Raw genomic sequence first — 142530 nt, 5'->3', positions numbered from 1 at the left:
GAAGTATTCTTTAAGTGCTGACAACCGACCAATAGAGTTAAGATTTCTGGAAACAATATCGCTACCTTAAGATATTTTCAATTGCAAATCAAACATATGATAAAATCATCTGAGAGGTATAGTTTCTTTTTTTCGACGGCGATGTATTACATACGGGTATCTTCGTTTGGGACCTTAAGTTTGCCTTGATTCGACGACTGTTTTCAGCCCAGTAACGTTTTGATAACGTTTGGAATTCTTTGGTCAAATTCGATTTTCAAGCGTATTCTTTCTTTTTCCCGGCAGTTACGTGGAGAATTGGTGAGCGAGGCGTTGAACGAGAAACACAAAGAAGCAATTATTAATCTACCTTCACATATTGCTATCACATATTATTATAATTTCAGGTGTGCAATATACTTTTCCGGGTGAAAATAGATTTCACATTAAAATATTGAGTTAATTATTTCTGAAATAAAGCAATTCATCTCTAATCCAGAAACTCTCATTTCACGACGTTTCAGAACTACTTCCTGCTCCTTTACCTGATGAAGTGGCAAGAAGTAGCTGAAACTTCTGTACAAAGTCAGTGAGGTGGTCCAGACCAGACCAGACTCATCACGATTTAATGACATTCATTGAAAACTTGTAACCCATAGACAATAAAATTTGTGTAACTGGTTAACATGAACCAAAAATATATCGTTTATGTCTACTGTGTGGCGATGAGAGTTATGCTATTTTTCATCATCAACTGCTTGTTTGTGACAGGTTACAACGTAAAAGAAATAAACTGCATGAAAAACTATTTGATATTTTGACACTTCATCAATGTTTGCTACTGGAAGATTGTGTGCAGGATGAAGTTAAGATTGTGACATTACTTGAGGGCATTACACAAATCATAGAATGCATGCACCTTAATACATGGACTACTCTCATTAACATCGTCTCCAGAGAAATCAGTTCCTCGAACCTACAGTCCATGCTATCCCTGAAGAATATACATTACAGTGTGTAAATAACAGAGAAACAATCATTCGTATTTGTACCCTCCGAAACCACTGGAGGAAACATTCATTCATTCATTCATTCATTCATTCATTCTTTCATTCTTTGATTCATTCATTCATTCAGTAGCTCCGAAGGTCTCTACAAAGAATAAAAGAAGTTGACATCCATAAAAGCGTGTCATGTCTTAAGGATGTTGAAACCCCCAAGCACCCACTCTACTCGTGTATAACACCCGTAGGGCAGTACTCGTATATAACACCCGTAGGGCAGCACTCGTATATAACACCCGTAGGGCTGTACTCGTGTATAACACCCGTAGGGCTGTACTCGTGTATAACACCTGTAGGGATGTACTCGTGTATAACACTCGTAGGGCTGTACTCATGTAAAACACTCGTAGGGCTGTACTCATGTATAACACTCGTAGGACTGTACTCGTGTATAACACCCATAGGGCTGTACTCGTGTATAACACTCGTAGGGCTGTACTCGTGTATAACACTCGTAGGGCTGTACTCATGTAAAACACTCGTAGGGCTGTACTCGTGTATAACACTCGTAGGGCTGTACTCGTGTATAACACCTGTAGGGCTGTACTCATGTAAAACACTCGTAGGGCTGTACTCGTGTATAACACTCGTAGGGCTGTACTCGTGTATAACACCTGTAGGGATGTACTCGTGTATAACACTCGTAGGGCTGTACTCGTGTATAACACCCGTAGGGCTGTACTCGTGTATAACACCCGTAGGGATGTACTCGTGTATAACACTCGTAGGGCTGTACTCGTGTATAACACTCGTAGGGCTGTACTCGTGTATAACACCCGTAGGGCTGTACTCTTGTATAACACCCGTAGGGCAGTACTCGTGTATAACACTCGTAGGGCTGTACTCGTGTATAACACTCGTAGGGCTGTACTCATGTATAACACCTGTAGGGATGTACTCATGTATAACACTCGTAGGGCTGTACTCATGTATAACACCTGTAGGGCTGTACTCATGTATAACACTCGTAGGGCTGTACTCATGTATAACACCTGTAGGGCTGTACTCATGTATAACACCCGTAGGGATGTACTCGTGTATAACACCTGTAGGGATGTACTCATGTATAACACCTGTAGGGCTGTAATCGTGTATAACACTCGTAGTGCTGTACTCGTGCATAACACTCGTAGGGCTGTAATTGTGTATAACACTCGTAGGGCTGTACTCGTGTATAACACCCATAGGGCAGTACTCATGTATAACACCCATGGGGCTGTACTCGTGTACAACACCCGTAGGGCTGTACTCGTGTACAACACTCGTAGGACTGTACTCATGTAAAACACTCGTAGGGCTGTACTCGTGTATAACACCCGTAGGGCTGTACTCGTGTATAACACTCGTAGGACTGTACTCATGTAAAACACTCGTAGGGCTGTACTCGTGTATAACACTCGTAGGGCTGTACTCATCTTAAACACTCGTAGGGCTGTACTCGTGTATAACACTCGTAGGACTGTACTCATGTAAAACACTCGTAGGGCTGTACTCGTGTATAACACTCGTAGGACTGTACTCATGTAAAACACTCGTAGGGCTGTACTCGTGTATAACACTCGTAGGACTGTACTCATGTAAAACACTCGTAGGGCTGTACTCGTGTATAACACTCGTAGGGCTGTACTCATCTTAAACACTCGTAGGGCTGTACTCGTGTATAACACTCGTAGGACTGTACTCATGTAAAACACTCGTAGGGCTGTACTCGTGTATAACACTCGTAGGACTGTACTCATGTAAAACACTCGTAGGGCTGTACTCGTGTATAACACTCGTAGGACTGTACTCATGTAAAACACTCGTAGGGCTGTACTCGTGTATGACACTCGTAGGACTGTACTCATGTAAAACACTCGTAGGGCTGTACTCGTGTATAACACCCGTAGGGCTGTACTCGTGTATAACACCCGTAGGGCTGTACTCGTGTATAACACCCGTAGGGCTGTACTCGTGTACAACACTCGTAGGGCTGTACTCGTGTACAACACCCGTAGGGCTGTACTCGTGTATAACACCCGTAGGGCTGTACTCGTGTATAACACCCGTAGGGCTGTACTCGTGTATAACACTCGTAGGACTGTACTCATGTAAAACACTCGTAGGGCTGTACTCGTGTATAACACTCGTAGGGCTGTACTCATGTAAAACACTCGTAGGGCTGTACTCGTGTATAACACTCGTAGGACTGTACTCATGTAAAACACTCGTAGGGCTGTACTCGTGTATAACACTCGTAGGACTGTACTCATGTAAAACACTCGTAGGGCTGTACTCGTGTATAACACTCGTAGGACTGTACTCATGTAAAACACTCGTAGGGCTGTACTCGTGTATAACACTCGTAGGGCTGTACTCATCTTAAACACTCGTAGGGCTGTACTCGTGTATAACACTCGTAGGACTGTACTCATGTAAAACACTCGTAGGGCTGTACTCGTGTATAACACTCGTAGGACTGTACTCATGTAAAACACTCGTAGGGCTGTACTCGTGTATAACACTCGTAGGACTGTACTCATGTAAAACACTCGTAGGGCTGTACTCGTGTATGACACTCGTAGGACTGTACTCATGTAAAACACGCGTAGGGCTGTACTCGTGTATAACACCCGTAGGGCTGTACTCGTGTATAACACCCGTAGGGCTGTACTCGTGTATAACACCCGTAGGGCTGTACTCGTGTACAACACTCGTAGGGCTGTACTCGTGTACAACACCCGTAGGGCTGTACTCGTGTATAACACCCGTAGGGCTGTACTCGTGTATAACACCCGTAGGGCTGTACTCGTGTATAACACTCGTAGGGCTGTACTCATGTATAACACCCGTAGGGCTGTACTCATGTATAACACCCGTAGGGATGTACTCGTGTACAACACTCGTAGGGCTGTACTCATGTATAACACTCGTAGGGCTATACTCTTGTATAACACCTGTAGGGCTGTACTCGTGTATAACATCTGTAGGGCTGTACCCATGTATGAAGTATAAGAAATTAGTGACCATATCGTTTATGTCTCTTGGTCACGTTCCTGGAGATACCTTTTCAATCTTTTAGATCGCAAACATCTGCAAGAAATGTGAGTTTACATACCTCTTACTTCAGCATTGATACATTTATCGTTATTTTAACACATATGTTTTCATAGATCTTTATGTACCGTCAATATCTGAACACTACTGGGATATTATTGCAAGCTCAGGTGGTTTTAAATTTGCTGTTACATGCTGAAGTCCCGAATGATATCATTTATAATAAAAGCTGTTCTCGCGAAACTGATGAAGGCAATATTAATATTCCCCCTCACGTATTTATGTATTATGTACAGATCTGGTGTCATTGATAGCGGTGCGGCTTACTGTATGGAGCACACACAGTCACCCCCGAGACCCTCTCTATAGAGAACGGAATCACGTCAAATAACCCTGGCGACAGCGAGTGCCAGGAGAGATATCTACTTGCATTGACACTTAAGAGATCGTAGGACAATCAGTTAAAAGCAGAAAAAATGGCGGAGAAAAAATGTGTTATAAAGGTGCTTCTATTTTCACTACACATTCTGACAAAGCTTACATTAACAGTGCTTCTATTTTCACTACTCATACTGACAAAGCTTACATTAACAGTGCTTCTATTTTTACTACTCATACTGACAAAGCTTACATTAACAGTGCTTCTATTTTTACTACTCATACTGACAAAGCTTACATTAACAGTGATTCTATTTTCACTACTCATACTGACAAAGCTTACATTAACAGTGCTTCTATTTTTAATACTCATACTGACAAAGCTTACATTAAAGGTGTTTCTATTTTCACTACTCATACTGACAAAGCTTCCATTAACAGTGCTCCAATTTTCACTACTCATACTGACAAAGCTTACATTAAAGGTGTTTCTATTTTCACTATTCATTCTGACAAACCTTACATTAACAGTGCTTCTATTTTTACTACTCATACTGACAAAGCTTATATAATAATTGATCTATGATCACTATCAACTAGTGATGATACCAGTTGTTCACGAAAAGGTGAGCGTATTCTGTCCAAACGGTGGAGGCAGCGTCACAAACACATGACAAGTCAAGTCAATAGGTCACACGAAAAACCAACATATGGTACAAGTCAAAATAAGGAGTTGCATGTGACATGATTTTTACCAAAATCTCATAACCTCATCAAAAAACATTTGAGTAAGAGTCGTATGACGCTGTTTTGAAACCTTCATGGAAAGAGCATGATGGATTGTGCCTGACAAGTTGTGAAATGTAGACACCAAAGGCTACGAAACAATGTTTACACAATCACATAACACATTGTTTGGATGTTTGTTTGTTTATCCAGTAATACTCTTATGAAGCCGGCCTGTAAATAATTTTGTCTGGACCACACAATCCAGTGATTGATATTATGAGCAGCGATGTACGAAGACAGGCAATAAACCTGACTCCCCGATTAATTTACCCTTTCTACCAGCGTTGCTGGGGGACTTATTCTAACCCATAATCACCACGGGGTCAATGTATACTGGCTTCAGAGTTGGACTTTGACTCCACCTTGTAGAGTAGTTCAGCAACATCATGCCGAATCAGCTAATGTGGTAAAAAGAGACGCAGGTCGTACCACATTCGTTTTTTGTTTTTTGGGGTTTTTTTTGGCTTTTTAACGCCGCCCTCAGAAATATTCCAGCTATATGACGGCGGTCTGTAAAGTAATCCAGTGATTGACATCATGAGCATCGATCCATGCATGCATGAACCAAGTCAGCAAGCCTGACCACCCGATCGCGTTAATCGCCTCTTACAACAACCGAAGTCGCCTTTTACGGCAAGCATGCGCTTATGAAGACCTATTCTACCCCAGATCTTCACGAGTCGTACCACATTGGTGAAACAAACGAGCATGGGTATGCTGCGGATAAACCAAGGATCATAATAAACAGGGGCGGTCGGGTAGCCTAGTGGTTAAAGCGTTCGCTCGTCACGCCGAGGACCCGGTTCGATTCCCGACATGGGTACAATGTGCGAAGCCCGTTTCTGGTGTCCCCCTCCGTGATATTACTTGAATATTGCTAAAAGCGGCGTAAAACCAAACTCACTCACTCACTCACTCACTCATAATAAACAGGATGAACATGGCAATTATCTTATCCTTGATCTACAAAGGGACGCAACACAGCACAGCTAACTGCGGCGTCTTTGACGACTGTGCAACCCGTACATCCGGGTTACAGAGTAAGGTCAGACCAGGTTCCCACAAAGCGTTCGCATCCTTACGACCTATCGCAACCCCATAGTTTATCAAAGGCTTACGAATGTCGTAGCGCAAAGAACACAATGTGAATCTGGGCTCTGCTGCTTTGGTCATTCTTTCATCTAACATGAATCATTTTCATACTGAATAATATGAAAAATAATACAAAATACAAAATAACGTAAAAATGTCACAGCACGCCAATGTCAAATGTTTCTGTGACCTGTTAATTTAAGACAATCTCATGAATATTGATGAGCGTCCCTCCTACATATAGCTCAATGTGGTTAATCAGTAAATATTCTGATGTTGGCTTGCGGGACTGTTGAGTGCTCTGGGTGCGGGCCGTCGATTACCACGATAAACAATGAATATGCAGTCTAATCTCCAGGGTTTATTACTGCCTCCGTATTGCATTGAAGAACAATACTCCAGCGCCAGCTCTATCCTTAAGTAGGTATCACGAATCGTGCTGACCTCAGCAGTTCTGGGGGGACCACTGTGGTGAAAATCATGTGGTCCGGAAATAAACTTAAGGATGGGAACTACCGTTGAACAAGAAAGACAGAGAGCATGTCCGAAGTCTTGCAAATGCAATAACGTGTATTATGTTGGGTTTTTTTTAATTTCATGTTTTACACTGACAAATTTCAATGTATTGTATTTAGAAATTGGTGCTTTGAACAGTTACACTTTACGGCATGTTTAACATCAGTTTGATGTTTTGGGTTTGGTTTCCGTCTTGCGTATTGTTTTGGCCTGGGCGGTAGAGCGCTGTATCAGAGCATAAGATATTCCAAAACTTCACAGTATTCTTACAAAATGGCTGTTCAAAATGATGGCTACCATCTCGAATGTTTATATGCTGTCCTTGTTTTTCTGTTAAGTATTACTGAATGTGTGGAGACAGAAAGTCGCGAGAATGAAAAGATAAGGCGAGGGAATCGATAGATGATGACCCCAATCACTGACCAGTCATGAATCAGCCATCTGATCATGGTCTGATATGTTTTGATCAAAATGGAATCTCAGGGCAAGCCAGGCTCGAACACCTTTGACAGACCTTCTCATTGTTAAGCGTGTACTGTGGGCTTTGCGGCCTTGAGAGTGAGTGGACGCTCGGTAACCTCCAGTTGTCCATTCTTTAACGAGCCTGTCCTGTCCAGTTAGTGATGTATTCCGTATGTTTTGAAGCGAAGTGGGTGAAGTTTATGTGAGGCTTAAAATTTGTGGACGGTTAATTCTTGTATGGGTGTGCGCCATATGAAAGTCTATGTTGGTAACTTGGATGTGGAACATATCGCTTCTGGACATGGCCATTAGCGTTACGAAATAGTGTCCCATACTCACAATGGCGACACCGAACCGCAATACATAGGTAGCTGCTGAAATGTCCCTTGGGAACTCAAAGCCAGTTACAACATGGTGAAGATGTAGTTACAACATGGCGGAGATGAGATGCAGTTACAACACTGATCCTCAGACATTGAGGATGACACTTATGCAGCGTCCATATGTATTTTGATCTTTATATTAATGTATCTCATACATAATAATCATAAATACGCATTATTTCCACCCAATCTTTGACCCAACACAATTCATAAACACTTTTTAAGTAATATAGAGGTATTCAAAAAATAATTGACTGATAAGGGTAAGCATGACGTAGAGTGAATATTGTTCTTCTCAAGACATCACCAGGAATGTGATCTTCAGCCTTGACATCTCCCGTATCACATTCAGCCAACTCGAAACTCCAACATGCACACTTAGATATTTTTGGAGTGTTGATAAACATGGTTTTTGATCGGTCCTTATCACAAATAGTTTGCCATACAAGTATTCAAGGAACGTTCTCGGGGAAGAGATGAATCCCAAAGAATCTCTGTGGAGGGTTGAGTTGTTACACTCTGCCTTTGACAATTTCTGAGAAGTAAAATATACTATATGCTCATAACCCTCTTTGTTCTGATAGAGAACATCAACTAGACCCGTTCCACTCGCATCTGTCTTGACAATGAATTGTGGTGCATTGTCATCCCAAGTCATAACGGTGCAGATGTAATCGCCTACTTAAGCTGTCACAACGACTTACTTAAGTAGTTTGTTCCTCGTCCCAAACATACATGTCTTGGTTTGTCTTCATCTAAATCAGACGACTGATCCTTGATCTACAAAGAGACGCAACACAGCACAATTAATTGCGGCGTTTTAGACGATTGAGCAGCCCGTACATCCGGGTCACAGAATGAGGTCGGACAAGAGTTGAGATAACTTGAGGGTCCAGATAGGTGAGTCTTCATCTCAATCAAACGACGCAATGGCGACGCTATACTCGAGACATTCGGTATGAACCTTTAGAAAAACGTACTGGAAGAAGGTCGTACCTGTTCCCTTGTTCTGGCACGTGGATACAAGTCTCGAATCTTTATCGCATGGCTTCACACCCTTACGTGATGTATTTAAACCAAGAAAGTCGACGCTCTCTTTGACAAAATGATTTCAATAGCTCGAACGCCTCGCTCACATTCTGGAGATATCAGTTACGTCTAAATATCTAAATTTACAAACCCATAGGACAATGTCAATCCACTCAATACAACACCCATTAGCCTTTGAAATGCTAATGGTGCTGTCTTAAGAAGACAACATATTCTTATGAACTGATACACACCAGACGTTGTTTCAAATGCTGTCAGGAGTCTTGACGGTTCTAGTGTAAATTGGTTGTAAGAAGAATTAAAGACAAGAACTGAAAACATCTAGATTCGTTCGATCTGATCAGCGCTTCTGATGTAGTTCCTAGAGGTAAAACGTATGGTACAAAATTCACATGTACTTCGAAACTTAGAAAGTTGTATCATATTTGCAAGCGGATAATGTAAAGGAGCATTTGATGTATATGAAATGTATGGCGCATGGTGTTTCCCTGCACAACATGCTGACATTATTACTTAAAGAGGTGGCCATGCATTTGCTCCCGATCCAAAACTAACCACAAGCTAAATCCAGTTACTACAACAGCAGTTATAGCACGCTGACAGATTTATTTATACGCTAACAGCCCCTTTGCAACCGACGCCATGCTTTCATCAATAAGTTCTAATCGAGTGAGTTTATCAAGTAGTACATTTCAGACAGATTATGCTCAACCTCAATAGCCATGCGTTGTTAACCACGATGGGCTCAGGACGTTGTGAAATCGATCACTTTAAACAGTGCCTTTGTTGAGGGAGTGTTTGCTAGTTGTGGTCATTAATACGCGACTTGTGATAGATTTGATATCCCACGAATAATCTAACTTATTTCACGGTTGCCATAGCGCTGTAGTATTTACATAAGGAATGGTGTCATGTGGCCGCTGTCAGGATAGCATTGATTCCATGGTTTTATCAATGGGCGGTACGTCCAAATCGGAAATATGAGTAGTTTCTCTGTTATCTGAGATAAAGGAGCCTTAACATAGTGAGGTTTTGACAAGTGAGTTGACACACAATGGCCTCATTGAGATGCATCCGTTGTAATCCCAGAGACCCATTCAAGCACTAGAGTAACTTGATGTTCGGATGTCAATACTGAATATAACAGTAAATGTAATATTCATTCTCATGCTTAGGGGAGCGTGGATGGCCCAATGGTCTAAGGCGTCGTATCGCGCTGATTCTTGGTTGGTTCGAATCCCCGATTCTCCAGATTATGATTCATGGTGTAATTCATTGCTCGTAGTTTACTTCAAAAAAGGAACGCCCTTTTCAGATCAGTTGACACGCCTTTATGTAATGAAATCATTTTCAAATCGGCGTTGAAAGCACTCCCTCCCTCTCACTCACTGACTCACTCAGTGTATTCACGATAATACAGTTAGTGAGATAATGTTTTAAGATAGTTTGGAAATATCATAGTAAATGAATTAGTAATTAAGCTTTTACGCTACAACCTTCACTTACCTTGGTGTTCTAAGTAACCAGAGACGCCTTAACCACACGGCTAGCTTCCTGTTGTTATTTAAATGAACACCAAGATCTGCTGAACGAATTGTACATTTGAGTTGTTTCTAGTTTCTATATACAAAAGTACGGAGCTACCGTCCAAATACATATATATTGCTATGTTTAAAATTATTATGATAGTCGTTTCCGTCGTATTAGACAGGAGATAAAACACATTCAGTTTGAATAATAGATTGCCTATTTTGTTTTCAGCAGGTTATAGTGAAAGAGAGTGGGTGCACGGATTATGGATTGGCAAAATCAATTGACTTAATTAACTTAAGATTCAGGTATGTCGATGATTTGATATCCTTCAATAACCATCAAGTAGCCATTTCCTTCCATTGATATACCCCCCATTTGTGGTGTCCCCCGCCGTGATATTGCTGGAATATTGCTAAAAGCAGCGTAAAACCATACTCACTCACTCACTCACTCCACTGATATACACACCTGATCTAGACATAAACGAGAATAGTGAGACCGCCTCATATGGCTCATATATAGATCTGTGCTAACAGATTCAGAGTGACAAAATAATCTCCACAAGACTGTATGACTCGAGGGATGATTTCAACTTTCCAATTAGCCAACTTTCCTTCATGTCGAGCAATATTCAAGCAGCTCCAAACAATGGTGTCACAAGGTTTCAGGTACAATAGCGCATTCTCTTCCTGCGAAGATTTAAAAGGGCGTCACATCACTCTTGTTCTAAAGTTGTTTGATCAAGGTTACAACATTCATGACGTCAGTAAAACTTTCAAAAACCTTTACGGTAGATGTTGGGGACATCAGTGGTTGCCTATTTTGACGCGTACCATATGTTTCCGTGTAATTCGGGTTAACAAATGATTTGCCTTTGCATGTGTTTGTGACGGGTGCCACCGGTTAAGGTTACGCTTATCTTTCCACGCACCCCTGGTATCATCACTATTTGATAGTGATTCATAAACACATCCTCATGATAAGTCGGAATCATAAATCGAGTCTGGTTTGGGGTTTTGTCAGTTCTATTTATAAACAATATTCCATCAAAATCATGAAATAGGAGATCAAAGTTTGCCCTGATTGTGACCACGTTTGGAATCGAACCCGGGTCATTGACTTGATGAACCAACTTAGACCATCGCTCCTTGGTAGGGTTTGACATTGGACTGAAACCGCCGCGACACGGCAATAGTGAACTTCGAACTTTGCCATCTGTACATGTGCATGATTCTAGCAACACTGACAGCAACGACACCCAGCACGTGTCACCACCACCATCTAGGTACAAGGGTGACATTTTCCGGCTCACCAGAGGTGTCATGGCTGAACTTTAGCTGAAGGGCAAGAACTAGAAACCGGATATATGCGAAATATTGTACTTCATAATATAATGGGTAGATTTCTTTCGGCAGGATAAAGCCAACGAGAAAAAACGATATCCGTTGGGTTCATATTGATAGAGATGCAAAAATCAAAGGTCAAGTAGGGACTACTTTCAGTGTTACAGACAAACATGGCGTCGCCCGTGTCAATGGTGATCGTGTCAGAAGTAATTATCGGGAATCTCGAGAAACTACTGGGATAATTGTTCATTATCAAAACAATAGTCTAATCTACTCAAAATGAGTGTCTAACTGTGACGTACCTAAGGCATTTAACAAGTTTAGGCAACTGTGGATATACATTGCGAAACAATTTAGCGAGGACAATGGCCTAGTGGGATCAGTTTCCATATCTGTGCTTGCAGACCTCTGAGGCTTGGATCCTTTTCCCCAAATTAAAACAGTTGGATTTAGTTGAAATATGTCCTCATTGTTACCTTGTTTCGTTTTGTCACTGTGTGTACATCTGACTGCACTTCGTAACGTTATTGCAGGACAGGCAGACTCTAAACAAACATGACGTCTCATAGACTAGGGTTAAATCTTTTGCCACTATCAAAAAAGGAATTTTCTATGTGCAGACAGAGGGGTTTCACGCGAGTGTGTTTGGGGATTGTAAATATTCTGTATTAGGAATATGCGAGCTAAATACCAAGTGTTTATTCCTTGTACATACTAATAACCATACCCAAACACACAAGCGTGATAACCCCTTTACCATGTAATGTCATGCTTATATTCTCTGCTCGATTTAAAAAAAGATTTTGATGAAGCCATATTGTCGCAGTCGTTGGTCGTTTAGACGTGTCATAAATACAACATTGTTATGTAAATATGTTTATTGAGTGCTATAAAACCCGTGACTTTAAACTATGTAAATTAAGAAACTAAATAAGAGGGATAACTCATCCATGAATAATGTAACGTGCTCTTTTTTAATAGTGAGTTCACATCAAACCACACACACACATTCGTGCTTGCAAACAGGTGTTGAAAACAATTTTCCAATTATATCAGGGCTTGTGAGTCCAAAGTGATGCATGTCCTTGATATTAACCGCTAGAGCTCGGGTATGGTTTGTTTCCTTGTTTGTTTGTTTGTTTAACGCCACACTCAGCAATATTCCAGCTATATGACGACGGTCTGTAAATAATCGAGTCTGGACCGGACAACCCAGTGATTGATATGAGCATCGATCCACGCAATTGGGATACGATGACATGCATCAAACACGTCAGCGAGCCTGACCACCCGATCCAGTTAGTCGCCTCTTGCGACAAGCATTGTCGCCTTTTACTGCATAATGGGTTGCTGAAGATCTATTCTACCCCGGATCTTCACGGGTCGTATGGTATTGACAAACCAATTAAGGTACTGACAAACCAAGGACCATTACTAGAGTAAATCAGGAATTTGAAAACCCGACCAGCATATCTTGACACGTCCAAGGGGCATACGTTTCCCTATTTGATGAAACTCACAAGCAAAACTACTGCAGACCATGGAACATAATCGAGATGTATCTGAGATTCGAACCCATGACCCTGATAGGCCAAAGGACGCAGCTTTGAACAACCAGATACGCCGCATTAAACCACTCGGCCACCCCCACGCCCAACAATTGACTAAAGATCGAACATTGAACAGCATATGTGATTAAATATGTTAACATTTGCGTCTAAGATATGATTCAGAATTAGTTTATCCATATTTGCAGGCCACCTGACCCATAGTACATTCATATATCTAAAATTTATAGGTGCATCTTAATATCTGGTTTGAAAATTTAAGCACTTTGGGGGAATTTGAAGATGTATATTATTTCGCTGCATCCAATATAGAAGTACATATCTATTCTTGCAAGTACAAATTACGTTCTACTGCATAACATTGGCACTAAAATAATGCATGACATTCATCTTCTATTACAGAACTTGTTTTACACACGACTTCAGGATTATATAATTCACAGTTACCTTTACGGAAGTGTTGTATTACCAAGAGAGTTCATGCATGATTCAAATTTTAACAAAGTTTTTTTTTTTATATAAAATACAGAACTTATATCTGTCAAATATAGTTCACTTTCAAATATAGTGGCAACATCGAGGCATGCCATCAGTGTCAGGTAGGCTAGGTGTCTCCCATGCCATTTCCTCTTTCCAGTACTTTCAGTACTTCTTCAGTATTTCTTCACAACCGTTATGGGACTGCAAATTTGCAAATGTAAAATAATGTAGGTATATAAGTCATTTTGATCAATTAGAAAAAAAGTTACATAGTTAATCTTAATGTTTCAAAACTGAGTGAGGTAGTGAGTGGGTGGGTGAGTTAGAGAGGGAGGTTTTGGGGGTTTTTTCAACGCCGATTTGAAAATGATTTCATTACATAAAGGCGTGTCAACTAATCTGAAAGGACAGCCTTTTTTGTAATAAACTACGAGCAATGGTATGGCATAGAAACATCAAGAATCATATTCTGGAGAATCGGGAATTCGAACCACCCAAGATCCAGCGCGATACGACGCCTTAGACCACTGGGCCATCCACGCTCCCCTAAGCATAAGAATAAATATTACATTTACTGTTCCAGTACGTTTACAACAGGGCCACCAGGAATGGGCTTTACAAATTCGGCGTGACGAGCGAAAGCTTTCACCACCAGGCTACCCCCACCGCTACCCCCTCCCCTCTTTTCATAATAACGCAAGATTGAAGTTCGTTTTTACAGTTTTGACATGACGATCTTCTCCGTGTGTGTCCAGCTTTTTGAAGAATAATCAGTGTTATGTATTTGTTTTTTCAACGTAAACTATCAAAAGGATATTTCCAAGTATGTATACACTTTCACGCTGGTTTTATTATTTTATTTAGGCTGTATGTCTCCATGGCCAAATATAGGCTGACAGCTGACATGTATAAGCTGGACCTAATAATAGAAGCGTCTGTAAGCGTTCAGAAGCGATGTAACATTTCTTGGTTTATTTTCGTGGATCATTTTTCAGAACACGAAAATGCATTTTCCTATATTGTTTGCTTTTGTAAAATGTCATGTGAAGCATGGGTATTATTTTGCTAACATCAGATATTAAAATAATACTTTATAAGAAAAAATCGAAATGTCGCGACTGTTGGTTTTGGTGTTGTTTCCTTCGAATCCTTAACCCTTAATCCTAATGTCGCATAAACGTTAATATGTACATAGTTTTTCATTTACATCTTCCACATGTTGAAACAGTGTTTAGTAGATCACATACAGCTATACTGCCGGTCTGTTGTCAGAATGAGATTTGGGGCGGTGGGGTAGCCAGGTGGCTAAAGTGGTCGCACGTCACTCCGACGGCCCGGGTTCGATTCCCTACATGGGTACAATGTGTTAACATCATTCCTAGTGTCCCTACGTGACTTTCCTCGTATATCATAAAGCGTCGTGAAACCATACTCCCTCATTTCCTCATTAATAATGAGTTAACAAGAGTGAGACATTGTCAAAGCAGTTTTGGCAGAAAAATCCAACATGTCAGCTTACGGAGGTATAACAAATGTCATATATAAAGTCATTCTGTAAAGAATATTGTGAAAAGTATGCTTAAACATATCTGAGACGGGCATTTCATATTGCACAGAACTAATAGCAAACTGTTTTACGTGCAATGAAATTCAACACACTGGTGCTTTAGTCAGTGCCATGATCGCAAAAACAACATTTTTAGAAGCATGCGATAATATATATGCATATTCAATTAGGGTGGCAATTTTGGATTGCTTACGATATCATAATCCCGCATCCCCCCCCAGCCCCGCAACATCCGCAACCCCACAAACACCCAGCCTACCGTACCAACATCGACCTTCCATCAAAGATGAAAGGAACTAGGCATCTATAAAACCAGAGTTCTTTTCATAACAAACCTATAAGCGAACGTTCAGGGTGCCTATCCTATGTGATTTAACTAAGTGTGCATCCCTTTACATCCAACACGCGAGCAGCGGGTTACACAGAAGTTAAATCAAAACCACATGTGTGATAGTAATTATGTGTTTATTACTACGGTGCGGCACACGAATAGTGGCAGTGTGATTACAGCCAGTACTTGTGACGTCATTGTCACCGAAGGGGGTCGTAATTCAAGTGTTGTGTCATTCGATCGTTGTTATGTGTGAAAACACAAGTTTATAAGTACTTTGGTCAAGGAACCCCTCATTAATATTCTTTTGATTATAGGTATATTTTGTATCTTAAAATATACCCTAGTGACCGTGACTTTTGTTTCACCATTTTGAATAACAAATGCTTGGAAATGACAACCATATCCATGCCATATTTAGAAAATATCTTTGTTAAGTTTTATACAAAGAAAACTGGTTCTGTGTGTGTGTGTGCGTGCGTGTGTGTGTGTGTGTGCGTGCGTGCGTGCGTGCGTGTGTGCGTGCGTGTGTGTGTGTGTGCGTGCGTGTGTGTTTGTGTGTCTGTCTCTCTCTCTGTCTGTCTGTCTCTCTGTCTGTATCTGTGTCTGTATCTGTGTCTGTGTCTGTGTAGTGCACGGCAGTTATTACGCTGCATATATACAACACCTGTTAACACGCCACGAGCGGGCCACTGTACGGGTCACTGGACTGTATTCACTGTTGTTTACAACAAGTAAGTCCCATGTGTAGATGACAGATGTTCAATAGTGATGTATTGGTACATTGCAGGATCTGGTGATAAGTTAATGAAAATTACACTCAGGAACAGCTAGAAATCGATCAAAGCAGTATGTTACAGTAGTGAGGCTGATATATCATATTGCTGTCATGTTTGCTAAACATGACCTTGACCTATAACAAGAGTAATAAACTAGTGGGAACGCCACCAAATAAATAATGGTCGTCAGTTTTCAACAAATTTGCCAAACAGCACGAACACAGTTGGGAACACATAGCTGGAATGCAACTTACCTATTTCCTGTGAACATATGCACGTGCTTCACGTGATTTGCGAGAAAAGTGAATTTAATCACTAAAAAATGCAAAATGTCCGCAAAGTTACCCGAATGATATTCTGGTATAAAACATGAGCAGGATTGTACTCTCTCATCACATGAAACCGTTTAAAACAACGAACATGCCTCGACTGACCGGAGAGCAGAGGGAGGGAGCCATCGGTATGTTGCAAATGGGAGCACGGCAAGAGCACATTGACAGGATCATGGGCTGCACCATCGCCAGACTTGTAACACGTCACAGGCAAACTGGCTGTACTGCAGACAGGCCGAGGAGTGGAAGACCCAAGGTCACGACCCCACAGGAAGCCCAGTATTTACGGGTGCTTCACCTGAGGTCTAGATTCCTAACTGTGACATCATCACCCGCAAACAGCCTTGGATATCCAGTCAGCAGAAGGTCCGTTGCTAAACGACCCCGCCGATATGGTCTCCATGCCTATCGACCTTTCAAGGGCATGACGTTAACGTTTCTACTCCGACGTCACAGAATGAGATGGACCAGGACTGTACAGCAGTGGCAGCAGAAAAATTGGCGAAGAGTGCTCTTCAGCGAGGAGAGTAGGTGCCAGCTCTTCACGTCTGATGGGCTGGTTCGAATCTACCGACGACGTGGTGAACGGACGGCACGTTGTTGCGCCCAAGAGCCTTATCGAGGTGGTAGTGTCATGGTCTGGGGAGGCATCTGCGGGGACCAGAAGACAGATCTGGTCGTCATCGACGGAAATCCCTCTGCACGTCGTTAAACGTTTAGTACATGGTTTTTGATCTTGTCATTTTCAAATACCTTATAGGAATATTTTTTTTAATAATAAAACATCAACTGTTACTAAATGTTGCATCTGTTTTGCTTTAGACCAGAAAATTGTTTGATGGCGTTTCTTTTGCCCGTTAGTTTTATGAGATCAGTTGTACCTCCATACATGTATCTCCATAGAATTCTAGCGAAGTGTAGGTTCCTGATATCATCACTTTCTCGAAAGCTGCGTATGATCATAGCGTTTTTAATGGGCACGCGTGACACAGTCGTCTAAAGCACGCAATACGCGGTGCAGAGTTGCGTCCCTAAGTCGGTCCAGCAACCGATGAGCCTTGGTTGGATTCTCAGATTCAACCTATTTTCTTTTTGTCATACCATACCCGTGCTCGTGGGTTTCACCAAAGTGGTACCTGTCTAACACTGCATCCCTTTGGGCCTTCCTCCCAGGTTAAGATTACATGCCAATACTTTTCAAGGCCTTTATACCGATTATAGATATATAAAAAAACAGGTAATTTACTGTTTTGTAGCTGGGAAAATTCATCACTCAAAACTGACCTAAATAAATTAAACCCTCATTTGTTAAAACTCATGTTACAGTCAATTTTTTAATAGATATTATAATACATGTATTACAAAATACACGAGAGCAAAATGAATTCTGATAATTCGTTTATTGACAAAAAAAGCTCCGATAATATTTTGACACAGCTGGGTGTGCTTGATCGTTAAAGCCCAGGGCTGTGCATGTATAAAGTGTTATTGTTAGGATCCTACCACATGTTCATGCCATTTAAATTTGGAAAACCAACAGGTACTAATTCTGAATATCACAGGGTCCAGCCGCCACTGCATCCTGCTGCTCATATCGCCATCTCACACCCACACAACGCGTTCACGAACATGAAGAACATCCGGGTAATTTCTGACATTTAATTGCAAGGCCATCCAGTGTCCGGCGGTGACTCAACATGATAACCAACAGTGAGGATATGGCATGCTGTCTCACTTCAGAATACAATAACTGCCCCGACTATGAAGCTAATCCGGGTATGCAGGTACACGTTCCTCAATCACCAGCAGGTATCCTAATGATTATTACTGGATACGGGGCAGGTTGACAAATGATCGCAAATAATGACTAATATATTTGCAGCAATATCAAACAGATTTACAGTGAATAGTCCCGTGATGCCAAGGCCAAACACAATATAATTTTACAAACGCATACAAATTCCTAAAACATGGTCCTTCTTGACGCAAGCAGGAATAAATATTTTCCTTACATTGATTATTTTTGTTTTTTAGCTGTTTCTAAATCAATGTTCCATTCCTTTTTCCTATATCTGTAACTCATGTATATCGTATCTATAACTGTTTGTTAGGTTTGCACCACACTGTATGTCATCATACACAGTAAAAGTTGACGGTAGCCTTCCTACTGAAATTGTCCGGATTTACAAATTTAAAAAATAACGATCATGGTGACAGGTAATGTGTACATGTTTTTTGTAATGGCACTATATACCTTTCCTTCCATGCAACTCCTTTCCCGTTTATCCTCCACTGAATACATGTAAAGCGCTGCAACGCGTGAATCTAGCTTTAAAAATAGGATTTTATGAGACATACAGTAACAATACTGTCAGAAATCACACCAAGCACACCCAGACATTGATTGTTCATCGTTCTCCCAGTAATGCCTCGTCCGCTAATTTCGGAGTAGAATAATTCATAAATGCATCAGCCTAAACGTGGACGGTAGTTCCGATGGTAGATCGGTGCTCTGCTGTACGACACTCCCTCAAAAGTTGTTAGATCAGGGTTACAACATTCCAGGCCTCAGTAAAGCTTTCAAACCTCAAAATGTGGAACGAATTTCCAAATTTGACTTATCAGTGACAAAAGAAAATCAGACGCAATTCCCCATTTTGAATTGTTTCCGTGTTTTTTAGGTGCAGACTTGACTAGCATGTGCATGTGTTTGTGACTGGTGACACTGTTTTTGTTTTTGCAAGATACGCTCACCTTTTCGAGAACATCTGGTATCATCACTTTTTGATAGTGATTCATGAACACATGTTCATGATATTGTCGGGATCGATCATTCGGCTCCGCTTTTAATAGACATTTCTCATGAATATGGACAGAGTTGTGTCCCTGTTCACTGGTTGTCTTGTAGGACAAAGTTGTGAAACTTAAAAATGCGATATATAACTCATGCTCACCTACTCAACACCACTGACTACAGGAAATCTAAATCACGAAAGTAATTGTGGCAATTTTGACATTATCATGCACAACATTGCATGGTGCCAATTAGTTGGCAGAACTGGGGACATTAATCAGGTGCGCCATCAGAAGATTCATGAGGAAGGGGATTTTCTTATCTTTTGTGTAAGAAGAGTTCCAGTTCATCAAATTGAAAAACATTGTTTTAAAGGCACCCTCTCTGATAAGCAATGGAATTATATTTTCTTGTGTTCTTGATATATTTTGGAAATTTATAAATGACAGCCGAAAATCATTATATATACAGATTGAAGAATAAAGTTTTACAAGTTTTAAATATCTACATTTCATTTAATTTGCAGCCAAATGCACACAGTTTCAGTAGCTCGTAATCCAGGCAAAGGACGTCAGTTGTACAGTGAGTGAGTGAGGCTTAACGCTGCTTTGAACAGTATTTCAGTATTTCAGTTATCACGGTGGGTAAGCTAGATGTGGGTGGAAAGCCCGAAGTGATGAAGGTTTTAGATGTTTACCACTTTTGTGAAATCCTCGAGCACGAGTATGGTGCTAACAATCTTCGAAATATAACCAGGAACTTGTGGTAAGGTCACATTATATGTACACGTATTTACCCAAGCTCATCACAACAATACCACGCCCCTACACGGCGCTACGAGAGCTATTCCTTTCTGTTATCAACTGGTTTTCGGGGCACGGGTGGCCCATTCGTCCAAGGCGCCGCGATGCGCTGTGCAGAGGTTACGTCCCTTGGGCACGCCAGAAACCTATGATTGTGGGTTCGAATCTCGGTTCGCCCCGATTATGTTTCTAGCTTTGTCAGCACCATACCCGCACTCGTGGGTTTTACCGAAGTGGTAAACGTGTGAGACCTGCATCACCTCGGGCTTTCCTCCCACAATAAGCTGACACGCCGTGATATAACTGGAATACTGTTAAAAGCGGCGTTAAACCCAACTCACTCACTCACTCATTCACTCACTCACAGGAAGTAAAACACTCTGCCCAGCGATTTGCGGTGCCCAATACAACTCGGTTTCCCAGAAAAAGAAACAAAAATGGAGACAAAGGTTTTACATACAGTCTATCCTTTGCTGCTATTCATCAGGGGTAATAAAATCTACGACACAACACTTTTTTTGGCAATACCTTTCAGTTAAGAACGAATTGCTCTTTATCAAAGCTACCAGCCTGTTCCTAAAATATCCCCACAGGATGTGAGTCTACAAAGAATGGATTTTATCAGCAGTCCTTCTTTAGTTACTGCGATCTCAAATCCTATTATTTATTTGTTTTCATCCCATTCTGAAGTGCTGACTACAATGTCGACACTGATCCCTACAAAAAAGTATCAGGAAACACATAATTAATTCAACTTGGCAAGTAAATGTTGAAAAATATACCTCCCCGGTGAAAGGATGCGTGTGAATACCCATTAGGTGTTGACCGCCCAAATTACCTAGCATCTAGTGCGTTGTTTTCTACAAGATTATGGTGAACATAAAACACACGTGCATCATCCAATAGCATTTGAATAAGGTCCAAATAACAAGTATCATTAGTTAGGAAACATCTGCATTCAAAGACAAATACGTAGCGTCACAACATCAAATTGGGTCAGTGTAGGCCATGGTCACAAGTAGGAAAACCTCCAGGAACGAGTCATGTTTTTATCATTAGTCTTGTTTTCACCCAGATCATCAAAGGCTTTGAAATTGGATGTTTCGAGATGGTGTTGAAATGACGGTAAAGTACAGAAGTAGGTCAGATTGAGATTTAGAGCTGCATACAGAATGTATAAGGAACTGTGGGACCTCAGACGACTGGAACGCTGCCCTTTAGCCGTGAAACTGAAATAGAATCAAAATGGCGTTTAACCCTCGCTCACTCTTGAATTCCTATTATTCTTTTCAAGAGTTTGGGATCCTTCCACATAAGACTGGCACGCCGTGATACAGTCGGAATACTGTTAAAAACGTTTCCACATCCATCACTCTCTCAGTCCACGCTGGGCTTGGAGATACAGTGACTGGCGACTCGCTGTTAACCCTTGTTTGTGTTATGACGACTTGGTATTTCACATACAGTCAAACTTGCGGTCAAACATGTATACCACACATGGTCAAACTTGTATTCTACATACTGTCCGACTTGTATTCTACATTCTGTCAACTTTGAATTCCACATGCTGGCAAACTTATATTCCACAGATGGTTAAAATTGTATTCCACATACTGTCAAACCTTTATTCCATATATGATCAAACTTGTATTTCACTTCATGTCAAAATTTTATTCCACATACTATCAAACGTTGTATTCCATATATTGTCTAACTTGTATTCTACATACGAGGGGAATTCAATAAGTTTTGCAACTTCAATATAAGACCAAGTTGCAGAATATCTTTTGCACTTTTATTTTTCAATATAATCTCCATTCACCTCAATACACTTATTCCATTTGTCCTCCAAGCTTTTAATACCACTTTTATAGAAATCCGCAGATTGGCCCTCTCACCATGCCCCTGTGGCAGCCTTTATGTGCTCGTCATCCTGGAAGCGTCTTCCACGAAGGGCAGATTTCATTTGCCGGAACAGGAAATAGTCACTGGGGGCTAAGTATGGGCTGTACGGTTAAATCACCCATCCTACAGCCAAGACTTAGCCCCCCAGCCCACCACCCCCCAGCCCCTACCCCCTACCCCAAACTCAAACTCAATCAGTCAAATTCTAATGATGTCTGCGCTATTCAATGTTTTGGTCCAATAACGCTTGCTTTAACAGTCGTGAAGAAGTATCTTGTTTACTACACAGTGGACGTTTTAGAAGGAAATATTGTTTTATTTCTATTTCGACCACCCACCCCGATGATTTTGAAAAGGATCGATCATGTTTCACTGAACACGACAGAACGATCGCGCCTAGATAACCAAATTTTGCCACATTGTGTGGGGCCTAAATATCCTTGGTCCCTCTCAAATGACTCAACTACAGACACTGTTTGTTTAATGAATCCATGGTAGATTACATTGCAGTTCTCTGTTATAAAAACCCATGCTCGTTAAATAGTGTTGCTGGCTTAGATCGACTAACACTAATTACAGTTGGTTGATAATTATGTTGTCCCCGGGTGTTATTTGTCCGAGTTACTAGCGTGCTCACAGTCAGTTTGTCTACACCAGGCAGTTAGCTTCAGTCTGAATGACAGGCTGAACTGTTTGCCATGTCTGCTGCAACCTAGGACATTCAGCCTCATGAAAACTGGACTAAAATCTGTCTCCGAAATGATACTAGTATATTTAACAATTTTGTTTGCTTAAATGTTGTTGTTTTTAATACCTGAAAAAGCAATCCCAAATATCTTTTCATTTCGAGAAACAGTAAATCTAGACTTGCCAAAGTAATGTAGACTTACTTGGGATATTGCGGACATTTTTCTTTCAAAGTCTGCATGAGACACAACACGAAGACTTGCACTCTCAAAACCGGTAGGAATAAAGAATGATAAATTTGACCTCAACGTTTGCTGAAATCAGAATTTGCGTAATCTATATTGGGCGGCAAAAGAAAGTATAGGTCGAGTTTCATGATCGATAGAAAAATAACAAGAAGAGGTTTTGTTGTGAATTATAATATAATCTCGGGAGGGATAACAAATGATTGATCAACCACAGTTTGAATGAAATTGTGCAATCACAGGTAATGTAAGCTCAAGGTAAACAATGGTGGGGTAAGAAATTTCATTTTCAAAAATTGTCTGAAATGTCGCCAAAACATTGTCAGACACACTACAAGTTCATTGTCGACACAGTTGCCTTCAATAGCGTTTAGACCTCCAGCTGCCTCAATGCATGCTGTGATACGCCGATGACGAGAACTGGAATCCGTTGCCACTCGTCTCTCAGGGCCTGCTGCAACTCTTGTCTGTTGACGGGAGGCTGATGGCGTGCTCTAATCTGTTTAGTCGTATAAAGTCGTTTTAGAAAGTTCCGAGTCAGTCTTGCAGTATAGGGCCTTGCATTGTCGTGTTGAAACAATGTCCCCTGCTGTTGGTTTTGTAAGAACGGAAGCACAACTGGCTGCAACACTTGGTCTCTGAACTGCACAGCGTTCAGGTTTCCCTGTATAATCACTAAAACAGTCTTCTGATTTCCATAAATATCGCCCCACACTATGACACCTCCCCCGTTGAATGGATGGATCTCTCGAATACACGCCGGAGCCAAACGTTCCCCTCTGTGTCGACAAACTCGTTCTCTGCCGTCATTTCGAAACAATTTAAACCTACTTTCATCAGTAAACAGCACTCGACGCCAATTTCTCACTTGTCATCTGCCTCGCCCATCGCAGTCTCAGGCGTCGATGTTGAGCAGTCAGTACCCTTCCTCGGAAAGGACGATACGCTCGGATTCCAGCAGCACGTTGGCTAATGGGATGTCCCAACGCTGTTGCTGTCGTCCGGTTCTAGGCCTGTCCTCTGTCCTCCCTGTCTGCCTGTACCGTTGAATCAGCCTGGCTACTGTCAATGGTGTACAACCAAACCTTCTGGCAATTTGGACCTGTGTTGCCCCCATTTTGGCCATACCGATGGGCCTCTCTCTCTCTCTCTCTGCTCCTGTGACAGTCGTGGCATTTCTTTTGTGTGCTTTCATCACGTGTGGTTATACTCTGCAGACGAACGCATTTATACAGCTAACATGCACGTGCAGTATATGCCATAGGCGGGAAACCTGTTTCACCATTTGTTTTGTCACCGCACGAGCGCCGTCAAAGGTGGCGCGTTCGGGTGAGGTGTTCCTGGGCAGCCATATTCCAAATATCCACTTTCCACTAGTTATCGCTGTTTAGGAAAATTACAAATTGCCAACCTATACTTTCTTTTGCCGCTTATATATCCAATCATATAGTCATACATTTAGCAATACATTTAACCATGCATTCATAAGATGTCGGTTTTCCTTTCAGGTCAAGAGAGTGCAAAATGTTCTTTCCTTGAGCGTCTGTGTCGTAAATAAATAAGCCAGTCGTTAAGCTGTATCTTCACGGGCCTCTTCATACAGGCCAGTCTTGTCGATGGCTGAGTTTGGGGAGGGTATAGTAGCCTGCTGGTTATGGGCTGAACACGCCTCACTGCACGGGAGATGCCATCAACATGTGCCGCTCTACACGTGCTGCTCATTGCCCTCGACGTCAGATGGCGCTGAACGACGTTACCACGATACAGAAAAAACAAACGAACAAATTCTCTGACTCGCAAATTCATGTATTTATGAACAAGGGGATGCAACACACAGGGACCACAGATAGAGGCAATATACATGTAATGTCCGGGTTAGAATAGGTCTTCAGCAACCCATGCTTGTCGTATCAGGCGGCTATGCTTGTAAGAGGCGACTGACGTGGGTGGTCAGACTTGCTGACCTAGTTGATACATGTCATTGTATCCCAATTGGGTGGATCGATGCTCATGATATCAATCACTAGACTCGATTATTTACAGACCTCCGTCATATGGCTGGAATATTGCTGTGTGTGGCGTTAAACAACAAACAAACAAGCAAAACATGTAACCTAGGTTCGTCAATGCAAGTTATCCAGGAGAACAGTTAGTGACTGAGTTGGATTCGCGCCGCATCTAACACTATTTCAAAGATATCATCAGCGGATCCTAGAAATGCTAAACATGTTGTGCTGCTAGGGACAAGATGAGATCAAAATGAAATTTCATGTTGTAGATTTATATTATATTTATATGTAATTTAATATTATATTATTGAAAAAATAAATAAAAGAAAGTGGCATTGAGATCATTTGTTACTATCAGATGTTGCTATGTATGTACAAAATACATATTATGTACATTTAAACTACCCGACATACATTGCGTAGAAATTTTTGTGTACAAACTTAGTCTTGTTATTTTTACGTGGGGCGGTCGGGTAGTCTAGTGGTTAAAGCGTTCGCTCGTCACGCCGGAGACCCGGGTTCGATCCCGATATGGGTACAATGTGTAGCCCATTTCTGGTGTTGAAATATTGCTGAAATATTGCTAAAAGCGACGTAAAACCATACTTACTCACTCACTATTTTTATGATATGCCGGTACCTAGACATTCAATTATCAGTCACCAGACCATAGCAGGTACCTGCACATCGAACGAATGTTTCCCTATCGCCGTACAGACATCCGATGTCGCGGACCATGACCAATTCTTAATGTCTCTTCAACTTCAACTGACTTTAATTCAAGAACTTTTTTTATCATGGTTACATTAATCCTTAAATGTTGTATTTTTGTTTTGTTTTTGTTGTTGTTTAAAGCTGCATTTAGTAATATTTTACTTCTACCATTACGTTCCCGTGTATTTTCAGGTGAACAGTTGTCTTGCATGTGCATGTGTTTGTGACTAGTGTCACCGGTGGGGCAGGATACGCTAACCTTTTCATGAACACCAAGTATCCTCACCATTGGATAGTGATTCATAAACACATGCTCATGATTCAGTCGGAATGTACAGTCGATTACGCTTTTAGCAGAGATTTCTTGCGAAGATGGGATGTGTCATTTTTATTTCTACTTTGTTGCAGTCAGATTTGGCTTCATATGTAAGCGGCAACAATTTTAAGGCAATTATGGGACCATACGTATTTAATAACTCTGGGATATCGGGGACATAATCAATTTTGGATTTTTGTGAGGTTAATATAAGGGAAACGCTATTTTTCAGGGCATTATCATTTGCAGAAGCCAGAGGTCTTCCAGTAACTGTCCGACGAAGGAGGCATGCAAATGAAAATAGCCTGAAAAATAGCGTTACCGTTATTATAGCTAAAATGGATGGAATTTGTTATCAAATAGTAAGAAACAATATTGGTTTTGAAACATTTACTGCAATCAACACGAATGTCACTGACCCACCTTTACAAATATGGAAGATATGGTAAATTGTACAATAGTTTTATGTCTGTCATTACAAGTCATGTATATTGTACATAAGTATTATGTCTGACATCACAGGTATACTATACATAAGTTGTATGTCTGACATCACAGGTATACTGTGCATACGTTCTATGTCTGACATCACAGGTATACTGTACATAAGCTTTATGTCTGACATCACAGGTAAATCGTACAATAGTTTTGTGTGTGTCATCACAGGTATATTGTACATAAGTTTTATGTCTGACATCACAGGTATACTGAACATAAATTTATGTCTGACATCACAGATAAATTGTACACTAGTTTAATGTGTGTCATCACAGGTATATTGTATATAAGTTTTATGTGTGTCATCAGATGTATACTGTACATAGATTTTATGTCTGACATCACATGTATACTGTACATAAGGTTAACGTCTGACATCACGGGTGACAGTGTGCATCAATATGTCGCTGCGCCTACAACCTAACATGCCTACCTCATTCGATGCATGATAAAACGCGAAATACACCAGTGCAGAAATAATGGATTTACGGGCGCTTTTGAAAATAATCATTGGCTCTGATGCAGCATAGTGGTATAGTGCATACCTGGCGCGCCTTCATTTATTACTTCATAGGCTTGTAACACCCACATCTTGTGTCTGAGACTTGAAAGCGGGTCTTGGTGTATATCAATAGATATACCTCCTCTTAGACTGGTTATATGGGTCCGTTAAAGCCAGCGTTTACTTACACAGCCAGGGATATGTTTGATGTTGGATGTTTCAACACTGTACATCTGAAACAGCTGGCTTACTGATGCCAATAACAGATAACCCACTTGTATCAATACATCCGCGTTTCCTTGTAACAACCGGGACGGTTGACTTACATGTGTATATCGGATGTATTCAACCTCATCCTATTGTGATGTAATGGGTGAAGGCGTTATAGACGACGATGTGCTGATGTATTTTACAGTATCGTCATACTGAGGTACGCTGTTATTCATATAAACATATCCTTGGAAAAGGTTGCACAAAAATATATAATGTTGGTAAATACAGAGATTTAGTACATACTTCACTATGAATGACTGAGTTTTGAGAAAAGTGATATTTTCATTGCAGTGACAATAACATTTGAAAGTGCTCTGCAGTGAAGATAATATTTTGACGGAACTATTGTCATACAAGAGTTACCTCCCCACAAATTGTCTCCCTTCATCGTAAGTGTCCAGCCCGTACACACACTGTTGACTTCCTGTTCACGTTAGTTCCACATTGACAAGGCAGAATAATGACAGATGGTCTTTTATTGAGTTAATATCGGCTCTTGCCGTTTGTTATTCCCTTGAAAATGTTTCGTTATAAACTGTAGATTTATCATTTAACTCGTCAATGGAGACTGGTCATTTCGCAAAGCGCTATTTTGGACAGCGTGCGTGCCTTCACTTCCAGCAGCGGTTTCGTAGATTTCAAGAATAATTGTTATGAAGTTGATTTTGTATATGATCGTTTCCAAATGTATGACAACGAATTTTAGTAACCTCAAATATCTTTTATTACTTTTGTTTATATTTTTTAAGATTTAGCAAACTCGAAACTACTTTTAAAGTCGCAATTACAAGGAATGGTGAAGCGTCCCCGCGTCTTAGGTAGGGAGAAATTACGTTTCAAGGTCTTACATTTGTAAAGAAAAAAGAACATTGCCGGTAGACAACTACACAAAAAGTATATAATAAAAAGGGACATTTCATGTGTCTCGTAAAACATCATGGTTCTCTCATCACGTGACAGGGGAAAGGAGATATTTTACACTTCTCATGAAAATATCTCCTTCCCATCCCCATGATATTTCTCTTGGCACATGAAATATCCTCTATATATTATGAAACAGTATCATCATCAACATTGATACAGGGTTATCATCACTGGATCATCTGTATAAGTTATGTGAGTATTAAACTGTCAATTCGGCGCTCTTTCTTCATTGCTACATAGCATGGATATATGTTGTTGCCTTGGTTACAGGTCATTGGCGAAATTCTGGAGTAGCGTTGGTTCTGTGGCTTGTAAGAACAGTCAGTGGGATAAAGAGATGTTGGAGATTAATTCGCTGTCAAGAGCTGTGTCCCTTTGCCGCGTCAGGATCCGCTGATCTCAGGTTTGTCAGTACCACACCCATGCTCACGAGTTTCATCCCTACGACCTCCTTCAATTCGGTTTCCTTCTAAAATAACCGACACGCCATGATACTACTGAAATCACGTAGAAAAGTCTTTAAACCCAACTCACTCAGTTCACGCCTAGCTGTATTGGTGTTATTCATACCCAAGCGGAGGACATATTTAATACATACACTTAATACAAGCCAGTAATTACCCGTTACCCAAGAAGATCTTATTGGAGTTGCAACAGTTGTAGATGTGTGGTTTTTGTGGAACGGGGCCCTTAGAATACGATGTACAGAATGTTCGTTCATGTTGCAACTAGCAGGCCTCATGGGGGTAGTCATTCACTGACGTTCGACACACCGTCATGTACCTTCCATCAACGTGTAGGCTAGCCTTGCTCCAAGGCGGTACTGGATGATACCTCCATTGGTGTATAGTAATTATCTCGATTCCTTTTAATAGACAATTCTAGATAAGCGGACAGTACAAGGGCGCCAGTCTCTTGTTGGGACAACTTGTTCTTATCATTTATATAATATAGAAATTATGATTTAAACTTATGGGTTTTTTGTTTGCCTTAGAGACTTATGCAAGTCAAGTGTAGGCATGCCATGGGGTAGGGCTTCAAATAGTTGGGTTTCAGTACTTTTATTTCAACGTGTATCTGAAAAACAACATGCAAAAAAGCAGTAAAAAATGTAGCGTCCGCCATTTCCTTAATTTCACGTTAACCTATACAGCGTTCCAGCTGTTTCCATGGCAACACAAGTCCTGGTGGCACTATTGGTACAGCTGTCACCACTAGCGTAAAACCTAAATTGTATGAATCAATTAATGTTCTGGTCGACAGGAGGCTACTGTGATGCTATTTTAATTTAAAGATGAGTTAATAGCTCCATCTATTAGTTGATTAATGACCAGGTAATGACCCTGTGCATTCCGTGTTGTTTCAGCGTAAATATGATCGCATTGTTGAACAAACTCTTTGTAGATATAATGCAAAAATCTTATCTTCATTGAATCATCATTTTACACAAATAAAGAGAGATAATACTTGATGATAATAGTGTCATGGATGACAGCGTCCTTCGCTTCATGTTAGAGACGTTTGACCACGTATGACCACGTTAACCTACTTTTGAATGGCGGTGATGTTTGTTTGTCGTTTTACGCAGCACTCAGCAATATTCCAGCTATGTGACGACGGTCTGTAAATAATCGAGTCAGGACCAGACAATCCAGTGTGTGAAATCATAAGCATGGATCCACGCAACTGGGATACGATGAAATGCATCAACCAAGTCAGCGAGCCTGAGCGGCCGATCGCGTTCGTCGCCTCTACAAGCAAAGTCGCATCTTTACAGCAAGCATGGTTGCTGAAGACCTATTCTAACCCGGATGTTCACGTGTCAGATAAATGGGACCCTAGGCTGAGACCATAAACTATGACTTCATGCACATATATCGGCGCCTTGGACCTTTTGTTACAAAATCTCCTGCTGAATCTGGTTATCTTTGTCATGGGCAGAGCAGGGGCACAAGTGTCCAGTCGTTTTAAGTGCCGCAAATCGCAGTGCAGAGTAGCTTCCCTTAGCGTGACAGAAACCTATGATTTACCAAGGTTGCGATGCTAGGTCAGGGAGCACACGTGGATTTATCAAATTGATGAACTATGAAGTGTGTCAGTGTGGGTTTCTCTTACATAAGGCTGACACACGGAAGACGTGCTCTCATACCCGGGGTAGAATGACTTTAATGACACGCCCAGTGACTAATATGTCTGCGGTATCAAGGTGTACGCCGTTTTATAACTGACGTCTCAGCATCCAAAGCAGCGTTAAATACAAGGTGAATTTAGAGTCCGTCACACAACGGAAACAGAGTCCGTCACAGAACTGAAACAGAGTCCGTCACACAACGGAAACTATAGTTCTTCACATAACTAAAATAGAGTCCGTCATATAAATGAAATAGTGTTAGAAGCGGCGTTAAATACAATGTGGGTTTATAGTTCACCGTATTACTGAAAAAGTATTGAAAGCGGCGTTAATCTCAAGGTGATTTTACAGTTCGTCAAATAATTGAAATAGAGTCCGTCATACAAGTGAAATATATTTTAATTCGGCATTAAGTGCAAGATGGGTCCGCCATACAACTGAGAGAGTGTTCAAAGCGGGGTTAGATACAAATCACCCACTCATAACGACGTGGATCGATAGCATTACCAACCCACTGTGTTAACGATCGTTATATTGCTGTACAACATGCGCCAGATTTATGAGACAGCACCACTACGGTTCATTCAAGTCCCTTGCCGACACAGCTAGACTGTCACGATGTAAACACTAACACACAATAACCAAAAACCGACACACGTCCAAGTCAGTAAGTAATAAATACAAAAACGCATGACACAGTGACATATCTGCCTCCCCATGTTCTTTGCCAACACAAATCAGACTGTTACGATAAAAACATTAACACACAATAGCTGAAAACGGCACACATCCCAACCAGTAAGTAAAGAATTCAAAAACGTACCACGTTTAAACAGTGATAAATACCCAACCCCGCGTCTGCTATATTCAAGGAAACGCCCAATCACCCAAATGAGCGTAATTAATGACTAAATGGATGTCGAGCGTTTGATTAACACATTGGTGATCTTTATCACTATCGCCCCAATGGGACGCCTCAGTTTGATTGACGGGACTGAACTTCAGGGGATTCATACACATGTATTTATCACGGAGTTAACGAGCTAATTAACACATAACATTTACAACTCGTATCTACTGATAAAATGAATGCAATTTCTTGTGAATAAACATGTCTGTAAATAACAAGGGCTACGGGACCAAAGGTCATTAGTTAATTCAATTTGTTTGTTTTGCTGAAAATAATGTTTGCTGGACATAATTGCTAAAATAATTTTATCTGTTTTAAATATATAAACAATAGTAAATAAACTAATAAATAATCAGTTTATAAAATCTCTCTCACTCTGTCTCTCTCCCTCTCACTCCCATCTCTCTTTCGCTGTCCTCCGTCTCTCTCTCTCTCTCTCCCTCTCTCTCTCTCTCTCTCTCTCTATGTAGGTCTGTTCCCCCCCCTCTCTCTCTCTCTCAGCATCTGAAGAATTCGAAACTAGTGTGTGGGGGGTGGGGTGGGGGTGGGGGTTGATTGGGGGTGGGGGGGTAAGGGTGGGGGGGGGGGGTGGGTGGGTGGGTGCTCCTCTATGTAGTAGGGGTCGGGGGTTCACAGAACAGAGTCTGCCACTCGAAAAACAATAGTCTGGCACTCGAATATCATATCAGCATTGTCCCATTAATATAATTGTAAAACAGTATACAGGTAGACACTTTATCTAGCTATAGTATAGCCACATGCTCTACTTTATATAATTGCCCCCGACATGCAGGGCGGAAGTCCGTGACGTATGACTGGTCACGTGAGTTGTGGTTCAGGTTGCAGATTGACACATGCAGATGTTCCACAATGGCTGATGGTGTACACGAGAATCGGAAACATGTCCGGGGTATATCCCTATGTGGACAACAACCGAGACAATGAAACTATTGTTCTACTTCTATCGATTATGCAGACAATGATATTTCAACTCATCCGCAAGGCGAGAAACTAAACAATTAATAACCTGGTGCGTTTGATCCCCGGAGAGTTGTGGTGCCACCACAAGCTAAAATACTGTAATACCCGGAGTAGAACAACCTGGGGATGTCTGAGAGCGAGGTAGCATTAATTAATTACACACCCGGTGAGTAATGCATCTGTGGTATCAAAGTGGCACCACCCTCTGGAGACTCCTGGTTGTGATTCGAATAAGACCCCAGAAGTGAGTGAGTATGGTTTTACGCCGCTTTTAGCAATATTCCAGCACTATCACGGCGGGTGACCCAGAAATGGGCTTCACACATTGTACCCATGTCGGGAATCAAACCCGGGTCTTCGGCGTGACGAGCGAACGCTTTAACCACTAGGCCTAGGCTACCCGACCGCCCCTAAGACCCCAGAAACCTTTGCTCGTCGTAAGACGCGACTGAAGGTATCGGGTGGTCAGACTCAGCAAAATGGTTGACTGCATGTCATCGTATCCCGACGGCGTTGGACATTGTACATGATATACTAGTATATCACTGGTGAGTCTGGTCCATACTCTTTTATTTACGATGGTGCGAGCATCGGTTTGTTATTTGAGGTTGGTGCCATAGTTTGTTTTGTTTGTTTGTTGTTTAAAGCCGTACTCAGCAATAGTCCAGTTGTATCACAACGATCTGTAAATAATCGAGACTGGAAACAGACAACCCTAGTGATTGACATCATGAGCATCGATCAGCGCAATTGGGATACACTGACAAGCAACCAACAAGTCAGCCACATACCACACTGATTACATTTGATCATATCAGAGCCTCCTATAAATGCAGTCATCAGTTTTAACTAATAACAGGAGCAGACAAAACAGTGGTTAACATCATGAGCATCGATCAGCGTAATTGGGATACACTGACAAGCATCCAACAAGTCAGCCACATACCACACTGATTACATTTGATCATATCAGAGCCTTCTATTAACGTCTATAAACGCAGTCATCAGTTTTAACGAATAACAGGAGCAGACAATACAGTGGTTGATAGCATGGCATCAGTCTGGTTATTTGATAGGGGATATATAAGGTAATAGAAACTGTAGGTGTGTACTCGTGTGTGGGTATGTGGGTATGTGTGCCTGCGTGCAAGGATGTATGTATGCGTGCGTGCATGTGTGTATGTGTGTATATGTGCATGTGTGTGTGTGTGTAGACAGGCAGGTTAGATCATCGGACAACCTCTACAGACGGTAGCCGACATTGGTGTGGAGAGGCCATTGCCACGAGACTGACAAGGTACACAATCAGTCAGTTAGCAGCAGGTTTGGACCAGGGTGGCAAACGTTCGCGTGACATGACGTGAAATCGAGTTAAATTGTTCGAAACTTCAGACACCTATAGGCACATTCAGACGACACACATAGACTCACACAGGCACTTATATATACGGATTAGACATGCTTAGCTACACAGAGACACCCTAGGATAGACAAAGACACCTAATGAGATACACATGAACACCCTAAGATACACATAGACACCCTAATTAGATATACATAGACACCCTAAGATACACATAGACAACCTAATGAGATACTCATGAACACCCTAAGATACACATAGACACCCTAATTAGATGTACATAGACACCCTAAGATACACATAGACACCCTAATTAGATATACATGGACACCCTAAGATATACATAGACACCCTAAGTAGCTATACATGGACACCCTAAGATACACATAGACACCCTAATTAGATATACATGGACACCCTGAGATACACATAGACACCCTAATTAGATACACATGGACACCCTAAGATACACATAGACACCCTTATTAACAATACATGGATACCCTAAGATACACATAGACACCCTAATTAACTATGCATGGACACCCTAAGATACACAGAGACACCCTAATTAACTATACATAGACACCCTAATTAGATATACATAGACACCCTAAGATACACATAGACACCCTAATCAGAAATACATAGACACCCTAATTAACTATACATGGACACCCTAAGATACACAGAGACACTCTAATTAACTATACATGGACACCCTAAGATACACACAGACACCCTAATTAGATATACATGGACACCCTAAAATACACAGAGACACCCTAATTAACTATACATAGACACCCTAATTAGATATACATAGACACCCTAAGATACACATAGACACCCTAATCAGAAATACATGGACACCCTAAGATACACATAGACACCCTAATTAACTATACATGGACACCCTAAGATACACATAGACACCCTAAGATACACATAGACACCCGAATTAGATATACATGGACACCCTAAGATACACATAGACACTCTAATTAGATATACATGGACACCCTAAGATACACAGAGACACTCTAATTAACTATACATGGACACCCTAAGATACACAGAGACACTCTAATTAGATATACATGGACACCCTAAGATACACAGAGACACCCTAATTAACTATGCATGGACACCCTAAGATACACAGAGACACCCTAATTAACTATGCATGGACACCCTAAGATACACAGAGGCACATACATGTACAGGCATAAAGCATTCTATAGACAAACCTAGACACACATACAAGGGCCTAAATATTTGACTATATGTGACTAGTAAAATGTGTCATTGGTTCGTCATGTGCTGTCACCTACACACGGTTCAGAGTCAGGGATTTATGTTTGATCTTATCATTAAGCCTGGCTATCATTTCCTATTCTGTCCCAGTAAATGCAAATCGGACTTGCACATTAATCCTTAGAGGAAAAACATGCTCAACAACCGAATCATGGAACTCTCGTTAGCATGCATCATACAATAATAATGAACGTGTACGAAACAAATAGAGACCTAGCTGTGTGGGGGACAGCATCCCCAATGGCTCGTTAACATCTGCATCAATGGTGTGAAATACACACAACAATACCTTGACGCTGGAAGTTATGTAGTAGTATTACAAAATAAAACTCACATGAAATTAAAATCATTAGTCTTCAAAACCAGCTCCATAGCAACAACAATTAAAAGAATTTGGTTGTTTCTGACGCTGAATAGCCGTGGTCGGGTTGTAACATCGAGCGATGCAGTTGTTAATTGTGACGAGCACAGACGAAGGTGTGGTAGCGTTATCCCGTGTCCAGACGCTAACTGCACCATGTGTTCTGACTGGCAAGAGAATCGATTGTTTAATATGTCTCTTATACCCTCCCCTGTTTGAACGCTGCGATCAACACGTGAAGCGAGATAGGTTAACTTTTTGGACGCTGCGGTCGGAATATATCGCGTGGTAAAACTGATTCAGATCTATGTGAACGCTGGCTTGTGTAGATAGAGGATGTGGATTTGCGATGAAGCAACTGTACTTTAACGTGGAGGAATGAAAAGTTGGAATGTTACAGGGACGAACGTGATTCTGACCAGGTAGGTGCAAAATTCAGTTCGTTTCTGAAATCAAGGAGCTATACAGACATGTGCTGGTGTTCTTTAAACACTTTACATCAACGTAGGTGACAGGATACATCACATTCAGTAATATAAATGCGCATGCCTGAAGGACCTTAATATATCATAGGGTGCTTGTCATTCATGTATAATTATGCCTTTTAAATAAGGAACGTGTGTAAATACCTGTAATCATCGCTGGGAGTGGATGACCTCACTAACAATGTTTTGCATTCCACTTTAAATGGTGTGTATGAATGATGGTGATATATGTTAGCAGCTGGGAGTTCCACACCATGTTGAGCGGTTTTATAACTCAAGCGGTGCATTAGGTTCATTCCTTTCGGTTACAAATGTAATATCAGTCTAATGATAAAATGGATAGAATTGAAGAACAACAACCTGATACCCCAGATATATGTGTATGAATGTCAGATGACCGTCGTGGTACCGTGTGGGCCACTAGCCTGAAGGTCCACCGCAACTCAACATGTTCACTCATAGGACTTTTTAGAAGACATGAAGCAACACATGATAAGGATTTCGTGACAAGGAAGGACATGTATCTGTCAGTCTGTCTGTATGTGTGTGTGTCCGTCTGTATGTCTGTTTTCCTATCAGCTTGTCGGTGTGTCTGCTGTCTTTCTGACTGTGAGTATGTCTGTGATTCTGTCTGCATGTCTGTCTGTGAGCCTGTCTAATTGTCTCTCTGTCTTTCAGTTTTTCTGTGAATCTATCTGCTCTCGTGTGTCTCTGTCTGTGAGTCTGTATGTCTGTATGTCTGTATGTGAATCTGTCTATCTGTCTCCAGGTGCGCATCATCTAGTAAGTAAATCATCATCATTTCTATGTACCTCAACGATTCTTTTTTATCGTCTATCATTTCACTCATTAAACTTTGTATTTGTAGATCAATGTATATTGTAACCATATCTCTGTTTCTATTAATCTAAATATATCCATTATATTGCTATATTTGTTTATATCAACCCACTGGCTCTTGCGTTCATGTGGTGGCAGACATACGAGAATCTTTCAGGGTACAGTTTCACATATAATTTTTACATATGCTTAAAGAATGGTAGGTTGACAAGTACGAATACATATATTGAAACACGAGTTCTCTGGCTCAGACATGTTCTCCATGTAAATCTTCCGTATCCAATGATCACGTCCTCACTGCCAGCACGCCACACTGCTGCCAACACGGTCACTGCCGGCACCAAGCTCATACAGTGCTTGAAGCACATCGCGAGGTTTATGAGACGTGTATAATGGTGCTTCTGTTAGCAGCGTGATTTTGCACACGTTTCTGATGTTAGCTTATCTTGTTTTTTTGCAAACTGGAACTGTTTGATTTTATATACTTGTATATGTAGCGTATAGTACTGATCTGTGACTAAGTTATGGTCAGGTAGTGTGGAATTTACATCACCCCACCATGCATTGAGATACTTGTATCTGATTGGTTACTGAAAACAGTTCTCTTCCATGTACACCGGTGACAGATAACGTACAATTTTCATATACCTCGCTGACAGATAACGTACAATTTTCATATACCTCGCTGACAGATAACGTACAATTTTCATATACCTCGCTGGCAGATAACGTACAATTTTCATATACCTCGCTGGCAGATAACGTACAATTTTCATATACCTCGCTGGCAGATAACGTACAATTTTCATATACCTCGCTGGCAGATAACGTACAATTTTCATATACCTCGCTGACAGATAACGTACAATTTTCATATACCTCGCTGGCAGATAACGTGCAATTTTCATATACCTTGCTGACAGATAACGTACAATTTTCATATACCTTGCTGGCAGATAACGTACAATTTTCATATACCTCTCTGACAGATAACGTACAATTTTCATATACTTTCCTGACTGATAACGTACAATTTTCATATTCCGCTCTTACTGATAACCTACAAATTTCGTATTCCCTTCTGACAGATAACGTACAATTTTATATACCCCTCTGTTGATACGAGGGTGGACACATAAACGTGTGGTGGACATTATGATATCCGTATCATGACGTTAACATGAAGACGTCGAAATAAAGAAGTCGACATGGCGGCACCAGCATGTCTTTGTCAATAGGTGTCCCGGGCCCTTCTGTCTGTGTCTGTGTTTATGTTTCTAGGTTTGTCAACACCATACTTGTGTTGAGGTGTCAATAGGTGTCCCAGGCCGCTATATCACAGATACATGTGTTTATGTTTCTAGGTTTGTCAACGCCATACTTGTGTTGAGGTGTCAATAGGTGTCACAGTCCGCTCTGTTTGTACATGTGTTTATGTTTCTAGGATTGTCAACACCATACTTATGTTGAGGTGTCAATAGGTGTCCCGAGCCGCTCTGTCTGTGTATGTGTTTATGTGTCTAGGTTTGTCAACACCATACTTGTGTTGAGGTGTCAATAGGTGTCACAGTCCGCTGTCTGTATATGTGTTTATGTTTCTAGGTTTGTCAGCGCCATACTTGTGTTGAGGTGTCAATAGGTGTCACAGTCCGCTGTCTGTATATGTGTTTATGTTTCTAGGTTTGTCAACACCATACTTGTGGGAAACACCAAAGTACAAACGTTGAAATGCCTGAGATGTCCCCATGTCAAGCTGACACGCCATGCAATAACTGAAATAATGTTCAAAGCAGCGTTAAACATAACGTACTCCCTCATCTCACCTATAGAGCAGGGAAAGCTTGACCGTTTCGTGAGCGCCTGCTGTCATCACTGATCATCAGTGATGCTTCAAATAGCTCTCAACCTGTTTCACCTTTTCCGACCAATGCGATCTGTTTCGGCATGTAGTCGACACTGAATATCCTACCTCAGTGACGTCATGGACTTAATTATCCACTCTATGCGTCTGTTATTATTGCTATTGTGCTTCTGAAAAAAACCATATCCGGGAAAGCATCATATTGTCTTGTGGATGTTTAATAATATATTGGCCTGACATTACGTGAATTTATCTTCTGGTGAATGTTGGAATCTGTATTTATCTAATCGAAGGTAGTTAAGAAGGGCAAGTGCTTTATTTGGCACATTAGCACGTCAAGTTTACTAAGTGTCCAGGGCAACATTCTTTTCGTCGCGCTGTCAACAATGGTTCAAAATAATGTTTATAAATCAAATCATTTCAATACTCGTTTCTACAACGTGTTCACTGGATATATGCAGAGATGCAGTTTCGTTATCATGGGAACATCCATTGTTCTATTCTGATTGTGACGTCACATAGAGGTTGACGTTTGTGATCCCCCCCCTTGACTAATAGCATAGTCACGTTTGTATGATAAAAAACAAGTCAATAGCCGATATGATGGAATGTATTTTGGTTTACTCTGCTGACAAAAGCAATTAGAAGGCGAGATCACAAACTGAATCTGTGACTGTGTATTCTCTGACGGAACTGTGTACCGATACATTAGGTATTGAATATCAAAGTGGTTCTTCATATTGAACCTGTTGTACATCACAATGGCCCTCACAATGTAACATACAGCTGCCATTGTTGAGTCATACTTTGTAACCCCAATTATTATCTGACAACCTACGTTGAGCACAACAATTGCGTTTTAATTATGAAAGGTGCCTGCACCAAACGTATTAGCTACACTCATTATTAAGCATTCAGGCGTAGATTTTATTGAAAACTAATGATTCTGTACATATCATATGTACAGGTAAATAGGTCGTTATTAAGTACAGGGGCGGTCGGGTAGCCTAGTGGTTAAAGCGTTCGCTCGTCACGCCGAAGACCCGGGTTCGATTCCCGACATGGGTACAATGTGTGAAGCCCGGTGTGCCCAGCTGTGATATTGCAGGAATATTGCTAAAAGCGGCGTAAAACCGAATTTCTCACGAATTGTTTCCATCTTTTTTTGTGTGTGAATTCGTTAAGCTTGTGTTATTTTAGAAAACAAACTGGTGGAATACTTTCTCCGTAGACGAGGCTTGATCCGGACTCATGTTCGCGTACAGGCATAAGCAATATTAATAGGTCATATGTTATTAGCATGATCTAAGTCGAACTAATGTCAGGAAACGCGTGCATCAAACGAACAAAAATGTTCCTCTCATTTCATGAAATTATCAGCATACACGTTAATAACAGTCTCACTTAATTTCGTAGTATTTACATATTTAGGGACATATTAACTGCAACCTTGTTCCAGATATAATAACAACAAAGTGAAAGGTCATATCTATGCTCATGAATATTCATGAGGTATCGCATCTACAAAGAAGCCTATAACTCGTATTGTTCTATTTTAACATGAAATATTTAGCCCCTCAATGATTTGATTTCACGTGACGTATTGTTCCACGTGAATATATAGAAAGCATAACCAAGAGATTGTTCATATATAGTGCTTGTGCAGGTCCCTAGAGACTGGTGTTTTGACGTCGATGAATAGAGCAGCAATTTCCCAAAGGATAGGCTTTACAAATTCTATGATGTCGAGAATCAAAACGGGTGTCTTGCGAGACGGGCGACCGCATTGCTCACTGACCACCCTACGCAATCTCACTATGCGTCATTCAGATGTGTGCTACTCACAGTATAAATTATACATCGTTCCATTACATTGTATAAATTTACGCTATTACGCATTCAGTGAACACATGCCTGTTAGGCCCTCAATCTGCATAGCGAACATTTTATGAAGAGCGGTAGAGGTGAGTACTTAAAACGTCCTCATCAATTAAAAATGGTGGATCACAATGACTATGCAGGGTGTTCTCAATGACAACTGATGCATTTACGGGAAAAGTCGATAGCGACCGAGGGTAAAACAATGACACTGATTTAAGTTCTACAGTCGTCAGTGACAGTTTATGGGTTGCGGAACACGGGTGATTTGGATTTTGAGAAAGTGAGGTTGATGGTTTGGGTTAGTGCGACTCTTCCAGATTGCAATCAGTGTTGAGTGCCCGCTGAACGTTGACAGGTAGGTGTTTTACTGATCCTTTCTGCATTAAAATCGTTAAGCTGGAATATTAAGAGACAATTTAGCTTTAAAAGCTACCGTACAGAATAATCCATGCAGTATCGATAAACTAACACATGTCACGAGTGGCAATATGTGGTTTTATTTTGTGAGCACAGGGATGTCAGCACAACATTTGGTTTCAACAAAAGGTGGCGTGTTAGTGGAACGTCTCTTCTCTTTTTAGTGGGTTGTTGTCTTACGTCACACTTGGTTATTCCCCCTTTCAACGCTACCTCATCTCCACTGTTGTTTCCGTGCTTATCACTCGCACATGTTCCATCCATCTATAGTTCTGTCGGGTACATCGAGGTATGACGCGGCTGTATTTAAGAGAAACTGTGAGGAAAGACGAATGTGACACAGGTAGTAAGCGTTTGCGACTTGCGAGAAACCCACGAGTACGGGTGTGGTGCTAGCAAAAACAGGATCATAACAGAGGTTTTAGAGTAAGTTCCGCACAATTTGAATGCATCTCTCATAGACTTAAGATCGAAGTTGGCAGACACAGAAATAGAGCTAGAGAATTGAGAATATGTGAGCAATGTGGTTTAAATGTGACTGAAGATGCGTTTCATTTTCTGTTAGTCTGTCCAAAATACGACCATCTAAGAAGTAAATATATTGATCTGACTTTTTAGGTACATCCCACTCAACAAACATTTATATCGATAATGTCAACAACTGATAAACATAATCTTTAAAAGCTATCAATGTTCATTTATCATGCTATGTTAATTAGAATATGACCTGTTAAACGGATCTGCAACAACTCTCGAAAATAGAATTGTACTATGGGCCTGAGGCCTTTCAGTACGGAATAAAACTTATCCTTATCCAAAACAGAGGCGAGTTTTGGTTACGAATCAAGATTCCGAAATACCGTTGGAGACTCAAACAGTCCACTATCATATTTTGAAAGACATTCAAGTAGACCATGTGAGATTGTCAATTTATATGAAAAGCATGTAAACATAAAACGTCAACGCCGGATAATAATAATCGCTATTATCCACCAAAACATTTACCTCTGGGCGTGAAGGCAAAAATACCGTGGAAATTATATGAATGGATCACTGAAAATCAGTGTTGACGCTACATTTAAGAGTCTAACTTTCTTTTATTTTCCAAAACCACTTCAAATAATTTCAAAACGGAATTTCATTCTCATTTATAGACGTATTATCAATTTATACGAAGGGAGTTGATTATTTTATCTTATACGATACGATGGCCAGCGTATAGGACCCATCAATTAGGGGAATCCCCGCGGTGTCGTTCATCAGATGGTACAAGTTATATGCCGTGTGGGTGTTGTTTATCGCCTCCCGGCTGAGCACATGGCTTCTGGCTTCTGTTTGCGAACTTAAAATTGTGTAAAAGTATTATTAAATTGTATGATTCGCATTTTACGTGCCACACTATAGATATTTGACGACATGTAAGTGTATCTTTGACCTCACACACAGAGCCATCTACACATTCACTCATTGTGCGGGGCGGTCGGGTAGCCTACTATTTAAAGCGTTCGCTCGTTACGCCGAAAACCCGGGTTCGATTCCCGACATGGGTACAATGTGTGAAGCCCATTTCTGGTGTCCCCCGCCGTTATATTGCTGGACTATTGCTAAAAGCGGCGTAAAACCATACTCACTCACTCACTCATTGTGCTAACACCCGGTGTCGTTTGTGACATTGCTGAGGTTCGTGAGTCCATTGTGATGCCATAACATGTCAGCTGTAGAAATGGTTTTGATTTTTTCATCACACATATTCAACATCTAACATAAACGAGGTTAGACCCCTCGAAAATCGAATGCGTATTTGGACATGCTGTTGACGTTCGATGCAGCTTGTCTACGACAAGATTAGATTTGCTTCACGTATCCCGATGAAACAATACTTATGCGACATTTTGGTGTGATTCCATATATGCCATCTGTCTCCTCGTACGTGTGAAACGTTTTATCACGCCAACATGCATACCTATTAACGATGCCCTTCTCACATGCCCCGAGACCCGGATGTAGATAGCGATGTGAGAGGATGTATGCGGGACCCGGATGTGGGCGGCATTTTTAATGCTGTCTCGACCTTTGTGTCATTTTGCCATTATCTGCAATGAGAGATAGCCACTTTCGCCTAATTATTGTAGAAGTAATTGGTCAATTTTAAGCATTGGTGTTACAGATAGAAAACTCGGTTGCTAATATCAAAGGGAGACCTGGTCGTTTCTGGAGCACTTGGTGAATATGTTGTAGATATTGTTAAGTCGACTGGAGTTTGAAACACGTGAAGTGTTGTGCTTATTGGTGTTTTTTACCCTAAAATATGTTGGATCGTTTATATAAATGCGACAAAACCCTTTCCATATTCAATATATATATCTATGATTTGTATGGAGCTTAGGAATCTGGTCCAAAATAGGATGGACCAGATTTAAGTCAAATGTTGACAGTACTGATTGATGGTTTTGGCAGATGTTTTCCTCAGTTAACACACTGGCCTTGTATGTGGCATTATTTGACCTGTCATTTATACCAAATTCTTTGATCAAACAATTAATGTAGCGATTCTTATATATATAATTGTTATGTTATTTGAGGCCTTGTCAATGAGAACATCTACTAACTTCTCATGGATGACAGCTGGATGGGACAGAATGGGTTTGTGCATTCTACCAAAGGCAATATCAGGCACTGACGTTTTGGAATATGCTTCGACAGCATCCAAAAAGATTTTAAAGTTGTGATCCCAAATGGGCAGGAGGTGGCTAACGATATTTTGGTCTATATTTCAATAACTGTTGTTTGTCATTGTCAACAATGGAGAAGTTACCTGTGATTATATGACGATCGACAACGATAAAAATGACACCTACATTGATACAGATCGAAAACAAACAGGAGAAACTGATTCATTCATTCATGCTGCCAAGTCCACGTTCTACACACGTTCCTGTTATTGAACAACTTGGATGAAATGGTGTTCGTATAGAAAAGCAAATATAAAATATTGTGAGATATTTTTTAAACTGATTTTTGTCGAAGAATGTACTCGTAATACTTAAATTTAAAACACCAATTCCCTTGTCAAATGCAATTCCCTATTTTGACTCGTACCATATGTTCCCGTGCTTGTTTAGTTGAACAATTTACTGTTTGCATGTGTTTGTGACAGGTGCCACCTGTGGGTCAGGTTGCGTTCACCTTTTGCGAACACCTGGTATCATCACCATGTGATTGTCATTCAACACCTGCTCGTGATTTAGTCCGTTACGCACCGTCGACTCTGCTTTTAGCTGAGATTTCTTATAAATATGGAAAGGATTTTGTCGCTTATATTTCATTACAAATTTCAAATTCAAGAACATGCGGTCTCTGTCTGACTTAATGGAGTCTGATTTGGGTAAGTCCAAACGTTTCAACTAAATTCGAATGTCATCCGCAGCTTGATCTATAAAAATTATCCTTTAAAAAACTAATGATCTTTAATAGTGTATGTACTTTTTATGTGTCTTTCGTGAGACCATTCCTTTGTTGTAACGAGAGTAGCGTGAAACGTAGCAGCGTGATTAGCGTCAGTATAATGCATTGTTTATGAAGATTGGTTGTTTTAATATAAAAAGACACTTAGCTATTTCGTCAAGTCTCTAGAAAAATACGTTTTGCAGAATAACTGATGTAGTTCCTTAAGTTCCAAGATGCCCTGAAACGTAGCCTGAAATGGATCAGACATGTTATTTTGACATTTAATACATCCGGAAGAAACCTGTATCACTACATGGGCTAGGTTTATTAATCATTTGGTTTTGTGAAACACGACCTCGAGTGATACACACTTCTGTTATCACACCTGCTGATGACGTTAATTGACGTTAATTACAAATGACGGATTCAAGTTAAGTGCATCAAATTTCCGGAATCAGCTGTTGCTTCCTTCATCAAACGTCTGACAAAACAACGATTTGTGGATAAATCAATGAATAAAGAATATTTACTAATAGGTTTTCTAGCACGAGTTTATATATTGTTTATTTACATTGACCATGCAACCCAGATAACCCAAGCACCGAGTCGGTTTCTTATATGAGTACACGTGCAACTCTGGGAGCATGTAACTTTAATGCGGCTGTGTGAGTGCGCTTTGATGCATGCGAATTTAAAATGCCACAAAACGTTAAATTGATGAGTGCTGTCTTGCTGACACGTTTTTCTTCGTGGTGGCGCTTGTGTCAGGAAGCCTTCAATGTTTAAGCGGAATTACAAAAGCTTTTGACGTTTAATCTGATGAAGCGCAGTGGTGATGCTACGGGTGAAACAGACAAACAGGTGGAGCTAGTTGAGGCTCACCTCGACCCAAGGTCAAGCATAGTTTATGCCATGGGCGGGGTGGGGGGGGAGGGGGGGGGGGGGGGGTCTCAGCTCTGTTCCTCCTTGTTACAGGTCTTGTACATAGGGATCGGTTCTGAGAATGTCGCTTCCAACTCTTTTTTTACTCTTTTCCCTTTCCTATGAAGGATATATAGACATGAATAACCTTATGGCATTAACGTTTCCAATGTTTTAAGTTATTTAAGGAGCATCCCGGGACCTGTGATCGAGGGTTCGAATCCAGGTTCATCCTTGGTTTGTCTGCACCATGCCCGTTCGCGTATACTTTGTCTTATTGATATACTTAATCATGTCTCCAGTACAATGAGAGATACAAGTCTATTTGTCATGATCAGTGACAGGGTCATGTCCGATAATTTGTATAATATGTTTTCTGCTACTTAAAATTAAAATTAAAAATTTGCAATTTTCCAATTTATTACATGATTTTGAAACAAACGTATTTTATGTTAGTTATCAAATATATGCATAACTACGCGTGAGTAATTAAGCACACTGTAATGTTCAATGCATTGACATTGGTCCGTTCACCGAGATTACCAACAGCACCAAAACAATCTGTTTTTAGAGTTGTTGCTACGTTATTTAAAGGTGTGTGTGGTTTTCCGTTTTTAAGACATAATGTTCTTGTGATAATGACGATATATGACGTTCCGTCGCATGAAGAATCTATAAATGTAAGAGACAATAATCTTTTCATAATCATGATAAATCTCTTCTAAAGACATTCGATTGTACGAGTTTTTGATTCACTATAAAAGTCATGACACCAGGTGTTTGTGTAAAGGTGAGCTACAGAGTATTTTATTCTTTTTAAATTGGATAATGCAGTTTGATTAACTTTTATATAAACAGTTGTGTTAGTTTTAATTGCATGTATAAGATTTAAAAAATATTGTAATAATATTAGTTTTGTAACGTCAAACTTAATCTGTTCCAAGCAGCTGTTCTCAAGAAACTTAATAAAACTGAGAGTTGCAGAAATATAATTGTTTGGGAAGACTTGGGGTTTTGTAAACAATAAAAGTATTTTATGCGTGTTTTAAGGTACGCTTGTCCTTGGGTCGAATCCAAAATTCACATTGATAATGACCTTAAAGTGCCAGCTGACGTGGACAATGACCTTAAAGTGCCAGCTGACGTTAACTATGACCTTAAAGTGCCAGCTGACGTTAACTACGACCTTAAAGTGCCAGCTGACGTGAACAATGACTGAAAGTGCCAGATGACGTTAACTATGACCTTAAAGTGCCAGCTGACGTGACCAATGACCTTAAAGTGCCAGCTGACGTTAACTATGACCTTAAAGTGCCAGCTGACGTGAACAATGACCTCAAAGTGCCAGCTGACGTTAACTATGACCTTAAAGTGCCAACTGACGTTAACTATGACCTTAAAGTGCCAGCTGACGTTAACTATGACCTTAAAGTGCCAGCTGACGTTAACTATGACTCAAGTCGCGACGGACTATCCTCCTACACTCACACGCTGCGACACATGCTGTTATAACTAGTCACCCGTTCACTAGTTTATTTCTTTTTGACTCGGGTAAAATATTTTTCTTAATAAACAAGACTGTGAAAATATTATCTGTTCTCGGTATGAAATCTGGCAACAAAAAACATTTACCTTTTTTATGCAAATTGTGCGAGTGGCAGGTGCTACCGGTAGGCAGGACATCATGCTTAACCTTTACCCAAACACCTGATGCCATGGCTCATTTTCAGTATTCCATTCTTACAAATAACGGCTAAAAGAAAGAATTTAAAAACACAAGTTTAAAAAGTCAATGCAAAACACATCGCCCAAACACAACAATGATCTGTGCAGAAAGTGATACACTTCCACGGCCTCCTTTTTTTCTTTTTTACTGTAGAAAATGCGAGAACACGTGCCGCTTGGGCAGCCGAAGCAACACGTGCAATAAAGGTATATAATTGATATGGACGGCGTGTCGGACACTCACACTGATAAAAAAAAACACAACAGAAAAGGCACGACTGACACCCGAACAGAGCGAGTGGGCCCTGTGTATGATACATATGGGAGCCACCAATGGCTTTTGGTTGCTGTAACTAACCTGATGCATGCAATGTCACACACAGACATGACAGGCATCAGACAGGCACCAGGCAGGCGATGAACAGGAAGACACAGGGTAACTACGCCCAATGAAGATCGGTACTTGCGTACTTTGCATCTCCGAAATCGACTCCTGACAGGGACGTCATCAGCGACGAATGCCATTAGTCGACAGACATACATAATAGCCATACAGCCCAAATTGTACAGAACTTCCCTACAACCAAAACGTCAACGTGTTGCCGTGACCTGCACGCTTCCCAAACATGTCCCCGATAGAACACCTCGGGGATGTTATTGATCCTTGTGTTTGACAGCGACCACATTCTCCAGCCAACCGACAGGCCAACTGATCCAGGACCTCCACGAACGACTGACGTTTTCTGTGCGCCGAACAGTTTTTGCGTGTCTTGAAGCAGGGAGGTGGTCACACATGCTATTAATGTAACGTGTCATTGAACTTGAGTGATTTTAGATGTGTGTGCCCTTTGTCCATTACCTTGAAAGCTTGTTTTTGCTACCTGCTCCATTTCGGGCAACTGTCAGGCCACTGTATGACTTTTATTTCTAATGTTGATTTCGTTGATATTTTCATCTTTTTCAATACATTTTACATATCTATCTTTTAGTGTTTTTCGCGATTTAAGGCTATGGTAAAGTTTCTTTTGGCCGTCAGTTTAGATTTCTCGGGCGTTGATATTATCAGTTAATTTATTGTGAGGTTTTTCAGTGATACATACAAGATAGATAGTTAAATAGATAGACAGGAAAAAGAGAAATTAGTGTTGAAGATTATATCACAAATTGATGACTGAAAGTGAGTGATGAGACCAGGTGATGGCAAAAAGGATAAACATAAGACATATCTGCTATAAGAAGAGTTCCTCTACGATTCCGACTATATCCTAAGCATGTGTTTATGAATCACTATTAGTAAAGATACCAGGTGTTCGCGAATCCTGTCCCACCACAGGTTGCCCTGTTTGTGCATGTGTTTAACTGCCCTAAATACATTCATGTAACGACAAATATATTAAGAAAAGATTGTGAAATCTACAACAAAAAGATGTTTCTAAAAACATTAAGTATTATCAACGATTTACCATTTACTTAAAGAGGCTATAAAACCGCCAGAAGACAACCACCTGGGGAGAGTGACCATCACAATCAATAAACGAACTGCTGACGACAAAGAGTTACTGTATTAAAAACCATTCAAAGAAAAAGAAACTTAAACATCTTGTTTTTCACATTTAGATACAAAATCCATGACAGCCCATTGGACAGACAACCATTAGCCTTATATTAAAGAAATCCCCCAAATTAGTCTTCTTTGTTCAATACTGCCCGTTTTAAAGAGCTTCAGATTTTCCGGAACCTAATCACTAAAATGGTTGTAGCAAACGGAACTGTCTGGATCTGTGATAAGTCTCTGGTCATGAAGTCCACAACGACCAAGTGTTGTAAGAATGACTTTATCTCTCCCTCTTCGCGGTCACGTTATTAACAGCAATGTAACGTATAGACACAAGGCCAAAGCGATGTCCTCCAGAAACAGAATCATCCCATACTTTCTGCCATTATTTTAGAACAGCTTGATATATCCAATGATAAATATCTTTGGGGCAAGGTTTAAGTTCTTTTAGAGACACCTCTGTTGATTCTAAACCACCTCATCCGCTATCTTATTTCCCTCTAAACCAACAGGGGCGGGGATCCATACGACCCCAAAAATAAACTTGGAATTGAGATGGGTATCGAGTTCAATAATAGTAAAGAGAATGTCACTTATTGACACAATTTGCTTTGCCTAAATAGTTCTAACAGCGGCTATTGAATTTTAGTTTGGCCTCGTGGTTATTTTGATTTACGCATCGCACTGCCTTGAGGATGGCTATTAATTCCGATGTAAATATTGACAATTGCCATAGAGATGAAATACGATAGCTACCGAGAACATGTGCCTAAAATGCCCCAGAGATGCGATTGCTTGAAAGAACGTTGACGCATCAGTGAATGCGTGGGTGTGACAGGCATTGTTTTCAAAAGCAAGCATCAGCAACAACTTTAACCAGATCTGGACTCGCGATGTTGTTTACAGTTGAGTGCCGATTATGCCAATAGTCTTTGAAGGCACCGTGGTATGATTTTGGCGAGGAAGCTGGATCCACAAGGTCCACACCAATTACCCCCTGTAGTTAAGCTACAGATACCAGTATAATATGTAGGTAAGCTACAGATACCATTATAATATGTAGGTAAGCTACAGATACCAGTATAATATGTAGATAAGCTACAGATACCAGTATAATATGTAGGTAAGCTACAGATACCAGTATAATATGTAGATAAGCTACAGATACCAGTGTAATATGTAGATAAGCTACAAATACCAATATAATATGTAGATAAGCTACAGATACCAGTATAATATGTAGATAAGCTACAGATACCAGTGTAATATGTAGATAAGCTACAGATACCAGTATAATATGTAGGTAAGCTACAGATACCAGTATAATATGTAGATAAGCTACAGATACCAGTATAATATGTAGGTAAGCTACAGATACCAGTATAATATGTAGATAAGCTACAGATACCAGTATAATATGTAGATAAGCTACAGATACCAGTATAATATGTAGATAAGCTACAGATACCAGTATAATATGTAGATAAGCTACAGATACCAGTGTAATATGTAGGTAAGCTACAGATACCAGTATAATATGTAGATAAGCTACAGATACCAGTGTAATATGTAGATAAGCTACAGATACCAATATAATATGTAGATAAGCTACAGATACCAGTATAATATGTAGATAAGCTACAGATACCAGTATAATATGTAGATAAGCTACAGATACCAGTATAATATGTAGATAAGCTACAGATACCAGTATAATATGTAGGTAAGCTACAAATACCAGTATAATATGTAGTTAAGCTACAGATACCAGTATAATATGTAGGTAAGCTACAGATACCAGTATAATATGTAGGTAAGTTACAGATACCAGTATAATATGTAGGTAAGCTACAAATACCAGTATAATATGTAGATAAGCTACAAATACCAATATAATATGTAGATAAGCTACAAATACCAGTTTAATATGTAGATAAGCTACAAATACCAGTATCATATCAACATGTGAAATTGATGAAGAAGAAATTTGAATTCAGATTCAATGTACAAATGAACTTGGATTAGCTTAAGTTCATTGCCTTGAAGACTCGACCCATTATAAACGCGAGACCCACACACACGCACACACACACCACACCACACACACGCACACATACCACACTACACGCACACATCACGCAGAACATTGTTTAATGCGGCGTTCATAATAACACACTCACTTCATAATAAACAAACGCGATAAAACCCTTTCCATATTCACAAGAAATATGTCAAAAGCAGAGTCGATAGTACGAATCGCCATCAAACAGTGACGAGAAAAGGTGTTCGCGAAAAGGTGAGCGTATCCTGCCTATCTGTTGCGCCCATCACAAACACAAACAAATGTTTCGCTTGAAAAAATACGGGAAGTCACAAGTCAAGTGTACAAGTCAAAACAGGGAATTGCATCGGACATCATTTTGTCCCTGATGCGCTAGATTTGGAAACATCCTTAATATGTATGTCATTAAACTTATCTTCATTGCATAGGTATTGAGTGCATTTGTGATGGGTGTCGTTCCATTTGTAGAGCACGAGTATAACATATAATCTCCATCTCGACTTACCTCCCCTGTTGTGAGTCGATTACAGCTTGACTGGTCATTAACCCCATACCCTGTATTATTTGTGCAGACGGTCTGTCGGTGTAGCAGTGAAACCTGTAATTACCGGACCCTGAATCACGATTCTTATCGCGTCATTCATTATCTTGACAAAACCCCAATATTTCCCGATCATTATTCAACACTGTAAATCATACAGACAAACAGCCTCCTAACTGTGCGTAATGGAAGGTAAATTACAACGCTCATCGATTACTATCAGAACTAGTGATTGAGCTAAAGCCAATTATCATGTATCAATATGACTTTATCATTTTGAATCAAACTCTTTATTAGAGAGGGAAAATAGTTTGTCTCTTGGTTCGCACGTTAGAAGAGAAGCGAACAAACCCTTTCCGTATTCACAAGAAATCTCTGCTATAAAAGATGTACGATCGTTTAGAATACAAGCGACAAAACCTTTTCCATATTCATAAAAAAACATCTCTGAAAGCAGACGCGATTGTACGATTCCGACTATATCATTTGCATGTGTTTATGAATCACTATCAAATAGGAATTATACAAGGTGTTCTCGAAAAGGAGAGCGTGTCCTGTCTAAGCGGTGACACACGTCACAAACACATGCAAAGGCAAGTAGATTGTTCAACTGAAAAAACACGTCATCCACATCCCCATCTTCCTGGGGCCATGAATATTGTAACTTTGATCAAACAGCTTTTGAGTAAGAGAATCAATGTTTCCGAAAAAAGAATGCTATTTACTCTCGTGAAGTGAGTGAGTGAGTGAGTGAGTATGGTTTTACGCCGCTTTTAGCAATATTCCAGCAATATCACGGCGGGGGACACCACAAATGGGCTTCACACATTGTACCCATGTCGGGAATCGAACCCGGGTCTTCGGCGTGACGAGCGAACGCTTTAACCACTAGGCTACCCGACCGCCCCCTCTCGTGAAGTGTAGGTGCTAGAGAGTTTCTAGTCCTGCACCATGACCGTGGAATATATTTATTTTATGAAAAAATAATAATCTAGAAATGCATACAAAAGCAAGTCTAGCCAGCTCAAGCTAGCTCTATTCTGAAATCAGCATAGGGAATTTTTTTATTTTTAGAGTCAAGAAGGATATTGTGTAATATAAGATTTCAGAGACTAAATGTTAGTCTAGAGAGTTTCAAAAGTGCTGGAACGTGTGATGGTAATTGATTTGCTGATGCCATAAAGAGTGTGTGTGTTTGTGAATTGTATGATGACTGATCAGTAACAACCAGGAGTATATCCTTGTACGTACGCTATACATTAGAAAATGTAAGATTCGATAACCAAACAAATGTCGAAAATATACAAAGAATCGTTGGTCCAACTCGAAAACGAAACAATCTCAAATACGTTTAATTAACACTATAGGTTTAGAAATAAGAATCCTGACATGTTTGGAGTTTGTAGTTCGAAATGACATACTTTCTGAGGGGTAGGAATGATTGACTGTGCCCAGTGTGCTATCAGAAACAATGACAAGGGCAATCCATTGTTTGAGCACTTCCAGTAATTGCCAACCATCAGAGTCACACGCAGTATGTGTTTAAGCGTAGAATAAATGTGTAGTCCTAACAGTAATGTTTGATATTTATACTCATAGATGAATTGATAGTTTGATAAGCTACTCATTGTCAAAGGTTTGTGATAAATATGCATTTATATTTTGTTTCCACATGAACTTGGACAAAAATCGGGAATTATTGTGCAGAATGCGAAATCGTAAATACTTTAATTGAATTGCTTATTGTAATGTTATTGTAATTAGAAGAATTTAATTGTAATTCAGAAGAAGAAATGTGGATGAGATGCACCAACCAGCGTGGATGCCCCATGCTCCCCATGCTCCATCAACCAGATGAAAAGGCAATATGTATCATACCTCTCTTTGATGATGACCGTACTACCAAGATAGCTCAGAAACACGAACATGGGTCCATGGTCATCGGATTCTGGTTCAGCACACACACACACACACACACACACACACACACACACACACACACACACACACACACACACACACACACACACACACACACAAAGACACACACACACACAAAGACACACACACAAAGACACACACACAAAGACACACACACACACACATCGTTGTCCGTTTCCTACATACATACAACATATTGAAATATACACCTCATAGATGACTGATATCATCTAGAATTGTGGATCAGTAACATCACAATGCATCTATTGTGATTGTCAGATATTGTCTTCAACAAAGCAAACTAAACTTATCAAATAACATCCCTGAAACTGAACCATGAATGCAAACAACAGTTACGAACTGTATTCTTCTCATCTCAGAACACAACACAATACATGAAAGCGAGCTGGATTGAACGCATGGCTTTGATTGTGTTCGGATCTGTAGATATATATCTCGTATAATGCTGCGACCAAATGGCGACAATGAAATACCAAACAAACAGACCGTGAAATCAATGTTGTATTACAAAGCAACACACAGTATTGGGGCACAGGTTATTGTCCATCTTTACATCCTGTCACCAAGGACATATATATGTAAATGCATATTTTAGGACCTAGCAATCAAACAAAGCGTGTTTAAGGAGGAATTCAACAGTCATGCTGCACACAGTCGTTTATAAACCACCATCCACGACGGTATTCATCGTTCTTTGACACACAGATAACGGAATCAGGCAATGACCTACATTTAGCAATCAATGCACCTTTTTAGAAGTCCTTTATCTCCTATTCTGAAAAAGTAATTTGGTGACAATTGTAAACAATGACTTAGTCAACCATTTCTGAACAAGTCATCGGCGTGTTGGTTTTCCCATCGAGTAATCAATACATAAGTGGACGTTGACAAGAGAGGGTATTTATAGACCCAGACACAATGGCAGTTTGACAGAGCTGATATATGGGTGACCAGCTTTTGATGTCGGGATGCAAACACAAGTGAAGTGTTTCTTAGTAGAAAAAAACGAATCAGGACACGTTTACAAATGCAGTTATGTTTTTATATTTAATACTATATGACTATGAATATATTTAATAGTTAACAATCTGAGAAGGAAAAGAAAGTATTCCGAGTTTGTTCCAATCAGTGTCAAGTTCCACGTCTTGTAATAACTATGGTAATTGTTGCAATGGAATCAGTATGCGTTTACGTCAAGGATCATATCGATTGAATGTCTTGCAATGTTCCACCGTTCGGAACTGACCTATTATTCATTGACTCACTTCCATTGTTGTCAATATATGCCAATCAAAACAGTTACGTTCAACATTTGAATTCATCAATCAAAGAAAATTCATATGTAAATATAATGTAACCCTGGTTTGTTTTGGTGTGATTGAAAATTGATTATGGTTATTGATTGATTATGTCTATTTAACCATTACTCATTGCTGCAACAGTTTGTAAAAAGTCCTCTGTGATTGGATAATTTGTATTAAATTAAATTGGTTCAATGAAGACTGGGGTAAGAAATAATTTTGAAACCACATGACCTTACGATGTTAAATATTTTTTAAATTTCTTTGAAAATAGGTAATTTATTGATTTTCTAAGATAAGATGTCCAAGTTACCCATCAGCATGTGTGTATTATGCGAATGTTTAAAAGAATTCATAAAACTTTTGTATCAACTATATTTTAAAAGTTGAAACCATCTAGAAGTATTCTTTGAGTCCTGACTAAGCGCCATTAACATTTCTTTTCTTGTTTCAATTGTTCAATTGGAAATTAAACATGAAAAAATCAGCTGAGAGGCATAGTTTAATTTGATTCTAAGTTAAGTAAAGCAATAATGAAAGGTAAAAACATATTTCCCGAAAAAATAATTTTGCCTTTAGATTTTAAATTAAAAATAGCATTGATCACTGAATGTCCTCTTGAAAAGAGAGCCAGTGTTTCAGTTAGGCCACCGAACAGACTCATCGTACATTTGTGTCGGATATTATTACACGAACGAGATTCCTGAAGACGTTCCATTTTACTGTGAGCCAATTGTGAATTATGTTGCAAATATTTGCTGCTGATTGTTTTGGAACTATGATTGTGTGTGTGGTGGTTTATTTGCGCTTCTGAAGGTATTTGCAAAACGTTTGCTAAAAGAAAGTAGTGTTTTGGCATTGATATATAAAGAGAACTAAAAGTACATTTAATACATTTTTGCATTAACACTGAAACATACTCAGTGAACTTCTTTGAAAATATAAAACGTCAACGCTATAGAATAACCTGTCTAGATTGTCTGCCCACACAGGTTCCATTGGGCGAAAAGGTAAAATAGCTATTCAAGTTGTTCAAGCCGTAGAATCAGCAAATGGTCTGATTTGGAATGTGTTATTCTCTCTGGCGTCTATAGTGACTTATCAAAACATCTTATACAAGATTAACAAATAGACTATACTGAACGGTGTGTAACCCATCCCCAGTCTCCTCTGTGTGACGTTGTAGAAAGTGTCTTGGGTGGAATTGAAGCATTTGCAGCGTTCAATGTAATCTGCTGGACTGCTGCACGTCATAAAATTTGAACAAATAAAGACGATTGAAATCAAATTTGCATGAACTGACAATTTCCAATTCTCACTCAACCTCTTTGGCTGAGTACATGCATATATCTATGTTCCCACTCTTCGTGTTTTAATTAACTGTTAACTATTCCAGCTGTGAACTCCCATGTACCTACTCCTCTAAACCTACGGTCTCTGACCGGTCGTCCAGTTCATCACGACCTTAGTATTACATTTGCAAAAAACAGATTCATTTATTTGCTAATCATGAATAACAAGAGGGCTGGAAACCCATAGGGACTTTTGATTAAGTGTCAGTTATGCATTTAAAACACAAAGCTAAAAAACAATCAATGCTGTATAGGAAGTGTTCCAGCTGATTGTTCGAGGAGTGGGATTTGGTTGTTGATCATACTGAGTTGGTATTATGGGTATTACTGATATCCAGGGGGCGCGGAGGTGTATAGAAATGACCAATCGCTTGATGTTCCATGATTCACGTGTTCACATTGTGTGCTGTTACTCTGTAAGCAGGTCTTCACTTTAGATGGCATTTCAGCAGCAACGTTCTGTACGTGCAGTGAATAACCAGAGCCAATGTCTGCATGGTGTGCATGTGGTCGGATAGCATTAGTCAAGTCAAGAAACCTAGAATGCGTGGGTCGCTGACTGGGGACGAAACTTGTTACAGTAAACTACGGTTATAACAAACACGCTTATAATGAACTGACTGATACAACGAACTTTTTTTTGAGTCCCGGCCATTTGTTGTATATATGCTGTATATATGCTTATAACGAACTACGGTTATAACGAGCAAAAATAAGTGGTTCCTTTGAGTTCGTTATAACCGTAGTTTACTGTATTATCCCACGATGAAATCCCAATGCTTAACTCTAATTGAGAGAGTCAGAGACTTTGAACAGTATTTTAGTCATATCGCGGTGTGTCGGCACTGATTTACCCACCTGAACTAGAAATAAATTCGACCAGTGAGACCGACTCATCTGTTTCATATTTAGATCTATGCATAAAGATTAAGGGTGACAAAACACTCTCCACAAGACTGTATGACAGGAGGGATGACTTCAACTTTCCAATTGTCAACTTTCCCTTCATTTCGAACAATATTCCAGCAGCTCCAGCCTTTTGTGTTTACATTTCACAACTTTTAAGATACAATCGAGCATGCTCTTTCAACCAAGATTTGAAAGAGCGTTATACCATTCTTGCTCAGAAGTTGTTTGATCAAGGTTTCAACACTCAAGGCCCCAGCAAAGCCTTCAAAAAGTATTATGTAGACATGTGGAGGACATTTCAAAATTTGACGCATCAGTGACAAAAAAGATGTCCGACGCAATTCCCTTGACTTGTACCGCGTTCCCGTGTTTTGTCAGGTGAATACATGACTTGCCTTTGCATGTGTTTGTGACGGGTGCCACCGTTGGTGATTTATAAACACATGCCCATGATAAAGTCGGAATCGTACAATCTACTCTGCTTCATGCAGAGAGTTCTATTGGATATGGGAAGGGTTTTGTCGCTTTATTTATATTAATTATGTGGGAGGAACAGCCCTATGTGATGAATGTCTCTGACGCTTAACATTTTGATGAAATGTTACTGTATAGGGTATGATTAGGCTCAAAAATGAAATATTCCTCGGTATCAGCACCAGCCAAGATACTAACTCTATTGAATAGTGATATTTAAAATGTTACATCATTCCAGAATTACTATTTTAACACAAACGCAATTCCAATTTATTGACCAAACCCCTTTAAATTACCATCTAGTCTCCTAAAAGTTACTTTTCCATGTTATAAACAATGTTATAAGAAAACTATTAATTTAAGCTTACACTTCATTAAAGCCTCCTTGTGAATCCCGGAAAATTATTTCTCTCTAATTATATGTTAAAAGGTGGATGTCAATTAATATGTTAATTTTTTACGCCATGGTGACTTCTCTGCACAATTGGACAAAATATTAAACGCTTAAGTCATCATTTAGCTGAGATTTAGTCAGACATGTTTATGTTTACTTAGCTACTTTTGTCGAGTGTTGCCTGGTTTTACTATCCTGGATGTGGCTTCCATAATATGACTGGAAAAGGTAATATTATCAGCAGGGAGTTTTCAAAAAAGACTAGCTTTGAGAACCAATAACTTGTCTTTTATAGAGGCATTTGAGCTGCTTCATATTTACAGATCTGTAATTTATAGGAACACTCAATAATACTCTAAATACACACGTGGATAATCAGAAGGTGGAACTATATCACATCGCCATTATCTGATGTAGAAGGAATAGTGTTTACATGATGCGGTCAGACAGACATATAAAACACAAAGCATGTTTGCAACAACTAAAATAGAAGCAATCTTCCAAGACACCCGTCTCTCTCTCTCTCTCTCTCTCTCTCTCTCTCTCTGGCCTCTCTCTCTCTCTCTCTCTCTCTCCCTCTCTCTCTGGCCTCTCTCTCTTTCTCTCTCTCTCTCCCTCTCTCTCTCTCTCTGGCCTCTCTCTCTCTTTCTTTCTCTCTCTGTGTCTCTCTCTGGCCTCTCTCTCTGTGTGTCTCTCTGGCCTCTCTCTGTGTCTCTCTCTGGCCTCTCTCTCTCTCTTTTTCTCTCTCTCTTGCCCCCCCCCCCCCCCCCCCCCCCCCTGTCTCCCTCTGATACTCACACACATACATACAAAAGTCCGTTGAATGTTGAATTCATGATTTCTCTAGTCTTACAGACGTAACGGCTGTACACATGTACACAATCTATCCTTGGGCATCGTCCTCATCGCGACACACATCATGTGTATTCCATATCGTGTATTACCCTAAGGAGACAACTAAATGTCTGGCCCTAAGCTAGAGTCAGTCGAGTACATGAGTGTTAATGAAGTAAAACCGACAAAACATATTGCTGAAACCATTGATCTTAACAGAAAACTTCTATAATTACATTTCACACTGAATGGCATCAGAATCTGCCTTCAGTGTTTACAGAAATCTCATTTTGAGCTAGATTTTGGTTTTGGCTTTTGAAAAACCAAACATCATGTTATTCATACACATCAAACGTCTGCTCATTAACTTCCGATACTAATTAAGAAGTTTGGATTTGAAAAAATATACTCCTTTAAGAACCCATTCACCTTTACTCCTTATATAAAGACGTGCCTCCTAATCACGCTCATCTTAAATACACAACGCCAACGTTTACGGATCCGTATACAAACTGTCTGAATGCCGCTAGACTACACAACCCACTCTACTCATGTAGGATCATAACAGGAGTCGGAACAGCCCCCACTGTGGGTCATCGCGACACGAGGCGGTACTACCACATCCCCTCCCCTATAGCTAGAGAACTCTATCCTCACCACCCCCGCGGCATCTGCTGCATGGGTTCCGTTTACAGTGCTGTATCTTAGGGGATGGGACGTTTTCTATGTGCAACGTATCTCATCTAAATCAACAGGATGACAGAACGATTGAGCACTTCATGTTAATGCAAAAGCACCATGTATTACACCGAATCATCCGAGTAGTCTTTCCCAGAGTAAACATGGCAAGTTTGTAATGGGCGTGTATTTCAAATCATTGAAATATAAACCTTTTTCGGCCAGAAATTAAGCTCTTATAAAAATATTTATATTTTCGTCACGTTTTATCGCATGTTCCTGAGGATTCTACAGATGAAGCCTTTGAGCGTTTTCTTTCTGATAATTGAATACATAGAAATATAAGTTCCTCATAGCCGATTGAACCATGTGATCACTGTCTCCATGGTCAAATTAAAAAAGTTGCTGCAAACATGGCCACTAAAAGTAGACTGAAGTTTGTGATAGCTGAATGTTGTGTTTACTATTTTGAATATATATGTGATCTTTACATATTGAAGTTAAATGTAAAGCTTGTCACAATGTAGACTAAACTACGTGAGCGCTATGTGTTAGGGTCAATGTGGGCTCTATGTTAGACTAACATTTAGTCTCTGAAATCTTATATTACACAAGATCCTTCTTGACGCTAAAAAAAATAATTCCCTATGCTGATTTCAGACTTGCTTTTGTATGCATTTCTAGATTATGTTTTTTTCAAAAAAAAAAATATTTTCCACAGTCATGGTGCAGGACTAGCTCTATGTGTTGGCGTCAATGTAGACTCATCTATGTGAGCGCTATGTGTTAGCGTCAATGTAGACTCAGCTATGTGGGCTCTATGTGTTAGCGTCAATGTAGACTCACCTATGTGAGCGCTATGTGTTAGCGTTGATGTAGACTCATCTATGTGAGCGCTATGTGTTAGCGTCAATGTAGACTCAGCTATGTGAGCGCTATGTGTTAGCGTTGATGTAGACTCAGCTATGTGGGCTCTATTTGTTAGCGTCAATGTAGACTCACCTATGTGAGCGCTATGTGTTAGCGTCAATGTACTCACCTATGTGAGCGCTGTGTGTTAGCTGAACACTAAATATAGACCCATCTATATGTGAAAATATGTGTTAACACTAATACAAACTGATCTATTTGTGACTCTAATGACGCACCAATATGTGATCACAAAGTGTCAACTCAACATGTAATAAAAATTCAACTACGTGCGCGCTAAGTGTCAGCTGAACACTATCGAGCTGTAAGTGAAAGATAAAAGATAGACGTTGACACAACTGATATGTGACGTATTAATGAAGACATATATATCGTGATATAATCACGAAGCCAAGGGTCTATTAGAAGGTGCGTTCCTTGAACTGCACAGGCATTTAGTGAATGCTTCCATGACAGTAACTTACATAAGTTGCTGTACGTTAAAAGCTGCAAGACTCAATTACTGGAGGGGGCACGGTTGGCCCAGTCGTCTAAGGCGCCGCGATTCGCTGTGCAGAGTTGCGTCCCTTGGGCACGCCAGAAACCTATGATTGTGGGTTCGAATCCCGGTTCGCCCCGATTATGTTTCTAGGTTTGTCAGCACCATACCCGTGCTCGTGGGTTTCACCGAAGTTGTAAACATGTGAGACCTGAATCACTTCGGGTTTTCCTCCAACATTAAGCTGACACGCCGCGATATAACTGAAATACTCAGTCTGTGAAAAGCGGCGTTAATACCAACTCACTCACTCACTCACAATTACTGGACATTCTGCAATGGCCCCAAACAATACAAACTGCCAATATTGATGGGACAACTGACCCAATACGATTACTGACAGGAATAACCTAGTAATTACTACCACGACCGGGGGTTGTGGTATAAAGGGTTGTGCTTGACACCACGACGCTGTCAGGAGCTCCGGTAGGGCAATGAGCTGCAGTAGCAGCAGCAGCGTGTCCAGATGCCGAGTCCTCCTGCCCACGAGTTGTCCACGAGTCTGTCCGTGGCACTCCAGACTGACGAGGGCACAAATAGTCTTGGCTTGACAGCCAGTAATTAAACACTAGTCAAACATTTCATTGACATATGCCTGAGCAATTATTTATTACTAACTACCACTCAATGTCGTGTTTCGGTGTAACACGCGTGTGGGAACTGTAAATAGTGTATAATGCTCACTGAGATTAATGGCACTAGCGTGTGTCGCCTGCTCATTCTGATAATTAAGGTAAGGAAATATAATGTTTGTCAAAACTCCAACTTTAACTTCTTCGATGAATACTATTCATAATTGATAACGCATACATACAGTATATAGAAGAACTATATCTCTAAATGCTTGCTTTGGTGTCAGGCAGCAAGCACATACTTTTTTTCAAAATTGTGTGTGCCGGGTGCTACCGGTAGGGCAGGACATGCTTAGCACCCTTGTAACGAACACCTGGTGTCATCACTAAATTTCAGTGTTCCGTTCATACAATGTTCACGAAATATTTTTGGGACGGTCGGGTAGCCTAGTGGTTAAAGCGTTCGCTCGTCACGTCGAAGACCCGGGTTCGATTCCCGACATGGGTACAATGTGTGAAGCCCATTTTTGATGTCCCCCGCCGTGATATTGCTGGAATATTGCTAAAAGCGGCGTAAAACCATACTCACTCACTCACGAACTCACGAACTATTTTGCTTTTTACGCCTATTGGAATCTTCTTCGGCAGATAATCGAGGCGTTTTATATTTTCCATATGATATCAAAACATTTTAATATACATAAGAAATACTGTGATTATACCATTGTCGTGAAGTTCATCAGCGTTGTGAAAATGTGATGCTAATATATTTGGGGCTACTTAAAACACTAATTAAATTAATTAATCAAATATGTCAAACATTTCAAGTTCATAATGTTAGTTGACATGATTTGGGAATGTTTCTTGGTATTCGTATTTTACATTTGATATACGTGAGAAGTTATATAAGAATACATCATTACCTTTCACCTCCCACCATCTGTATAAAGATGGCATTTCCCAAAGAGTTTTCATATGTGTGCGGGGCGGTCGGGTAGCCTAGCGGTTAAAGCGTTCGCTCGTCACGCCGAAGACCCGGGTTCGATATTGGTTGGAATATTGCTAAAAGCGGCGTGAAACTCCCTCCCTCACTCACTCCCCTCCCTCCCTCCCTCCCTCCCTCCCTCACTCACTCACTCACTCACTCGTGTGCACATTATCGATAAAAACGACAAAACATTATAAACAATCTTTGCAAAAAACAGAATCCATCCACGTGTATTTGAATCACAATCAACCAATGATGATCCAGGTGTTCGCGAAACCATTCACGGTTGTGAACTGTATCTGGAATATGCATCACTTCTTTAGAAACCAACAATACAGTATCCGTCACATCATCAGTTTATCTAGTAACGTGCTACATTTGGAGCAAATCCTGAGGATGAATCTCCCCCTCCCTCCCATTTTGGGGGGATATTTAACGATATCCTTCTAATTACCGTGTACACTGTCATATAAACCAGCCGGTAGGTGTCGCTGTGCGAGGGCCTCGTGTTTCACGTCGACTGTAATAACATAACCGTAAGCACAGCTTAGGAGGACGTATCTCATCGCACGATTATAACTGTTTACTTTGATGTTCCTGGAATTCGAGAACCATACGCACAACATCAGCGGGGATGGGTAATCAAGGAACCTCCACTGGTTGGAAACATTACGGGTCACTATAAGCATCTTTCTTGGTTAATAAGCTTAAAATAGCTGTTTGTGTTACAGAAGCTGTTATCCATATGTCCCTATGTGTTCCACTGTTTAGATTTGTGTTTTCACAAAGATCTGAACAAATATTATGTTTCCGTCGTTGACCCTTTTGTTCCTTGGAGTCAATGACTTTTTTCATCTCATTGAAAACAACATCGTTATGTGTTATACGCTTGTTGAATTTGGGGTTAAAGTGGGGTTGGGATTTCAGTGATATACACTACTGCCCAGATGTTCATTCCCCGTACCCTCGTTGAGAACGCGTGTAACGCACATGTGGCACGGGTGTGCTGCGCGTGTGTAATCCGTTGAGCATGCGTGTGCTATGCGTTTAACACGGGGCCGGGTTTCAGTTGAATTTGACAAATAGATCAAATGAGTGAGTGAGTGAGTAAGTTGGGTTTAACGCCGCTTTTAACATTATTCCAGTTATATCGCGGCGTGTCGGCTTAATGTGGGATGAAAGCCCGAAGTGATGCAGGTCTCACACGTTTACAACTTCGGTGAAACCCACGAGCATGGGTATGATTCTGACAAACCTGGAAACATAATCGGGTCGAACCGGCATTCGAACCCACAATCATAGGTTTCTGGCGTGCCCAAGGGACGCAACTCTGCACAGCGAATCGCGGCGCCTTCCAAGCCTGGGCCACTCGTGCCCCCCAAACGAAGAGTGAGACAAAACAGAACAATGAGATGTGAATCTTGAGTTAATGACCGGCCATTGACCTGTGTTTACCAGTATCGCCGCGGATACGTTGTGAAGCTGTGTGTTTGTGACGGGTGCCACCTTTTCGCGAACACCTGGTATCATCACTATTTGACAGTGATTCATAAACACGTGCTCATGATATGGTCGGAATCGTACTATGGACCCTGCTTTCGGCAGAGATTTCTTAGGAACATAGAAAGGGTATTGTCGTATTTATTGTCTATTATGTTTGTGATTGTAGTCATAAATCCATTATAAATTATGATTTATGATATTTTATCTGCAAATGACAAACATATGAAGTGGAAATGCATATACTATTTGTTATTCATATCATGCTTATGCTCAGACTGGCCCACCCAATCTGTGGTTTTTAATTTTACGTTTAAATGGATGACACCCTGAAGTCATGGTTATATATTCGGTCGACGAATCGAAGGGAATAACCAGTCTCGATTATCCGACGAAACAGATTCAATTGGGCGTAAAAGGCAAATTAGCAGGGAACATCATCAGTGATGACACCAGGTATTTGCGAAAACAGTATGTATGTCCTGCCCTTCCGATGACACCCGCCACTAGCACAATATGCATAAAAAATATGTTTGTTGCCTGCCAATGGACAGCAGTACTGCCATGCGAAGGCCAATAGCACCATTTAAATATATATTTACATATATACTAACATCTTTCATGATGTGTCTAGTCTTGAAAGTTCCAACTGTGCTTTTTGCAAACATTTTACTTTTGTTCGTTGACAACTATTTAACGATGGATATCTATCCTGGCGGAAATATCGCTGATGCAACGTTAGTTTTACAAGTTGTAGTATCAGAGAACACGGGGTTGACTGATGGACTTCAACTTCTTCATACTATCAATGCGACGTCTCGGTACTGATGATGGTACCTTAACAAATAAATAAAAGTCACCAAACCCTTTTTTCATATTCATAAGAAATCTCTCAAAGCAGAGTCGATTGTCCGATATTCCGATTTCATCACGTGCATGTGTTTGACACGTGCATGACACCAGGTGTTCGCGAAAAGGTAAGCGTATCCTGTACCACCGTGGCACCCGTCACAAAGCAAGTCAATTTACCTGACAAAAACACGGGAACATAAGGTACAAGTAAAAATAGGGAAATTCACCTGACATCATTATTGTCAGTGATGCATCCAATTTGTAAATGACCTCCATTGTTTTATGCTTTACTGAGGCCTTGAATGTTGTAACATTGATCAAAGACGTTTTGAGCAAGAGTCGTATGACGCTGTAAATCAAAAGTTGTGGAATGTAGACACATGTAGTACAAGCACCTGCACCGAGACGTCGATCCATCCGTACTTCGAACACTGTCGTGCCAGTACATATTATGTCGGACCACGAACAACGACATAGCGACATACTTTCAGACCAGTTTCACTCTTGTATGTGATGTCGAGATACTGCACCACAGAGTAATATCGACTTCAACGACAAATCGATATACTTTCGGACCCGTTTCACATCGACATACACGACGCATCCAGATACTAATGTGTGTTTGTTTGTTGTTTGACGCCCCATTCAGCAAGATGCTGATGCAGTATACTGACCCGTAAATATCCGGGGTAGAAAAGGTCGTCAGCAATCCATTCTTGCCTTAAAAGACGACTATACTTGTCGTAAGAGGCGACTAACGGGATCCAGAGGTCAGGTTCGCTGACATCGTATCCCAATTGCGTGGATCGATACTGATGATGTCAATAACTGGATTGTCTTGTCCAGACTCCATTATTTAGAGATCCCCTGTCATAGAGCTGCAATATTGATGAGTGCGGCGTTTAACAATAAACAAACCAACATACAAACAAATCGAACCGGTTTCATACTGAGTTAAACAACAGGTGGAGATAACGAAGCCACTTCCTTGCTGCTTCCAGATATACAACCTGATACATCTCCCCTTCTCGTTTATTAACACTATATATGACTTTGATGTCTGGTCTCAAGGCCATTAGTTCTACATTTTTAATTCTTGGGGATTTGGAGTTGTATTAGGTTCTCGAACCCTTAGACGACTCGGGAGTCTGTAATGTCCTTTTGTTATGTTGGGCAGTGCATGTGTACTGTAGTCTGTGTCATGACATGCATACTTGTAGTCTGTGACATAACCTGTATACTTGTAGTCTGTGACATGACATGCATACTTGTAGTCTGTGACATGACATGCGTACTTGTAGTCTGTGACATAACATGTATACTTGTAGTCTGTGACATGACATGTATACTTGTAGTCTGTGTCATGACATGCGTACTTGTAGTCTGTGTCATGACATGCGTACTTGTAGTCTGTGACATAACATGTATACTTGTAGTCTGTGTCATGACATGTATACTGTAGTCTGTGACATAACATGTATACTTGAAGTCTGTGACATAACATGCATACTTGTAGTCTGTGACATGACCTGTATACTTGTTGTCTGTGACATGACATGCATACTTATAGTGTGTGACATATCGTGTCTGTTGTAGTCTGTGACATGACATGCATACTTGAAGTCTGTGACATGACCTGTATACTTGTAGTCTGTGACATGACATGCATACTTATAGTGTGTGACATATCTTGTCTGTTGTAGTCTGTGACATGACATGCATACTTGAAGTCTGTGACATGACATGTGTACTTGAAGTCTGTGACATGACATGCATACTTGAAGTTTGTGACATGACATGTATACTTGAAGTCTGTGACATGACATGCATACTTGTAGTCTGTGACATGACATGTATATTTGTAGTCTGTGACATGACATGTATACTTGTAGTCTGTGATATGACATGCATACTTGTAGTCTGTTACATGACATGCATACTTGTAGTCTGTGATATGACATGTATACTTGTTGTCTGTAATATGACATGTATACTTGTTGTCTGTGATATGACATGCATACTTGTAGTCTGTGATATGACATGTATACTTGTAGTCTGTGATATGACGTGCATACTTGTAGTCTGTGATATGACATGTATACTTGTACTATGTGATATGACGTGCATACTTGTAGTCTGTGATACGACGTGCATACTTGTAGTCTGTGATATGACATGCATACTTGTAGTCTGTGATATGACATGTATACTTGTAGTCTGTGATATGACATGTATACTTGTAGTCTGTGATATGACATGCATACTTGTAGTCTGTGATATGACGTGCATACTTGTAGTCTCTGATATGACATGCATACTTGTAGTCTGTGATATGACATGTATACATGTAGTCTGTGATATGACATGCATACTTGTAGTCTGTGATATGATGTGCATACTTGTAGTCTGTGATATGACATGCATACCTGTTGTCTGCGATATGACGTGCATACTTCTAGTCTGTGATATGACGTGCATACCTGTTGTCTGTGATATGACGTGCATACTTGTAGTCTGTGATATGACATGCATACTTGTAGTCTGTGACATGACATGCATACTTGTAGTCTGTGATATGACATGTATACTTGTAGTCTGTGTCATGACATGCATACTTGTAGTGTGTGATATGACGTGCATACTTGTAGTCTGTGATATGACGTGCATACTTGTAGTCTGTGATATGACGTGCATACCTGTTGTCTGTGATATGACGTGCATACTTGTAGTCTGTGATATGAGGTGCATACTTGTAGTCTGTGACATGACATTCATACTTGTAGTCTGTGATATGACATGTATACTTGTAGTCTGTGTCATGACATGCATACTTGTAGTGTGTGATATGACGTGCATACTTGTTGTCTGTGACATGACATGTATACGTGTAGTCTGTGACATAACATGTTTACCTGTCGTCAATGCCACCATCATGTCATGGCACTCAACGTTTAAATCACTTTTGTGTGTTAATGTGTTTACTTCAGATTTAAAGCTGTAATTAAACAGCGTGTTGTCATACATTATGAACGACTGATCTGTTAACGTCCCGTGTATTTAAACGATCATGCACCCAGTCCGCATGTGGAGATTGTGTTTGTCATAGAAATCTCCCATCAGCATTCAGCAACAGCCTTCTCCTGAACAGTGCTGAATCATGAATAATTACAAGAACTGTGAAATCAGCTTTTCTGTTGGTATTATTATACGATAAATCAATCATCTCGGCCAGGTTAAAACTCCCAATACCCGTCTTTTACCTGGCGTGTGCTTTGTTCTGATTGACAAAACTGCCATTGTTCACCAGTGATGGACGGCGGGACGGACTGATTTACAGGTGGGTATCTACAGTGCCTGAAGTTCTGCTTTTGTTGATGACTTTATATATGTCTGGTGCCATTAAGTAACGCAGGTGTGAAGGATGTATTTGGCTTATTAGCCAAAACATAATCACTAACGCCACTAGCACGACATGTTAAACTGATGATCGGATGATGTTAAACACTCGTTGTATATGAAAACATGGCGGTAATGCATGGTGTTAACATGGCGGTAATGCATTTCAATTTCGCCGACTAAGATGATAAAAGAGATTTATAGTTAACGTCCATGCGTGAATCAGCTCACATCAAATGCGTTAGAGCTCGCTGCCATCATTCAGATAGACATAAGTTTATTCAGAAGGAACGCCTTGTGGCCCAGAGTACATCCACAGTGCGATTAGCTTGATTTGGAAACATGTGCATACGTCTGACAGAAACCCCTTCGTGGAGGGCATTCACACACTTCATGAGGTGAGCTTATCTTTGATTTGTAAGTTTGAATACATATCTAGTAGTTTGTTAAGGAAATCCGTAAAAATTATACCGTATATAAAGCTATAACTTAGGTACTATTGGGGATAGTGTGTGTGTGTGTGTGTGTGTGTTGGGGGGGGGTGGGGGGGGGGGGGGGCGGGGGGGGGGGGGGTGGCGGGCTCGGATTTGAAAAACAAAATATGTCCCGAAGGTGCTGAACCAAAACGTTCTCAGGTTGTATCAACAAGAATCGTTGCTAAACATGCTGAACACATCACGTGTTAGGCTCCTCCTTTAAGTATGGAATCCTGGAAGGGACGTTGTCATATTGTCGCGTTGTCATCCTTCCAAAAACAAGCAATGGCATTCAGGGATGAAATGTAGGACAGCAAAGGACAGGACAGGTGGGTAGAGAACGCATCCCGCCACAGCCCTTCCCACGCCACATCACTCCACCCCCACACCATCACCACCCCGCCACAGACCTTCCCGTCCCCCACATCACTCCACCCCCCACCCCATCACCACCCCGCCACAGACCTTCCCGTCCCCCACATCACTCCACCCCCACCCCCATCACCACCCGACCACAGCCCTTCCCACTCCACATCACTCAACACCCACCCCATCACCACCCCACCACAGTCCTTCCCACCCTACATCACTCCACTTCCATCCTATCATCACCCCTCCACAGACCTTCCCGTCGCCCACATCACTCAACACCCACCCCATCACCACCCCACCACAGTCCTTCCCACTCCACATCACTCCACTTCCATCCTATCATCACCCCTCCACAGACCTTCCCGTCCCCCACATCACTCAACACCCACCCCATCACCACCCCACCACAGTCCTTCCCACCCTACATCACTCCACTTCCATCCTATCATCACCCCTCCACAGACCTTCCCGTCCCCCACATCACTCAACACCCACCCCATCACCACCCCACCACAGTCCTTCCCACCCTACATCACTCCACTTCCATCCTATCATCACCCCACCACAGCCCTTCCCACTCCACATCACTCAACACCCACCCCATCACCACCCCACCACAGCCCTTCCCACTCCACATCACTCAACACCCACCCCATCACCACCCCACCACAGTCCTTCCCACCCTCAATCACTCCACTTCCATCCTATCATCACCCCTCCACAGACCTTCCCGTCCCCCACATCACTCAACACCCACCCCATCACCACCCCACCACAGCCCTTCCCACTCCACATCACTCAACACCCACCCCATCACCACCCCACCACAACCCTTCTCACCCCACATCACCCTACTTCCATCCTATCATCACCCCTCCACAGACCTTCCCGTCCCCCACATCACTCAACACCCACCCCATCACCACCCCACCACAGTCCTTCCCACCCTCAATCACTCCACTTCCATCCTATCATCACCCCTCCACAGACCTTCCCGTCCCCCACATCACTCAACACCCACCCCATCACCACCCCACCACAGCCCTTCCCACTCCACATCACTCAACACCCACCCCATCACCACCCCACCACAGTCCTTCCCACCCTACATCACTCCACTTCCATCCTATCATCACCCCTCCACAGACCTTCCCGTCCCCCACATCACTCAACACCCACCCCATCACCACCCCACCACAGCCCTTCCCACTCCACATCACTCAACACCCACCCCATCACTACCCCACCACAGTCCTTCCCACCCTCAATCACTCCACTTCCATCCTATCATCACCCCTCCACAGACCTTCCCGTCCCCCACATCACTCAACACCCACCCCATCACCACCCCACCACAGCCCTTCCCACTCCACATCACTCAACACCCACCCCATCACCACCCCACCACAGTCCTTCCCACCCTACATCACTCCACTTCCATCCCATCACCACCCCACCACAGATCTTCCCATCCCCACATCACTCAACACCCACCCCATCACCACCCCACCACAGCCCTGCTCTCCCCACATCACTCCACCCCCACCCCATCACCACCCCACCACAGCCCTTCCCACTCCACATCACTCAACACCCACCCCATCACCACCCCACCACAACCCTTCTCACCCCACATCACCCTACTTCCATCCCATCACCACCCCACCACAGCCCTTCCCACTCCACATCACTCAACACCCACCCCATCACCACCCCACCACAACCCTTCTCACCCCACATCACCCTACTTCCATCCCATCACCACCCCTCCACAGTCCTTCCCACCCTACATCACTCAACACCCACCCCATCACCACCCCACCACAGCCCTGCTCTCCCCACATCACTCCACCTCCACCCAATCACCACCCCACCACAGTCCTTCCCACCCTACATTACTCAACACCCACCCCATCACCACCCCACCACAGCCCTTCCCACTCCACATCACTCAACACCCACCCCATCACCACCCCACCACAACCCTTCTCACCCCACATCACCCATCCCATCACCACCCCTCCACAGTCCTTCCCACCCTACATCACTCAACACCCACCCCATCACCACCCCACCACAGCCCTGCTCTCCCCACATCACTCCACCTCCACCCAATCACCCCCCCCCACCACCACAGTCCTTCCCACCCTACATCACTCAACACCCACCCCATCACCACCCCACCACAGCCCTGCTCTCCCCACATCACTCCACCTCCACCCATCACCACCCCACTACAGCCCTGCTCCCCCCATATCACTCCACCCCCACCCCATCACCACCCCACCACAGACCTTCCCATCCCCCACATCACTCCACCCCCACCCCATCACCATCCCACTACAGCCCTGCTCCCCCCATATCACTCTACCTCCACCCCATCACCACCCCACTACAGCCCTTCCCGACCCACATCATTCCACACCCACCCCAACACCACCCCGCCACAGTCCTTCTCATGCCACATCACTCCACTTCCACCCCATCGCCACCCCACCACAGCCCTTCCCGACCCACATCACTTCCCCCCCCCACCACCCCACCACAGCCCTGCTCTCCCCATATCACTCTACCTCCACCCCATCACCACCCTGCCACAGCCCTTCCCACCCCACATCACTCCACACACACACCCCATCACCATCCTAAACCACAGCAATTCCCACCCCACATCACTCCACTTCCCCCCCCCCCCCCATCACCACCTCACGCAGCCCTTTTCACCCCACATCACTCCACACCCACCCCAACACCACCTCACACAGCCCTTCCCACCCCACATCACTCCACACCCACCCCATCGCCACCCCACCACAGCCCTTCCCACCCACACCACTCCAGCCCACCCCATCACCACCTCACACAGCCCTTTCCACATCACTCCACTTCAACTTCATCGCCACCCCACCACAGCCCTTCCCACCCTACATCACTCCACTTCCATCCCATCGCCACCCCTCCACAGCCCTTCCTACCCCACATCACTCCACCCCCAACCCATTCTCACTATTCATGAGAAGCATACACCATCAAACGTAATGTTGTTGCTTGGAACAGATATATATTCTCAAAGTGCACGCGCATATCATGCCTCTGACCCCTGTCATCAGCAGAAGAAATTCAGTGCATTTTTGCCATCAGACAATACGTTGTTATAGAAACCGGCGTCAAACCATATGAAATCTGTCAGAAGAGATATTCGTGTCCTCCATTGTCCTATATTCATCCATTGTAATATTGCCGTCCTCGTGGATTATAACGTGTCGAGTTGTGTTACATTCAGGAGGTTGACTATCCCAAGGACCCTACCAAGCTCTTTCCATACTGTCTCTATCCATGTGTCACATATCATGGTATACATGTCCCGGGCCATATGGCGTTCATTAACTGCAACATGTGTTCCTGTGTTTCACTAAAGTGGTAGAAATCTAACACCGGTACCACTTTGGTCTTTCCACTCACATTGAAAATAATAACGCCTGCATGTGAATGAAATATGCGTATAAAGTGGTGCGGAACACGCAACACTTCTCACGAACGCTCGTCATCTTACCCATTGGGCCGTGAACTCACTCCGACACGAGCTTGTTTTCTGGACCTCTCTCTTACATTCATGTATGGAACGACAGCTAATTCCAAAATATTTCTGACTATTATTGCCAGATATGCCTTTGGATTGCTTTGGGTGGCCCTGGTTTGCTCTGGATTGCTTTGGGTTGCTTTGGATTGCTTTGGGTGGCCCTGGTTTGCTCTGAATTGCCTTGAATTGTCTTTGGATTGCTTTGGGTGGCCCTGGTTTACTCTGAATTGCCTTGGGTTGTCTTTGGATTGCTTTGGGTGGCCCTGGTTTGCTCTGGATTGCTTTGGGTTGTCTTTGGATTGCTTTGGGTGGCCCTGGTTTGCTCTGGATTGCCTTGGGTTGTCTTTGGATTGCTTTGGGTGGCCCTGGTTTGCTCTGGGTTGCTTTGGGTTGCCTTTGGATTGCTTTGTGTTGCGTTTGGATTGCTTTGGGTGGCCCTGGTTTGCTCTGGGTTGCTTTGGGTTGCCTTTGGATTGCTTTGGGTTGCCTTTGGATTGCTTTGGGTGGCCCTGGTTTGCTCTGGATTGCTTTGGGTTGCCTTTGCATTGCTTTTGGATTCTTTTGGGGGTCGGGTCTTTGGATTGATTGCTTTGGGTGGCCTCGGGTTGTTAAGGATTGCTCTGGAGGGGGACCTTTTGGTTCCACTGGATTGCCATATAGCTGGAATGTTGCTGAATACGGCGTTAAACAACAAACAAACAGTGGGTATTTTAACCAGTGATATTTGACAGCTTCCATTTTCTTCTGACAGCGTAGCTTCTGCTCGATTTGCATATAATACAACAAATAAGAGAGTCAAACAAAGAAGTTGAGTGGCACCTGCTGTTGGAGTTCCGATCTGCTTTATGGCTTTCTCTTGTGTTTACTACATACACGTGGGGTCGGGTTTGACATACATATGTATGACTTAATTTATTATAATGAAATATTGTAGTTTATCCCAAACTACCAGATTGCAATATTCTGAGTCGCCTTCAGTATCATGTGTTAGAATTTTCCCAGCTGCTGCGCATGCAGATTGTGGCGTTATTAATGCTTGAGCAGGTGTGTCACAAAACTGCTCGCACTTAATGCACATGAATTTGCTTAATGAAAGAATTAAATGTCAAATGAGCACTGCTACAAGTTATGATATCATATGCTATAGTGTGTTAGTTCCATAGCTTAAAGAACAAGGCAGTAAGGTAAGACTACATGTCCACATGTTGTACAGTGTATATTAGTCCAACCACATCAAATGGAATATAGTGGAATGTTATCAAATAATTGCGATTTTGCTATTTACCTGGTTTTGAAGTTGCTCATGCTACTGTATAGAATACGAAACTATAATATTACCATAATGATACTTTCATTTAATTTACAGTTATTTGCTGCATCTTATTATATTCAGTCATATGATGAGTTATAAAACGTAGCTGTGACCATTTTTGAACCCCTTCAAGGGTACAGGTTTTAGGGATATAGGCTTTGAGGTCTTTAGGAGCAAGGCAATTATTAAATTTAAATCTGAATATGGATTCCTAATCGCCTTATATTAATACCAGTTTTATCATATCTGACACTGTACTGCTTTCTAATGTTCATCGCGGTGGACGATATGGCTGAAATATTGCCGATATGACGTAAAGCATAAATTCACTCACTCATCTCGGAGGAATTCCTATTGCTTGGTCAGGGTAGATGTATCACTTGTATCTGTTTCCTTTAACTCTCGGTACATTGTACGAAGATTGAGGAAAATGGGACCTTAATGACGTTGTGTCGTGTCCGATAACAATAAGTGACCCATTTTGGTTTTCTAGGAAACATCAATATGAGCCTTTAAATATTGTGGTCTTTGAGGGTTCTGGTTTGTTTTATTGTGTATCCAATTACGCGCCCCGCTATGTATTGGTTTGGAACATCACTAAAGAGTCCGTTCTTCAGTTCCCTTTGTCCATGCTGTGATTTCAGAAAACTTGAACCACGGGTGAGTGTCTGCTGCATGATAAACCCGTGCCTCTGAATTAATGGATGGCAAAGGCGTCCGTTCAATTAGGGCAGTATTTACCCTTTCTGTGTCAAGCATCATTTTAGTGATAGGGGCATTGAGTGGTCGGCTTCCCATTGGTAAATGATAGCAGAACTATTTGACAGCTCAGAAATATGTATCAACATTTGCATTCCCATCCAAATACTTCATCATTTTCACGACCCATTGCAAATAAATAGGAACCTTTGACATTCATAAATGTTCCAGATATGTTAATGTTAGTCCCTTTTGAATTTGCCATATTTTATGCCTGTGTGGCTCTCACAGGGCAACTATGATTCGTGCATGAACATTTCTGGCAAAGCTTCATTTCCTCCGGGAGTCCAAAGTTATCTGCACTGGATGGAGTGGACTAGTATTTGCCATTGCTCTACGTAGTTCTCGTAGTTGCGTTGCTGAATGATCCTGCATTGTTTTTACCGTGGAACTGCTAAGCACCATGAAGCACTCCTGCTACTCGTACACTGTGACGTTTCGCTGGAATTGAACGTAAGTGTTACTGTTTTATAACAATCTGGAACAGTGTAGAGTGTCATGGATACTTATGACGGCTACATTATGTACTCTATGCAAAAGTAAACGGCAACGTAAGTGATATACATATACATATACATACACATGCATCTGTTTTATTCGTTACAATGTGTTAGTGTAGTGCTCCAGCTTCTTCAAATATGATATATTCATGTCAAAATGTAAGATATATACTGCTATTCAGAACTGTTTACAGTTTCTGCTCATGATCAATTAGAAATTGGAAGATTAATTTATTCTTTGCTATAATTTGCACAATAAATGATGCATCCAGTTTGGATGTCTCCGTCAGTCAGTAAACTTGGCGCATCTTTGCCTTCTCCACCATTCCTAATTACAAAGGGGATAACGGTGCTAAACATAGTGTATGGTTATATTTGTGAAGCATCTCTAAAGGAAATAAATATATTGAAACTTTTAAAAAATCTCCCAGGACAAAGGTGTTGGGTTTTTTTGTGAACGTAATAAAAAAATATAAAGTTTCGGATTTTTTATGGCACAACATCGGTGCCCATGCATTCACCAAAACCTGTGGTAACTAAACTGACATTTTAATTTGTTGGTGTTCAAATTGAAAGAAAGGAGCTAAAATTTGTTTGATTTGTAAAATCTTAAATCCTTGAAATTGTGATTGGTAATGACGAGTTGTAGTTGTTATTTTTTCAACAGCACATAAAATTGGCAGTTACATTGAAGACGATGTGGCGACAACATAGTTAAAGACACTTGTATGCACGCACTGGCGTTTTCTTAGTCTCTGGTCTGAATTAATCCTGAAATTAAGGATAGGTGGTGTTTGGGATATCCTTAACTTGAACCTCCCTTTTATGACCCCGGTGTTACAGAATGTTCAACATTTGATTCAGGTAATATTGCTAGTCTTCATGTTTGCTACCGAACGTATTATGTTGTTGCTTGTTTGGACATGGGATCGTCATTGTATTTGTCATTGCCTGCCTGTGCATAAGTAAGTCCGTTGAAATGTCAAGTGAGTGAGTTTGATTTTAAGTCCCTTTGTACAGTAGTTCCGTTATATCACAGCGTGACAGCTCGATGTGGGAGGAAAGCCCGAAGCGATGCAGGTCTCAGACGTTTACTACTTTCGTGAAGCCAACGATCACGGGTATGGTCCTGACAAACCTAGAACCTTAATGAGGGCGAATGGAACCCCCGACAGTAGGATTCTGGCATGTCCACGGGCAGTAAGCGACACTGTAGAATACTTGGCAACCGGTGCCCCGAATGTGTTAATCTTTGCATATTGATATCGCGATATGAGCCCCCATTGTGCAACAACCATATAAGTTCCAATTTTGGCCACAACATTGTACCATCTGCTGACATGTAGAGAGTGGCTAGTTTATCAGGAGAGACAGAGAGATAGTGAATGCATTCTTTTCCCTAATGTACAAATACTTGGTGAAGATGATTAGCTGCAGCGGTCGTTGTTCTATTGTATTCATTATTCAAGAATGCATTTGCTATAGCAATGTTTGTTTATTCAAATTTAGCCACTAAGATAATTTACTACACAATATGTCATCGAGCAGTATGTGTCAGTGCAGCGTCCTAATTTCTATTTTTCACTGACACAGCCACGTGAAACAATGAGTTTATGGATACTCATTGTTTTTCAGTTTATGAATATCAAAAATATAGTCATCGAAGGTCATTCACTAGGACACATAATATAATTGCTTGATGAGCTGGTATTCATTCAAGTTTTCATTACAATTTCGTATTGAAACTATTTACAAATCGGAGCAGTGCAATAAGGAACTGTGGTTGCTATGTAAAGGAAGACGTTTAGATTCATGTTCTTATCGGGATGGTTCTGTTGCTGGTATATAGCTAAAAGCTTAAAACACGCACGACTCACTCACTCACTCGATGGTTTGTGGTACTGGTGTGTGTGACCAGGACAATCGAGGGAAGTTGTGGATAGATGTGGATTTGTTTGGATATACCTGGCGTTCAACTGATTGTTCTTCAATACAACATTTGCCAAACAGTTTGGCAATTTATTTTAAAATATTTTTTTTATTTTTTTTTTTTTAAACAAATGGTGACCACGCAACTTATTAGACATGAGTAAGGCATGCTGGATAATTGAAAAAGATACATATAAAAAAAACACAAGCAATTACACATGCTCCGTTAGTTTCGGGATATATTGCGCCAAGCGATCTGACGCACTGATTCACTATATAGCGCCGAAACATCTGACACACTGATTCACTATATAGCGCCGAAACATCTGACACACACAGATTCACTATATAGCGCCGAAACATCTGACACACACAGATTCACTATATAGCGCCGAAACATCTGACACACACAGATTCACTATATAGCGCCGAAACATCTGACACACACAGATTCACTATATAGCGCCGAAACATCTGACACACACAGATTCACTATATAGCGCCGAAACATCTGACACACTGATTCACTATATAGCGCCGAAACATCTGACACACACAGATTCACTATATAGCGCCGAAACATCTGACACACACTGATTCACTATATAGCGCCGAAACATCCCACATATTAAGTCTTTGAATGACATTTAGAAGTGATACACATAAGGAAGAGAAGTTATGGCTGTCAACTTCTTTATTGTTCTATGCTTCATAGCATTTATTCACGTGATGAAGGGTGAAGTATATTCTCAGAAACGTTGGATTCCTCATAATAAAGAAGTTGACATCCATAGAATATCCTCCCTATCTTACATATTGATTCAATATGTATTGCCGAAGAATCCAACATATTGATTTAATATTTAGCACCGAAATATCTCACATTGTCTCAATATATAGAGGCGATATATCTAACGCATTGATTTAATGTATATTGCAGAAGAATACAACACATTGGTTCCTTCTTTTGCGCTGAAAGATCTAACACAATGATTCAAGATATAGCACAGAAGAAATCTAATACATCGATTAATTGACTTATCGCTCTACTGTCTCCGAATTCTTGTATGTCAGCTCTGATCTTGCTGTCATTTACCAATGAAGCGATCACCGCAAGATTCCACGCACGTATTTTCCACAGCCACAGGGTATAAAAAACATGAACACAAACATACCGTGCAATGAGAGCAGGCAGTGAGGACATGGCATAATTCATGAACATGGTATATTCTGGTACATGTTTATCTTCAATACCTCCTGTATCAGGTTTCCAGGTTCCTGGGACTGCTATAGGGGGTTCAGGGGGCACACTTGTCTAAGACGCTGTAATACCATGATGTCATGAGTTGCGTCCCTTAGACATGCCAGAAACAGGGTCGTAGGTTCGAATCCCGGTTCGTTGTGATTACGTTTCTGTTTGTCAGCATCATATCCATGCACGTTCTCAGACCTGCATTACTTCGGGCGTTCCCTCACTCAATATGCACCTACATGATAACAAGAGTTGTAACAACAAACAAACAACATCATTCCATTTTCTTTCCAAAATCTTGGAAAGAGGAATATACTGAATATCTTTCAAGTGAACATAAATAAAAGCAACAAAACCCTTTCATAATAAGATGAAATATCAGCTTCAATCAGAGTCCATATTCCGACCATATCATAAGCATATGTTTATGAACCACTATCAAACAGTAATGGTACCAGATCTTCGCGAAAAGGTACGCGTATCCTGCCCTTCCAGTGGCATTCATCATAAACACACGCAAAGGCAAGGGAACTATTCACCTGAACAAACACTGGAACATATGGTTCCAGTCAAATTAGGGACTTGCATCGAACATAAATTCTGGCCTAGGATGCGTCAAATTTGGAAATGTCCTCCACATGTCTAACATAAACGTTTTTCCAAAGACCTTGAATTCTGTTACCCTGATCCCCCGGCTTTTGAGCAAGAGTTGGAGCTGGAGCTGCTGGAATATTACTCCACACAACAAATTGAAATGTTCAAAGAGGACAGAGAACAAACAACGCTTTCGCTGAAAGAAATACATTTGATAAAGGATAAGAAGTGATAGACACACACCTTAGTACAACGCCTTATCATTCTTCATACTTCCAATTTACTGATATCCCAATGTTTAGAACATGACTCAAGTTCACCCCAGGTATCGCATGTACACACTGTACTGGTACGTCACCGACAAGCCCCCAACCCAACACTCACCCTCCTATTGTCAGGCCCGTCGGGGACATTAATGTTGGTTTTTGATTGCACGGAGAACTGTTGATGGTGGAGGAAGCAAAGCGAAGGAGGGGGCGGTACACCTATGTCTCTGATGGACCATTGCTTTGAAGATTAATGGAATCGTTGCTAAGGAAACCAACAAGCCTTTTGAAGACTATGTTCCATGGGTGATACCAACTCTATTAGTTATCCTATGAAGGCTTTTGTAATTATCATATTCCATTTACGTAAAACATGTGTTAAATAAAATTACACCTTAATGACGGAACGTAATGTGGTAGATGCGATATGAACTATATGAACATATTTTGTACAAACTAATTGATAAAATACATACTAATATATATGATAGAAGAAAAGTAATTTCTTTTAAAAAATGGTCTGATCCTAAGTCTCCATCATGTCCCTGTCTCTTTCTAAGTTACTCAATAATGGTAATACATGTTCAGGGTGTATCTTGAATACGTGTATAACGTCAACTCCAGAGAATAACCATTCTCGATTATCTATCGAAACAGATTCCACTTGGCATAGAAGGCCAAATAGTAGTGAAAATTATATGTCAATGAATGAATCACACAATTTGTAAAAATTAGTGTTTTTTTGTCCTACTTCGTGCAGCATTCCTTTCTCCAATACATGGCTTTGTTACCTATTAAACCGGTTTACGAATAATGATTGGTAATCAACCGTTAGATATGTGAATGATTTGCAAAATACCTCTCGTTTCAATTAACATTAGACGTATTTATCAGTGATTACTAGTGGTGCAGATGGTAGGTTCACGACTCGCGGTCCTCAGAACACTTCTAACACGAACAGCTAATGCATTTGTGTTTAATATAAATATCATGATTGCAGTAGACGCCTGGTCGTTGTTCAGTCCGAACCGTTTACGTGATAGTAAGTTGGAAAAAAGTTTTATTATATTTGTCTTGTTTCGTTATTTTAACTAATATTTTTAGAAGCAGCTTGTCCGTTTTATGAATAATATATACATTTTCCATCATGCTATTCCCCCTCGTCCTATTTTTACCAACAAAAACATTATTATCGCTACAGAAAGCTACATATTAGCAAGTCCCGTGTAAACAGTGGTTGTTACCTATCACCTGGGGAAATAAAAGTGAGAAAACCATTCCATATTCATAAGATATCTCTGCTAAAAGCCGAGTTCATTATATGATACCGACAACTATCTTGAGCATGTATTTACGAATCTCTATCAAATGGTGCTTAAATCGGAGTCCATTTGGCGATTCCGACTGTAAGCATATGTTTATGTATCAATATCAAACAGTGATGGTATCAGATGTCCGCGAAAAGGTGAGCGTATCCTGATCCACCGGTAGCACCCGTCACAAACACATGCAAAGGCAAGTCAATTGCTTACCTGAGAAATAATACGGCAATCTACGGTAAAAGTCAAAATAGGGAATTACGTCAGACTTCATTTTTGTCACTAATGTTGATGCCACAAATTTGGAAATTTCCTCAACATGTCTACCAAAAAACGTTTTTAAAGCTTTACACAGGTCTTGAATGTCGTCACCTTGTTCAAACAGTTTCTGAGCAAGAGTCCAAGTTAAAGAAGGTGAATTTGTCTCTTAAATCCGCCATCAGAGATTGTTTTGTTTGTTTCAGGAATGATAGTTCTCTAGAGTGAGCGGTCGGAAAGGAATACGTCCAAGATGGCAGGAGGCGTGGTCTTATCTCACCTGGTCATAGGTTTCATCGTGCATGGAGCGTCCGCAGACATGCTCAATATAGGTAGGTAACATCAGCTGCTTGTATACCCAAAAGAAGAACCGTCAACGAAGGACGTTTGGTATGTGGTAGTCATGTCTTTGGGTTGAAGTGATGAAAGATGACAGAAGAACCATGCTGTCAGAAGAATAGGTGTATGTAGCATTTGTAGCAGGGTATGTGTGTAAAACTCGACAAAGGACACATATCTGTGTGGTCGCAGCTACAATGACGAAATCTGTTTCAAGCTTTAAATCGTGAACATGAAGCTAAACATCTTAGCGTCATGCGAAGTACGAGAAACATTCGAGATGTGTCTATGTATCTGTTCATGTACACGACTGGCTTAATGGTATTGTCTTCCGTGCCAAGATCGTTAGGTTGCACAATACATACACATTCTATTTTCAGGTTTACAGGCATTTTCATAGAGATATATCATCATATATTCCTATCATTCATCAATGTAACTTGTATTTACCAACTGCGCAGATATTAACTGCCGAGCAAAAGAAAGAATACAACCATGTTTGATGGTTGCAAAAAATGAAACAAACAAAAATGGTTATTCGATGGTGATGTATTTGATACGGGTATCATTGGCGATATAACATGCATCATGACAATGAATCTCACCACACAGATGACCCCAGTAACGGTGTTCGTCAAATCCAGCTGCCCGGCACTTTATATCTGCTGTCAAGCATTAAATATCGTACGACTGACTGACTGAGTATGGTTTTACGCCGCTTTTAGCAATATTCAAGCAATATCACGGCGGCGGACACCAGAAATGGGCTTCACACATTGTACCCATGTCGGGAATCGAACCCGGGTCTTCGGCGTGACGAGCGAACGCTTTAACAACTAGGCTACCCGACCGCCCCTAAATATAATACGAGGAAAAAAAGTTTCATTAGACCATGCCCACAGCAATCTACAAATTTAATACATTTTCTATTACGCAGATACGATTTTCATGTTAATATCGATGTTTATAAACCGACGTGATCTTATCTACAATTGTCAATTTAATCAAAGCTACCTCAATAATTCAACCACGCTCTCGTCATGAAACGCACAGGCTAAATCTATGGAACATGCTGATGGCGATTAGTATCGAATTACCAAGCTGTTCGTGGTTTAATTCGGTGTAATTTCAAACTTTACAAATAGCTACTTTAATGTCGTTTCATAGCTCACAGCAACGCTGGAGGGATGTGTTTAGTCACGTTGAAAACATCTGTCACGTTGGTCATACGGATTATGTCAATAGTTACGCAATCCAAGAGTATTGTCTGGGATCGAAAATCAATTTTTTTCAAGTTTGCACTTCACGCAGCAACACAATATTATTGGCATATTTTTCAATTTCGAGACCCGGTGATAAAGTTTAAATAAAAGAGCGGGGTAATTATCCGGACATGAATACAGTCACCGGTTGCCGGCATGCGTATTACTGGAATGCCGGGAGGCAATGTATTTACTATACCGTGTTCTCCATTTGCACACATACATGCAATACCATTTGGCACAAAGACAATTATGGAACGTCGAACAAATCAAACAACGCTGAATAACACTTAGGCCATGTACATTGATCGCCCTAGATTGTGATAAGAGCTATTCAACAGAGTGTCAATGTTCTATGAAATAGCTACATGTATAACAAAATGTACGATTTCAACATGTATATATTCACTGGTATCTTTGTACTGCGATCATCCCCCTATTATAAATATCAGACATTTACTAACGTCTACAAAACTTCAAGTATGAAGTACATTCACCAAAAGACATTTTGATAGTTCAAAAGAAATGGTTTTAAGCTAACTCCATGTATCTTCTAGACTTCATGAGTTGAACTTGTTAGAACACTTCGAGTATAGATAAGCTGTTTGGAACGGGTAACCGTACTACACCTCTTTAACCGCCATCATTAAGTGGAGATCAGAGGAGGATGTACACGCTAACCATACATCTTTATCAGAAGCTAACAGGCCCAGAAAATTCCTCAGTGTTCTTCCGTGTTTGTTTGTTTGTTTCGTATTAAATTGTCTTATTTAGTCAACTTATTGTAAAATTTATTGCGTCTATGAACGACATATTGTCACTCACAGCACCTTAAATATCCCTGTAGCAACATACTACTACAGCCTGTATTAAATGAACGACTATGAACGCTATTTTGTATCTTGTCCAACCGGGAGAAAAAGAATCATTTTAAGAAATTTAGTCTTAGCGCGTTAGATCCTGACGTTGACTTAAAGTTCTTAATTTGTAGAAGGTGACCAGTTCTTTCTATCCGTTATCAACCAGCAATGTCGTTATGTTTCAGTAAGTTAAGTTCTTCACACAGGTAGAATGATGGTAATGTGGGACTTATGTAGTATGTCATGAAACAACGTACTGGCAGATCAGTGGTCTGGTAATGTCAGTTCCTCTAGAGCCAGCAGGAGAGTGAGAACGCATATAACTGTTGCGCAGCTACCGCAGTTGTCAATGACACTAAACCTGACAATGTCATAATTTCTGTTCTTACTCATCGTCTATGGTAATAGACAGGTTGCGACCGTGTCACTTCAACGACTTGACACAGTTGTGATGCATTTTCAGATCGTTGTGATACTAGCTGGCACATATTTTGCAATTTGACACCGCTATGATACGATTGGACGCATTGTATATACTTGTGAACACAATATGACATCGATATAATACGATCTAACACCGTTATGATACAATGTGACACTGTGAAGATACGATTTGACACCGTTATGATACAATTTATCACCGTTATGATACAATCTGAAACCGTATGATACAATTTGAAACCGTATGGAACGACCTGACACGATTTAACACCGTTATGATACGGTTTAACACCGTTATGACACGATCTGACACCGTTATGATACGGTTAAACGCCGTTATGACACGATTTGACGCCGTTATGACACCGTTATGATACGGTTTAACACCGTCCGTTGTGATACAATTTATCACCGTTATGATACAATTTGAAACCGTATGAAACGATCTGACACCGTTATGATACGATTTAACACCGTTATGACACGATTTGAAACCGTATGAAACAATCTGACACCGTTATGACACGATTTAACACCGTTATGACACGATTTGAAACCGTATGAAACAATCTGACACCGTTATGATACAATTGGCACTGTTGTGTTCCGATTTGACACATACTCTAACAATACTAGACGATCGAAACGGCATTAGACCCATCTCTCTATCTCCCTCACTCCCGTGTCCGTGGGTGATTGAGATCTAGCAGCGGCAGGTCAGTGGTGATGATGTAGAGATTACCTCCCCATGAACCACCCAATTGAGCTTGCCGTGGCGCGAAGAGGGCAGTTGCCATACCTCGGTGTAACTCAGCCGTTTAATCATCATCTTAGGAGAGATAAACCATGAAGTTTCGAGAGCAGGTCATTGACCTTTTGCTCCATGTAGTTCGTTTTATGGTGTATGGTGTAACAAACCTCGTTATATGGTGTATTCTGTAACAAGCCTCGTTATATGGTGTATGGTGTAATGCCTTGTGTTGCGTCTTCTGGCATCTTGTAAGGCTGGACGAGTGTTCTGGCAATGTGAGGGCTGTGTTCACCTTAGATACGTGTGGCAAACACTCACGTGATGGAGTGGGTGCAAATGACTGATGTCGACTGTGTGAAGATAACTGACGTAGAGATACAGGTAACGAGCCTGCGGAATTCAGGGGTCCAATGTCTCCTTTCACGAAATGATTTTTGTCAACAAAACTATTTTGGGGAGTAAACAACAACGGTTGAACTCTATAAACATTCAATTTACTTTTTAAATTCAGAAATGTTCGCTGGACACGCTGGTTTGTTCCTCTTTTTAAATATTTAGGAATATATATCTTTAAAAAGTTTAAAAAATGGCCGAAAAATATTCCACCTCTATAACAAACTCCCAGTCGTAGTCGTGACTACCAGACCTGATGGCGTGGTGACCATTATGACCACTATACACCGCAACACCGCATGGTCAATCTATTGTTGGGACGACGTTACATAAAACCGACTGACATCATAAAAAAATGGATGACATCTATAATCATGTGCGACAATGCGACAATGACCTCACGCTGTTTCGCACCTCAATGGAACAATTGGCATTAATTACTCAGTATCAATAGGCAATCGGCCATAAGCAGAATTTAGAATGCTCAGTGAGAACTACTGAACATAATTGCACCGATATCGTTGCCTTACAGGTCACTTGTCCCTACATACATTGTATAATATATTTATTAATATGTACATATGTATATTTACTCGATAATGTTGGTAATTAGCAGTTCATATTAATGTACAGTGATACTGTCTCAGCTTGTTGCAATGAATAATTAACTATTCCTGACGGATTATGTAATAACTAGCTGTTGCAGTTCAGCAAGAGAGAGGTTATGTATGAACTTATCAACCATTCTCCAAAACGGATGTTTTCCTGATGTAGTGGGTATTTTGTTTTACTCACTGTCCCTGAATACATTATTGTATATTTGTTATAACACACCACTTTTACCCTTTCCTATCAACCGATTTGCCTTCGAGGAAAATCGTCCTGACATTTCACATCCTGTACGCTTATCGTGAATATCTTTATGTCCCATCCCTTACAAACGCCCATGCGCTACCTCATAACAGTACTAGTGTAATATAAGAAAGGAGTTGCCATGCAACAGGTCAGAGACATATTGCGCACATATTCTGTGGAATGGTCAGACAAAGACTTTCAGGATGTTTGCAGTGTACGCTCGAGATAATGATTCATGTATTTGAAAACCGCGTTTTGCATTTACCGACGTCGCAAAGTATTAAATGTTATCATTGAATTACATTGTTATATTGGATTGGTCGCATACTGCGTTAATTCAAGAAGGTTTTAGTGTTGCGTGATCAGACATGTTTATATCCTATCCAGTGCATTTCAAGGGTTGGTTGGGTTTGAAGAGATTTGCAAGTTCCTGAAGCATCAAACGGAGCATAATTCAACAACAGCTCCAAGAGGAAATCAGTCTAGGTTTAGACGTCGAATTGAGTGTTTAACTGATAAATGTCTCTGATATTTGGATGACAATTACATGTTTGATATGCATCATACCATTTCGGTTAGCATAAAAAGTGAATTTCGAATGACGTGAAACGAACTTGCGAAGACTGCCAATTTGTCCAAGGCTTGTTTCCTTGCAGGGTTATCATAAAACCAGCAATCACCAGTGACTCGCCTGGTATTAATCCGAAAGTTATTGCTGCAGTGATTGTGTCTGGCATTGTACGTTCATCTTGCTTCCATGACGTCATCGTTTGATTGAAATAACAACATCCCCAACCATCCTGTCTTTGGTACCACGCGGAACTGTGCGCTTGTTTTCTTGACCTCAATGTGGCAAGTCGTTGCCGGGTAATACTGAAATGTGGGTGGGAATTCGATAAAACGAAAACGGATTGAGTGAAGTGATCTCGTCAGGTGCAATGCTCATCAGGAAAGGTACTTTTACCTGAAACATATGTGCGGTAGCTCTCCGATATTCCTTCTTTATACTAACATTCTGCCTTGTATACCACATCAGATCATGATAAGATACTTGTGTTCCATATATACTGATATATACTGATCAGAAAAAGGTAGGCATCATGAATATTTGGGGGATGTTTTTTGTAGTGATACCTGAACACACAATTTCATTAAAAAAATATCCCCAAAAGTATTCATGATCCCTAATATTTTTTATTCAGTATATATTAATTGTAGGCGTACGACAGGCTCTTGGGGTGATATTGGCCACACGTGGTAAATATATTGGTAGTCTCTGTATTATAGCCAACAGGAACGTGTTACATGCTTTGGCGAATGCAGGAAATCAATGGAGACAAAACTATAATGAAAGTGCAGAAAGTGTTAACAGTATGTCGAAGTAAGACAGACTTTGTAAATACACTGCCGGGCAAAAGACAGTATACACCCATGAGATGGTGGCTAAAAAGGAAACAAACAAGAAATGTTTATTCAATTGTGATCTATGAGGTGGGGGGGTTGGGGTGTCATTCTTAAAGTGTATACTTTGTTTTGACCGGCAGATTAAATTAGACAATTAGATTAGCTCTGATTGATTAGCTACGAACGAACGAAGGAAGGAACGAAAGAACGAACGAACGAGTGAGCGGGCGGACGGACGGACGGGTCATTACAATCAGAGTGAGTGAGTGAGTATGGTTTTACGCCGCTTTTAGCAATATTCCAGCAATATCACGACGGGGAACACAAGAAATGGGCTTCACACATTGTACCCATGTCGGGAATCGAACCCGGGTCTTCGGCGTGACGAGCGAACGCTTTAACCACTAGGCTACCCGACCGCCCCCATTACAATCAGATGTATATGTGAGTGAGTGAGTTGGGTAACGCCGCTTTTAACAGTATTCCAGTGATATCGCGGCGTGTCAGCTTAATATGGGAGGGGTGGTCGGGTAGCCTAGAAGACATGGGTACAATGTGTGAAGCCCATTTCTGGTGTTCCCCGCTGTGATATTGCTGGAATATTGCTCAAAAGCGGCGTAAAACCATACTCACTCACTAATGAGGAAAGCCCGAAGTTATGCAGGCAGGTCTCAGACGTTTACCACTTCGGTGAAACCCACGGGCATGGGTATGGTGCTGACAAACCTAGATTTAATTCGGGGCAAACCGGGATTCTAACCCACATACTTAGGTTTCTGACGCGCCCAAGGGACAAAACTCTGCACAGCGAATCGCGGCGCCTTAGACGACTGGACCATATACAGTAGAACTTAGAGTCTCAGTATTTCTGTTTCCTTGCACGTTCTGACAGAAAAAAAATATCAGTCTCCATAATAACTAAGATATTATTGGAAATTTGTTTACGTCAGCAAATATTCTGAAAAATGTAATGGCAAAAGTATCCTCAGTTATTCCTTAGACGACTGGGCCGCCCGTGCCCCAAGATGTATATGTCTTCATACCGGATGTGAACGAGAGAAGTTATCGGTAGACGAAGCAACCTCCCTGACCTGATAACCTGATGCTTGTCATTAGTTCCATTCCCTGGGGCAAATGAGAAAAACAAACCATAGTAAAATTACATTTTATTGGCTGGAGGGGTGAAACAGGAACCCCATGCTATAATATGTCAGTCTGAACACGTAGGCTGAAACACAATTGTCATGAACTGATATCCACGCAAATACACGTATTGTGGGCTTGGATGGGCATGCACATATTGACTGAGAAAACATCCTTCCGCAAAGCGCATGGTATGCCTACTTGAACTGAATCGCCGTTGAAGGAATGTTTACAGACGGGTAGAAATAGTTAAGAATTATGACCATCAGATCGTGGTGTAAATTGAGAAACTGTTTAAATGAATCAGTTATCATCATATAACGTTAGAAATTGTATGAATAAAAATAAAATTAGCATGGCAATTGACTCTATATAATCTTAGAATTGTGTGAATATAATATAATGATAATGACAAATGACTCTTGATAAAATTTTAGAAATTGGATAAATAAAAATATGTATATATCATGGCAATTGACTCAAGATATTACCTTACAAATTGTCTGAACAAATAATTATCATAGCAGTTAACTCAAGATATAACCTTACAAACTTGTGAATACAAACATATCATGGCAACTAACTGGCAACATGGCAACAATATGACCAGAGAAACTGTTAAACGAATCACCTAACATGTCATACCGATATTGATGTAGCTGCCATACTAAAACGGTCATCGGTATGATTACATCTAATTTTCAAAAAAGCACTTCTGAGATACCACATGAACCATAAAACGTGATGTTCATATATGTTCAGGTGTGCTGCCATCATGGCGGGAAGTGGTGGCCAACTCATCTCGCGGTGTTACCAACGTCATCAACTACAACATCACCAATCTGAGGTTTTACGACATCTACGGCAATGAGGGTCAGAGCACCTACACACGGATGGTAGACGGTAGGCTGTCCTGCTGATAAGCATTTCACACAGACCAAAACTAAGGGACCAATAGTTTTTTGTTTGTTTTCGTGGGAGGAGAGTTTTCGTTCACAGTAGTTTTCTCTGAAAGGAGGAAAAAAAATAACTTTACATTATTTCTAAGAACACTCAAAATGCCCAGAGATATTTTTATCATAAAAATCTGTGTTGCAACGGTTACCACCTGGTAACATCACTATTTGATAGAGATTCATAAACACGTGATGTAGTCACCTGGTATCATCACTATTTGATAGAGATTCATAAACACGTGCCAATGATGTAGTCACCTGGTATCATCACTATTTGATAGAGATTCATAAACACGTGCGTGTGATGTAGTCACCTGGTATCATCACTATTTGATAGAGATTCATAAACACGTGCTTATGATGTAGTCACCTGGTATCATCACTATTTGATAGAGATTCATAAACATGTGCTTATGATGTAGTCACCTGGTATCATCACTATTTAATAGAGATTCATAAACACGTGCTTATGATGGACTCACCTGGTATCATCACTATTTGATAGAGATTCATAAACACGTGCTTATGATGTAGTCAGAATCGTACAATCGACTCTGCTTTTAGAAGAGGTTTCTTATGATATAGGATTTGTGTTATTAAGAATATCAAATTTTTTATGAAACCCGAACTGTAAACCTATCTTCCTTTGTCTGAAATGAAATTGATGAATACATTCACCATTTTGAAAGATCACACTATTATGTTTGCTATATGAATATCATTGTTCAAATTACTATTAATCGTTGTGGTGATATAATTATAAGTAAAAAGTTCCAACTATTTCAGTTCATCGAAAAATACAACACTTGTCCATCGACGCCATTATCGGCCCCTATGACAACGGCGTTGCCTTGGCAGCGGAGGAACAGAAGATTCCTTACCTTGCCACGTCTCCTGTAACCAAGGATTCGCTGAAATACACTGTCCAGCTCATACCGGAACTAGAGGACTTCTGTCAGGCCTTGCTAGAATTTGCACAAAAACAGAACTGGAAAAAAATAAGTGTCTTCTATGATGATGATAAAGGTGGGTAATGAATATGGTCATGATCATCGATTAAATGCATACATTACGGTGGGCACAAGAAATGGGATTTATAAAATGTACCCATGTGAGGATTTGAACCCTGGCCTTCGGGTCGACAAGCGAACACTTTAACCACTGGGCTACCCCGCCGCCCATTAAGTTAATGGCTTTAATCTACGAAGCAACAAACATACACTGATTATCAATCCGTGGGGGAAAGTTGGGGTGGGTTGGGGGACCACAAAAACGTCTTCTCAGATCTATACGCCCGCTCTGATATGGAGATGTGTGACCACATGTGTGAGTATGGTTCTACGCCGCTAACGGTGTTATTGATGTGGTCATCTGTCATCAGTCGATCTGAGTAAGTGAGCTAGTGAGTTTATTCAAGCAATATCACGGCGGGGACATGCACATGTACATATACGTCCTACATTGCAAACATCGAACCTGGGTTTCATGTTGACGAGCGAACGCTTTAACCACTGGCCCATCCCATCACCATGGTCGATACCGTAAGTTCGTATATCAGTATCTCTATTTTCGCCTTTATTACTAAATCATTGAATTTTTGTTTGTTTTTTATTTAACTCCTGGTACAGGTTTGGCGGTTCTGGAACGACTGATGACAAACCACTCTCTGTCGGTCAAGGCATGGCGACTCCCAGACCAAGGAAAGCGGAATAAAACTCGTGACACGCACCTTATCATGAGGAATAAAGCAAGAGAGGCCCTGGTACAGATGCGGAAGGTCCTGGTAGAACACTCCATAGTCATATGCGGTAGACTCTACACAGAGTTTCTGCTCGGAGAGGTAGATCTTCATGCTTTTTTCTCAGTTTAACACTTACTTTAGCACTGGCTACCGCATCTCCAGCACTGTGGGGAAAGAGTGTATTCCCAGCCAGTATATGCTAGCCGCAAGAGGCGATTACATGGATCAGGTGGTCACGCCAGCTGACCTTGTACCACGACGGCGCTCACGATATCAACCACAGATTTGGCTCAGACTTTTGACAGATCGCTGTCATTAAGCTTGAGCATTGCTCACTGCGGCGTTCAGCAACATCCACTCACTAATCTCAAATAATTTGAAAGAGTTTGGGTTAAAACCGTGACCATAGATTTGCGAGTAATGATATTTGCTTGAAGAGCGACAACGAACCCTCTCTCTGTGATAAAGGAAACGGCTTCTATACATCGTTGCCTTAACTCTACGAATATGTTTGTTTATTATCATTCATTAAACACATACGACTCCTTTATACACTCTTATCTCGACACTCGAGTTATCTAAAAGGTTTTTAAGATCGCGATACCAACACCGTGGTGTGAAATCGACGGGAGGTTTCTTTTGAACAGTAGTGCATACATTATTAAGGTTTTACCCAAAGCAGAAATAGGTAACTGTGTCACTAGAACCAACCTGGTTGGAATAGTCTTTATCTTGAGCTAATAATCCCTTTCTGGAACTAACCACATCAAAGTCGATCTGTGAATGAAGTATAGGAGGAGTGTTGAGCACAGCGCGTATTGGAATACTATCAACCAGTTAGCTTCTAACCTAAATACAAGATGGGCGATTATAGACTTTCCCTGACACACAGAAAGGACTGTTTTCATGCTTGTTAAATCCCCAGTCGTGAAGACGGTGAGCCCTTTGTAAATGGCCCGAGATCAAATAGCACTGATAGTCACGAGGAAAGACTAAGACTGCTCTTAAACAAAGTCCATATATTTCCCCTCGTTGTGTGGACAACCTCGGAAATAACATGTTCTGGATTCACGCACTTCAAGTTTTTAAACATTATTTAATAAACGTTTTCCAACGTAAACCAGACCCAGTGATTTATTGTGTGGCAGGATTCCATGTTGACTCAATTCCAACTTTTTATCAAAAGAAAAGAATATTTTTTTAAATAATTCAAAAGATTAAAACCTTCTTCTGTGGCTGTAGTTTATCGAAAAGATATAGCTGAAGAATCTGCTTGCTTTCACACAGATATTCCCGATATCTTCAGCACGCAAGGAGCTGACTGATACCGACCGCCATTGCCTGTTTCTTCTCAAAGAACGATTCTCTGGAATATTCCAATGCATATCTTATCAATGGCGTACTTTAGAAACGCCTTTATTTTCACTTACAGTATCTAGACATACCCATTGCAATACATCGGATATACACTGAACCCTCGATAATCCGGACCCGTATTCCGGGAAGCCTGTAGTCCTGAAGATTATTATAGAAATGTTTACATACAGTTTATATCCACGGTTCATCAATCTGGACATTTATAAATCCGGACGAATCCACTGGCAACAGTAGCATCTGGTTTCACTGTAGGTGTATTATTTAAGGTTAGGAACGTCCTTTGAACAGCATGTATCAATTTTCCAATTACCACATTCAGATGGAAATGTGTCACACTTGGCTCTAGATGATTGCCCCCATGCTGCGTTGAGTTTATATTACCACCCAGAAACAATCGAATCTACACTACATATATGCAAACAGTGTGAACTGAATGAAAAACCTCGCGATATAACCAGTTCCATAATCGTAAAAAATAACACTCCGTTACACGATTCCGAAAAATATATGTCCATAAGTATTGTCAACCTTACACACAGGCGCCATAGTATAGGGGTGTCAATAATTATTACCATAGAATTATCATGAATTTCTTAATCACTATCAATAAGTGATGATAACAGGTGTTCGCGAAAAAGTGAGCGTATCCTGCTCCACATGTGGCACCCGTCACCAATACATGCACGGGCATGTCAATTAAATACAGATGAAAGAAAATGTAAAAATGCCACCAAAATTGAAGTTCACCTCGAGTTGTGCCCTCATCTACACAGTACAAGGTTATGCATCCCTATTGTAATGCTATGTTTCATACACTCAATCGATTTGAGTCGGCATCTTTGTCTGGCCTCATCAGTCAGAATGAATCGTGGTCGACTTTGGGACCCCGGCCCGTCTTTATTTAAGTCAGTCAATGTGTCTACTCTGACGGAAAGTTTATCGAATCTATTCCGGTGCTATGAAAATCAAGAAATTATCACATAAAAATGTCTTATAAGGACTTGGCTTTCAGACGTGTGCTATTTTACCGACGCTGGATCGTGTAATTCGTATTTAAATAAAACCATCTTCCACTTTCTCTACTCGTGTAGAAATTATTATTGTGATGTAAGAGGACGAGACATGAATGATTTAGGTCATTAGGTCAGAGCAGCGATTCAGAGTTCGGCCTGAATTTCTGGACCAAGACTAACACTCGGTGTTATTTGTTAGTTTGCTTTTTGTTGTTTAAAAACCGCACTCCAGCTCCAGCACCAGCTATATGACGGCTGTCTGTAAATAACTAAGTGTGTACCAGACAATCCAATGATTGATGTCATGAGTATCGATCTACGGGGATACGATCAACCACACAGCGAGTCTGACCACCCGATCCCGTCAGTCGCCCAGCATGGGTTACCAAAGATCAGTTACAACCCAGATCTTCAGGGGCGAACATTGTTTGATAATTGTATTTTCATATGTAACAGAAAGCAGCCCAAAGAATCGCTTCATTTTCTAACACTGAAGAAATCTAGAGTTGCCAAAGTACTATATATTTGAATTGGCTCACCTTGAGTAAACTCCAGCAATAGGGAGGTAAATAATGTCCTGACAAGGGAGAAAGAAAGAAAGAACTGGACTTAATCCCAATGTATTTGAACATCTTTGATCAGTCTTTAGCTAAACTGGGTTCCCATCATAATGTTAAGCTGTAGTATCCCAGCTGAAGTAAACAATTCATATCATTGCAGGTAATTTGGCCCGAGTTATCGTTGTGAAATGCTGAGAACCTCCGCATCTATAACTACTAAATGAGTTATTACACCTAAAATACCCCATCCTGCTCAGTCACTATCACTGGATTGACACTTCAGCACATGAGTTAATATACATGGAACTACAGGACATTTTACTTGATATAATAGATGGTGCGTCGTTTAACAGTCTGCGCTCTCAGTGCTTGATCCCAGTTTAGTGACCACCAAATTCATTACATATCAATCATCAAGTTCTTTTCAAGTAATTACCCCAATAGTGACAGTAATTATCATTTGTACTGTAAAAATATAATTACAATGAACAATGAGTACGTGAGCATGTCACTTAACTCAAATCTTAAATACGTAATGACGGAGTACGATGTTGTTTATATGCGTTTATTAACATAATAGAATAATAAGGTGTCTTTAAGTGATGTAATTATTACCTTAATTCCTTGCACTTTGAGCTCTCCCTCATTTATATGACCTGTTCCGCTGTGATAATGATCTTCAACATGCTTATTTCCCAGGCACGCAACCTTGCCATGCTATCAACGCCTCCGTATGAATGGGGCTTCTACGATCCGGTACGTATATCTGCGCCTGTCACTTCTGAGAGAGTGAGTGAGTGGGATTTAACGCCGTTTATAATTTCAGATATATCACGACGTGTCAGCTTGATGTGGGAGAAAAGCCCGAAGTGATGCAAGCCTTAGACGTTTACTATGGTGGTTTAACGCACGAGCCTGGTGCTGACAAACCTAGAAATCTGAGATTTGAACCTAGTATCAGAGGTTTCTGGTACACCTAAGGCATGCAACTCTGAATAGCGAATTGCAGCACTTTAGACCACCGGGCCACCAGTGTCTCCTTCTGAGTTTTGCCAGTCATATATGGCGTTGCCCATTTTGCGACGTACTTTTCATTCGTTTAATAAACACAGCTGCAACTTACAATATGTCCGAAATAAACAAAGTTACGACGATAGAAGTGACTATCATTATATCCTGAAGGGATGTTAGTTCAATGTGTTTGACATGTGGCCATACCCGCGGATATATAGAGATAAATACACAAGTATCTGTCAGATACCATTTATTGAAAGCGAGTTAGATACTCTTTGAAACAATGAGCGTGAGACAAATGGGAACTGACAGGCATAGAATCGATGTATTTTGTCGATTCTCATGATCGCAGGGGCGCAATAATACATAACACAACGGTCATGAGTGACGTCATAACAAATGTTTCACCTCAAAGAAATTACCAAAAATGTACAACAGTGTTAACTTCCGTGTGACATCACTTCTGTATCCTGCCCACCTGCCCAAGATATTCGCCTTCGTTTATTCAACACCTTTATTCCGAAATTTTACCAAACGAAACCAAACGCAGAAGACAAATATTCCCTTGAAGGTACACCTCTTGGTTGTAGATGCCATAGCGCCACAATACGACAGGGTGAATAACATATCCATGACGATAAAAATAAAGAAGCTTTGAACAAACCAATAAAGTTCGTTTTAAAGATACAGACATCAGCCATGGGGATCTAAATGCTGAGCCCAATCGGTCCGAGAATCTGGAAGCCTCGGCTCTGATTTGGCTGATTAGGAAGATACTTCTCAAGGTTAAGATCTGACGACACCTCCAAAGCCGGTCGCTTCAGGTGCTATTGTGATATTGTGATATTGCCATATTGAAAGTTATTATATAATAGCTATATGACGATGACCTGTAAACATTTAACAGGACTGAAAGATCCTTTAACCTGATGGGTATTATATCAAATATATGACTCCCTGAAGAAGAAAATGTACCATTTTCCTTACCGGAGATCAGACGTGTACACACTAAAACTTTTGTGTATGCATGCGGTTTATCAGTTAATCTGGTCTTCGTGGACATGCTCATAAACTGTAGGGGACATGGGTGGCCCAGTCGTCTAAGGTGCCGCAATTCGCTGTGCAGATTTGCGTCCCCTGGGAACGACAGAAACCAGTGATGATGGGTTTGAATCCCGTTTCGCCCTGATGATTTTTCCAAGTTTGTCAGCACCATATTCGTGCTCGTGGGTTCACCAAAGTGATGAAGGTCACAAAATTAAGCTGACACGCCGCCATACTGTTGAAAGTGCCCTTAAACCCACGTCATTAGAACCCTATGTATTAGACCGCTGTGATATCTCCACTCCAAAGGACACTCGAAGGAATACGTGTATGTTCTGTGTAGTAGGTTGATAACATTTTGTATGGCATAACTGTGCTATCGTCTGATATCGGCTCACTCTTAAGGCACAAGTCCTAATCGGTAAATGTGATGTTTATGGCTTGTGTTTTAGGACCTGTTGTTGGTGTTTGAAAATGCAAGTGGAAAACACTCGGTTTTGCAGTCAGAAATGATACATTAGACCCTTACTTCTGAATCATTTGCTTCAACACAGCTTGTGTTGTCCTCCGTCTCACCTGGGGCCCTGTCTTTATTTGGGTCGTAAACTTAACGCTAAAACAGCTCCGAGAATTGAATTAGCTAAGATGCTTTTGCTCTTCCACACCTTCACGACAATCTTTGCATCAAGACATCTTCGTCAATTGGCCGCCAGTATAAATTAGAATAAGTCTGTGTTCGAAAACTAATTATTTTTACGAATTCAGGTTTCGTCAGTGGTGAGTTCCGAACACACATGAATCCCCTGGAAACACTTTCACAAGTGTGTCTTTGCTGTTTGTTTGTACCATCATGTGTATTTATTCATACCATTATATTATAAAACTATGGCGACTGAGCCAGGCTAACAGCAATGTTCTTGGGCGTCAATATTTTGTTGTGTACCCTAGGGCGACGCTCTCGGCAGCCTGTTCGAGCCTTATCGGGACATCGCCGTCAACTTTACTGTGTTCTCCTTGGTGCCTTATAACTCCACCATCAACGACATCACCCACCTCAACAGCAACAGCCACAACAACAAGAGGAAGCTGGAGTACGCCCTCGCCCATGACGCCGTTCAGCTGCTTATAGCTTCCAGCATCCAGACAAAGGACACTCTCCTGCAGAACATCAAGAGTGTGAGTCGCGTTGTCATTCGGCTGTTCCTGTAGTCCTGTGTCGATACATATTTCATATTTCACATGCGGATCCGACTCTTTACAGGTGGATATATCATTCTCAGAGTTTAACACGTTTAAATATCCCCCACAAAACCTTTACCACCAATCAACATCAGCTATTGATGACATCAACTCTTCGCGAAAAGGTGAGCGTAATATCCTGTTCCATCGATGTCCCAAACATACCCAAATATAGGGCACTTGTTCACGGAATTGGAATGCGCATGCTTCGATGGTATCTGTTAGAGGAGATAATGAATTCCAGGGATATGGAATATATGGATATATACACAGACTTCAAGAACAATAATCTTTTCAAAGGATATACATAGTTTAAGAACGATATTCAGTTCAAGGGATGTACGTAATTAAGGAACTACACACAAACTTCAAGAACAATAATCTTTTCAAAGGATATACATAGTTTAAGAACGATATTCAGTTCAAGGGATGTACATATTTCAGGAACTACACACAGACTTCAAGAACAATAATCTTTTCAAAGGATATACATAGTTTAAAAACGATATTCAGTTCAAGGGATGTACATATTTCAGGAACTACACACAGACTTCAAGAACAATAATCTTTTCAAAGGACTTACATAGTTTAAGAACGATATTCAGTTCAAGGGATGTACATACTTCAGGAACTACATACATATTTCATAAACTACATACGTATTCCAAGAACAATAATCAGTTCAAGGGATATTCATATTTCAGGAACTACATACATAGGACAGAAACTATTATCAGTTGAACTGATATACAGATTTCAAGAACGTTTGGCCTTTGCATTGTTTAAAGAACAGTCCCGGGAGTATGCATTGTTTAAGCCCAATAATCAGTTAAATGGGTATTATTTTATACTATGATATACTCAGTTCAAGACATATAATAATTTTAATACGTATTCTTAGTTCAAGGGTTATTTATAGTCCAAAGGATGTGTGTAGTTTAAGGAACTTAGCTCTGTTATTCCGTCCTTATTTCCGTTACACATTACAGTATGTTGAAATTAACGAAACTGCCATACACCCCCATATATACACTGCTGTGTAAAGTTTGTATACACCCATGTTTGATAGTGGCTAAAAATGAAAGCAACAAAAAATGGTTATTGATGATGTATTTGATACGGGTATCGTAGTTGTGTTTTGGACCTGAAGTTTGCAATGTTTCGGCGACCTGTTTTCAGTCGAGTAACGTTGACAGTGTTCCCGTAACTGATAAACCATTATAAGTACCACTAATCAAATATGCATGAAATATGCATATATTTAAGAACTGACTTTCTCTTTGTGTGAGTTCACTTGAGTATGAACCTTCTTCAATGGGACAAAACTGTACGACCCTCGGAGCTTGCGACATATAATAGTGATAATATAAAATATATTCTTGTAAATACAGCATGACATATCTAAATAAAACTGACATGAGAATATATTGCCCAAAACAAGTTGTCAGTAAATTACTATTATCAGGTCAAATTAACAGTCCGTCATTCAACCAAGAATATGTTGTCGGGCTGTTAGCACACTGACAGGAGCGTCTCACACCACGCAGACTGCCGGGCTAAAGAAAGAATATATCCATGTTTGATGGTGGCTAAAATGTGACAAAGACGTCATGTTTATTCGATTGTTATGTAGTCGATACGGGTATCATAGCTAATACTACATGCATCATATCAATAACAGGTGACGTGCACATGACGTCACAAGGAACATGGGGGTCGCAATGTCGGCGATTGGTTCTTAGTTTATACTTTCTTTTGCTCTTCAGTATAATAAAGGAAATAGCCTTTGATACTTATTATCCTTTAGAAAGGAACATTACTTGTTGAATCTGAACTCTTTCCGAAAACAAGATTGAAAACTGTCTTAATATACATTGAAATAACAAATAATACGTTTGGTCAATGCAAACGCAATGATGACCTTTCCTCTGTATGTCAGCTGTAAAACCAACTCACTCACACACACACACACGAACACACACACACACACACACACACGATCTCTCTCTCTCTCTCTCTCTCTCTCTCTCTCTCTCTCTCTCTCTCGCACACACACACACACACTCACACACACACTGTTATGACGCATTAATAATTATACTAGGGTCAAAGTAGGTGGAGTGCTAATTGCGAATTAAGATGAAAATACGAATCGCATGGTGACATTAGCTGCTGCAAAGAACAGTTTTTAAATGATCAATCTGAAAGAAAACAATAAAGCGGATCAATGCTCGCGCAATCATCCACTGGTTTTAGTGAATACAATTTACCATTTTTTTCAGAACCAAGAGTTTGGTTTGACTGGTAACCTACAGTTAGACGCTCAGGGCAAGAGGTCTAACTTCTCCGTCCATCTTACTGGCTACACGGGCAATGAGAGCTACCCGGTGAGTGGTATTTACAGTTATCCGGTAAGTCAGTTCAGAGTTATCTCCCTTGACGGTTTGTCGCTACGCTGCTGGTCGTCATCGTGATGGTGTCTACTGCGATGTCGTACCGTTCGTATTTGTGCTTAATTATGTATATATCGGTGGAATACTGATGTTGTTGTGTAGAAATATAAGTTATATGTCAATGTATGGATGGATATTATCAAATAAGACATGATATTCTGTCAGATATGTGTTATAAGTCAGATCAGAAACAAACAACAAGTATCAAACAAAGCTTCATACATTGTATGATGTGGTCATCCTTGAAGCTTGAACCAGTTTGGGTGATTTTAAGTCGAGAGGGAGGGGTGGGGGATGCGCACAGGTGGCCTAGACGTTTAAGGCACCACAATTCGCTGTGCAGAGTTGCGTCCCCTGGGCACGCGAGATCGTATGATCGCAGGTTCCCGATTCGTCCCGATCATGTTTCTAGGTTTGTCAGCGCCATACCCGTTTTCCGGAGCTTAACCAAAGTGGTAAACGACTGAGACCTGCATCACTTTCCTTTCCGCTTTCCACTTTCCTCCCACATTAAGCTGACTCAACTCACTCACTCATTAATAGAGGCCGGACTCGGTAGTATTCCAGGAGTAGTTATCAACGGGATTGAACCTATTCCCCGATTCATCTGAATCATGTTGTCCACATGGCCATGAATCATGCAGATGCTTCTCGTTGGAGATTTCCCCTCCATGTTGTTTACAGATATCGCGCACCACTTTATTAAGTGTATTGTGCCCTAGGGTGTGCATGCTGCAATGGAGAAACCTCCAGATCCACGAGGTTTGGATGTATAGATGTACTTGGTCCAGGCACGGCATGGCTGATCTAGGCTATACAGTACAGTGGGTCTCTTTGTACAGCTTTGGTCGCTTACTTCATGGGTTATTAACAACATTGACACAGCGCGAATAGTGTCGCTCATGTAGAATCACTAGAAATGCAATTTTGTCAAGGTGGTACGTTTAACGCCGCTTTGAACAGTAGTTCAGTTATATCATGACTTTTCAGATTAATGTGGAATGAAATTACAAAGTGAATCCGTCGTCAGGTTTAAGCGTGTTACAACGGGGGTCCTCGCTGTTTCGTGGTTGTTGTTTAAGAGTGAGTATGGTTTTACGTCGTTTTAGCAATATGTCTGCAATATCACGATGAATATGGCTTGACATATTACCAATATGGGGCATGAACCCGGGCTTTCGGCGTGACGAGCGAACGCTTTAACCACTAGGCTACCTCACCGATCTGGTCATTTTGGAATTAGGGTTGATGAGAAACATAATGTCTCTTGAAAATACACTTATTTCATCAGAATATGGATAAATCGTAGAGCATGTTTGAATAGCGATATTCTACACGTGAGTGATTTGATACTTCTTATATTAATAGTACATAATATTGTTTTCCTTTGTTTATTTTGTTTTACTATTTTCAAATTAGCCAACGTCTTTTCTGTAGACATTTATAGTTCAACGAAGGTTTAATGTTGTATTCTCGTATACGCTTTAACCATATTTTTGTATAATCATCCTTAGATGTCGACATGATTTCTGTATAATCATCCCTTGATGTCGACATGATTTCTGTATAATCATCCTTTGATGTCGACATGATTTCTGTATAATCATCCTTTGATGTCAACATGATTTCTGTATAATCATTTTTTTATGTCGACATTGTTTCTGTATAATCATACATTGGTGTCGACATGATTCTCATGTGAAGTGGGCCCTCGTTGAGGTTTACTAAAGTTACAAAGATTATTCACGATGGGTTGTGTCACATCAGGGATATCATAGCTATCATTTCATTTGAAGCGTTTGAGAAGGTGTTCTGCACTAACGTAGCTGTTGTCATTGGTCAAGGCCTTTCCCAAAGTCATACAATGTTTCTTTTTAATGTTACATAATTCTCGAAGACATATCACTGTTAATCAAGTTGTCGGAGAATGACGTCATGTAGTCATGTCTGATTGCGTCATCTGCCTCGTTCTTGAAATACTTTCAATCTTAATGCAGATTATCAAATATAGATTACTATGATAACATACCTTCTTCCTAGTTCAAAGGTCATACATTCTCTAGATGAGTGTAAAGGTCGATCTATATTGTGTATGCATGTTTTAAGAAGGCTGCACCCAATGAGGTTTAGATATACGTTATTGAAGCAAAGTACTTACAAACACTTTTTAGGCGTCCCCAAAGTACTTGCAAAATAATGCGTCACTCCACATGTAATTGTATTTGATAACTACCTGCAAACTGAGGCGTCCCCCACGTGTTATTGTATTTGCTAAATACCTGCAAACTTTGGCGTCCTCCACCTGTAATATTGTATTTGCTAAGTACATGTACCTGCAAAATGAGGCGTCCTCCACGTGCAATTGTATTTGATAAGTACCTGCAAACTGAGGCGTCCTCCACCTCTAATAGTATTTGCAAAGTACCTGCAAACTGAGGCGTCTTCCACGTGTAATTGTATTTGATAACTACCTGCAAACAGAGGCGTCCTCCACCTGTAATTGTATTTGCTAAGTACTTGCAAACTGAGGCGTCCTCCACCTGTGATATTGTATTTGATAACTACCTGCAAACTGAGGCGTCCTCCACCTGTAATAATGTATTTGATAAGTACCTGCAAACTGAGGCGTCTTCCACCTGTAATATTGTATTTGCTAAGTACCTGCAAACTGAGGCGTCCTCCACCTGTGATATTGTATTTGATAACTACCTGCAAACTGAGGCGTCCTCCACCTGTAATATTGTATTTGATAAGTACCTGCAAACTGAGGTGTCCTCCACCTGTAATATTGTATGTCCTAACTACCTGCAAACTGAGGCGTCCTCCACCTGTAATATTGTATTTACTAACTACCTGCAAACTGAGGCGTCCTCCACCTGTAATATTGTATTTGATAAGTACCTGCAAACTGAGGCGTCCTCCACCTGTAATATTGTATTTGATAAGTACCTGCAAACTGAGGCGTCCTCCACCTGTAATATTTTATGTCCTAACTACCTGCAAACTGAGGCGTCCTCCACCTGTAATAATGTATTTGCTAAGTACTTGCAAACTGAGGCGTTCTCCACCTGTAATTGTGTTTGCTAACTACATGTAAACTGAGGCGTCCTCCACCTGTAATATTGTATTTGATAAGTATCTGCAAACTGAGGCGTCCTCCACCTGTAATACTGTATTTGATAACTACCTGCAAACTGAGGTGTCCTCCACCTGTAATATTGTATTTACTAACTACCTGCAAACTGAGGCGTCCTCCACCTGTAATATTGTATTTGATAAGTATCTGTAAACTGAGGCGTCCTCCACCTGTAATATTGTATTTGATAAGTACCGGCAAACTGAGGCGTCCTCCACCTGTAATATTGTATGTCCTAACTACCTGCAAACTGAGGTGTCCTCCACCTGTAATAATGTATTTGCTAAGTACCTGCAAACTGAGGCGTCCTCCACCTGTGATATTGTATTTGATAACTACCTGCAAACTGAGGCGTCCTCCACCTGTAATATTGTATTTGATAAGTACCTGCAAACTGAGGCGTCCTCCACCTGTAATATTGTATGTCCTAACTACCTGCAAACTGAGGCGTCCTCCACCTGTAATATTGTATGTCCTAACTACCTGCAAACTGAGGCGTCCTCCACCTGTAATATTGTATTTACTAACTACCTGCAAACTGAGGCGTCCTCCACCTGTAATATTGTATTTGATAAGTACCTGCAAACTGAGGCGTCCTCCACCTGTAATATTGTATTTGCTAAGTACCTGCAAACTGAGGCGTCCTCCACCTGTAATATTATATTTGATAAGTATCTGCAAACTGAGGCGTCCTCCACCTGTAATATTGTATTTGCTAACTACCTGCAAACTGAGGCGTCCTCCACCTGTAATATTGTATTTGCTATGTACCTGCAAACTGAGGCGTCCTCCACCTGTAATATTGTATTTACTAACTACCTGCAAACTGAGGCGTCCTCCACCTGTGATATTGTATTTGATAAGTATCTGCAAACTGAGGCGTCCTCCATGTGTAATATTGTATTTGCTAACTACCGGCAAACTGAGGCGTCCTCCACCTGTAATATTGTATTTGATAAGTATCTGCAAACTGAGGCGTCCTCCACGTGCAATTGATTTTGTAAACTAACTGCTAACTTGGGCGTCCTCCACGTGTACAATTGTACTGGCCAGCTGCACCATATTGATGCATGTATACAAACTACATAATCCAGTTACTACTTGCTGGTGTCCCATGGTTCATTTGAAGAAAGAAGGTCAGGTTCAAGGCCGTGCCACATCTATAGAATATTCATTCCAATGTATCATTCGACTTTAAACACGAGAAACCTGCATTAACTTTGTCAGGCTATAGAGCTCATGTCCGGATGTTCCCTTAAAGATCAATGTCCATATAAATTACTTACAACTTAAGGAGTACCTTCGATTAATGATACTTTCTTCTTAAACTTTAATGATATTGATTGAATGTGGTATCGATATCTTCGATCTCCTTGTTTATAATCATCTAACCGTGACAGTTCTACCTGTGACCTACAGCGTTTCAAGCGATTTTCAATGTTTAAAGACAATTCATCACAAAACTATTGGAATTGCTCATGAATACTTAAAACAATTTCAATCAGTAAATATTCTTCGCATATCATGCAATTGTTATATAATGAAATCATCGATTTTTCAGACGTCTTTGTGCTTCAATAGTATTTTTGTTAGATGTTGTCCAGTGTTCTCCAAGTAATTTAATGGCTTTCATTGACATTCAATTCTTTCATTGAAGTATCGCATCTTCTGTGTACCAATCATAGGAACGGTTGATCTTTTGCTTTCTTTGGAACCTCGGGCATATAGGATAGTTATTCTCAGTGTTAGAGTCAATGTCACGCTTTCTCTAAAATCTTCCAACGTATCAGGTAAACAAAACTTAAGCGCTTTGTTTCGTCGTTGCATGAAGTGTTCCGCTTATTGACGTAAATATCGACAGACGCTAAGTTTCACATCTCTATTGTGCAGCGTCCTGGAAATGCTTATCTGGCAATGTTAGTAGTGGTCCATGGTGCGGTTTTGTAGGTGTGTGCTGCAGGTCCGAAGAAACTGATTTCCAAATTCCAAATGGATCTTCATTAGTGAGTGGGTGAATTGGGTTTGACGCCGATTTGAACATTATTTCAGTTATATCACGGCGTGTCAGCATACTGTAGGTATATATCCCGAAATGACTCAGGCATTAGATGTTTACCGCTTTGGTAAAACTCACGAGCACGGTTATAGGGCTAACAAACTAAAACATAATCAGGACGAACCGGGGTTCGAACTCACGCTCAAAGGTTTATAGCATACTTTAGGCACGTACAGAGAATTGCGCCACTTTAGACGACTGGGTCACGCTTTGGTATGGGATCGCCTCCTTTGCCTTGTGAATAGAGCGTCTTTCGGGAGAGCGAAAGTTTGGCGGTTCGATTCCCTGGCCGTGTCATACCAAAAGACGTCAATGACGGTACTTGATGTTACCATGCCTGGTGCTCGGCATTAAGGGGATAAAACAAACACGGGTCGGCTCAGAGTCAGCGTAATGTGTCTGAGTGGGATATTCATGTCAAACTGCAGCATGGTATCTCAGTGGGCTAGCAATATGAATCGGGAATTAGTCCAAGCAGCCATACACACCCGTGGACGTCGCTGAATGAGTGGCACAATCTTGAACGCGACGTTCAACCCCATTTCACCTCGCCGTGTTTGTTATGTCGGTAACTGAACGATTAGGACCTTGAAATTTGTGAGACAAAACAAAATTTGGAATATTTAAGAGACTTGAGTCATATGCCCATCTACCCGTATTTCCATCACACACACACGCACACACAGACACACAAACACACACACAGCATCAACACCAACTATCATCACACACACACAACCACACACACACAACAACACACACACACCACACAACACACACACACGCACACACACAATACCAGCACCAACTATCATCACCACCACCCTCACACAACCACACACAGAAACCCCAACACCAGCACCAACCATTATCTCACTCACACACACACACACACACACACACACACACACACACACACACACACACACACACACACACACACACACACACACACACACACACACACACACACAACCATACACATACACCCCCAACACCAGCACCAACCATTATCACCACACACACACACGCTCACACAACCACAACCACACACATACACAGCCCACCTACAACCATCATCAACACACACACACGACCACACACACAGCGAAACAAACAACCACACACACAAACACACAAACACACATACAACCACACACAAACATACATACAACCACACAACCACGCACAAACACATGATCACCACCACAGACAACGAGTCATTATACATATTGCCTGAAAACAGATACTGGATTTTAGACAGGCTGACTGAAATGAATAAGACTCCTTAATTTAATCTCCTCATTTTAATTAGGATCAGTATGTAGTTTACAAAATATACTGGAATCAATCTGATGTTAACAAATGTTAAGACATCATTTATTATCGTTTGTTTTCTTAATAAATTTAAACGTAAAACAGATTAGAAGCAAGATAGGTAATTAGTCAAATAATAGGTAGTAGTGACAGTCTCCTCAACATGCTCACTGCGTGGTTGGGGGCAATGATCATTTGTTTTCTTAATAAATTTAAACGTAAAACAGATTAGAAGCAAGATAGGTAATTAGTCAAATAATAGGTAGTAGTGACAGTCTCCTCAACAATGCAAATTACCTGACTAGAAGCCAGAAAAGTACAATTGTTACATGATATCAAAACAATAAGTGACAGTGACCTATAAATAAAGTTGACAGTAATACTATAATGGTAATGGTGGTAATGGGGCAATGACTCGACAAGCTTGCTTATTAGTTACAGAAACCAATCACTGGTATCAAACAATCACTATACAAAGCCTTGTTTGGTACTTCGTACTTACTAACAGAACTTCTCGAGAGAATTGCGGCTGAAGACGATCTCATTGCAGTGTGCTCTCCCACAAACCAGACAAGTGACAACTAGAATTATTAAAATTTAGGCTGATGAAATATTTGTTCACATGTAACAACCTCGAAAAATTATATTGAAACAATATTACTGTAATCTAAGTCATATAACTGTTCACATTATATTCTTCTAATAAGTAACATAAAAAAGTACTCATTAGCATTCTTTCATGTTTGAAGAACCAATCAATTGTGGAAACATTTTAATTACTTACAGAAGATACTTTGATCTTCGTAGCATCACAACAGATCCAACTTCAAATAAAGAGATTAAATAAAGGAGTCTAATCAATTTTGGTCAATCTGTCGAAAAAAGTCTCATTTTTCAGGCATTATATAAACAAAAGAATCGATACCACCTGTTTGCAACGACATAAAAGAAAAACTAAACTGCAGAAGTTTAGGATTGGTGTTATGCTTTTGAGAAATCCTTTCACAACATCTGTACAAAAATTTCATTTCAATAAAATCTGTAAAACCAATATGACAAGCCTTTAAAGATGGGTGGGGTCGAAAAATGAACATTTCGTTAAAGTAATGATCACAGAAACAACGGGAAATGTCACACCACACGTCTCAAAGTCAAGTCAGTAGCGGGTATGTCCACCGTGAGCATCAATACATGCCAGAACACGCCTACGGACTGATGACGTCAAACGTCTGATGACGTTGGGAGTGTTACGTTGCCATTCCTCGAGGAGACATCGTTCCAAGTCCTGGACGTTGACTGGAGGCACAGGGCGACGTCGGATTTGCCGATCGAGGTGGTCCCATAAGTGCTCGATGGGATTCATGTCCGGTGAACATGCGGGCCATGGCAAAACCTGTACGTTGGCGTTGGCAAAGAAGTTCTGTGTCAATCTTGCTGTGTGTGGCCTTGCATTGTCATGTTGGAAAAGGAGTCCACGAGGCTGTTGCTGAATAAAGGGCACCACAGCAGGCCGTAGGATGTCATCAAGATAACGCTGTGCATTCAGGTTTCCACGAATTACGACAAGCATCGTTTTGACGTCACCACATATGCCACCCCAAACCATTAACCCTCCACCTCCAAACGGCCGGACCTGTTGGATACAGTTAGGCGCCAAACGTTCACCAAATCGTCGGTATACAAGCTGCCGTCCATCGTTTCTGAAGATGAGGAATCTGCTCTCATCAGAGAACAAAACACGTTGCCAACGTCGAACTCGCCTGGCCCAGATCAGTCTGTTGTTCCGGTGTCGAGGCGTCAGGAGCGTCCGCGGTAGGGATGACGTGGCCAGATACCATACTGCCGTAGTCTCCTGTAGACGGTCTGTCGACTGATCCTGTGTCCCAGTGCTGTAGCCGCCGTGGACGTCGCTGTTACGGTGCGGTTCCTCAGGTGTAATACCCGGATGTAACGATCTTCACGGGGCGTGGTTACTCGTGGTCTTCCACACCTGGGCCTGTCTGACGTCTGACCTGTCTGACGTAACCGCTGCATCAACCTGGTGATGGACCTTGTTGGACCATTCCAACGGCTCTCTCTCTCTCGATGGCTGTCAAACGTGGCATATCTTGTGTTCTTTTTGTTGCTGTGATATCAACGTGTCTGATCAGCCGTTTTATACAGTTTTTATGCACGTGCAGAACATGCTAGAGAGGGAAATGTCACTTTCACGAAATTTACGTTTTTTCCCGGAAGTGATCACGTGTTCCCGGTATTTTTTATCGACTATGCTGTGTTTGGGATGTGCAATACGAATTGGCATGTTTTCATACTAGACAATTCACTTAGTAAAAAACAATTTTGAAAATAAGTTGGTATCGTTTCTTTTGGAAACTAGTTCATATTGACTGAAAATGTCAGTCAATATACACATTGACTGACCTTTGTAGTCAATATACACATTGACTGAACTTTGCAGTCAATATACACATTGACTGAACTTTGCAGTAAATATACACATTGACTGATTTTTGCAGTCAATATACACATTGACTGAACTTTGCAGTCAATATACACATTGACTGAACTTTGCAGTCAATAGACACATTGACTGAATTTTGCAGTCAATATACACATTGACTGAACTTTGCAGTCAACATACACATTGACTGAACTTTGCAGTCAATATACACATTGCCTCATTACAGACATTGACTGTAACATATACATTAAGGTGAAGTGGTAAAGTGACTTTTGGAATCAGGTAATGAAGAGATGAATTGAATTGTAATTAATTATATGTCCTCCCACGCCAATGTTTTAAGTACGTTGTCTTTTTAACCTGTCTTGTTTAATAAAGATTAATAAATGAGCCGTCACTTTGATTGCAGCACGGGGAATGGATGAAGCGCCCATCTCACAGTTACCTTCTCCTCAACACGTCTCAAGCTCCCCCAAAGCGAAGACGTATTTTCCCTCTTAAAGGTCGCACGGTCAAGGTCGTCATGATTCTTGTAAGTAACTTTGGAGACAGCAAAAGGTCATGGGCAGTGTCGTCATGCGGTCAAGGTCATGTTATATTTGGAGAGAATATGCCCAATAACATCGGGCATTGAAGCTCTCGACCGCTTGTGGTTTGATGGAGGCAGCCATCTTAGTTATAAACTACAACCAGATTTATATGTAACCTCTGATTACAACAAGCCTTATATAGACACACTGATACGACCAGCCTTATGTAGACAGTCTTGAACTTCAGTCTTATCGGGGTGACCTTGCTTAAACCTGCGGGTGAGATTGAATCATGATACACACCAAGGTCAAGGCTTAATTGCAATTAATTACTGATAATTACGTGGTAATATGACAACACGCTGACGATGACCTCTATTGTAATGTAATTAGCAAATGATTGGTTATTAAAATCTGTGATTTGATTATCCAATTATGTTCTCATGTGACACTTCGTTTCACAATTAGGAGTAATTAAAGAAGAATATAAGTCCATTAAAAATATTATATGTAATCTAATATTATTAATGTAATTATATTAAACATAAATCATTATGAGTCGCTATCACTGTGACTTCAGCGAGTGAATAACGACCTTTGTATAACGAAGAGTCCTGTAATACAGAGGAAGGTAGACAGACTAACATCTAGTCTCTGAAATGAACATATCGTACAGAAAAAACAGTCGTTCAGTTATAAAAAATATAATAAAAGGGAGCCCAGTTACTCTCTTCATTTTCAGATACTGCAGTAATCTAGACTTGCTAAACATTATAAACTTGCATGGGCTGTATTTGATATATATTTGTATCAGGGTCTGCAAGACAGAGGGAGGGACCTGTTTTCTCTTTGCCAAATATTTTAAAGTGCCAGATCACGATATCAGTTTTTGACTCTGATTTTACTGATTATATTAATATTCATAATGAAAACGATACATGTCAGAAGCGTGGGGAGAGTCTGAAAAGCGGAAAATCGCCTTGTCCCTAAGGTGTAGTTAATGACCATATCAAATATTCTGGTAGATCTATTAATCATCACATTGTTACATTTTATAATGAAATTGTTATACATACCAAAAATGTTCCTTTTGGGGAAACAATTACCTTTCCATAAAGGTCATGGTAAAAATAAAAATGGCCCCTTTAACTCCAGGCTTAAGTAAACTGTCGGAAAGACTACTGCTGAATATAATTGAAGAGTGGACAATGAAATTTTAAGACTTCCCCCACCTCAGAGGGAACATTTATGTAGGACTCAGATCTATGTCGGGTCTCAAATCCGTGGCATATTCTCGAATCCGTGGCATATTTTCATATCCGTGGCATATTCTCAAATCCGTGGCATATTCTCATTGTTATATGAGGTACCGTATTGCTCAGCCGCTGTACATAGCTGTATGTATATAGCCTGTCGGCGATAATACAACATACATGTAGGTGTGCATACCTATACAATGAAACTATACTTCATTTGTAAAAGTGAGATATTCAAACTTCAAGGGTAACACTTGTCCCGATTGCAAAACGTCAAGAAAGCGACCTGGAATGAACGATCAGCTGATCTCACCGCCTCGCTTCGAAGTCTATCAAGTTGTTTACTATGACAATACAAGCAGTCGTGGATCGGGTGGTCGGTCAGACTCGTAGACTTGGCTGATGGGGCTTCAGAGTCCCCCGACGTCATCGATCGTTGCTCGTAATATCAATCACTGGATTATCTGGTCCAGACTCGATTATTTACAGGCTGCTGTAGCTAGAATATAGATGAGTGCAGCGTTAAACAACAAACAAATAATTAAACACGAAACTCTTTCTACATCTATGCGATATATGTGTTTGTCCTACCCATGAGTGAGTGAGTATGGTTTTACGCCGCTTTTAGCAATATTCCAGCAACATCACGGCGGGGGACACCAGAAATGGGCTTCACACATTGTACCCATGTCGGGGAGGAACCCGGGTCTTCGGCGTGACGAGCGAACGCTTTAACCACTAGGCTACCCGACCGCCCCTCCTACCCTTGAATACAACCTATGCATGTGTAACACTGTGGCGTATATACAATCCAAGGCAACATGGAAATGCACGCTCAACTTGCTTAATGACTTTCAGTGTGAGAAAGTGTGTTTACATACGACATTGACAAATCATTATGTTTTATGAAAGCAAACAAGTCGTTTGACGATTCGACAAACCATTTGTTGAAAATGTTTAATGTCTGAAATTCAGAACCTTAATTGATATAAACGAACCAGAGGAAGTCTTTCATGAAGAAAAAATCAGTACAAATAACATTATCAAATATAACGAAATACAATGCTTAGAAAGCAAATACGCATAGCAGCAGAACACATCTGGGACAAAGACTGCCTCCGCTAACGGCCCACTATATAAATCATTGATTACTCTTTGATTGTAATTATAATCAATCGTAAGTCATAAATGGAGGCACTTCTACTAACAGATTGTGCAATGTTTGCCATGCAATCTGTCTGGTTACGGGAGATGACTAATATTTTGCATTTATCAGATGAATATCACGTTCACAAAACAGTTATTACGTTGGCGGCACTGTGTGACTCCTTCAGTGTGTGTTGACGCAATTAGTCTCGGGACTATATCACGACGGATATTCGAATAAATGTATTTTTTATGGGGATTAGATAATTTTTTCAGCTACAGCTGCAAACCCAGATACCGCTTTTATTAAAAGGGGCACACAAAAAATTGAACAAAAAAAAACAAACTTGAAACAGTTTTTTCTAACAACTGAAACAAAAATGTTTGTATCAAAAGATACGGCGATTTATTACTGGTATTTTTCTTTATAAACGAACAATGATTGACTGCATTACCAGCATTTCACGCCGTACAATGGTACTCAAGTTACCGAGTCAGACCACCAGAGCCAATTTGGTCGCTTTTACGACCAGAAATCTAAAGTGCTGGTTAACGCTTCTGACCCGGCCCCCCCAGTTACAGTGTGAGTGAGTGAGGTTTTACGCCGCTTTTAGCAATATTCCAGCAATATCACGGCGGGGAACACCAGAAATGGGCTTCACACATTGTACCCATGTCGGGAATCGAACCCGGGTCTTCGGCGTGACGAGCGAACGCTTTAACCACTAGGCTACCCGACCGCCCCAGTTACAGTGTGACAAACACCAGAGTGCTCTGGGTGTATCCTCTCCAAGCCTCGGTACCACGGGACATATGCGCACGCCGTATTGTAGTTCAGGGCAGAGCATGACACACGGGTCCCGTTCCGCAAAATGATCTTAACGATCTCTGATGCTTATCTCTGTTAAAGGGTTGGAGAGCCTCGGTAGTCTTGATGCAGCTGTTGCAAGCTTAATTCGAGTCGATAATAGTTTTGTTTAATCATGTTAAAAGTGACAAAACCCTTCCCATAATCACTGGAAATCGCACATCACGAACACATGCAAAGTCAAGGGAAGTCTTCACCTGGTCCAGAGACCAATAGTCTCTGCCTAAACAAACGAGAAAACATTTGGTATGAGTCAAAATAGGGAGTTGCATCAGACATCGTTTTGGTCACAATTTTGGTAATGTCCCCCACATTTCATAAAACGTTTTGAATGCTTTACTGAGGCCTTGAAAGTTGAATCCCCGATCAAAGTTGTGAGCGAGAGTTGTATGCGCTATTGTTTTTCAAAGTTGAGCAGTGTAGACACCACAATCATCAACCAAGACACAGAGCCTGACCATCAGATCCATTTAGTCGCCTCTCAGACAAGCATATTAGATTTCTGGGAACCAATATTCTCAGAATCTCCATAGGTTTCCACATGCATGAAATGAAACAGATTTCAGAAGGTTGCTCTTTGTTATCAAATACCGGTTGTACAACCACCCCCTCTCCCCTGTTTCAGGAGCAGCCCTTCACCATGTTTAAGAGGGACTATCTCATGAGACGTGGCAACGATCGCTTTGAGGGTTTTGCCGTCGACCTGCTCGGGCGTGTGGCTGAGACGCTGAGTTTCAACTTTGAGATCTACCTTGTTCCTGATGGGAACTTTGGCACCAAGAAAGATGGGGAGTGGAATGGCATCATAAAAGAGTTGCTGGATGGGGTGAGATATTACCAAATACTACCAAAAAACACTTGGTTCCCACAACAAAGATGATGAAATGGAAGAGAGAGTTGGTTAATTTTGTCGATCGAAATCGTGAGCTCCAAAGTATATTTATCAAATATCTTCATTTGTATCATATCCAAGTGAGCGATTTATCCTTAACGCCAATCTGAACAGTAAAATCTGTTGTATTAAGTGTCAATATTGGAGAAATGATGCAAGTTGGGGGTTTTCATGTTAACCTTTTTAATGAAATTCACGAGCGTGGTTATGTTGCTCATCAATCAAAGGTCATAATTTCGATGAATCTGGGATTCGAACCCACGACCACTAAAAACTAATTAAAAATTGTTTAGTTGCAAAAAATGCAATTGGGCAATGATTCGCCTGTGTGTTGGAAACGTACTGTACAAAATAGATCCGTCCTAAATGATAATATTAATAAACTCGAAATATAACCATATTTCCAGGAAGCAACGATGTCGGTGGCGCCACTCAGCATCAACTCCGGTCGCGAGGAGGCCGTTGACTTCACCAAGCCATTCATGACGCGGTACATCACTGTCATCCTCAAGATCCCCCAGAGAAAGGTGTCCTACTTCGAGTTCCTCAACCCCTTGTCCCTCACCGTCTGGGGCTGCACCCTCGCCGCCTTTGTCGTTGTCAGCTTCGTCCTGTACATGTTGGAGAGAATCGGCTCCACCAAACAGAGAACCAATCCCCAGATCTCTGTCAGGGAGAGTTTCTGGTTCATATTCGGCTCCCTGCTGCAAGGCAACACCGACGCCTGTCCGATCACAATCCCAGGACGTATCCTGACCAGCTCGTGGTGGTTCTTCGCCCTCATCCTGATCTCTTCCTACACCGCCAACCTTGCAGCTTTCCTCACGGTCAAAAAGATCAACACCCCGATCAAATCTGTCACAGACTTGGCCCAACAGACCAAGATCAAGTACGGAACGGTCAAGAACAGTGGCGTCATGTCCTTCTTTGCGAACACAAACATTGAACATTTTTCCAAGATGTGGGCCCAGATGTCGGAGATTGAACCAGACTCCATGGTGGACAATACAACCGAAGGGTATGGCAAGGTGACGGATGGGAACTATGCCTTCTTCTGGGACACTACAGTCAACAAGTATAAGACAACCACAGACTGCGATGTCATGGAGATAGGCCCGCCGTTTGACCCCAAGGGGTTTGGGATTGGGGTTCCACCAGGGGCGACTTACCTGGACGAACTCTCCATGACTATACTGAAGCTCAGTGATAGTGGCATACTGCATGAATTGGAGAATAAGTGAGTATGAGTGCTGTTAGGTATCGATTAGAAAGGAATGGTCTGAGTAGAAGTAGTTATAGAAGCAGTATCTATTTACTGAGGTACCAGTCGGGATACCATCTTAGAAGAGTTCTCCAGCAACCCATGCTGGTCGTAAAAGGCGACCAAATGGATCGGGCGGTTATGGTCGCTGACTCAGTAGAGTGCTATCATTGTACCTTGACGTAGTGGATATTTTTTCACCAGACTCGATTATTTACAGACCTCCGTCATGGAGCTGTAATATTGCTGAGAGCGACGTTAAACAACAAACAACATATTAACTGATGTTTTGGGGATTAGGCGTTGTGGAACAAGTGGTGACGCTAGAAGTAGCAGTAGTTGTGGTAGTAGCCGTAGTAAACGAGGCGGTGGTGGCAGCTTCAGTGTCATATGTATTTGTGGATGTAGCAGTATCAAGGTTGCATGTATGTAGTAGCAGTAGTGTTGAGTGAATTCGTGAGATGGGTTTGACGCCGCCCTGAACAATATCTCGGTTCATATAATGGGGAGTGGAGGCCCTTTAGTATTTCTCGTGGTACCAGTCCCTTTGTAAAAAATAAAATAAGTAAGGGAGCGTCCATTGGATTTCAGTTGAGGTGGGGAAATTTAGTTTGTGCAGAAATATGCCAAAAATGAATAGTTTGTTAGCAGTGGTGAAAGCAATATGAACAGTTTGTTTTGTTGAAAATACCAAAACGTAATCATATTGTGTGTTAATAATGAAGACGAATACATTGTTTGATGCTGCTCGGTAGGATACAACTGTGAAAAAATAGATTGTTCTGAAACGATAATCCCGCCCCCTCCACAGGAATCAAATGGATGTTCCCCAAGCACAAATTCCATAAACGAAATCTGACGCGTGAATCACCGAATCCATTCTTGTATAAAAGGATGGCAATACTGCATTGGTATTTGTTCTAAGACGAGACATAACCTACATTGTATGCAGTTATAGTCTCCCAGTCAATTTTGCATACACCAGCTAATTGGCATATGGTTCACGAACCAATTTTATTGCACTATGCTAACACTACATAAAACTGCAGTGTGGTTTTCTAATATACAAACACACGGTCTTCCCTAGGGCCTACTCCAGTGATTACTGTAACGGTATTCGCCATGACGTCAACATATTCAGCTCAAGAGACTGCACTCACTAATGAATGTTTCCCAGTTTAGATTTCTTCACATCCCCTACTGACGTCTGGTGTTTGCATTTACATAAATTCAGATGAATCAAAATATTTGTCAGTGTGCACTCTGACATTGTTATACTCCCAAACGTGTGCTTGACATGCCTTGGAAGAAAGAACTGTTTATGTCGTGTGATGGAAATAGATCTCCAGTCCCGAGATTTTCTTCATCTGCGGTGTCCTATCAATAATAGAGTGCAGGTCGGAGGGGTACACCGGAAGGGTGGCCCTTTGTGACATGTGACCGTGGTTCGAACCCCCATAAGGGTAGACAGACAGACAGACAGATTTATTCAGTAATCAGGCCTCCAGCCCATAATACATGTTGACATAATGTAGATCATACATGCTTATATAATATGGCGTTATGTTAAGACAAATAGTTTTAGAATACGTTAGAACAGTGATGAGTTACGTATATTCATAGGGGCGGTCGGGTAGCCTAGTGGTTAAAGCGTTAGCTCGTCACGCCGAAGACCCGGGTTCGATTCCCGACAATGGGTACAATGTGTGAAGCTCATTTCTGGTGTCCCCCGCCGTGATATTGCTGGAATATTGCTAAAAGCGGCGTAAAACCTCACTCACTCACTCACTCACTCACGTATATTCATAACTTTAGATAGAAATAGTCCAATGTGTGTTTAAAGTTCTTTAGAGTGTGTTGACATAAGGTTTAAAAACTGTTAGAATGTGCTAAAGTTGATTTCACTTTCAGCAAAGCATTCTCTTCTTGCAGCTCGGTATCTGTCACAGATTGACAATACATGATACTCATCCTCAATTAGAGTTAAACCTTTGGAGTGGCAATACAAACACATCATAAGGGTACAATGTGTGAACCCAGTTGTTGGTGTCACTCGGTGTGGTGTGACTGTTATAACACCGATAGCGACGGAAAGCTGTCACTCGTCACTTTAGGGATGAAGTGTACTTCTTACATTCGTGAAGATCCGGGGTAGAATTGATCTTTAGCAACCCATGCTTGTCGTAAGAGGCGACTAACGGGATCGCGTGGTCAGGCTCGCTGACTTTGTTGATGCATGTCATCCTATCCCATTTGCGTATATCGATGATTAATGTAGCTGGACTATTGCTGAGTGCGGCGTTAAACAACAGACAGACAGACAGACAAACAGTCTTACATTCAGTTGTGTTCTTTTCCTTCCCGTGATCCAGGTGGTGGGGAAGCAGGAGCTGCCCGGACCCCGCCAAGTCGTCGTCGGATGAGACGTCCGAGCTCCAGATAGAGAACGTCGCTGGCGTCTTCTTCATCCTGGTCGGCGGTATTGTGATCGCAGGGTTGGCCTGTCTCGCGGAGTACTCCGCCAACATGCTGCTCAAAGCCAACAAGACCAACAGGAAGGTAAAGACACAGGCGACTCCGTGATCAACTCTCTCTACACTGGCCTCTCAATATTCGCGAACCTCTCTATACTGATCTGTGAATATTCGACACCCTTTCTGCATCGATATCTGAATACTCGTCACTCTCTATATATATATACCAGCCTCTGAATATTCGTCACCCTCTCTGTACCAGCCTCTGAATATTCGTCACTCTCTCTGTACCAGCCTCTCAATATTCGTCACTCTCCCTATACCAGCCTCTGAATATTCGTCACTCTCTCTATACCAGCCTCTGAATATTCGTCACTCTCGCTATACCAGCCTCTGAATTTTCACCACTACCACTATACCAGCCTCGGAATATTCGTCACACTCTCAATACCAGCCTCAGAATATTCGTCGCTCTCTCTATACCAGCCTCTGAATATTTGTCATCTTCTCTTTACTGGTCTCTCAATATCGACACCCTCTCTACACCGGTCTCTCAATATTCGTCACTTTCTCTGTACCAGCCTGTGAATAGTCGTCACCCTCTCTACACCGGACTCTGTATTCAACAATCTCTCCTCTGTAATCGGCGCTCTAGCAACATAAAACCCCAATGTAAGTAACACGTCTCTCTCTCTCTCTCTCTCTCTCTCTCTCTCTCTCTCTCTCTCTCTCTCTCTCTCTCTCTCTCTGTCTCTCTCTCTCTCTCTCGAACTGATGTGTAATATTTTAAAATAAATTCTTTGTTTTCCTCTAAGGATAAACCCGATTTCACAACAAACAACAAAGAAAAATCCAGTTTTCTATGAGTGAACACGGCACTGACAGTCATACCTACCACACACTTCGCAAGAACAACCTCCTGATTGGCCGGAGAGACATCGCCAAGGTCTGCTGGTCCTCTGGTGACTTCCGCTTACACCGGAAGTCCAAACTGATGTCTGAACTGAAAGAATTCCAATTTCGGTTTTCATTCACTGTTTGACGCCAGGTTCCCGATTCCGAACTACATATGCGGAAATGCAATTTGTTTCCGGTTGTCATTATTGCTCTCCGGAATGAGTGCTGATTATTGCTGATTCCAACCAGCTTAATCCTCAACCTTATTCCGGAATACTATGTTTGTTTTACTATTCCGTTGTCTGGATAGCATTAACTTATATTCCTGATTCGGATTGTGTGGGTGTGGATGTGCCTTCCGACAACCATGTGACGTTCAACAAACTAACGAGTGGTTATGCTTCATCGTTTCGTGCTCAGGTCTCCTGCAGGAAGATAGCTTGGAGTGTTAAAAACCGATATTCATGTGCGGTGTATGATGAATATATTAAAAAAAACATGAATTATGTAAGTTAGTATTATCAGTAAGTATGATATACAGATTTCATACAGGTTCATTACTTCTTTGTTGGTGGCTTTGATGGTTTTACGCATTAAAAACTTCATTCATACTGATCAGATATACATATATCATATATGTCAATGTAATTTATTGTGTATATCTCGCACTGTGTCCATCAGTTGTAGCGTGCCGGACAAAAGAAAGTATACACCCTTGTTTAATAGTGGCTAAAATGAAACCTACAAAGAATGGTTACTATTCGATGGTGATGTATTTCATACGGGTTTCCTAATATTGATTTGAACCTTAACTTTCCACTGTTTCGGGGGCGGTCGGGTAGCCTAGTGGTTAAAGCGTTCGCTCGTCACGCCGAAGACTCGGGTTCGATTCCCGACATGGGTACAATGTGTGAAGCCCATTTCTGGTGTCCCCCGCCGTGATATTGCTGGAATATTGCTAAAAGCGGCGTAAAACCATACTCACTCACTCACTTCCAGTGATTCGGCTTCTGCATGCAGCCTAGTATCGTTTTGATATGGTTTTCATTTTTTTGTCAGATCTAATTTTCAAGTGTCTTCCCGACAGTTTAGTAACAGACAGATGCTGATCACATAGCATTTTCATGAAACATTGTCGCAGATGACTTGTCTTGCCTGTGTATTGATTTTATGGAAGCGAACTTCATACCAAAGCACGTACCATGATGTGTGAAGCACAACTTATACTACCCATAAGGAGTTAAGGACCAGCCGATGCTTTCATATAATATTAGTATAGTAAATCTGTCACGCCACAACGTCTTGAAGGGGTATAGATGTACAGTATTGTCTTCTTCTTCCCTAATCAGGGGGCACGAGTGGCCCAGTCGCCTAAGGCGCCGCTATTCGCCGTGCAGAGTTGCGTCCTTTGGATACGCCAGAAACCTATGATTGTGAGTTCGAATCCCGGTTTCTAGGTTTGTCAGCACCATACCCGTGCTCGTGGGTTTCACCGAAGTGGTAAACCTCTGAGACCTACATCACTTCGGGCTTTCTTCCCACATTTAGCTGACACGCCGTAATGTAACTGGAATACTGTTAAAAGCGGCGTTAAACCCAACTTACTCACTCACTCACTCTTCCCTAATCAATCTCATTTGACTTTGACTACGAATGTGTGATGAGAGAGAGAGAGAGTTAAGGTGACTGCGCAGTGCAAAGTTACCACCAGTTAGGTTATAATCCGGAGAGGCAAGCCAATATTTTGATCATCGGTTTCGACCGGATAAATCAGCATCAACATTTACAGGACTTAGATAGATTTGGAAGAATTGCGATGTTTATACGCCGGCGATGCATGACGATTGTGTACTCTTGTGTATGTGTATAATTTGTTGATATATCTGTTTTCGTCTGCACTCTATTTAGCCTGTATGAAATACTTCTAAATGAATGATGTATTGTGTTTATGAAGAGACAATCGTGGAATCTATATGTTACTGTGTAGATGGAGTCAGTGTCAAATACGGAACTGTAGGTATGTACCCCAGGGACCCCGGGGAGCTTTCTATATACTTCTGAGGGGGCCGGTAATTAGATATGGGGGCGGAGGTGCATGTTACGTGTATTGGCGGTGTGGTGGCGGGTTGGGTTTTGGGGGTGCATGTATAAAAAGAGAGCTCTAATTTTTTCAAACATTTTTTAGGATTATATCATTATAATTGGCATGGTAATCTAGTCCACACGTGTGTGTGTGAGGAGGGCAGGGGCGAGGCGGGGGGGGGGGGGGGGGGGGGGGGAGGGGGGGGGGGGGGGCTGCATGACTACAATGACAACAATGACAGTCATAATTTTTTCAAATATTTTTTGGAATTGTAACATTATTTACAAACTGGTCATTTATCATAGGGAGAGGGACATGTCATGATAAATATATTACGCAGAAGAAATGGGCGAGTCGGCAATACATGAAACAACCCTCATACCACTCACACCGACCACCGTCACCCAACCCCCTATAAAAACGTACCAGTCCAAAAATGTACATTTTGTTAGAAATCGGACAACACAAATATACTCTAGCTTGACAAAGTACTTTCAGCACGAAGAAATCCGTCAATTCCACACCAAGCGAGATCAGTTGGAAGTATAGACTTGTGCATGTCTACAAAGTAATGGCTCCGTGCATTGTGTACCAGACTCCCAGTGCTTGACATTGCCAAGCTGGAGTACGTTTGTGTTTTCTGATTTGGCATAGGGTACATTTCAGCATACGGAAAGCTACCTGGGTACGTATCTATAGTAGCCTGTACATCAACGACTCCTTCAGCCTCTTGCGGTTAAACCCGTCTGTATATCGTGAATCACAATGTATACTATACAATCACTGATTGCTAATTGCTTATGATCAGCCATGAGCGTGTACAGTTAGTTAAGTAGTTCGTGTGTATATATGTAGGTATTGTATATGTGTATGTATGATGCCCTGTCCAGCAGACAATACACTTTACCTCAGCTGGACAGAAGGTCCAGGTGAGCTAACACAAGGGCACGTCATCCGTCCCATCCTCGGAATCGGAGTGAATAAATTACATGAATAGTATCAGTCATCATCGTCCAAATTCCTGTAGCCAGTACATCATCGTCAGCAGGTGAGCTACATAACCCACTTGCAAATAGAGACACTTCGGATCATCACATTAAGAACATATTAAACATAAATCCTTTATCATATTCATTGGTACAAACAAAAGTATTTTGGGGTTTTCCTTCCACAAGGTGACACGCCGTGATACAACTAAAATACTATTGAAAAGAGCGTTTAACCAAACTAGTCCAATCACTCGCACTGGGTTTCAGGCCAATTGACATATTTTGGTGTCAGCAGCGTGAGTGGGTGAGTGTAGAATATCGACACTTCGTTTCATGAATCTTCAAAAATCCGACAGAGTTGTAAGTAATAAATGGTTTTTTTCCTTATGACTAGGCTCAGAAGCTTCCAGGTGATTTGTATCATAATGAATGTACGTTATTTAGGTCTGAATATTGACCAACGTTTATTTCAAGAAGTGCCTGCACATACCTGGCCTCAGCTTGTACCACTGTGTGTGGTGTGGACATTTCAGTATTGAAGACCCCTTTGTTTCTCTTTCGTGACCAACTCGTGTCATTCCGGGACAAACCGAATGCAGGTTACGGAATGAGGCGAATGGTTACGAATATTGCTTCATTGCCATTATGATTGACACGCAAAGACTTATCAGTGTGTACAGGTTGATATTTCTAGGAAGAAATGCAACTATCTGTCACAGTAGGTCTGCTTGACCACAGCAGAATGAAAATGTACAAATCTTGAAATAGGAAGATGATACAACTGACCGTTGCCTTAGGGGTACATATGTGCTACTGGTTTCAGAAAAAAACATCTCTGACCACAAAGTGGTAAGATTGAAATCTTAAGAATTAAAACGTAGAAATCTGAAAATAGGAAAATACGCATACATTTTGCACAGACACACGTGTTGTTTGTTGTTTGTCTTGACGTTAAGTTGCACATTTGCACAACTGCACTGTTGCATTTTGTAGGGGCCACGACCGCAAGTGCATACGCCTCTGTAGTATTGTCAAATGTAGGCTAGCAGATCCAATAATAACCATGAAGTCAAAATACAAAATTGAGATATATATATATATATATTAACTAGCAAATCTTATTGCTTTTTTGCATCTCGTAATTTTATTACCTGTTTTACTGGGCACATGTTTGAATAGAAATGTGACATTTGTTTGAAAGTACTAAAACAACGTATTTATTTTATGACTTCTTCGTGTAAATACTGGTTCAGAGGGTACACGTTGGTGGAGTTGATCTCCCCGCACGGCTGTAGCGAGTCCTACAATACCGAACTGCCACCGTGCATTCATGTATCTCTGTCAATACCTCGTGTCTCATGGAAGGGAATGTTGTGCTATGTTGGGTGTTCAGAGTTCGTTATTGTGCATGAATGATCATAGATTAGAATCTTCGTCCTGTATCACGAAATCATTGTCAGGAATGACTGTACATTTTGCCTGAATAATTTTCCAGCATAAAAAATAAACAGTTTCTCTCATCGACCGTGTTGATTAGTTATATTTTCTTTCCTTCTTTCTTTCCTCCCTTCTTTCCTTTCTTTCCTTCTGTCTTCTCTCCTTCATTCCTTCTTTCTTTCTTTCCTACCTTTTTTCTCTAGTTCTCTCCTTTCCTTCATTCCTTCTTTCTTTCCATCTTTTTTCTTTATTTCCTTCTTTCCATCTCTCCTTTCCTTCTTTACGCTAAATCAGTAATATTCAGTGCGACGTATAATTGTACAAGGTACACCAGAGGTGGAAACGTCAGCGATATTCCAGCCATCTGAGCACGATGAAACACAATCAGCCAAATCATTCCACCAGCAATATGGTCCCCCGTGGCACAGTGGGTAGTGTTGTTGCTAAGAGTTGACAAGTGAATATAGAGTCTTCAAATTGTGATGCAATGCTACACATTAGTCAGCTCATAGCTGCGGTTGTGTCTGTCTCCATAGTCGCCCATCCCTATGTTTCATGCTCAGCAATCATCGGTACCACCGACCCCCATTGCAGTCAGCATGGGTTATAGGGGACTTTGCATTCACATAATCCGAGTCATACTATCATGCATGACGTGCCGATCCTGGTGGCCTACAACCGTACATGTCAAGTCTTTCAGTCAGTTGCATCGTGCTTCTCCTGGCACCCGCGCTCTGGTGTTTCAAAAAAGTGATAATACCGTCACCACTTTGAGTGAGTGAGTTGGGTTTAAAGCCGTTTTTTACAGTATTCAAGTTATATTACGGCGTGCCAGCTTAATGTTGGAGGAAAATCCAAGTGCTGCAGGTCTTCGACGCGCTGACAAACCTAGAAACATAATCAGGGTGAACCAGGATTCGAACCCATAATTACAGGTTTCTGGCGTACCCAAGGGACGAAACTCTGTACAGCGAATAGCGGCGCCTTAGACGACTTAAAACGGAATGAATTGAAACCAACATCGTTCACATGTCTTTCTTGACGAACAAAATTGGAAAATTACTTTACTGTAATTTTAATTTGTTTGCCATTTTAATAAAAACATGATAATTTGCATCAATGTTTCCCCTCTTCAGCTCAATCTTATTAAAACCAGATCTTAGTTCTCGCTATGGGACAGAGTACGAAGATCTGATTTTAAAGATTTCTTACAGGTGAAACAATAGCAGCATTTTTGCATGCAAATGCCATTTCTTGTCAATTTATATAGAGTCACTTTGCTTTTGGATCAGCAATCAGAATGCCTAGCAGTGGACACCGGAGCTTCAGTGACCATAATGTGTGAAGGGACCTTCATCAAGACTTGGCCACACGTAAGTCTGCAGTCAAAACGGCAAGTGCTGAACTGGAAACTTACAAGGTGAAATTTTACCCATTAAGGCCACAGAGGACGTTAAAATGTTCAGTAAAGAACCCAGAAGTTGTCACTTCCTGTTACTATTATCAGTGGTGGTGGGCCCTCTCTGCCTGGCCGTGATTGGCTGGCACACGTAAAAGACATTATTTCGTGTGTCGGAGCAAACCAAGAAGGCACTAGGTTTTGTTGAAACATTCAGTAATCACAGATGAAATTGGTACTTTGACAGGACAAAAGGTAAAACTTGAGGTGGATGAGAATGAAATGCCAAAGTTTTATAGACCTCAAACTGTACCTTTCTCTCTACCAGTGGAACTTACAGTCTTGAGACGATCGAACAGTGCTAAAGCCAGAAAGACTTGAATTGTGAACATTGATTTTTCTGTTCCTTGCAGTAATAAACAAAAGTAGTAGTAATTTGAAATCAGGTGTGATTCCAACCTTGACGATTACTTTAGATTTAATTTGAATGACCTAGCTCAAGGTCACTTTGGGTTTTTTGTTCGAACTTTTATTGTTTTACATTTCATCTTATGGGGAGGTGGTAAACTGTCATTACCGCCGAGCTGCCATAGCTGATATAATATCCTCAGAGTTACCTCCCCTTGTTCAAGGAAACGGTGGCGAGGGGCACATAACTTCCTAAACTGAGAGGAACGATAAAAGAAATGAAGTTTGTATAGGCCAGTCATTATTCCAACCTTGGTATCTAACAAGTATGGTGGGCGAGGCATGTGTACCATTATTGCGCTGAACAATGTGACCGATTTTGCAGTCGTCGTATATAGTTTTTAATGTTACTGATTAAATAATACGTCTATGAAGTTATTATTTCATACTTGGTTATTAATAAGAATGTTATTGCGTTAATGGAGGTATATACGTAAGTACCAGTATGCACAAAGGCTTGCACGGATATATAATTTTTTTTTTCGTAGTAGTGGTCTCATGATACCACTCAGTGTAGTTGTCATAGCAACAATGATGATTGCCAGAGTTTATTTAGTAACATCTCCATTATGTTGTTAATGGCATTGTTCCTTAAACTAACAACTCAAGTTAAATGAACAAACAGTTAAATAGAGACGGAATTTCAACCAGTGTGTTAAGCACTGTGCACGCATGCACATTGTAGCACCAGTTATTACACACTGTAGGACTAGGCGACATCATATAAAGCTGTACAGATTCACTAATACCATCTAGCTGCCTGGTCTCGGCATGAATATGTCTGATGACAATGATACAGAACTCAGTTTGCGAGTCCCCAGGGATATCAGTCAATTGCTGACCACAAAGAGAGGTCCCTCCAGACCGTTTATCCCAGGTACATCATTCAACCACCATGCTGCACTGATTTATCGAGCGTTTCCAGCAGGCTAGAGCAATAGTACTCAATTATCCTTTTTAAAAGAATAATTATAGCAGTATGCGTGAAGTACAGTAAACACTGCCATAAAGACGGATGGTCAAATTTGGAATCAACTGGTGAATTATTGAGGAGCGTTCTGTACATGTCGCCGGCAAGCAGGAGTCACGTAATGGCATTGGGACGTGACATGATGAAATAACTGGCGCATGGTGAACAATACCTGTGTTAATCATCACATCTCTCCCCCTCTCTCTGTCTCCCCCACTTAGCAAAGTTTATAAATGTGATCTTCTCTGTAATATCAAAACTTAGATAATAGACATGCTTATTATATCTACCACTGTTTATCTACAATATTTTGTTTTAGTCCGCCGCCATTTTGACTGCTTGTATATAATGATTGACATGTAAAATGTACTCTAATACCACCATGCGTGGTTTTCTGGAGAATAGTCTCCCCCTGCCCCCCTCTATCTCTGTTAGTGTTGGTGTCTCTCGACATATTTGGGGGTAATATGATGATGTCAGTGAAAACACAAGCACTTTTTTATAAATAACGCTTCAATCGGAATTTAGCAAATTTAGTGACTCAAAAAACATTAGAAAGTTACATTATTTGATTAAATTCTCATAAAATTTAAAGTGCTCGTTTGTAACTTTATTCATTGTCGAACAAAACTATTTTCCATCCTCTGGACAACGTCAACTAGGAAATAAACATCAACATAGCAGGAAATCAAACTCAAGCAACCCTTGGGGACAAAAACTGCATTCGGAGATAATTCGATTACCAATCCTTCCCTTGAACCTCCTTACTTTCCGATTAGTTGTTCTCCAAACAGTCATTCGCCCCCATTCGGGCTTTTCCGTAAACCACAAGAAGCTTCGAATGACACGAGTGCTAACGAATATCTGGTACGGTGTTGTGAACCCTCGTTGTATGACGGCGCTATGCCAGTGACGTAACCATTGTGAAGCAAAAAAAGTGCTAACGCTTTGAAATTTGAATGTGAAAAGAAACGAAAAAGCGATGTTAAAAAGATAAAATAACTAAAATGCAAGTAGTGGCATTTTATTGGTAAACCAAGCAATTTCTTTTGCGTTTATGTTTCTATAAACCAAAAAAAGGACACGCCCACTAATGTTTTCTGATTACCTGACAATCGAATTGTCGTGGCTTGTGTCAAATTATTACCCTGGAAGATGTGACCGATCTCGAATTGTTGTCAACATTTTTTGTGTGCTAATGTCTGTGAAGTTATTATTGTTGACGTATGCATTTATGAGAATTTACTTAAACTTGTTTTTGCGTATATAGAGTTGTAAACCTAAAAACTGGGTGTGCACACTTTGCATAAATTCACTGCGCGGATCAGACGCCTTATCTACTAGTCCTGTAATCAGCAGCACATATTCTTAGGTTTCTGCTGCTAGACCCGAGGGAGTCAGAACCAAACAAGGCACTCGCTCGTCTACTGGTATACAGTGACTGACACTTTAACACAAGGTCAAGCAAGGGGAATTGTACTCAGTTTTCAGTAGTGTCATGTAACATAAAAATGGCGTGTTAAATTGATTTACGTTTCTAGCTTAGGTCCTGTGAACTGAGACTATTGTCCAAATCATTTTAAAGTTGCATATGCATTTCATGTTTAAGTTGACTTGGTTAAAGGTTTTTCTGAGACTAGCATTTTTTAGAGTTTCAGCATTTTCTTGTCATATTACTCAATGGAATATTTGTTTGTTTTATAAAACCTTCATGCATTGGTTTACTGTTTGTGAGATGTTACATGATCCATTATTGAGAAAAACCTGCTCGTGTTTAGTTCTCCATTTTGTTTGGCCGGCTATTTCAAAGTTCTATCTTATGTGTGTGTCGTGGGTCTTTGCTTCGGCAATTATAATTTGGAAATGGTCGTTCTCGCCTTGCTTTGAGAACTATTAGCACGATGGTTAGGTGTTTCTATGTGATATATTTGGTACTTGTGTTTGATCTGCAAAGTGCTTATTTGCAAATCCTTACAACGGTCCTTGAACAATAATTCTCTTTTCAGTAGATCTTGGCTATGTCAAACTATACTACTTACATTTTTGCTAAGGATCAAGTTTTGATGACATTAAAAAGTCATGCAACAAATAAAGATTGAAATATGCCGGTACACAATGATTGGGTAACCCCTGTAGGACCTCAATTTCATGATGAACGGACACAGGCATGTATTCAGGACACGAGGTGCACGAGGTGCTGGAAAACGTGTGTTTTCATATATTGTGACAGAATCGTTACACATCATTATCAGAGAGCACAACATTTACTATTGAGGATTGCAACAACTGAATGCACTTATGTCCCCTCAGCGTCAAAGACGTCGTTTGACGAGCACGATCGAAGAATTAGGTAGATGCATAGACATGCTTGAAACGTGGTCAACTCAACGTCACGATGCAAACGTCTTTGGTGTCAGCCAAACTGTGTTCAGCAGGGCATGGATTCGATACCAGACGTTTAGATCAGCTACGAGGCGACAATCTGGTGGTCGACAGCATTCCAAAACTAAGAGTAGAGACAGTTTTCTCCCGATTGCAGCAAGACGTCATCACTTCGTAACTGCCACCACACCCAGAAATGACCTGCGGAACTCCAGTGACATTAACTTTTCTATTTCGACAGTCCGTAATCATCTCCGCCAGGCTTGCATTCGCGTCCCACGGACCCGACATCACAGGCAGGCACGTTTTGTTTGGGCTGAGGACCGCGTCAGTTGGACAGACCAGGGCTGGGCTGCAGTACTTTTCACTGATGAGTCGAGACAATGTCTTGAATTTTAGAATATCGTCGTGCATGAGTGTTTTAAAGATTTCATGATTCCGACCAAGCCGAACATGCCCGATATGAATGGGGCTCAATCATGAATTTAGGGGGTGGGTGGGGGGGGTGGGGGGTGGGTGGGGGTGGGTGACTAGGGCTGAGGGAGGGGGGGGGGGGGGTTACGATGACAGGTGTGCGCTACTGAGATGGCATCCTTGATGTGCCCGTGAGACCGTTTGCTGGTGCATGCGGACTGTACTTCATCCTCATGGACGATAACGCACGACCTCATTGTACCAGAATCGTTGATGCCTACTTAGAGCACGAGACCATTGCAAGCATGTAGTGACCAGCTCGGGCACCAGACCTCAACCCTGTCGAACGCAAGTAGAACGAGCTGCAAATCGACCTCTCAAGAAGCCTTCGGCAACTCTACAGAAACTCGGCAATGCTCTTATTTAAGAGTGGTACAATCCTCCCTTGGCAACCATCCAGACATTTATTTGGAGCATGAGACGACGGTGCCAGGCTGTGATCGCATCATGTGGATCACATACGCGCTACTGAAAGTTGGCTTTTTGGACAACTAATTTGTTTTCTTAAATTATTGACGTTTCAGTTTTGGTCAAATCCTCTCATGTTGACGCGTGATCTGACTGATTATTGGTAATATGTTGTTTTTTGGCATTGGGTGGCACATGACAACGGACTTTTTTTTCTGTAGACATGGCTTCACGCAATATTTTCTTTGGCTTTGAACAGATTCACACACTTTCACCCATTTAAAGTGGTGATTTTTAGCAAGGTATGAGTAGTATGTTACAGCATGTGTGTGTCTACAGTTTTATTTCCCTGGTTACGCCCCTGGATGCACTTAGTGGATGTCAGAATTTCAGTGAGGAGCAGGTGACGTGCCAAAACCACTTTATATCAAATGCTTTTTATATCCTGTTCTATTAAAACAATAAGGAAAATAAATAAACATTTATTGATTTACGGGCTTTCGTGTGGATACTTCAAATCTGCATCTTTCTCTTTTGGCGAAGGATGTCGTTATCTGTATTCACTGTCTGAAATAAAATTCGCAAATGTGTACGAGCACCGATCTCACTGCTGTTCCTGGACTCGTCTACGACATGTCGGCTGTGTGAAGTGTTGGGTTTCTACGTGCAGTAGAGAACTGTTACAATGAACAAGCAGACTGGTAAATAATTCAGAGATAACTGGCGAACCTAACACAGATTAAAATGGCTGTCGCTATGAGTTTATCGTCTCTAGCAATAAAAGCTGCAGTAAACTGCATGCGATATTACAGTAAAAATCATTCTTCCCGAGAAAATAAGCAAATACTAAACCATATGAATATATGCCCTAACTTTGAGATTAACTCACTCTGAACATGTATCAAATTACAATAACATACCTCTATTGCCGGGTAATGATTATGAACAAAGTTGCTCATGGAATAGATTCAATTTAGTGAGCGAGTAGTCTTTTTAGCAATTATCAATCCATGTGACGTCAGCGGGACGCCCAACTGCCTACGCCGACTCCTGTCAAAATAATCAAAACGCATTTGCCTTTTTATCAACCTGATATATAAATGACCTTTACACAACACTAGCAAAGTATGGTTGAATGTTGAATGTTTAAAGGCCCATGTCTTTGATGATGACGCTGAAGATTAAACCAGCGCTTCCGGTGGACCCCCTTTGGCACTCAGTCCATGTCTCTTTAAACTGGTTCAACTGTTGATACGCGCCGCAAGCTTAGCGCTTTCAAACAGTCGTTTAGGGAGACAGAACTCCAAGCGTCTATAGAGAAAGCCTGTTCCCATGGTCTAAACTGCACTAGGAAAGTACGTTAACCCCATTTGGAAGTCCATAACAAAATAATGTAAAGGGTTATGTTTCGAGTAGGCCACATGTACTAGGTTCTGAGATAATACTTTTTTATACGCATCAGGGCAGCCTCCTCAGAAACTACAGAATAAATACACATCTAGCGACAGATAGATTAGCTGGCTCGTGGTTGTTGACCCGTGTTTCCGTTGACTGGATACACTCCCAGGAGATGGCTGTTGTTGTTAGGGAGTACCACTCTTTTGGGGTTATGTTTGGGTCTATGTTTGCCGTGGCCAAGGTAACTGGTGACGCCGGACCCCTGATAGAATGACGGACAAGTCAGGACACCAGCGTGTGAACCATAGAATCAAGCACCTGAGGTTTGGGCGTTTGATTCAGGTGACGTCAATGTTCTGTCATTGGGGGAGTATGTTTTGCTGCTTCCCATACAACTGACAATCTTGCTGTTTGTGATGATACACAATTATTGTTAGCACCGTTATGTGTGATGAGTATCACTTAATTGGCGTGACTGATTGGTGATTGATGTGTTGTGTTACTGTAACAATGGTCGAGAGAATGGTCCATAAAATGGTATTAATGATGAGATTGTTATTATACCTTGTCACAGTATAATTTAAGCTTAGCAAACAGTACTTCATCAGCAACATAATCGTGCCCGCAGGTTTCACCAAGGTGTTAAGCCTGCATCACTTCGGGGTTCCCCCAACAGCATATGACGGCGTGTCAGTTTTATGTTGGGTGAAAACCCGAAGTGATATATGTCTCAGACGTTTACCTTTCAGTGAAACCACCCTGCATATGCATGGTTCTGACAAACCAAGAATCATTATCAGGATTCTGGTACTCCTAAGGGACGCAACTCTGCATGTTACTATAGTTAATTTGTCATGCTAAACAAAACACAATTCTTTCATATTACTATAGTTAATCCGAAGTGATACATGTCTTAGAGGTTACAATCTCGGTTACACCACTGAGCACAAGTATGGTTCATTATCAGAATCCTTCTTTTTCATTATTTATTCCATTTTCCATCATAGTTTACATTTCAACATAATACATTATAGAGTGTGCTTGGATTTATTGTGACATTATTGGCATGTTTGTAGCATGGACAGATCAGATGTCATAGCCATACAGAGTTTCTAAATAACACATGTAGAGAAGACCAGAAGGCATGGAAACTTGCATAATTACAATTTGAATACATTTTGTAATTTCATAATATCGAAGTATTTCCTTTTGAATTAGTAAAACGATTGGTTTGACTTCTTTTCTTTTAAATGTGTACAGCATAGATTTTGTTACCATAATTACTGCATTGAGTGAATTGTTAGTCTTCCTTTTAAATCCAAAGAGTATGTGTTCATTACTAAAATTAACTCTATCTTCTGTATAGTTTCCAAGCCAATCTGAATGTTTCGTCCATATATAAGCAGCAAAGTGACAATTCCATAATACATGAGTGATTGTGTCAGATGGTTCATTACGTAATGATTAATCTGGCTATTCAACATATCCAATTTTAAATAAATTACAGTTAGTACTTAAAATATTATGTATAACTATAAACTGAAACCATCTTAATTCAGAATTTTGTGTACATCTTTTTGCCATAAGGTTAAAGTTTGTCCACTCTGTATCTGTATACCGTTTTTCAAGAAAATCTTCCCATTTACTGTAACACTTATGTTTCATAAATTTAGGGTTTAATAGGGCTTCATAAAATACCTTGCTTCCCTTTTTATTGTTTATTTTTGATACAGGTCCTTGGCATGTCTTAGACGTTAATATTTCGGTTACACCACTGAGAACAAGTATGGTTCATTATCAGGGTTCTGGTTCGCCAAAGGAACGCAACTCTGCACAATGAATCGTGACACTCTTGACGACTTAGTCGTGTACCCGTGTCATTCTAGAAATTATATTTGTTTGTGAGTGGTTTAACACGACGCCGCAATACTCCAGCTAAACCAGCCATAAACGAGACAGTCCAGTGATTGACATCACGAGCATCAATTTACGTAATTGGGAAACGATGACACAACCAAATCACCGAGCCTGACAACCAGATCCATTTAGTCAGCTCTTACGTCAAGTATAGGTGGTTGGAAGACTTACCCGGAATCCCCACGAGACACAGATTCCACAGTAAGAGTTAAATGTGTGACGCCCAATAACTGTGTCCCCCTCAACTGGGGAGCGCGTGTGTCTCTCTGTCTGCGTGTGTGAGTGTGTGTGTGCATGCCCGTGTGTCTGTCTGACCTGTGTGTCTGTCTCTGTCTGTGTGTCTGAGTGTGCGTGTGTGTCTGTCTGTGTGTCTGTCTGTGTATGTGAGTGTGTGTGACTGTGTATGTCTCTGTCTGTGTGTGTCTTTCTGTGTGCGTGAGTGTGTGTCTGTGTCTCAGTGTATGTCTGTCTGTGTGAATGTTCGTGCCTGTGTGTCTGAGTGTATATGTCTGTATGTTTGTTTCTGTTTGTGTATGAGTGTGAGAGTGTGTGCCTGTCTGTGTGAGTGCGTGTGTGTGTCTGAGTGTATATGTCTGTCTGTTTGTGTATGAGTGTGAAAGTGTGTGTCTGTGTGAGTGCGTGTCTGTCTGTCTGTGTGTATGTGAGTGTATGTGTCTCTGAGTGTGTGTGTGTCTGTGTGTAGTTGTGTATGTGAGTGTGTGTGTCTGTCTGCGTGTGCGTGTCTGTCTGTGTGTCCGTCTGTCTGCGTTTGTGTGTATCCATGTGTGAGTGTGTGTGAGTGTATGTCTGCGTGTGCGTGTCTGTGTGTCTGTCTGTCTGCGTTTGTGTGTGTCTGTGTGTGTCCATGTGTGAGTGTATTTGTGTGTGTCTGCGTGTGCGTGTCTGTCTGTGTGTCTGTCTGTCTGCGTTTGTGTGTGTCCATGTGTGAGTGTGTGTGAGTGTCTGTCTGCGTGTGCGTGTCTGTCTGTCTGTGTGTGTGTCTGTGTGAGTCCATATGTGAGTGTGTGCGTGTCTGTCTGTTTGTGTCTGTGTGTGTCCATGTGTGAGTGTCTGTCTGTCTGTCTGTCTGTGTGTCTGTCTGTGTGTGTCTGTATGTATGTGAGTGTGTGTATCTGTCTGCGTGTGCGTGTCTGTCTGTGGGTCTGTCTGTGTTTGTGTGTCTGTGTGTGTCCATGTGTGAGTGTGTGTGTGTGAGTGTGTGTGAGTGATTGATTGATATTGTCAGCAACTATCCACACTGTCGGGATATCCACTCACGGCCGGCATAGGTTGCTGGGACATATTTCAACAGGGAATCCCCACGGGGGTGTAACTCATATGCCCAGTACAGACCACTAAACATGACCACTATAACATGTACTGAAATACTAGCACACAAACAAATCCCTTCGATTGCAAACAGCAACATAACACATCCATTATACAGCGCTATATATCACTGAAACAAATACCTTATCAATTTAAAACGTTTTCAGTGTTGAATATGTTTCCTAAGTATATTTGTATTAAATGTTAAACTGGTTCGCTGCCTAAAAGCACTTCACTAAACATTAAAGTACCCATCGATTCCCATTGACAATAATAACGAATTAGTACGAAGTCATAAACAAAGTCCGCAGTCAACTACACAATTATGATAGCAGTTGTTGGTTGGTATTCCCATGGCCACGAGAAGTGACTATCGTTCACAGTTGGCCGATAACGTGTTTGTGTGACAACTTGTGATGTATTATCTGATGTTATCATATTTTCCTAATGACTACTTCTCACCCTACAATAGACGAGCATAAAAGTGGGAACCGATACTACGAAACGAATTAGATGGGGCCACAGGCGTGAAGTCGCATATATGGCTGTGTTAATAGTGGTCACCCTAATAGCATGATGGGAGCTCGTGGACACAACAGCGCCACGGGTTCTATTTGGGAATCATTTCCAATCATAAAACCAACAGACAGGATCGACTGACCACAAATATTCATTGAATAACTGGCATGGTCATCCCCCAAGGGCACTCTTTTATTGAGAGTGTCCATGCGATTATTGTGGTACTTAGTTGCAACTTCAACTGTTATGTGTTTTCTAACTTTTTCTTTTTCCAAATAGTTTTGTAGTGCACCTGTTTGTTCAAACTTCAATCCGTCGTCAGTCAGTCAGGCCGACCATCGTAAAGCTTTTTCATGTTCAACATGTCATCTGAATCTACCCCAGTAATATGAAAGAATTGGGTGTTCTTTAGCTTGACCGATTAACTATACTAATATGAAAGAATTAAAATGGCACATTAACTATAGTAATATGAAAGAATTGGGTGTTCTTTAGCTTGACCGATTAACTATACTAATATGAAAGAATTAAAATGGCACATTACCTATAGTAATATGAAAGAATTGGGTGTTCTTTAGCTTGACCGATTAACTATACTAATATGAAAGAATTAAAATGGCACATTAACTATAGTAATATGAAAGAATTGGGTGTTCTTTAGCTTGACCGATTAACTATACTAATATGAAAGAATTAAAATGGCACATTACCTATAGTAATATGAAAGAATTGGGTGTTCTTTAGCTTGACCGATTAACTATACTAATATGAAAGGATTAAAATGGCACATTAACTATAGTAATATGAAAGAATTGGGTGTTCTTTAAAATAACATATAAACTACAGTAATATGAAATAATTGTGTTTTCTTTAGCATGACAAATTCACTATAGAAATATGAAAAAATCAGATGTTCTTTAAAATAACATATAAACTACAGTAATATGAAATAATTGTGTTTTCTTTAGCATGACAAATTCACTATAGAAATATGAAAAAATCAGATGTTCTTTAAAATGGCACATTAAGTATAGTAATAAGAAAGGATTGTGTTTTCTTTAACATGACAAATTAACTGTAGAAATATGAGTGAGTGAGTGAGTTGGGTATAACGCCGCTTTTAACAGTATTCCAGTTATATCGCAGCGTGTCAGCTTAATGTGGGAGGAAAGCCCGAAGTGTTGCAGGTCTTAGACGTTTACCACTTTGGTGAAACCCACGAGCACAAACCTAGAAACATAATCGGGGCGAACCGGGATTCGAACCACAATCATAGGTTTCTGGCATGACCAAGGGGCGCAACTCTGCACAGCGAATTGCGGCACCTTAGACGACTGGGCCACCCGTGCCCCCCTGTAGAAATATGAAAGAATTGTGTGTTATTTAGCCTGACACATTAACTATAGTAATATGAAAGCATTGGATGTTCTTTTAAATGGCATATTAACTATAGTAATATGAAAGAATTGGGTGTTCTTTAAAATTACAGATTAACGAGAGTAATATGAAAGAACTGTGTTTTCTTTAACATGACAAATAAACTATAGTAGTATGAAGGAACTGGGTGTTCTTTAGCCTGACAGATTAACTATGGTTATATGACAGAATTGGGTGTTCTTTAAGATGGCACATTAACTTTAGTAATATGAAAGAATTGGATGTTCTTTAGCCTGACATATTAACTATAGTAAATGAAAGAACTGGATGTTCTTTAAAATCACAGATTAACTATAGTAATACTAAAGGATTGTTTTTTCTTTAACATGACAAATTAACTAAAGTAATATGCTGAGTTGCGTCCCTTAGGAGTACCAGAATCCTGATCATGAGTCGATTCTTGGTTTGTCAGAACCATACATGTGGTTTTACTGAAAGGTAAACGTTTAAGACATGTATCACTTTGGGTTTTCACCAAACATAAAGCTGACACGCCGTCATATGCTGTTGGGGAAACCCCGAAGTTACGCAGGCCTTGACACTTTGGTGAAACCTAATGGCACGATTATTTTGCTGACAAACCTAGAAACATAATATGGTTAATCTGGGATTCGAACCTACGACCATAGGTTTCTGACAGGTGTAAGGGGACGCAACTCTGCACGGTGAATTGCAGCGCTTAAGACGACTGGGGCACCAGTGTCTCTTGAAATAATATTTGTCTGTTTGCTGAACTTAAACTGTACAGTAACAAGGAACAATAACCATCCTACAGACCATTGTTACAGTAACATAACGCATCAATCACCAATCAGCAACGCCAATTAAGTGATACTCATCACTCCTAATGGTACTAACATTAATCGCGTATCATAACAAACAGAAAGATTGTCAGTTGTATGGGAAGTAGAAATACACCCCCTAATCTACCTTAGCCATTAGTCATTTAATATAAAGAGGTGTGTGTCTGTGTGTGTGTGTGTGGTGGTGGGGGGGGGGGGGGGCGATGGCCCTTGGGCGGGATCATATTTTGTCGTCTGGGGCATCTGGTGTCCTGCTGATTGATAATTGCTAAAAAGCGGCACAAAAGATTAATCACTCACTAAATTGAATCGAATCCATGAGCAACTTTGTTCATAATCACCCGGCAATAGAGGTATATTATTATGATTTGATACATGTTCAGAGTACGTAAGTCTCGAAGTTAGGGCATATATTCGTAAGGTTTAGTAATTGCGTATTTTCTCGCAAAGACATTTTTACTGTAATATCGCATGCAAGGAACGCAGCTTTTATTGCAAGCGACGATAAACTCATAGCGACAGCCATTTTAATCTGTGTTAGGTTCGCCAGTTATCTCTGAATTATTTACCAGTCTGCTTGTTCATTGTAACAGTTCTCTACTGCACGTAGAAACCAAACACTTCACACAGCTGACATGTTGTAGACGAGGTCCAGGAACAGCAGTGAGACCGGTGCTCGTACACATTTGGGAATTATATTTCAGATAGTGAATACAGATAACGACATCCTTCGCCAAAAGAGAAAGATGCAGATTTGAAGTATCCACACGAAAGCCCGTAAATCAGTAGTAAACGTTAGATTTTTATTTATTTTCCTTATTGGTTTAATAGAACAGGATATGAAAAAGAATTTCATATAAAGTGGTTTTGGCACGTCACCTGCTCCTCACTGAAATTCTGACATCCACTAAGTGCATCCAGGGGCGTAACCTGGGACATGTCACGAAACAACACGTGACCAATAATCAGTCAAAATTAGAGTATCTGACCAAAACTGAAACGTCTAAAAAACACGGAAACAAATTCATTGCAAAAAACAGCTCTCCGTGGCGCGTATGTGACCATTCCACTCTTCAATAAGAACATTGCCGAGTTCCAGTAGAGTTGCTGAAGACGTCGTGGGAGGGCGATCTGCAGCTCGTTCTACATGTGTTCGATATGGTAGAGATCTGGTGACCGTGCTGGACTCTGGACTCCATGCTTAGTAGGCGTCAACGATTCTGGCACGACGAGGTCGTGCGTTATCGTACATGAGAATGAAGTCCGGTCCGATTGCACCAGCATACGATCTCACGTACACATCCACAATGTACTCACAGTAGCGCACGCCTGCTATCTGCCCCTGTGTAGGGTCAGTTCTCCAAGCTCTAGTCATCCCACTCCAAATCATTATTGAGCCCCATCCAAATCGGTCATGTTCGGCTAAGTTGGAATCCTGAAATCTTGGGCACGACGATATTTGACAGAAGTCTAGACAGTATTTTGATTCATCAGTAACAGGTACTGGAGCCCGAGATGATTACGGACCGTCGGAGAAAATACGTTAACGCCACTGGCATTTCGCAGGTCATTTCTGAGTGTGATGGCTGTCACGAAGTGTCACGTCTTGCTGCAATCAGGAGAATACTGTCTCTCCTCTTAGTTTTGGAACGCTGTCGACCACCTGATTGTCGCTGATTAGTTGATCCAAATGTCTGGTATCGATTCCATGCCCTGCTGATCACACTTTGGCTGACACCAAAGACGTTCGTAACATTGTTGACCCAGTTTCAAGCATGCCTATGTGTCTACATAATTCTTTGACGCTGAGAGGACGAAGTTTTGCAAAACTCAGAAGTAAATGTGGTGCATCTGATAATGATATGCACCGATTTTGTCACGATACTTCCAAACACAGGTTTCGAGCACCTTTTGCACATCGGGCCCGTGATTGCAGGCCTCTGTCCGTTCAGGACTTATGGGGATACCCAATCATATTTCAATCTTTAATTGTTGGATGATTTTAAATATCATCAAAACTTGATCCTCAGAAAAAGTAATCGATTAGCGAGCGTGGGCTATTTTATTTTCGGTTTATCGAAACATAGACACAAAAATAATTAACCAATCAAATGCCACTAAATCAGTTGCATTGTAGTTATTTATCCTATTTTTGAACATTGATTTTTTCGTTTCTTTTCACATTCAAATTTCAAAGTGCTCAACGTTTTTGTTCACAGTGGTTACGTCACTGGCATAGCGCCATCATACAACGTGGTTCCACTACACCGTACTTGGCGAATGGGGACGAATGTGTGTTTGGGGAACAACTAATCGGAAAGTTAGTAGGTTTGGTTGTCGAATAATCTCCGAATGCAGTTTTTGTTGTAAGGTACACCAGAAATGTCCCCAGTGGTAGCTTTAGTTTGATCCCCTGCTATGTTGAAGTTTATTTCCCAGTTGACGTTGTCCAGGAAATGGAAAATAGTTTTGGTCGACGATTAATAAAGTTATAAACGAGCACTTTAAATTTTATAGAATTTGAACGAAATAATGTTACTTTCCAATGTTTTTTTCATAGAATTTGCCATCAAGCGATATATATCAAAAAGTGTTTGTGAGTTCACTGCGTTCGAAAGACAACAATAATCAGAGAGAGAGAGACAGAGTGTCAGGGAGAGAGGGGAAGAGAGAGAGAGAAAGAGAGACAGAGACAGAGCGTGTAGAGAGGGTGACGACTATTCACAGGCTGGTACAGAGAGAGTATGGAATATTGAGAGACCGGTGTAGAGAGGGTGTCGATATTGAGATACCAGTAAAGAGAAGATGACAAATATTCAGAGGCTGGTATAGAGAGAGCGACGAATATTCTGAGGCTGGTAAAGAGAGAGTGACGAATATTCCGAGGCTGGTATAGTGGTAGTGGTGAAAATTAAGAGACTGGTAAAGAGAGAATGACGAATATTGAGAGGTTGGTATTGAGAGTGTGACGAATATTCAGAGGCTGGTATAGACAAATGACGAATATTCAGAGGCTGGTATTGAGTGTGTGACGAATATTCAATGGGTGGTTGAAATTCCGTCTCCATTTTCAACTGTTTATTTCTAGTTGTTCACGATGGGCATGTGACTAAATATAGCCTGGCAATCATCATTGTTGCTATGAGAGCCACAATGAGTGGTATCATGAGACCACTACAGGTATTTACACAGTATACACACCGGTTTTTCATTTATTCCTACAATAGCACAAGAACATTGTTTTAAATAAGCAAGTATAAAATATTAATAACTTCACAGACTGCTTTTTTAATAATTAACATTAAAACTATAGACAACGATTACGAAATCAGTTCTAGTGACATCGTTCAGCGCAATAATGTAACACATGCCCCGCCCACCATATTGTTAGACACCAAGATGGGAATAACTACAAGCTCCATGTCTTTTATTGTCTCTCTCGGCTACGGATGCCATGTGTCCCTCGTTCCCGTTTCATTGAACAAGGGGAGGTAACTCTGAAGACTATATATCAGCTGTAACAGTTCAGCGGTAGAGACACCACAATATTCTCAGTTAGTGGGATACCTGAAATTGTTTTCGGTTTGTGGAAACCTAAATACCCAAAAATGCCTGCTTACTAGCCAGTCGAACGTCACGGAATCACTTGCAGTTTATTTATTACCTTGTGTCTAACAAAACTACATCCGTGTACCATCGCTTTGCGTTTACAGTCTTATAAACCAGAATTTTGCCACGAACCTGTCTGAGTAAAGACAAATCTTACCTATGACAAAAAAAAAACACGATTTTAACCAAAAGAACAACTTGTCTAAATGTTGCACAGTGATTTAATCAAAATGATATTAATTACGGTATTGTTTCAGAAAGCAGCGTGGGTTGTAATATCCAGAGGCTAGTGAACATCACAGGGACAAAAAAGCAGTTGATGACATATTCGGAGCGATACAAATCTTTTTTAATAATAGAAGTTGTATTACGAGGATATCGCGTCAGGTTTTTTTCCACGAGCCGTAGGTGAGCGGTATAAAGCCAACCGAGAAACGCATAAATCCCCACGTGATCCTGCAGCGAATTTATCTTAGCGATATGTTTTTAATCTGCTATTGTGCAAGAATTATAACAAAATCAAATTAATAGAAAACAGCTGCTCGGTTGAGCTGAAGCTAACTTGTGCTATGTCACGTGACTTGAGTTGACTCGGAAAATGCGTGAGGCTTATTGCTTCGAAGAGCGGTAAATGGGATTTAGTCTTCCACTGAAGAATCCACGTGCAGCTTGTTTTCTTCGTGGCGGGGTATAATGTACTTATTCTCCTTCTCGGAAGTGTATTTCCCTCGCAGGTGGTATACGTCGTGATCACGAGAAGCAATCAGATCCCGACATTCTGACATGGAAGTATGATAAAGTATTTAATCAAGATCACGTGAACCAATCAGATCTCATCATTCTGACATGAAGGTATAAAAAGGTTATTTAAGCATAACTTCTGAACATTTAAAAATTAAAACGGCGAAATAAAGTTCGAGAATGGACAATCCTTATTGCCTATTTCATCCTTGAAGCTCACCCCCAAGAAATAAAAATAGGACTTTGTAAATATCCTGTATGGATGTGTGATTCCGTGCTATATGTTCAGGATGTCCTCGTGAAATCTGGCACCTGTCTCCTGTAAACTGTCACGATATAGTATCTCACTTCCAGCAACACCGAAACATATATACCTGGATAAACAATACGTGCATTTTGTCGGTATGGCTACATGTGAAAAACGGACATGTTTGTGATCAAACATCCTTGAAGATAATTTATAAGGATAGTGAATTTCTGAGAATATAAAAATCAAATGTTTTACTCCGATGTGATGCCTCTCTGCGTCAACATCTCTGAACTGTTAGGCCGGAAAATACTCCAGAAAGTATCGACTTGAATTGTGAACATTTTACTTCAATCTGAATACAGCTCTGTTTGCAATCTACATAAGCACGAAAATATGGTTTCTGTCTGAAAATGATAAAGCATTTTTTACACTGAGAGAATAAACTTGAATTATTTTCTAATCATTCGTAATGGAATATTGATTCTTGGATTTAATTATTTTCAAACAGCATGCCTTCCAGTTATACGTAATCGACACGATGCTCACTCCATTAGGCCCTATATACATTTTTTTCACGTTCTTCGTTGTTCTCGTAGTCAAATGGAAACAACTCTCACTCTTTATGTAAATTAACAAGAAATGGTCATTGCATGCAACATTGCTGCTGATGTTTCCTCAGATACAATTCTCCTTAAAATCAGATCAGCTACCATAGCGTGAACTATGATCTGATTTTAATAAGATTGAGCTGAAAACGAGAAAACTTTGATGCAAGGCTTTCACACTGTGGCAACAAATTATGATGTTTTTATTAAAATGGCAACAACAAAAAAAATTACGATAAAATAATTTTCCAAAAATGTTTAGTCAACACAGGCATGTGAACAATAAAGGTTTTAATCAATTCCGTTTTATGTCGTCGAAGGCCCCGCAGTTCGCGTCCCTATGGCACGCCAGAAACCTATGATTGTGGGTTCAATCCCGGTTCACCCTGATTATGTTTCTAGATTTGTCAGCACCGTAATCGTGCTCGTGGGTTTCACCAAAGTGGTAAACGTCTGAGACCTGTATCACTTCGGGCTTTCCTCCCACATTAAGCTGACACGCCGCGATATAACTGGAATAGTGTTACAACGGCTTTAAACCCAAATCACTCACTCACTCAAAGAAGTGCCGTTACTACCCCTTTATTGAAACCCAAGAGCGCACATAAGCGCAGACCAATGACCATATTTAAACCGATGTGCGGTGCTAGCTAATCAGGATCGGCACGTCATGCATGATAGTATGACTCGGATAATGTGAATGCAAAGTCCCCTATAACCCATGCTGACTGCAATGGGGGTCGGTGGTACCGATGATTGCTGAGCATGAAACATAGGGATGGGCGACCATGAAGACAGACACAACCGCAGCTATGAGCTGACTAATGTGTAGCATTGCATCACAATTTGAAGACTCTATACTCTCTTGTCTGGTCCAGAGCCTACCTGCCGCCGTCTCTTAGCAACAACACTACCCACAGTGCCATGAGGGACCATATTGCTGCTGGGACTATGATTTGGCTGATTGTGTTTCATCGTGCTCAGATGGCTGGAGTATGGCTGACGTTTCCAGCCTCTGGTGTACCTTGTCCAATTACACGTCGCACTGATATAGATGGGATATTACTGATTGGCTAAAGAAGGACAGAAGGAGAGAAGGAAAGAAAGAAAAAAGATGGAAAGAAGGGAGGAAAGAAAGAAGGAAAGACAAAATATAATTAATCAACACGGTCGATGAGAGAAACTGTATATATTTTTTGCTGGAAAATTATTCAAGCAAAATTCTCAGTCATTCCTAACAATGAGCTTGTGATACAGGACTAAGATACTAATCTATGATCATTCATGCACAATAACGAACACCGAACACCCAACATAGCACAACATTCCATTCCATGAGACACGTGGTATTGACAGAGATACATTAATACACGGTGGCAGCTCAGTACTGTAGGACTCGCTACAGCCGTGCGGGGAGATCAACTCCACCAACGTGTACCCTCTGAACCAGTATTTACACGAAGTTATAAAATAAATACGTTGTTTTTGTATTTTCAAACAAATGTCACATTTCTATTCAAACAGGTGCCCAGGAAAACAGGTAATAAGATTACAAGATGTAAACAAGCAATAGGATTTGCTAGTTAATATATATATATATATATATATATATATATATATATATATATATATATATATATATATATATATATATATCTATCTCAATTTTGTATTTTGACTTCATGGTTATTATTGGATCTGCTAGCCTACATTTGACAATACT

At 40.9% G+C, this 142530-nt stretch overlaps 2 protein-coding genes across 6 annotated transcripts; both read left to right on the top strand.

The window, feature by feature from the left end:
- The first annotated feature begins 35539 nt into the window (after positions 1-35539).
- LOC139449609 (glutamate receptor ionotropic, kainate 2-like) lies at positions 35540-119829 on the top strand. 5 transcript variants are annotated; one of them, XR_011652185.1, is made up of 13 exons: positions 35540-35840; positions 80657-80782; positions 88661-88801; positions 89641-89880; positions 90483-90694; positions 94245-94301; positions 96552-96779; positions 99125-99229; positions 108675-108797; positions 112691-112891; positions 113365-114194; positions 116591-117364; positions 117508-119829. XR_011652185.1 is itself a non-coding variant. In XM_071231079.1 (13 exons), the coding sequence occupies exons 2-13, from the start codon at positions 80704-80706 to the stop codon at positions 117556-117558; spliced, it is 2454 nt and encodes an 817-aa protein (XP_071087180.1). In that variant the 5' UTR covers positions 35540-35840; positions 80657-80703; the 3' UTR covers positions 117559-119829. The 5 variants fall into 5 exon arrangements, 4 of the variants coding, with proteins under 4 accessions (XP_071087180.1, XP_071087184.1, XP_071087181.1 ...); XM_071231079.1 differs by having other exon boundaries at positions 116591-116777; XM_071231083.1 differs by lacking the exon at positions 35540-35840 and adding an exon at positions 40514-40568 and having other exon boundaries at positions 116591-116777.
- LOC139450813 (uncharacterized) lies at positions 67960-71330 on the top strand. Its single transcript, XM_071232652.1, has 2 exons — positions 67960-67965; positions 68619-71330. The coding sequence occupies exons 1-2, from the start codon at positions 67960-67962 to the stop codon at positions 71328-71330; spliced, it is 2718 nt and encodes a 905-aa protein (XP_071088753.1).
- Positions 119830-142530: the final 22701 nt, after the last annotated feature.

Source organism: Haliotis cracherodii, unplaced genomic scaffold (assembly GCF_022045235.1).
Source record: "Haliotis cracherodii isolate W230 unplaced genomic scaffold, xgHalCrac1.p SCAF_8, whole genome shotgun sequence".
NCBI classification, from domain to species: domain Eukaryota; kingdom Metazoa; phylum Mollusca; class Gastropoda; order Lepetellida; family Haliotidae; genus Haliotis; species Haliotis cracherodii.
The sequence above is the reverse complement of the archived record's forward strand: the minus strand, read 5'-3'. Positions and strand labels throughout refer to the sequence as shown.

Coding starts and splice junctions, on each gene's coding strand:
- LOC139449609 (XM_071231079.1), top strand. CDS start 80,704: ATGGCAGGAGGCGTGGTCTTATCTCACCTGGTCATAGGTTTCATCGTG. Junction 80,783..88,660: donor CGCAGACATGCTCAATATAG/GTAGGTAACATC, acceptor ATATATGTTCAG/GTGTGCTGCCATCATGGCGG. Junction 112,892..113,364: donor TAAAAGAGTTGCTGGATGGG/GTGAGATATTAC, acceptor CCATATTTCCAG/GAAGCAACGATGTCGGTGGC.